The 144,179-nt window shown below is 37.6% G+C and overlaps 1 protein-coding gene and 3 pseudogenes across 1 annotated transcript; 1 reads left to right on the top strand and 3 right to left on the bottom strand.

Annotated features, from left to right (window-relative positions):
* Positions 1–7,084: 7,084 nt before the first annotated feature.
* LOC122475563 lies at positions 7,085–7,184 on the bottom strand (annotated as a pseudogene).
* A 17,648-nt stretch (positions 7,185–24,832) lies between these two features.
* Positions 24,833–25,901, bottom strand: LOC122474959 (annotated as a pseudogene).
* Positions 25,902–51,984: 26,083 nt separating this feature from the next.
* ZNF782 (zinc finger protein 782) lies at positions 51,985–126,467 on the top strand. The gene is made up of 5 exons (XM_043567403.1): positions 51,985–52,069; positions 54,166–54,221; positions 59,082–59,208; positions 117,553–117,648; positions 123,140–126,467. The coding sequence occupies exons 1-5, from the start codon at positions 52,057–52,059 to the stop codon at positions 125,008–125,010; spliced, it is 2,163 nt and encodes a 720-aa protein (XP_043423338.1). The 5' UTR covers positions 51,985–52,056; the 3' UTR covers positions 125,011–126,467.
* LOC122475097 lies at positions 75,914–116,329 on the bottom strand (annotated as a pseudogene).
* Positions 126,468–144,179: the final 17,712 nt, after the last annotated feature.

Here is a 144,179-nt window from a genome sequence, read left to right as displayed (position 1 = left end):
GGGCTGCACCAGTTTGCATTCCCACCAGCAATGCAAAAGAGATCCTCTTTCTCCACATCCTCACCAACATCTGTTGTTGCCTGAGTTGTTAATGTTAGCCATTCTGACAGGTGTGAGGTGGTATCTCATTGTGGTTTTGATTTCTATTTCCCTGATGATGAGTGATGTTGAGTATTTTTTCATGTGTCAGTTGGCCATCTGGATGTCTTCTTTGGAGAAGTGTCTATTCATGTCTTTTCCCCATTTCTTCACTGGATTATTTGTTTTTTGGGTGTTGAGTTTGCTAAGTTCTTTATAGATTTTGGATACTAACCCTTTGTCTGATATGTCATTGCAAATATCTTCTCCCATTCTGTCGGTTGCCTTTTAGTTTTGCTGATGGTTTCCTTCGCTGTGCAGAAAATTTTTATTTTGATGAGGTCCCAGTAATTCATTTTTGCTTTTGTTTCCCTTGCTTCCGGAGACGTGTTGAGTAAGAAGTTGCTGTGACCAAGATCAAAGAGGTTTTTGCCTGCTTTCTTCTCTAGGATTTTGATGGCTTCCTGTCTTACATTGAGGTCTTTCATCCACTTTGAGTTTATTTTTGTGTATGATGTAAGAAAGAGGTCCAGGTTCATTCTTCTGCATGTTGCTGTCCAGTTTTCCCAGCACCACTTGCTGAAGAGACTGTCTTTATTCCATTGGATATTCTTTCCTGCTTTGTCAAAGATTAGGTGCCCATACGTTTGTGGGTCCATTTCTGGGTTCTCTATTCTGGTCCATTGATCTCAGTGCCTGTGCTTGTGCCAGTACCATACTGTCTTGATGATTACAGCTTTGTAGTATAGCTTGAAGTCCTGGATTGTGATGCCTCCTGCTTTGGTTTTCTTTTTCAAGATTGCTTTGGCTATTCGGGGTCTTTTCTGGTTCCATACAAATTTTAGGATTATTTTTTCTAGCTCTGGGAAGAATGCTGGTGTTATTTTGATAGGGATTGCATTGAATATGTAAATTGCTTTTACCCTCCCCACTTTTTAAACATAATTGTCATCTTTCCTACTTACATTTCAAACACCCCATGAAATGGTATTATAACTTGCTCTTGCTTCAACAATCAAATATGGTATAAAAAACTCATAAAATTTTTAATAGTCTTGTGTATTTACCCCTATTTTTACCTATTTTGATGTTCTTTCCTTTCTAAATGTCTAAGCCTTTCTTTTGGAGAACTTCCTTCAGCCATTTTTTAAAGAGTAGGTTTGCTACCCTTAAAATTCTCTTTGGTTTACTTCATCTGATAGTGTTGTGATTTTTGCCTTCATTCTTGGAGGATATTTTCACAAGATATAGAGTTCTGGTTTGAAGTTTTTTCCTTCAGTACTTTCTTTGTACACAGGATTACAGATGAGAAATAGGCTGTTATTCAAATTGTTGTTCCCCTATGAGTAATGTGCTGTTTCTCTCTGGATGTTTTCAAGATTTTTTCTTTTAGTATTCAGACATTTAATGATGATGTATCTTGGCATGGATTTCTTTGAATTTATCCTGTTTTATCCTGAATTTTCCTGATCATGTACCTTCTTGAATCAGTAGATTTGTCTTTTTCCAAATTTGAGAAGTTTCAGACATTATTTTTTTAAATACTTTTTCAGTCCCACTCCCTCTTCTCTCTTTCTGGGTTTCTGTTAACACCATTGTTAGCCCTTTTTTTGCCCTAAGGGTCCTTGTCCCTGAGAAGCCGTCTTTTTTTTCCCCCCTGTCACTCACATCGGGTAAATGCTTTGATCTGTCTTCAAATTTTCGGAATCTATCCTCTGTTATGTCTACTCTACTATTTAACTTATACAGCAAATTTTTCATTTTGGTTATTATATTTTTTGGTTCTCTAATTTGCATTTGCTGTCTTTTTATAATTTGTATTTCTTTCATTAGATTTTCTATATTTCATTTGTTTCAAAAAAATTTATAGTTGCTTGCTGAAACATTATGATGCCTTCTTAAAAACCCTGTCAGATAATTCTAGTATCTAATTTATCTTGATGCTGGTGTCTGTTCATTGTCTTTTTCTCATTCCTGTTGTAATTGCTATGATAAGTGGGGTTTTTTTTACTAAATCCTAGATATTTTTTGTCTTATATTAGACTGTGGATCCTATTTAATCTTTTTAGCAGGTATAATGCAAGGACTAGGTGAGTCAGGGCTAGCAAGGGCTAGCTTCCTATCAGGCTCCTCCAAACTTTCCTGACCAAAATTGGGCACTATCACACTGCTTTATTACAGATGGGTAGGGTGAAAGTTCAAGTCCCTCTTTACCTCACTGTCACCTTCCTGGCAAAAGTGCACTGACTCATACTACCTGCAGTCTCTGAGTGGGGTTGTATGAGCAGCTCACTATTTGTCTCCACTGCCTCCAAGGCGGGAAAGTGGGGTGAGTTGACCACTTTGTTGCTGTGGGTAAGGGTGGAGGGTCAGCTCTTCACTGGACCCTCTGGCATGAGGGGAAGGGAGAAGCAGCTTGTCAACTACCCCTTCTTGCACCACTCTATTCTGCCTTGTAAATACCAGGAAAGGTGGAAGGTCAACTCCCCAATGGGCCTTGATGACAGGGCAGGAGAGTGGAAGCCTAGTTGTAACTAGTTCTGCCTTGTACTGGCTTGTGAAGTTTCATTGCCACTGTGTGGAACCTCAACTCAATACTTGATCCCATTAATACCATCATGAGGTAGGGGGAGATCAGACCTACTTCCAGATAAGTATGGAATCCTAGCCCCTTCAATACTATGTTCTCTGTTGTGTGTAGAGTTGAAAAATATTGTGGCTTTGCCTTCTGAGATGTCCTGTCTTTATTCTCCTCCCTCACATTAGTCTAGACCTTCTCTTTCCATCATCTCTGTTGTCCCTGTCCTGCTTGATTTTAATGCCACTATAAGCAATTTCTTCTCAGTGTGGCGCCTCGTCCTAAAAGGAAACCCTGGCAAGTCAATTTAGAGTTCATAGAGGTTATACTGCTCTATCCCTTTTGGTCCATCTCAACACAGGCATGAGGTACTGGAGACAACAAACCTCCTTTTATAGCTCTTGTTCTCCAACTCTCTCCCATCTCATTGCTTTCCTTGCTTCTTCCTACATAGATTACTAGTAAGCAGGGGCGTTGTCTCCACAACCCATATTTTGGGATTTGTGGGGATATCTTTTCATCTTTTTATTTTATAAATTTGTTTCTGTTGTCTAATGTTTGTTTATTTTTGAGAGATAGAGACAGAGCACAAGACTGGGGGTTCAGAGAGAGGAGACACAGAATCTGAGCTGTCAGCACAGAGCCCGATGTGGGGCTTGAACTCATGAACCACAAGATCATGACCTGAGCTGAAGTCAGATGCTTAACCAACTGAGCTACCCAGGCACCCTTCTGATGTTTAATATTTAGTCTTGTTTTGACATCTAGTTGCTTTACCTTTTTTTATGTGGCAATTCAGAGTAACTAAACAACTTTGCTGCTCTTTTGTCATATTACCAGAATCCTGTCCCTCCTTCCATTCTTCATCTGCTATAGTCCATTCTTTCCTGAACAACCAGTTTGGTGTTCTCTCTGAATTGTTCATTCATGGGTGAAATGGCATTACATTACATGGGTGAAATGGTGTTATTGGTTACCCAAACAGAAAAGAGAATTCTCATATTGAGTCAGTGACTGATTTATGCCCTCCATCTAAGTTCAGTGATAACAATTGCAGTAAAGGAAAAACTTCAGCTAGTCTTTTGGGACATCAAGCACATAAACTGAGATGCGCTTTTTGAATTTAAAATTTCTATAATGGCATTGACATTTCACAATTACACATAATAAAAATAAATACGTATGCAGTTAAAACAATCATATAAAACTCTAGCCACAGGACCGAAAGATTGATTCCTTCTTACTGATGTTGTTGTGAATTTTTTTAGTCAGAGCCTTGGTGAGTCCATAGTTTACAAGGAGTAGAGATTAAAATAAGTAATGAAAATCATCTTTTAAAATGAAACGGGAATATGTTCATCGAGGAAGTAATATAATCTCTGTAATTGAGAATTAAAGGATAATTCAAAATCCTTGATTAAAAGAAGCCTATCCTTCTTTAAGAAATGCCCAATTTTCTATTGGTGCTCAAGCTTAAACAGAATTTGTTATGTGAAATTTGCATAAGAGAATAATGAAAAAAGTACTGGGCAAAGGCTACTAATATGGCTTTATTATAAATAATAATGGATGAATATGCCCAAATTCCACATAAGCAAGGCTGCTTCCCTGTGATAACTCCATAGTAGTGTGTGTGTGTGTGTGTGTGTGTATTTTTTTAATGTTTATTTATTTTTGAGAGAGAGAGAGGGGAAAGGCCAGAGAGAGAGGGAGACACAGAATCCAAAGCAGGCTCCAGGCTCCGAACTGTCAGCACAGAGCCTGACACGGGACTCGAACTCATGAGCCGCCAGATCATGACCTGAGCCAAAGTCAGACGCTTAACTGACTGAGCCACCCAGGTGCCCCAGTAGTTTTTATTTTTAAAAACTAAAATCTAATCACCTTTCTCGTAGCCTTTAAAATCACTTTCTTCACTAAATATAGAATCTTAAAACACAAACTGACTTAACTCTTTAGGTCCTTTTTTGTTGAACCTATTTTTCAGTCACCTCAATCTATGTAAATTTCAAACCACTGGCTAATGAAATTCTGAACACTCTTAACATGAATATGATTTTCCTTATTATTTTTAGATCTCTGATAATTATTGTCAGAATAAGTAAATGTTTATATTAGAAAAGAAAAAGTCTCAAATCAACAATCTAAGCTTCCACCACAAGGAAATAGAAAAAGAAGGAAATAGAAAAAGTTTTGGTTTTTTGAAAAGATAAAATTGTTAAACTTCTAGCAAGACTGACAAATATAAAAGGGAGATGAGGTTTTCAAACATCAAGAATAAAAGAGGAATTCTAACTACAGAACCTACAAACATTAAAAGGAAATTAAGTGAACAATACAAACAAGCCTATATGTAGAAAGTCAACAACTTACACAAAATTGCCAAATTCCTTGAAAACCACAAACACAAAACTCACCCAAGATGAAATAGATCATTTAAGTAGTCCTACATTAAATAGACTGAATATGTAGTTAAAGCTGCCAAAAATGGAAATCTCCAGACACAATTGTCTTCACTGGTAAATATACCAAACATTTAAAGATGAAATAATGTGTAGAATCTAGTCAAGTTCATGGAAGCAGAGAATAAGAATTATGGTTGCCAGGGGCTGGGAGGAGAGGGAGATGGAGAGATGTTGGTCAAGGGGTACAAACTTTCAGTTATGCAAGAGGAATATGTTCAGGAGATCTAATGTACAGCAATATGACTACAGCTAATAAAACTGTACTGTGTACTTAAAATTTGCTATGAGAGTAAATTTTAAGTGTTCTCATCACAAGTAGGAAGAAAGAAAGAAAGAAAGAAAGAATAAAGAAAAAGAGAAAATGGTAATTATGTGAGATGATAGATATGTTAGTTAACTTGATTGTGATGATTATTTTACAATGTATATGTATACTCAGAGCTGGGATGGGGGAGATGAAATAACACCAATTCAATACAAACTCTCCCAGAAAACAAAAGTGGAGGGAATGCTTCCCAGCTCATATAAGGCCAATATCAAAGTCAAACAAAGACGGTAAAAAAGAAAACTACAGTCCAATTTTCCTTATGAACATAACACAAGTTTTCAACAAAATATATCCATTAATATATAAAAAGAAAGATATACTACAACCAGGTATACTTTATACTGTAAGCACAAAGCTGGCTCAATATATGAAAATCAATCAGTGTAATCTATCATTTTGACAGGCTAAAGAAAAACCATATGCTCAAATCAGTTGATGCAGAAAATCATTTGACTAAATCCAACATCCATTCATAATAAAACTCCCAGCAAACTAGAATTAAAAGGAAATTTCCTCAATCTGATAAAAAACCACAAAATTACTAATGCTAACAGCACACTTAATGGCTGGAGTCTTAATGGCTTTCCCCCTAAAATTAAGACCCAGGTAAAAGTCTCCACTTTCCCTAAAACAATTTATATAGTACTAGAAGTCCTGACCATTTCAATAATGCAAGAAAACAAAACAAAACAAAATTGGAAGATTGGAAAGGAAGAACAAAACCTATCCTTATTTGTAGATTGCAGGATTCTCTACATAGAAAATCCCAAGGAGTCTACCAAAAATTCCAGAAGTATCAAGTGAGTTTAGTAAGATCACTGAATACAAAGTAAACACATAAATATCAATCATACTTCTACATATTAGCAAAAAAAAATTGGAAATGAAAATTAGAAATGTGGTACTATTTAAAATTGCTCTAAAAAATTAAAACAAATTTAACAAAACATGTGCAGGATGTATATAGCAAATAATTCAAAATGCTGATTAAAATATCAAAGGCCTAAATAAATGGAGAGTCATGCCATGTTCGTAGATTGGAAGACTCAATATAGCTCAGGCTCCCAGGATTTTGGAGTAAAGTATGCCTTTACTTCAATGATAACTATCCTCCATTTGAAAACCAGCTTCTGATTTGCTACTGGGTTCCCCATAGAGACTAAACTCCCTAAACATGGGATAGCAAGTGACTATGTGACTCAAAATATCTATCATGAGCATGATAATCTATTTCACTGAATCAAAGTATTGATGTATGAAAGACTATTCCTTTGTTAAATGGAATGGTAATTACAAGACCAGAAGATACAAGCAAACTGTATAAGCAAGTGGTGCACACTCACATGGTACTAACTCCTACTACCTTAACACCTGATCCTTCATGCTCCTTAGAGCCCCATGGGAAGTCCACTATAAACATTTGACATTTCCAGAGGAGGAAAAACACCCTCCTTGGGTTATAGATGTGTCTGCAAGGTGTGGTGACATCAATTGGAAGTGAATGGCTGCTGCATTACAGCCCCACTCAGAGTTAACCCTGAAAGACTCTGGTAAAGAAAAATTCTCCCTATGGACAGAGTTTTGAGAGGTATATTTGATTTTTCATTTTGTATGGAAGGAGACATTTGTTATTTTTTTTATTTGAAACACTTCACGAATTTGCTTGTCATCCTTGCTCAGAGGCCATGCTAATTTTCTCTGTATTGTTCCAATTTTAGTATATCTGCTGCTGCAGCTAGCACAGAAGGAGACATGTTAAGAGTCATATTGATTCATGACCAATGGCTCAGTGAGTTGATTGGTATTCCAGGGCTAAGAAGAAATATAACTGGAAAATTAACAAGGAGCTCTGGAGGAGAGACTAAGTGGATGCGCTTCTAAGAATTGCACAGCGTAGGGGAATGTTAATTCTCATTAGGGGATAAGACATGAGAGGGTGGAAAGCAAATGAAGTTTGGATGTTTATACCTTTGGCTCCTTATGCTGAGACTTGAGTTGGCCACAATGTTCCTATTAGTAAGGTCACAGCTCCCTTAGGTGCACTCTTTTCTGCCAGGTTGTAGTTAATACTTCCTGCCTCCATAGCAGTTCTTGTGGTGATAATGGCTCCCTACTGTCACTAGTCACAGGTGATTCATCAACCCTGCCCATGTTTTTTATTAGATCTCCTTAAGTATGCCATTGTTTCTTAATTGACCACAGCAACCCTGATCATAAACTACACAGGAGTGGAAATTTTTATTGCCTATTATCCCAGTATCTAGAATGATGTCTGTCACACTGCAGGTTTTCCATAAATGTTTGTTGAGTGAATATGTGTTTTGTCCACTTTCCTTCCATTAAAACATGAATAGCAATTTCTTAAACATCATTAATAATCAGTTTTCAAAAATGCATGGTATCTGGTATTAAAATAGATGTGAGGAAACAGTGTAAACTGTTATAACCTTTCTGAAGACTATTTGCATTTATCAAATATTTAACAGGTACACATTTTAACTGGGTAAGTCTATCATTTGGACACTTGTGTCAAAGAAATAATCACATATATATACAAAAGATGTAGGGACAATGATGTTTGCTATGTATTATTTATAATAGTGAAACTTGGAGACAAGCTGAACATCAATCACAAAGATTGATTGAACAAACCTGATACGCCCTTACAATACAGAAAAGAATGATAGTTCTACAAAGCCTGACCAAATAACCAGATAAGAAGATAACTTTAAGTGTAAAAACAAGTTGTAAATAAATAGTAACCATTTCCTTTGAAAAATGCATTGTTAGCTTTAGCATAAAGTCTAGAGCTAAGCTTCAGTTCATATTGGTTTTATTTGGAAAATGAGATGGAAAGAAGGGAGCTTCCATTAGCCCATCATCACTGCTATATTTTGATCAAATTGAGCATGTATTTACATTTTTAAAAGAAACACTTAAATATATTTATATTTAAAAGATAAACAAGAGAGACTCAAGTGTTTAAAAAGTAAGTCTTGCTCAGCACAGAACTTAAGGGCAATAAAATATCAAATTGTAAAGCGTATTACAAAACAAATAAATGGGGTGAAACGGTCACATTTAGCTTTCTCATTTACAAGTGCAAGGTTTTTGTCCAGAAAGCTGCAAGAAGGGTATTTCACTATTAAGGAACCAATTACGGCGTTTATGGAAAATAACGCCTTTTGACCCTCCTAAAAACAAACAAAACACATTATCAGGGTCCATTTTTGCAAAGATAGAAAACTCAGTCTGATTAAGGGGACATATCCACGACCCTGGGGGATTGTCCAACAGAGAACACTCTTTTCCCAGCAGGAGTAAACCCAGACTCTTCTCACGTTGGCCCGGGACTTGGCCGTGGGAGGAGGAGCTAGACGGGAAAACTTCCCCGGATTCCACCCGCTGGGAGGAAGGACGCGCCAGCACCCGCACGCCCAGGCCGCCCCGGAAGAGCTAGAACTGAGGCCCACCCTACCCCCCAGCCACCTCTAGACTCCGCGGAGCTAGGCGGCAGGGCAAGGCGAGAAAGCGGCGGCGGCTGGGCTGGGGAGCCCCTGGAAGAGCGCGTCACCACCTGCTGAGCTCCGCCCACCACCCGCTCCGCGAGTCTAGAACCTCGGAGTCCACACACCCCTCAGTGGGCTTGGGAGAGGCTAAGAACCGCGCCCGAGGGGCGGGGTTCTAAAGGGGGGGAGGGAGAAACAAGAGTTTCCTAGAAAGAGTAAAGCTTTCCGCGTGTGTTCATAGATTGCAACTAACTTGTTGATGACTGTATACCTTTTCCCCCCCATCTTATAAGTAGGGTCCAGTTTAAAAAAATCATTGTCATAGGGGGGCCTGAGTGGCTGAGTTGGTTAGGTGTGGGACTCCTGATCTCAGTTCAGGTCTTGGTCTCAGGGGCATGAGTTCAAGCCCGCAGTTTTGCTCGGCGCTGGGCGTGAAGCCAACTTAAAAAAAAAAAAAAAAAAAAAAAAAGAAAGGAAGGAAGGAAGGAAGAACGAGAGAAACAGTAAAAAAGATGTTCTTATAATATGACTGTGTGGCCATAATTTAGTTTTTTAAAAAATCAACAAAATGCGCATTATAAGGTTTAAGCAGGATCTTCTCCGGCAAATGTGTGATTTGCTTGATAACCATTTTATTATTTTCCATTGTGTGTTCTTTCGTATATTATGTATTCTTGAAATTTGCTTTTTTTCCCCTCCTTTCCTGGGATAAACTCTATTGGTCACACTTTCTTTTATACTACTGTTGTTGTGCGCCATATTCAAGTGTCTGTATTTACATTTCTCAACCTTATTCTCAACAGATATTTGTATCTTTATTTCTCTGAGCAGCTTTGCGTTTAAAAGGTACATTGATGGAGAGAGAATCCCTATTTTTTCTTTGTATTACAAAAATTTGAAAAACATAAGAAAAGTAGAAAATGGTAAAATGAACATATATAGCCAGCCATGCCATTGACTTAAGAAACCTTACTTAAACTTTTGCCATATTTGCTGTTAGTTTTTGCTGAAATTTCGTAAAGCGAATTAACAAAGTTAATTTCAGTGCTAAGTGCGGGGCTATGCATACCTTTATAAAATCAATACATTTTGGGGCGCCTGGGTGGCTCAGTCCATTAAGCGTCTGACTTTGGCTCAGGTCATGATCTCACAGTTCGTGAGTTCGAGCCCCACGTCGGGCTCTGTGCTGACAGCTCAGAGCCTGGAGCCTGTTTCAGATTCTGTGTCTCCCTCTCTCTGACCCTCCCCTGTTCATGCTCTGTCTCTCCCTGTCTCAAAAATAAATGTTTAAAAAAATTAAAAAAAAATAAAATCAATACATTTTCCAATATAATTCCACTTAACAGTTAACTGTAATGTTCCTTAATATTTCTTATTGCCAGTCCACATTCAAATTCCTCAAATCGTTCCCGACGTCCTTGGCGATAGTTGCTTTTCCGTTTGGGGTTTGATGGAGGACCACACATTGCATTTCGCTTTAATGTTCAAATTTAACCTCTACACCTGGAGGCTCTGAGCGATCCTGGGTAGGAGACACTATCAAAGACATTTTCCAACCGTCTAATAAGAAACTGCAAAGTAACGTCAAGGCGTGGAGGTTTTTGGCAAATGTGATCTTGAATCTGGCTGGCTCATCGTGCAACAGTCTGTGCACGAACGGTCTGTGCCACACCCCCGCGAGTGCAGGCCCTGCTCTGCCTTCCTGCTTCTAAACTCTCTGCCCTGGTGGAGAGGTGCTGCCTAGGCCTTGGTTGTACACATCTGGAATGGAAGGCGTGTGTGGAGACTGCGCTGCCTGGAAACACTGAGTGGAGTGGGCTTGTGGCCCAGACTGCGGGAGCAGGAAGTCTTAAGGACCATCCCCCTCATTCCTACCCCCACCCCTGGGCTCAACCTCCAGGTCAGGCTTCCGGATGCAGTTGAGACTGAGCCCACGTCAGGAACAGGTGTTCGGTGCACGCTGGGATCTGCGGGAATCGGTGCCCGGCCCCACCTGCAGCACAACCAGAGAAAAGCCCCCGTTGGTGGCAGGAAGGTAAAAAGTATTTATATTGTAGACTGTGGGCGTGCCAAAGAGCACCAGAGGTGGGTCTGTGGTGGTACCCAAGCTCTGGAGACAGAAAGACCCGGGGGGGGGGGGGTAAATTCCAGCTGTCACCTGTAAGCAGGGACTAGAAAAGGAACCTGGATAAGAAGTATCTCAACTGACAATGAAGGTATTAATAACTGTCTTATGGCGTTGTTTTGAAACGTAAGTCTAAGTTGTAAATCAAATAGGCTGGTTCAGGGTACTAAGCCCTGAGTAAATGACAACTGTTGTTTTATATTTAGAAGACATTTTGTTCCTTTTAATTGGGTGATTTATGTAAACCTCACAACCATTCTAACCATTCTGTGAGGTGGGTATAATCATTTGCATGAAAAATAACAACCAAGGCTCAGGTTGGTGGAGTGAATGTGCCCAGGTCAGAAGGTAGCAGGGAGGGAGTTTGGATTCAAGGGCAGGTGTGCTTTACTTCTAACCTCAGGCTTTGTGTAAATGTAACACCTGCCTAAAAACAGCACTGCAGCCTTCAGAGCACTTAGCAGAGTGACCTGTCCCTAAATCCCCAGAGATATAATGGGAAGTGAATGTAAGATAGAATCTACCATGCCTCAAATGTATTCTAGGATTTCTGGTGTCTCCTCAGATCCCTTGAGTCAGACAGAGCCTTCTAGCCCCCCATGCACTGGCAGTCTGTATTTTCAGTCTGAGATTATAGTGAATTCCAAGAGGCTCCACTTTGTGGCCTTAAAATTAGTTCCTCAGGCTCAGGAGCTGGGGCTTCTAGGAAATTCATTTTAGAGCAAAGCAGCTTTTAAGAAGCAGGAAGCAAGGGACTCTGGTAATAAGAGTCTTCCCTGGAAGAGAGCACCCCTTCACCTTAGACTTCAATCCAGAATTTCAGAGTAGAGACAGGAGAAACCACAAAGGTCTGCACAGCCAGAAGCATTTCTTGATCCCCCTGTCAAGAATGAGACAGACTGGAATGCAAGCTGGTGCAGCCACTCTGGAAAACAGTATGGAGGTTCCTCAAAAAATTAAAAATACCCTACGACCTAGCAATTGCACTACTAGGCATTTATCCAAGGGATACAGGTGTGATGTTTCAAAGGGACACATGCACACCCATGTTTATAACAGCACTTTCAACAATAGCCAAAGTATGGAAAGAGCCCAAATGTCCCTCGATGGATGAATGAATAAAGAAGAGGCGGTATATATATATATATATATATATATATATATATACAATGGAGTATTACTTGGCAATCAAAAAGAATGAAATCTTGCCATTTGCAACTACATGGATGGAACTGGAGGGTAGTATGCTAAGTGAAATTAGTCAGTCAGAGAAAGACAAAAATCACATGACTTCACTCATATGAGGACTTTAAGAGACAAAACAGATGAACATAAGGGAAGGGAAACAAAAATAATATAAAAACAGGGAGGGGCACAAAACAGAAGAGACTCATAAATATAAAGAACAAACTGAGGGTTGCTGGAGGGGTTGTGGGAAGGGGGATGGGCTAAATGGGTAAGGGACATTAAGGAATCTACTCCTGAAATCATTGATTCACTATATGCTAACTAATTTGGATGTAAATTTTTAAAAATTAAAAATAAAATTAAAAAAAAAAGAATGAGACAGACTTGGTGATGCCACCACATTCAGAAGTCACAACATTGTGTGACAGTGGGAAATGTGGGCCAGCTTTGAGAAGAGCAAGGTGAGCAAGGGGTAGGTTGCTCAGGAAAGGCCACTTTGTTGGAAAGCTTGTGAGAACGAGGTCTGTGGGTACCCTTAACCAGGAAGAGGAAAGAAAGTCTGCCTTCACGTTTCCTAAATGGCCCCATGCTTTACAGATGCTGCTGTCACATGTGTCCATCACCTCACATGATGATTCATGAAGAGTTTCCATGCTCATCTACCTCTGACTTATTGAAAACTTTAAAGAACCTTTAAAGATCCGAGAATGTCAATCAATTGTCCAGAGTCACCTATATGACAGATCTGGAAATCAAAGTGCCATCATTTGGTGTCAGGTCCATGTTTCAGTTCATTTATGTTTAATGAAGAGTAGTGATCTTTTGTGTGGCCGTTCACAGTTTGTTTATCCATTCACCAACTGATGCATATTTGGATAATTTTCAGCCATAAACATTTATATACAGGTTTCTATGTGTGGACATATATCTTCACTCTCTTGGGTGAATACCAAGGAGTGAATGACATTGCTGGATCTCATAAGAAGTGTAAGTTTAGCATAATAAGGAGCTGTCATACTTTTTCAAAGTGGCCGTACCATTTTTCATTTCCATCAGCAATATGTGAGGGGTCTAGTTGCTCTGCATCTTCATCTGAATTTAATGATGTCAGGTTTTTCTATTTGAGCCATCATATTGCTTTGTAATGGTATTACATTTTAGTTTTAATTTGATTTTTCTAATGTATAATAATGAGTATGTTTTTGTTTGTCATCTGTTCCTTTTTGATAAAGTGCCTATTTGATCTTTTCCTCATCTTAAAAAGTTGTTTCTTACTGATTTCAAGAGTTGTATATATGCTACAAAGGTTTTTCCAAAGATAAATGATTTGTAGATACTTTCCCTCAGCTTGTGTTTTTTCATATTCTTAATAGTATTTTTCAAAAAGCAGAGGTTTTTTACTTTAAGGAACAAGAAAAACCTCAAATAAACTAACCTTAAACCTAAAGGAAACAAACAAACAAAAAAAAAAGAACAACAACCACAACAAATGAAGCTGAAAGCCAACAGAAGGAAGGGAATAATAAAGATTAGAGCAGAAATAAATGATATAGAAACAAACAAAAAACAGTATAACAGATCAATGAAACCATAAGCTGGTTCTTTGAAAAAATTAATAAAATTGATAAACCCCTTGCCAGACTTATGAAAAAGGAAAGAGAAAGGACCCAAATAAATAAAATCACAAATGAGAGAGGAGAAATAACAATGAACAGCATAAAAATATAAACAATAATATAAGAATATTATGAAAAACTATATGCCAAAAAATTGAACAAGCTGGAATAAATGGATAAATCCCTAGAAACATATAAACTTCCAAAACTGAAACAGGAAGAAACAGAAAAATTGAATAGACCGATAACCAGCAAAGACATTGAATCAGTAACATAAATCTCCCAACAAACAAAACCCTGGCCTCACAGGGGAATTCTACCAAACATTTTAAAAAGAGTTAATGCCTATTCTTCTCAAACTATTCCAAAAAATAGAAAAGGAAGGAAAATTTCCAACCTCATTCTATGAGGTCAGCATTACCCTGATACCAAAATCAGATAAAGACTCCACTAAAAAAGAGAACTACAGGCCAGTATCCCTAATGAACATAGATGTAAAAATTCTCAGCAAAATGCCAGCAAATCAAATCCAAGATTCACTCACCATGTTCAAGTGGGATTTAGTCCCAAAATTCAAAGGTGGTTCAATAGTCACAAATCAATGAGCATGATACACCACAATAATACAAGAAAGAATAAGAACCATATGATCCTTTCAATAGATGCAGAAAAAGCATTTGACAAAGTACAAACATCTATTCATGATAAAAACCCTCAACAAAGTTGTTTTAGAGGGAACATACCTCAACATACTAAGGGAGCCATATACAAAAAATGCACAGCTAATATAATAATCAATGGGGAACAACTGATAGCTTTTCCTCTATGGTCAGGAACAAGATAGGGATGTCCTCTCTCACCACTGTTACTTAACATAATACAAAAGTCCTAGCTATAGCCATCAGACAACACAAATAAATAAAAGGCATCTAAATCAGCAAGGAAGAAGTAAAAGTTTAACTATTTGCAGATGACATGATACTCTATATAAAAAACCTGAAAGACTCCACCAAAAAATTATGAGAACTGATACATGAATTCAGTAAAGTCTCAGGATACAAAATCAACATAAAGAAATCTGATGCATTTCTATACACCAATAATGAAGCAGCCGAAAGAGAAATTAAGGACTTCATCCCTTTTACAATTGCACCAAAAACCATGAGATAGCTACTAATAAACCTAACCACAGAGGTGAAGGATCTGTACTCTGGAAACTATAAAACACTGATGAAAGAAATTGAAGAAGACACAAAGAAATGGAAAGACATTCCATGCTCATGGATTGGAAGAACAAATATTGTTAAAATGTCTATACTACACAAGGCATTCTATACATGCAATGCAATCCCTATCAAAATACCAACATCATTTTTCACCAACGTAGAACAATCCTAAGATTTGTATGGAACTGCAAAAGACCCCAAATAGCCAAAACAATCTTGAAAAGAAAAAACTGAAGGCATCACAATTACAGATTTCAAGTTATGTTACAAAGCTGTAGTGATCAAAACAGTATGGTACTGGCACAAAAATAGACACAGATCAATGGAACAGAATAGAAAACCCAGAAATGAACCCACACCTATAAGGTCAATTAATGTTACACAAAACAGGAAAGATTATCCAATGGGGAAAAGACAGTCTCTTTAACATACGGTGTTGGGAAAACTGGACAGCAACATGCAAAAGAATGGAACTGGAGTACTGTCTTAGACTATACACAAAAACAAATTCAAAATGGATGAAAGACCTAAATGTGAGACAGGAAACCGTTAAAATACCAGAGGAGAACACATGCAGTAACCCTTGTCATCAGCCACAGTAACTTCTTTCTAGATATGTCTCTCCTGAGGCAAGGGAAACAAAAGGAAAAATAAACTATTGGGAGTTCATCAAAATAAAAGCTTCTGCACAGCAAAGGAAACAATCAACAAAACTAAAAAGCAACCTATGGAATAGAAGAAGATATTTGCAAGCAACATATCTGATAAAAGGTTAGCATACAAAATATATAAAGAACTTAAAAAACTCAACAGCTAAAAAACAAATAATACAATTAAAAAATGGTCAGAAGATAGAATAGACATTTTCCCAAAGAAGATATCCAGATGGCTAACAGACACATGAGAAGATTCTCAACATCACTCATCATCTGGGAAATACAAATCAAAACTACGGTATGACCTCACACCTGTCACAATGGCTAAAATCAACAATAAGAAACAACAGATGCTGGTGAGGATATGGGGAAAGGGGAACCCTTCTACACTGTTGAGAATGCCAACTGGTGCAGTGTTCTGAAAAATGGTGTAGAGTTTCCTCCAAAAGTTAAAAATAGAACTCTTTGACCCAGAAATTGCATTACTGGTATTCACCCAAAGAATACAAAAATACTACTTCAAAAGGATACATGCACCCCAATGTTTGTAGCAGCATTATCTACAACAGCCAAATTATGGAAATAGCCCAAGCATCCATTGACACATGAATGGATGACAGATGAATTTATATATATATATATATATATATATAATGGAATATCACTCAGCCATAAAAAAGAATGAAATCTTGCCATTTGCAACAATGTGGATGGAGCTACAGAGTATTATGCTAAGCGAAATAAGTCAGTCAGAGAAAGACAAGTATCATATGATTTCACTCATATGTAGAATTTTAAGAAACAAAACAAATGATCATAGGGAAAGAAAAAGAAAGAGGGAGGCAAACCAAGAACCATACTCAACTATACAGAACAAACTGATGGTTACCAGAGGGGAGGTATGTGGGAAACAGGTTAAATAGGTGATGGTGTTAAGAAGTACACTTGTGATGAGTACTGGGTGTTGCATGTAAATATTGAATAACTGATTTGTACACCTGAAACTAATATTATACTATATGTTAGCTAACTGGAAATTAAATAAAATCTTAAAGAAAAAAAGAGGAGAGGTTTAAATTTATCAATTTTCATAATTTTCAATGCTTTTATTTCATGGGTGTACTAATCTATTTGGACTGCCATAACAAAATACCACAGACCAGGTAGATTCAACAACATAAGTTCAAGAGCAAGATGTGATCAGTATTGGTTTCTGGTGCAATCTCTCTTCCTGGCTTGCAGAGGGCCACCTTCTGTGTCCTCACACGGCCTTTTATCTGTGCACACACACAGAACGAGAGTGTTCTCAGGTGCCTCTACCTCTTCCTCTAAGGACATCAATTCTATCAGATCAGGACCCCACCTTTATTACCTCATTTAACCTTAATTACCTCCTTATGGTCTGGCCCTATCTCCAAATACAGCCACATTAGGGGTTAAGGCTTCAACATACATGGGAGACACAGTTCAGCCCATAACAGTAACTTATACTTTTTTGTGTGTCTTATCTAAGAAATATTTGCCTAATATGGTCACAAGCCTGTCACTTTTTTTTTCCTTTTATAAGTTTGAAAGTTATAGCACCATTTGTTGAGAAGTATATACTTTATCTGTTGGATTGCCTTGGTTACCTCTGTTGGGAATCAATTGAATATAAATATGTGCCTCTGAAATACAAGCATGGTTCTGAGTACTACCTCCAGGGTTTAAATGGACCTCTTTATTGATTCCCCATTACCCTAGCAGAGGACCCAGAGTGAGGATGTGTGTACCCTAGTGAGTCACTGGTATACAGGAAATGATTATGGGAAGCCTATTTATAATGACTTTATCTTTAAGAAGGTACTAAGTTTGGGGCACATGGGTGGCTCAGTTGGTTAAGCGTCCAACTTCAGCTCAGTTCATGACCTCATGGTTCATGGGTTCGAGCCCCGTGTCAGGCTCAGTGCTGACAGCTTGGAGCCTGGAGCCTGCTTCAGATTCTGTGTCTCCCTCTCTCTGCTCCTCCTTTCCTCTCTCTCTCTCAAAAATAAATAAATATTAAAAAAAAATTTAAGGCATAAGTTTTATCAGTAGTAATATTAACTGGTAGCATATGTACATATTTTTGAAATATATACAGATGAATTAGGACATGAAAATAATATTGATACTAATTGTGTGATGCCTCAGAGTATAAGACAGAGTTAGGTTTTTAATAACATTTTATAATTTTATTTATTTTATATTTTGTTTTAAACTGTTAACAGTAAACATTATATAAGAGTTTTCAGAGGTCATGTCACCAGTTTCTAAACACTCCAGATTGATCAGAAATGTGCTGTTACAGGTAGCACCATCATTCAAGGATGTGACTGTGGAATTCACCAAGGAGGAGTGGAAGCATCTGGGCCCTGCTCAAAGGACCCTGTACAGACACATGCGCATCATGGAGGATGAGCAGACCTTGCCACGTCATTGCCTCAAGAATGCAATCCTGTTTTTCATGATTGCTACTTTTATCATATGTGTCATATCCTGTTCGGTTTCTACTAATTAACATTTCTCCTGGTTAAGGGTCATATGTGCCTTCTTTGCATGCTTTGTAATTTTTTTTATTAGATTCTAGTTGTTATGGATTTTACATTATTGGGTGCTATATTTTTTGGTATTTTAAAATGTTTTGGGGCTTTCTCTGGAATAAAGCTATGTTATTTGGAATTAGTTTGATCCTCTCAAGGTCTGCTATTAAGCTTTGTTCCATAGGATTCAGAACACCTTCTGGTTTAGGGCTAATTTTGTTCCAGTACCAATTTTGTTCCTGTAGCCTTTAGGTTATTCTACATATCCTCCATTAATTAAGAAACCTTTCCACTCTGGCTGGTGGGATAAAAAACTTCCTTTTTTTTTGTATTTTCCACTCTACACCTTCCCAGCAGTTCTTTCCCTAACCTTGAATAGTTTTCTTACATGCAAGCACAAGTCCATACTCAGCCAAAGATTCACAGAGACCTTTCTGCAGATCTCATGGCTCTCACTTAGTGCAGCTCTTTCCTCTCCAGTGTTTTGTCTGGCAAATTCTAGTTGCCTCAGCATTCTAAACTCCTAACATTGTCTCCTCAACTTATTGAGACTGTCAGGCTTTTTTTTGGAGGCGTGGTGGGTGGGGCAGGGGGGGTCCCTTTGTTATGCTGTGCCATAGAAATTTTCCAAACTCTGGCCAAAATAGGGTTCACCCAAGTTGTTTCCTTTTTCCTAAGAGTTCCCTGTCATTGTCTGATTTTGCACTGCCTATTGTCCAATTTTGTATGGTTCTCTACTTTGTTTGACATGAGGAAGTAAAGTGAAATCCCTATGTGGTCCCTTTTATAAAACCCAAAGCACCTGGGCCATTTTTAGAAGTTAATATTATTTTGTCCTGAGATTCAGGGATCTAAGGAGATTCATTCTTTTGTCATCTCCTCAAAAATAAGCACCTCAGATGAATCCCATCAATGTGCAGCTCTTAAGCTATAGCTTCCTTTACATTCAGAAGTATTGAAGCACATGCAGCTGATCTAAGTCCTAAATTATTTTCCATTTATAGAGTACAGTATTAGAAAAACATATGTGATCTTCAAGTTGGAGGAAGGAAAAAATCCATGGTTATTAGAGGAAGAATCTCTAAATAGGAGCCAGACAGGTGAGTTATTGAGTACTAGCAGAAGGTATCCAGGGAAAATTAAATCCAAAGTGATCAGTTACAGATGGGAATTTTTAGAGGTTTTTATCTTTGGAAATTAACAAAGAATGGATCCAGCATACTATGGAAGGTGAAAGTGTAACATAACCAATGCAATGTAAACATATTGATTCTTTCATCTTTAGAAGCTAGAAGCCCAGTTATATCATTTACAACTGACAAATCAAGTTATAGATTTATATTTAATAGTAAAATGATAAAAACTGAGAAACATTTTAAAAGGCACTAAAATAGGGATTAAAGGATGGTTAGAAAGAAAGAAAAAACATTAATTTTATCATTGGTTCTATAATATGGGATTATTAGATACATGGAAATAGAAGATTCATAAAATACAAAAGTTTATAATTATAAAGGTACTTAGTAGAGCAGAACACAATATTTTGTAATTATTAGAAGAAAAATCAATGGAACAATGAGAATAGAACTATTACTAAAAATATTTTTTTCTTTTACTTTTTTACATTATAATTCAACATAAAGTACAACAAATTTATCTGCCACATCAACTAATATAAAGTTACCTATTAAGTGCTATCAGATTGTAAAAAAGAAAGATATCCAAAAATAATGCAGACTGAAATATAAAATAATACATTAATAAGCTAATAAATGTACAAATAATTCAGGGTTTATTTACCTAGCTGCCACATGTTGAATTCAAACAAAACAATATTAAACCAGAAAACCAGCACTCAAATGATGTTTTTAAAAGACCAGTTTCAAGGGATAATAAAAGTTTTAAATATCTGTGTATCAAATAAGTTATCAGGATCCATAAAAAAATTGTAAGAGATATAAGGATAAAGGGAAACAAATTAGGTATAGTAGACCTTAATATACTCCCGGATTTTATACCAAATGTAGTAGAGAGCAATTGAAGTTCTGGAACAAAGGTTGGCAATACAGTACAATACAATACAAACAATACAATACAAAGGTTGGCAATACAGTGCAATAACTACAGGCCTTGAGCCGAATTCAACCTGATACCTGTTTTTATAAATTAAGATTTTGGAACTCAGCCACTTCAGTTCTTTTATGTATTGTCAGCTACTGCCTTTATACTACAAAGGCATAGTTGTCTAATGACAGGGACCACATGGCCTACAAAGTCTGAAATATTTATTATCTGGCCTTTTACAGAAAAACTTTTTGCTAATCCATACTCTAGAACAATGGTGCTCAACAGAAGCTGATTTTGCCCACCACAGGACATTTAGCAATCTCTGGAGATATTTTTGGTTGTCACAACTGAGAGATGATACTACTAGTATTTCATGTAGAAACTAGGGATGCTGCTAAATATCTTATAAAGCACAGGACAACCACAACTACCTCCATCATACATGCATACAACCAAGAATCATCTGGTCCAAAATGTTAATAGTGACAAATTTGAGAAACTCTGCTCTAAAATATATACATAGAATATTTGAAAAGTGAACCTAATAAATATCTAGATGTGTCTTTTAAACTGTGTGCTCTAAAAATAATTAACCAATGTTGACAGTACATTCAGAAAATATAAAAGTATATTAGAACCAAAAAAATTTTCAATAAACTCCACAAAATACAAATATCACAGTTCAGTAAAATTAGAAATTGAAAATAATGTAAACAAAACTAAAATCTGATCATTTAAAAATTTTGAAATGAAATGAAATGAAATGAAATGAAATGAAATGAAAAATCTATTCAGATATGTAAGCACAACTGTGGAGTAGGCTCCAAGCTCTTGTTTCTCCCATAGAACTACTGGGTGGGGGTGGGGGGGGGGGAAACTGTCTGAACCAACTTTGTCATAGCTGTGGAAAAAGTCAAAGGTTTATAGCAATCAGGCAAACATCTGATCAAGAAAAAACATCTTCAAACTAATAGGAAAGTTTTGTGACACTTGTACTCATTCCTTCCCCTTGCAGTCATGACAGTGATTTTGGTGTTGAAGCAACAGCAGTTCAGTTTCCAGTTCCCTTCCTTGAGCTGGGAACAAAGCAGACCTTTCTTGAAAGTTGTGTGTACCTGTTTTAAACTGGGAGATACAAGGCACATGTCTGTTACATATAACTTGGAAGTTGGGCAGATACATGGTGGGAGCTGCTCTTAGTACCTATAAGATTCACAGATGTCTGGGGCAAGAGATTGCAAGTGAAAATATATAAGAAGCCATTTGAGGTCTAGAGAAGCTGAGGTGAGACTGTTTAAGAAATTAGAACATTCGGAAGCAGCCATGTATACAAAGGAATTTAGAAAGCCACATGCATGCCCAGAAAGACCTAAGAAGACTTTAAGCTTTCACCTTGGGTTGATTCCTAGGCTCAGGACAAACTTAGCTAAGTGCTAAAGGACTACTCTAACTAACATAAGGTCAATTTGCAAAGCCCAAGGGGAGTTCTTGGTATTCAAGGAAATCTTTGTTAAAACATTAGCTAAACATGAGCTAAAGGAATAGAGACTTCAGTTACCACACAGAGCAAAAAGCAGTTTTTGCAAAAATAGATGAAAAGTCTCAAAAAATGGAGTACTACAGTCTTTGACAATCAAAAAACTAAACACCAAACCCTAAAGAATGGGGAGAATCTGAATTCCAGAGTTACCATGTTATAATAGTCAAACAAATAATTTTCAACAACAACAACAAAAAATCACACATAATATGGAGATCCCAGGAGAAGAGAGAGAAATAGAAAGATTAGTTTAAGAAATAATGGCTGAAATTTCCTCAAATTTGCTGAAAGATACATATCTACAACAAGGTGAACAAACTCCAAGTTGGATAAACTCAAAGAAACTCAGCTTGGGACACAGTATAATCAAATTACCAAAAGACAAAGACAAAAAGAATCTTCAGAGCAGCAAGAAAGAAACAATTCATTACTGCTTCATTGATAGTCTCAGCCTATCAATAATGACAGCAGCTAGGAATTCCTGAGGCACTCCCTTGGGCACATGCTGCTTGTGACACTTCCCAGCTGGAGCCAAAGTTGTAGTGGGACCAGCCCTGGCAACTCTTATATGATTATAAGCTGCACCTCAGAAACAACGGTCAGGGAACTTTGAAAAAACAAGGCTTTCTGAAAGGGGAACTCAATGGGTGGAGGAGGCTTGACTCCTTATTAGTTGTTTAGCCAGTAGTTCTGTCATACTGGGGGCAGTATGTTTATTCAAGATGGATATCTTTGAAATGGATGTCTCTAACAATCAAAGCTTAATATCAGCCTCTTACACTATAATCAAAAAAGCTAATGTCAGGCACTTACACTACAATTACTTATAAGGGATCTTCAAGGAAATTATCAGGTAATTTCTAATAAGAAACCTTGGAAACCAGAAGACAATAGGATTGTATATTTAAGGTGCTAAAAGAAAAAAAATGTCCAACCTGAAATTCTATATCCAGCAAGACATTTACTGAAAAACAAGGCAGAAATTAAGACCCAGATAAACAAAAGCTGAGGGCAGTCATTACTACTACACATGCCCTTTTAGAAATACTAAAGGAAATCCTTCAGGTTGAAATGAAAGAATGCCAGACAGTAATTGGAAGCCACATGAAGAAATAAAGATCTTTAGTTAAAGTAAACATGTGGGCAAGTACATACACCAATATTATTGTAATTTTGGTTTTTAACTTTTTTCTACTGATTTTAAGAGACAGATACATAAAAAATAATTATAAGTCTATGTTATTATACACATAATGTATAAAGATGTAATTTCTGATATCAGTAACATCAAGAAGAGGAATGGAGCTATTTGGGAGTAGAAGTTTTGTATGTGATTGAAGTTAAGTTGGCATCAATTAAAATTAGATTGCTCCAACTTCAACATATTATATATAACATCTATGGTAACCACAATAAAAATATCTATAAAATATACACAAAATGAAATGAAAATGGGTTCAAAGTGTATCACTACAAAAATCAAGTAAACACAAATGAAGGACGTAATGGAAGATATGAGGAGCAAAAAAGCTGTAAGACTACAGAAGGAAATAACAGAATATTACAGGTAAGCCCTTGTTTATCAGTAATTACTTTCAGTGTAAATAGATTAAACTCTCAAGTGGGTAGTGATTAGCAGAATGAATTTTAAAATGATCCAAGAATATGCTGCTTACAAATGACATACTTTGGATCTATTTCAACAAAAGTGAAGGGATAGAAAAAGATGTCCTATATCAATAGTAACCAAAAGACAGCTTGGATGCCTATACTATTATCAGATAAAATAGACTACACCAGAAACTGTCACAAGAGACAAAGAAAGGTGATATTTTATTGATTAAAGAACTTATTCACTGAAATAAATAACAATCACTAATATACATGCACTGAACACCAGACCTCCAAAATTTATGAAAAAATTGACAGAATTGAAAGGGGAAATAGGTAATTCTACAATTACAGTTGGAGACGTCAATACACATAATCAGTAATGAATAGAACAACCAGTCAAAAGATTAATAAGGAAAAGATTATTTGAACAACCTGCAAACTAATTAAGCTTAACAGATGTATAAAGAACACACCACCAAATAACAGCAGAGTATATATTTTTCTCAAGTGCATGTGGGTCATTGTCCAGGGCAGATTATATGTTAGAACACAAAACAAATCTTAATAAATTTTAAAAGAATGAGGGGGCGCCTGGGTAGCTCAGTAGGTTAGGTGGCCGACTTCGTCTCAGGTCATGATTTCGCGGCCCGTGAGTTCGAGCCCCGCGTCGGGCTTTGTACTGACAGCTCAGAGCGTGGAGCTTGTTTCGGATTCTGTGTCTCCCTCTCTCTGACCCTCCCCTGTTCATGCTCTGTCTCTGTCTCGAAAATAAATAAACGTTAAACAAAACAATTTAAAACAATAAAAGACTGAAATTATAAAAAAAAAAAACTCTTCTCATCACAAACCTAGAAAAAAAAAAACTTTAAAATTCACCAATAAATGGAAATTAGACAACACAACACTCTTTAAAAACAAAAAACAAAACAAAAACAAAAAAAACCAGAAGACAAGAAACGTCCCAGTCAGTAAATCAACAGCATCAGGGTAAGCAAGAAAAGGACTTCACAAAGAGACTGACACTTACATTTTTTGACAAAACTGGAATACACTGAATTACAGAGCAAATTCACTAAAACAATAAAGAAAATCTGTCCTTGTGAAGGTTATATTTTTACCCCCCCCCAAATTGTTTCGATTTTGATAATTACACCACACACTGGTTAAGAAAATAAAGCATGGTATTTAGCAACAGGACAATCCTAACTACCTTGAGAGACACTGTGCTCACACTCACTGGCAACCACTGAAGTCAGCACGGCCAGGCGCATAGATGGCCACCTATTTCTCTGCATAAGCCACTGCTGTCTCCTTACTGAAGCCCTGGATGGTGAGATCATAGACCACCTCCTCTACTTTTTTCAGATCATACTTGAAGCCATCACAGCAATTCCTCAGGGAGTCGTTTTTCGGGTTGGGAAGGCAGAAGCTAGAATTCAGTTCATTAATGAAAGTGTAGATGTGGAGGATCTGGGAGTAGCCTCCAACAGTCACACTGTTGACAGAGAGCCTTGAAAATCCACTGGCGGGGCGCCTGGGTGGCGCAGTCGGTTAAGTGTCCGACTTCAGCCAGGTCACGATCTCGCGGTCCGTGAGTTCGAGCCCCGCGTCGGGCTCTGGGCTGATGGCTCAGAGCCTGGAGCCTGTTTCCGATTCTGTGTCTCCCTCTCTCTCTGCCCCTCGCCTGTTCATGTTCTGTCTCTGTCCCAAAAATTAAAAAAAATTTAAAAAAAAAAAAAAAAAAGAAAATCCACTGGCAAGAATTAGAACTCCTGAAAGATGATCTTCTACATCCAGATGAAATCCTTTCTCCCAATATGGCTCAATGCCAAGAACTTCAGTAACCACTTCTGGAGTCATTAGTGTTTCTGATTCCAAATACACAACAAATGTTACCAAGAAGACCAAAAGCTGCAGCACAAACCCCCAGTGCTCATGAAATCCGTAATACTGTTCAGCAGAGAACTTGGTCTCTGAAGACATTAAATGTGTTTTTACTGTACCAAAGTGTTCTCAAGCTTTCAAACACCTCTTTGGAATATCCTGAAAACCAGGACCCTGCTGGACCCCCTGCAGTAGAGTTAAAATCGCTCAAGCTGTTTGTTATAAACTTTGTACAACTTTTCAGATTTCCTCTTAGATGTCCTGCTTGGCAGCCAAAAAGCCCTGCAGCTCCACGAAGATCTCACTCACAGACATGCTGCCAGATGCACAACAATCAGCCAGTGCAGACAAGTGTGACCACCAAAAAGTATTTCAGATACCACCAGCACATCAGTCACAATACCCAAGGCCACCACCATGTCCACCAGTTCCTATGCTTAAACGACACTCTTAATGAAATAGTGGGTCAAAGAAGAAATCACAGGGAAATTAACAAATACAAAGCAGTGCTCAGTTAAATTTATGGTTGTAGGCTTCTTGGGAAAGTAGAGGAGTAGGAGGATCCTAAGATCACCTCATCCTATGGATACAACTAGATAACACCCACATCAGTGTAAATAACCCAGAGAATAATCCAAAGACTGGCAGAACTGACTCTCCAAAGCCAAATGTAGAAAAGAGGCCACATCAAAGAGGATAGCAAGAGCAGAGATATGGTTGGGAGCTAAATGAACCTGCAGGACTGTCTGAGGGAGGGACACCATGGGCTCAGAAAGGGGAGAGAACAAGACCCTCATTCCCAGCACTCCAGGCATGGGGAATCTGCACACAGAAGATGAATCTCCTAGAATTTGGCTTTGAAAACCAGAAAGGATGAATTTCATGAGTTCCCATAATCAATGGGGCTCAATACCCAGAACTTTAAAAATCAGCAGGCTTGGCTCTGAGAGAGCCAGAAGAGCGAAAAGAAACTCATTTGTCACCCTTAAAAAGAAAGTGCAAATAACAGCCCACAGAGATACAACAAAGAAGCAGCAGTTTGAAAAATCACTAAGGTATATGAAAGGGAGCAGATTTCAGAGCATGTGCTGGAGGGGTAAAGATCATTGGGAGACTTTTCCAAGAACAAAAGAGCTGGCAGACACCATTTCCCTCTTCCACCCCCCAGTCTAGGCACACAGACACCTGAAAGAACTAGTTCAGCACCAATATTCACCACCTAAATTTCTAACAACATGCCCCTACCCCCTCTAATATGCCTTGGCTGGAAGCTATCCAAAACAATGCCACAAGCCTGGCAGTGTGCAAACAGCCCCAACAGGGACCAGCACTAATCCAAAGTTAACTCTTGCCCTGGGAGGTTGGAAACGTAATCACACGCATCAGTTCAACTATGCCCCAGGAGTGGCCTGGGGGAAGATATCAGATCTAACTACAGGCCCCACCCACCAATGAAGGCCTCTCAAGGACCATGCAGGAAAAGCTCTCTGCAGCTTGGTGGTACTATATCTCTGGCAAACACCTGGTTTGACTCAACTCAAGCCAAAAGCAGCCCCAGACTGACCCACTGATGACACAGGACCCAAACCTTGCTGATAACAGGTGAAGAACCATTGCAGATGACTGTACTGAAGACAAAAGCAACTCAGCCACAACAGCAGAGTGTGTATAATACACAAAGCACACACCCCTGAAGCACAATGTTCTGATAAACAGGTGACAATGCACTGCAGGGCACAACAGGATCTCTTCTTCATAAGGCCACTACTTTCAAGAGCAGAAGACATAGCTGACTTTCCTAATACATACAAACAGACACAGAATTAGACAAAAGAGGATACAGATGAATATGTCCTAAAATAAGAGAACAGAACAAAATCAAAGCAAGAGACTCAAGCGAAATGGAGATAAGTAATATGCCTGATAGAGAATACAAAAAAAGAAAAAATGGTCATAAAGATACTCACTGAACTTAAGAATGGAGGACCTGGTGAGAATCTTAACAAAAAGATACAAAACATAAAAAAGAATGAATCAGAAATAAAGAACTCAGCAACACACAATACATAATACACAATACATAATAGATTGAAAGAAGCAGATCAGTGATCTGGAGGACAGGGTAATGGAAAGAAAGAAACTTAACAGGTGAGAAAAAAAATAATGAATCAAAATAGACTTACGGAATTCAGCAACACCATCAAATGTAAAAACATTCCCATTATAGGAATCCCAGAAGGAGAAGACATAAAACTTATTTGAAAAATTAATACCTGAAAACATCTTGAATCTGGGTAGGAAACAGAAATCCAGATCCAAGAGGCACATACAGCCTCAAACAAAATCAACACAAAAGTCCGCAATAAGACACATAGTACTTAAAATGGCAAAAAACAGTGATAAAGAGAGAATTTAAAAAGCAGCAAGAGAAAAGAAAACAGTTACATACAAGGCAAACTCCACAGGGCTATCAACTGAGTTTTCAGCAAAAATTTTTCAGGCCAGAAGGGAATGGCAAGATATATTCAAAATGCTGAAAGGAAAAAAACCTGCAGCCAAGAATACTCTATCCAACAAGGCTACAATTCAGACATACCAGAAAGATAAAGACCAAATAGTAACACAAATCAAAAACCAATAACAGATATGCACTAAACAAAGAGAAAAGAATCCAAGTATATCACTAAATAAAGCCAGCAAACCATGAGAGAAGAGAGCAAGAAAAGAAAGTAACAGAGAAGAACTACAAAATCAACCATAAAACAAGTAAAACAAACAAAAAAACAAGTAAAACAAGTAAAACAAGTAAAAACAAAAAAAAGTAAAAAATAGCAATAAGTACATGTCTACCACTAATTACTTTGAATGTAAATGGGCAAAAGTCTCCACTCAAAGGATATAGGGTGACAGAATGGATAAAAGAGCAAGTGCCATCCTTACACTGCCTACAAGAGACACATTTCAAACCTAAAGACACATGCAGATTGAAAATAAAAGGATGGAGAAGTATTTATCATACAAATGGATGTGAAAATGGGTAGCAATACTTGTATTGAACAAAATAACAAAAATTGTAACAAAGAAAGACACTATATAATCATAGAGGGAACACTCCAACAAAAAGATATAACATTTGTAAATATTTATGCACCCCAAATGGAAGACCCAAATACATAAAGCAGCTAATAACAAACCTAAAAGAAGTAATTGATAGTAATACCATAAAAGTAGAGGAGTTTAACACCAATTTACATTGATGGATAGTTCAATCAAATAGAAAATAAACAAGGAAACAGTGTTGTTGAATCACACAGATCTAACAGATATATTCAGAACATTCCGCCTTAAAATATCAGAATATACATTCTTTTCAAGGGCACATGGAACATTCTCCAGAATAGATTGCATATTAGTCCACAAACAAGTCTCCACATTAGGAAATATCAAATTATACCATGCATCTTTTTGACAACAATGCTATAAAACTAGAAATCAACTGCAAGAAAAAATCTGGAAAGAGTACATATAAAGGGAGATTAAATAACATGTTACTAAACAATGAATGGGTCAACAAAGAAATCAAGGGAAAATAAAAAAATAACTTGAGACAAATGGAAATGAAAACACAACAGTCCACAATCTTTGGAATGCGAGAGAAGCGGTACTAAGAGGGAACTTTCTAGCAATACAGGAGTAAAAGTAAGAAAAATCTCAAATAAACCACCTAACCTTACACCCAAAGGAGGTAGAAAAAGAACAAATGAAACCCAAAACCAATAGAAGAAAGGAAATAATAAAGATTAGAACAGAAATATGAAAAAGAAACTTAAAAAAAACAGAATTCTGTTCTATTCTATTCTCCTATTTCTAATGAAATCAGGAGCTGTTTCTTTGAAAAGATCAACAAAATTGAAAAACGTCTAGCCAGATATATCCAAAAGAAAGAGAGAGAGAACTCAAATAAACAAAATCAAAAATAAAAGAGGAGAAATATCAATCGCCACCACAGAAATACAAAGGATTAAAAGAACATTTTATGAAAAATTATATGCCAACAAATTGAACAACCTAGAAGAAATGCATAAATTCCTAGAAATGTATAACATTCCAAAGCTGAAGAAGGAAGAAATAGAAAATATGAAAAGACCAATTATCACAATGAGATTTAATCAGTAATCAAAAAACTCACAACAAACAAAAGTCCAGGACCAGATGATTTCACAGCTGAATTCTACCAGACATTTAAAGCAAACTTCTCAAACTATTTAAAAAAATAGGAGTGGAAGGAAAGCATTCATTCTATGAAGCCATAATTACCCTTGATACCACAATGAGATAAAGATACTATACACACAAAGATAAAGATACACACAAAAAGAGAGAATTACAGGCCAATATCTCTGATGAACATAGATACAAAAATCGACAACAAAATACTAGCAAACCAAGTCCAACAATACATTTAAAAAATTCATTCACCCCAATCAAGTGGGATTTTTCCCAGGATGCAAGTATGGTTCAATACTTGCAAACCAATCAAAGTGATAACACTATGAAGAGGATAGAGACACAGTGTGGAGAGACTCTACTCTGGAAGAGGGGAATGGATCTGCGTGGTACCTGGTCTTTTAGGACTTCAAGTTTTGAATCCCAGCTGCACGCCAAAGAAAAAACTCAGGAGAGTTGAGGCACAGAGCGAGCTGACTGCAGTCACTATTCTGTGAGGGCTGCCTGAATAGTGTGTGGGGTGTGAGATCCCCTGTCCACGGACAAAAGATTGGGGTGGCACCATTTTTCTCCAACACCACCACTATGGGTCTTCAGAGAGCAACACAGCAGGCCCCAGTGAAGGTAGGACCCGCTTACAAAAAACTTGCCCCCTGTGCCTGCAACTGCTTATTCACTAGGGCAAGAATGACTCTGAGCAAACACAGTGGGCCTCTCCTCCAGAAGACCACCACAGCCAGCACCCCCCATGCACCAAGGGCACTTAAAATCAATTGCTTCAAAATGACACTTGCAGTACTAGTGGAAATAGGACCAAGCTTATTTTCCCACCCCCCACCCCCTTATTCTTTTTTTAATTTTTTCTTCTTTTTTCTCTTGGAATCAAGCTCATAGTCTTGTTTTTGTTTTGTTTTGTTTTGTTTTCATTTTCTTTTCTTTTTTTGGGGGGACAGATCAAGCTTCTTTCTTCTTTTGTTTTTCCTTCTTTTTCCTTTTCTTCTTCCTCTTCTTCTTCTTCTCTTTTCTTTTTCTTTGAAATCAGCCTTATAGTTTTTGGGTTCTCTGGTTTTTTTCTTCCCTTTGCTTTCCTCTTTTTTTGGGGGATCGGGGTTTGTTTTAGTGTTCCTAAACACTAAGTTTCCAGGCTTATTTTGACAGACAAATCAAAGCAAACCTAGTTAAATGTCCAAAACCCATTGCAAACAAGGTTGAGCTGTGCAGAGGACTAACCAGTGGAAAGAGCAACCAAAACACATTTTGGCAGAGAAACAGTGTACATAGCAGAATGCACACAGCATACACCATAAACACTTCCTGAAGTGCCAGGCCCTGTACAGTGGATGGTCCCTTTTTCATATAGCCTAGCTCTCAGGTGCAGAAAACATTACAAGCTTTCAAAACACACACAACAAAAACCCTAGAAACCTAGCCAAAATGACAAAATGAAGGAATTCTCCCCCAAATGAAAGGTAAAGAAGAAATCACATCCAGGGTGTGGATGCCCAAATCCACAAAACAGATATAAGGAATTTATCTGAACAAGAATTTAGAACAGTCATAAGACTACTAGCTGGGCTTAAAGAAATGTAGAAGACACCAGAGAAACCCTTGCTGGAGTGATCAAAGGCCTAAACTAGTCACACTGAAATAAATAATGCTATAACTGAGATGCAAAACCGACTGGATACAGTCACAATGAGGACTGAAGAAGCAGAGAAGAAAACAGGTAATACTGAAGATAAAATTGTGTAAAATAATCAAGCAGAAAAGAAGTTGGAAAAGAAATTATTAGATCATGAAGGGAGACTTAGAGAACATAGTGATTCCATAAAATGAAACAGTATCCATATCATAGGAGGCCCAGAAGAGGAAGAGCAGGAAAAAGGAGCAGAAAGTTTATTTAAAAAATTATATTTGATAAATTCCTTAATCTGGGGAAGGAAACAGGAATCCAAGTCAAAGAGGCATAGAGAACTCCTCTCAAAATCAACAAAAACAAGTCAACACCATAACATATCATAGTGAAACTTGCAAAATACAAAGATAAAGAGAGAATTTGGAAAGCAGTTAGCGACTAAAGATACTTAACCTAAAAGGGTAGACACATAAGGTTAGCAGCATACCTGTCTACTGAAACTTGGCAGGCCAGAAAGGAATGGCAAGAAATATTCAATGTGCTGGCTGGGGAAAGTATGCAGCCAAGAATTCTTATCCAGCAAGACTGTCATTCAGAATAGAAGGAGAGATAAAGAGTTTCCCAGACAAAAACTAAAGGAATTTATGACCACTAAACCAGCCCTGAAAGAAATTTTAAGGGGAATCTCTGAGTACAGGAAAAAAAAAAAAGGAGAAGACCAAAGCAGCAAAGACTACAAAGGACCAGAGAACATCACCAGAAATACCAACTCTAAAGGTGACACAATGGGACTAAATCCATGTCTTTCAATAATCACTCTGAATTTAAAATGACTAAATGCTTCAATCAAAAGAAATAGGGTATCAGAATGGATAATAAAAAACAAAACCCACCTATATGTGACTCATTTTAGACCTAAAGACAACTACAGATTGAAAGTAAGGGGATGGAAAACCATCTATCATGCTAATGAACATCGAAAGAAAGCTGGAGAACCCATACTTATACCAGACAAACTAGATTTTAAAACAAAGACTGTAACAAGAATGTCATTATATCATAATTAAGGGGTCTATCCATTAAGAAAAGCTAACAATTCTAAATATTTATACCCTTAACTTGATAACACACAAACATACAAATCAATTACTCACAAATGTAAAGAAACTCATTGATAATATTACTATAAAGCTAGGGGACTTTAATACCACACTTACAGTAATAAACAGATCATATAAGCAGAAAACCAATAAGGAAACAATGGCTTTGAATGACACACTGGACCAGATGGACTTAACAGGTATATTCAGAACATTTCATCCTAAAGCAGCAGAATTCACATTTTCCCTAAGTTCACATGGAATATTCTCCAAAACAGATCACATACTGGGTGACAAATCAGCCCTCGACAGGTACAAAAGGATCAAGATCATAGCATGCATATTTTCAGATCACAATGATACAAAATTTGAAATCAACCACAAGAAAAAAATTGGAAAGTCCTCCAATACATGGAGGTTAAAGAACATCTTAGTAAAGAATGAATGGGTTAACCAGGAAATTAAAGAAAATTTTTTTAAAAAATACATGAATGCCAATGAAAATGAAAACACGATGGTCAAACCCTTTGGGATGCAGCACAGGCAGTCCTAACAGGAAATTACATTGCTATTCAGGGCTACCTCAAGGAGCAATAAAGGTCCCAAATGCATAACCTAACATCACACCTAAAGGAGCTAGAAAAGATGCAACAAATAAAGCCTAAACTCTTCAGAAGAGGGGAAATAATAAAAATTAAACCAGAAATAAACAATATAGAAAGAAAAAAATAGGATAATGAAATTAAATGCTAGTTCTTTGAAAGAATAAATAAAATTGATAACACCTCTAGCCAGACTTATCAAAAAGAAACAAGAGAGGACCCAAATAGATGAAATCACAAATTAAAGAGGAGAGATCACAACCAGGACTGCAGAAATACAATTATAAGAGAATATTATGAAAACTTACATGCTGACAAACTGGGAAATCTGGAAGAAATGCATAAATTCCTAAAAACTCACACACTACCAAAAATGAAACAGGAAGAAATAAAAAATTTGAACAGACCCATAACAAGCAAAGCAATTGAATCAGTTATCAAAAATCTCCTGGGCCAAATGGCTTCCCACGGAAAATTCTACCAGACATTTAAAGAAGAGTTAATACCTATTCTTTGCTAACCGATCCAAAAAATAAAAATGGCAGGAAAGCTTCCAAACTCATTCTATGAAGCCAGCATTACCTTGATTCCAAAACTAGACAAACAACCCACTAAAAAGGAGAATTATGGGCCAATATCTCTGATGAAACTGGATGCAAAAATTCTCAGCAAGAGACTAGAAAATCGAATTCAACAGTACATTAAAAGAATTATTCACCCTGATCAAGTGGGATTCATTCCTGGGCTTAAGGACTGGTTCAGGATTTGCAAATCAATCAACATGATACACCACATTAATAAAGGAAATGACAGGAACCATAGAACCCACTTAATAGATACAGAAAAAGCATTTGACAAAATACAGCATCCTTTCTTGATAAAATCCCTCAAGGAAGTAGGGATAGAAGGAACATACCTCAACATCAAAAAGCCATACACAAAAGACGCAAGGCTAACATCATCCTCAATGGGGAAAAACTGAGAGCTTTCCCACTAAGGTCAGGAACACAATAGGGATGTCCACTCTCACCATTGCTATTCAACACAGTACTGGAAGTCCTATCCTCAGCTATCAGACAACAAAGAAAAAAGAAAAGGCATCCAAACAGGTAAGGAAGAAGTCAAACTTTCACTCTTCACAGATGACATAATACTCTACATGGAAACCCCGAACAACTCTACCAAAAAACAGCTAGAATGGATACATGAATTCAGCAAAGTCACAGGATATAAAATCAATGTACAGAAATCGGTTGCATTTCTGAAGCAGTAGAAAGAGAAATCAAGTAATCAATTCCATTTACAGTTGCTTCAAAATCCAGATACCTAGGAATAAACCTAACCAAAGAGGTAAAGGATCTATAGCCTGAAAATAATAGAAAGCTTATGATAGAAACTGAAGATGACACAAAGAAATGGAAAAACATTCCATGCTTATGGATTGGAAGAACAAATATTGTTAAAATGTCTATACTACCCAAAGAAATCAACACACTCAATGCAATCCCTAGCAAAATAACAGTAGTATTCTTCACAGAGGTAGAAAAACAATTTTAAAATTTGTATGGAACCAAAAAAGACCCCGAATAGCCAATGTTGAAAAAGGAAATCACAGCTGGAGGCATCATAATTCCAGACTTCAAGCCTTATTAAAGCTGTAATCATCAAGACAGTACAGTGTTGGCACAAAAGTAGACACTCAGATCAATGGAACAAAATAGAAAACCCAGAAATGGACCCACAAAGATGGCCAACTAATCTTCAACAAAGCAGGAAAGAATATCCAATGGAAAAACACAGTCTGTTCAACAAATGGTGTTGGGATTACTGGACAGAAACATGCAGAAGAATGAAACTGGACCACTTTCTTACACCATACGCAAATATAAATTCAAAATGAATGAAAGACCTAAATGTAAAATAAGAAATCATCAAAATCCTTCAGGACAAATTAGGCAGCAAACTCTTTGACCTTGGCTAAATCAACTTCTCACGAGACATATCTCCATAGGCAAGGGAAACAAAATAAAAAATGAACTATTGGGACCTCATCAAGATAAAAACCTGCACAACAAAGGAAACAATCAAGAAAACTAAAAGGCAGGCAACAGAATTGGAGAAGATATTTGCAAATGACATATCCGATAAAGTGTGAGCATCCAAAATCTATAAAGAACTTGTCAAACTCAACACCCTAAAAACCAAATAATCCAGTGAAGAAATGGGCAGAAGACATGAACAGACACTTTTTGAAGACATGCAGATGGCTAACAGACACATGAAAAGATGTTCAACATCACTCATCATCAGGAAAATACAATCAAAACCACAATGAGATACCACCTCACACCTGTCAGAATGGCTAAAATTAAGAACTCAGGAAACAACAGTGTTGGTGAAGATGCTGAGGAAGGGGAACTCTTTTGCACTGTTGGTGGGAATGCAAACTGGTCAACCATTCTGAAGAACAGTATGGAGATTTCTCAAAAAATTAAAAATAGAACTACCCTACAACCCAGAAATTGCATTACTAGTTATTTATCCAAGAGATGCAAAAAGACTGATTCAAAGGGACATGTGTACCCTGGTGTTTATAGCAGCATTATCAATAATTGCCAAATTGTGGAAAGTGCCCAAATGTCCATCAACTGATGAGTGGATAAAGAAGATGTGGTATATATATATATATATATACACACACACACAGTGGAATATTACTCAATGATCAAAAAGAATGAAATCTTGCCGTTTGCAACAATGGATGGAACTAGGGTATATTATGCTAAATGAAAAAAGTCTGTTAGAGAAAGACAAATATATGATTTCAGTCATATGAGGAATTAAAAAACAAAACAGATGAACATAGGGGAAGGGAAGGAAAAAAAGAGACAAAAACAGAGAGGGTGGTAAACCATAAGAGACTCTTAAATACAGAGTACAAACTGAGGGTTTCTGGAGGAGAGGTTGGTGGGGAAAGGGCTAAATGGGTGATAGGCATTTAGGAGGGCGCTTGAGATGAGCATGGGGTGTTATGTATAAGTAATGAATCACTGGGTTATACTCCTGAAACCAATACTACATGATATGTTAATTAACTTGAATTTAAATAAATATTTTTTTTAAACATTGCATTTAAAAAAAAAGAAGAGGGGACTCCTGTGTGGTTCAGTTGGTTAAGTGTCCACCTCTGAATTTTGGTTCGTCATGATCTCATGGTTCGTGAGATCAAGCCCCATGTCAGGCTCTGTTCTGACAGCACAGAGCTTCCTTGAGAGTCTCTCTTCCTCTCCCTCTCTCTTTCTCTGCCCCTCCCCCAATTGCACTCTCTCACAAAATAAATAATAAACACTTTTAAAAAATAAAAAATAAAAATAAAAAAGAAGAGGATAAAAACCATGCAATCATTTCAATAGATGCAGAAAGGTATTTGACAAAATACAACATCCATTCATGATAAAAACCCTTAATGGAGTAGATTTAGAGGGAACATAGCTCAACATAATAAAGGCCATGTATGAAAAACCCACAGCTAATATCATCTTCATTGGGAAAAAACAAATAGCTTTTCCCCTAAGGTTAGGAACAAGACAAGGATATCAACTCTCACCACTTTAATTCAACATTGTACTGAAAGTGCTGAGACACAACAGTCAGACATGAAAAATAAATAAAAGACATCCAAACTGGTTATGAGGAAGTAAAACTTTCACTATTTGCAGATGACATGATACTGTATATAGAAAGCCTTAAGGACTTCACAAAAAAAAAAAAAAAGACTAAAACTGATAAATGAATTCAGTAAGGTTGCAGGACACAAAATCAATGTACAGAAATCTGTTGAATTTCTATACATTAATAACGAAGTAGCAGAAAGTGAAATTAAGAAAATATTTCCCATTTACAATTGCACCAAAAAGAATGCTTGGGAATAAACTTAAACAAGAAGTTGAAAGACCTATTGGATTCAATTTGCTGTTTTATTGAGAGTTTTTGCATCATGTTCATCAGGGATATTGGCCTGTAATTCTCTTTTTTATTGGGGTCTTTGGTTTTGGAATCAAGGTAATGCTGGCTTTCTGGAATGAGTTTGGAAGTTTTCCTTCCATTTATATTTTTGGAACAATTTGAGAAGTAGAGGTATTAATTCTTCTTAAAATGTTTGGTAGAAGTCTTGTGGGAAGCCATCTGGACCTGGACTTTCGTTTGTTGGCAGATTTTTGATTACTGATTAAATTTTACTGGTTATGGATCTGTTGAAATTTTCTATTCCATCCTGTTTCAGTTTTGGTAGGAATGTTTCTAGGAATTTATGTTTCTATGTTTCTAGGAATTTATCCATTTCTTCCAGATTGCCCAATTTATTGGCATATAATTTTTCTAGTGTTCTAATTGTTTGTATTTCTGTGGTGTTGGTTGTGATCTCTCCTCTTTCATTCATGATTTTATCTATTAGGTCCTTTCTTTTTTCTTTTTGATAAATCTGGCTAGGGGTTTACCTATTTTATTAATTCTTTCAAAGAACTAGCTCTTAGTTTCATTGCTGTGTTCTAATGTTTTTGTTCTTGTTGTTTCTATATCACTTATTTCTGCTCTAATCTTTATTATTTCCCTTCTTCTGCTGGCTTTAGGCTTAACTTGTTCTTTTTCCAGCTCCTTTAAGTGTAAGGTTAGATTTTGTATTTGAGATTTTTGTTGCTTTTGATGTAAGCCTGTATTGCTATAAACTTCTCTCTTATGACTACTTTTGCTGCATGGCACAGATTTCGGACCATTGTGTTTTGACTTTCATTTCACCTGTCAGAATGGCTAAAATTAACAATAAAAGAAACAACAGATGTTGGTGACGATGCAAAGAAAGGGGAACCCTCTTATACTGTTGGTAGGAATGCAAACTGGTCAACCACTGTGGAAAACAATATGGAGATTCCTTAAAAAGTTAAAAATAGAGCTACCCTATGATCCAGAAATTGCACTACCAGGTATTTATCAAAAACATACAAAAATACTGATTCATAAGGACAGGTGTACCCTGATGTTTATAGCAGCATTATCAACAATAGCCAAATTATGGAAAGAGCCCAAATGTCCATCAACTGATGAGTGGATAAAGATGTGGTATATATACACAATGGAATTACTCACCCATAAAAACAAGTGAAATCTTGACATTTGTAACAATGTGGATGGAGATAGAGTGTATTATGCTAAGTGAAAAAAGTCAGAGAAAGACAAATACCACATGATTTCACTCATATGTGGAATTTAAGAAATAAATGAGCAAAAGGGAAAAAAAAGAGAGAGAGAGGCAAACAATAAAACAGACTGAACTATACAGAAGAAACTGATGGTTACCAGAGAGGAGGTTGAGGGGATGGGTTAAATAGGTGATGAGAATTAAGGAGTGCACTTGTTGTGAGCACCATGTATTGTATAGAAGTGTTGAATCACTATATTACACACCCGAGACTAATATTACACTGTATATTAACTAATTGGAATTTATATAAAAATTTTTTAAACCCTACATTGTCCAGTATTAGTACAACCCCTCCATCTGTCTGTTGGTTGTTATTTGCATGGTATATCTTCCATTTTTTTGCTTTCAACCTGTGTGTCTTTGAATCTAATGTGTGTCTTTTGTAAATTGTTATAGTTGGATCTTACATTATTACCTATTTTGCCAATCTCTGCTTTTTAGTTGGGTTGTTTGGACAATTCATATTTAGTGCAGTTGTTAATAGGGTCAGAGTTACAGTTGCCATTTTTTTATGTCTTTAACTGTCTTGTTCCTATTTTCCTCCCTTAATAACTTCTTTTGTATTAAATAAATCTTTTAGTATATCATCTTAATTCCTCTAATAATTTTTTTTACTATATTTTTAACCATTTCCTTAGTGTGTGCTCTAGAAATTCCAATATGCATCTTAACTCATTACAGTTTATTTCAAATTGATGTTAACTTGATTCCCATGAAATATAAAATATTTTCTCCAATATAGCTCTATTCTTTTCCCCTCTTGTGCTATTATTTTCATATATATTACATCTGTATATTTTACAAAACCAACATTACAATGTTATAATTATTTATTTACACAAAGTTATATATTTTAAAGAATTTAACAGAAGAAATGTGAAAATATATTTAGATTATTTTATTTTTAACATGGATATTGATTTCTTCTACACTTTTCATTTCTTCCAGTCAATTTGAGCTACCATCTGGTGTCATTCTCTTCTACATTCCAAAGAATTTTCTTTAGTATTTTTCATAAATCAGTTCTGATATCAAGGAGTTCTCTCAATCGTTTTAAATTTTGGAATGTCCTTATTTTACCTTTGTAACTGGTAGATAGTTTCACTGGATAAAAAATTCCTTATTAGCAGTTTTTTCTTTCAGTATTTTGAATATATCATTCCACTGCCTTCTAGGGTCATTTTTCTCTGATGGGAACTTAGACATTTTCTATATTGATGCACCCTTGCACATATTAAGTTGTTTTTCTCTTGCTTCTTTCAAGATTTTTTTCTTTGTGTGTGTGGCTTTCAACACTTTGGCTATGATGTGTCTAGGTATAAATCTCTTTGAATTTGTCCTACTTATGGTTCGTTAAACTTCTTGGATGCGTAAGTTAATATTTTTTTAAACAAATTTAGGTAGTTTGAGGCCACTATTTCTTCAAAGAATCACAGTTACTATTGTACCCACACCTTGAGGAAGTATATTAGATGAAATTTTAGACATTTATTGGGAAAGTCTAAGAACTAGGAAATTGGAATGAGTACATGTCTTTGAATTCAAACCATTTAGCACAATGAGTACGTCTTGATCCCATAAGCAGTTTTTTCTCCTTGTGTGAGTCTGTTTCTGCATTGCTGGAATTCAACTATAAGATGAATTTCTAAATTATTACCCTGAACTTTTAAAAAGCCACCACAAGGGGGCGCATGGGTGGCTCAGTCTGTTAAGCGCCCAACTTTGCTAAGGTCATGATTTCACAAGGTTCTTGGGTTGGAGCCCCACATCCGGCTCTGTGCTGTCAGCTCAAAGACTGGAGCCTGCTTCAGATTCTGTGTCTCCCTCTCTCTGCCCCTCACCCGTTCACATTCTGTCTGTCTGTCTGTCTCTCTCTCTCTCAAAAATAAATAAACATTTTTAAAAAATGTTTTTTAAAGTTACCACAAAATAGTATACACTATGTGATTCCTTTTGCATGAAACTCTAGAGAAGACAAAACAAATCTATAGTGACAGAAATCCAGAAAGAGATTTCCAAGATGGAGTTGACTCAACAGTTTTATTTTTTTTTCCTTTTTTTTTTTATTTTATTTTTTTATATGAAATTTATTGTCAAATTGGTTTCCATACAACACCCAGTGCTCATCCCAAAAGGTGCCCTCCTCAATACCCATCACCCACCCTCTCCTCCCTCCCACCCCCCATCAACCCTCAGTTTGTTCTCAGTTTTTAACAGTCTCTTATGCTTTGGCTGTCTCCCACTCTAACCTCTTTTTTTTTTTTTTTCCTTCCCCTCCCGCATGGGTTCCTGTTAAGTTTCTCAGGATCCACATAAGAGTGAAACCATATGGTATCTGTCTTTCTCTGTATGGCTTATTTCACTTAGCATCACACTCTCCAGTTCCATCCACGTTGCTACAAAAGGCCATATTTCATTTTTTCTCATTGCCACGTAGTACTCCACTGTGTATATAAACCACAATTTCTTTATCCATTCATCAGTTGATGGACATTTAGGCTCTTTCCATAATTTGGCTATTGTGGAGAGTGCTGCTATGAACATTGGGGTACAAGTGCCCCTATGCATCAGTACTCCTGTATCCCTTGGATAAATTCCTAGCAGTGCTATTGCTGGGTCATAGGGTAGGTCTATTTTTAATTTTCTGAGGAACCTCCACACTGCTTTCCAGAGTGGCTGCACCAGTTTGCATTCCCACCAACAGTGCAAGAGGGTTCCCGTTTCTCCACATCCTCTCCAGCATCTATAGTCTCCTGATTTGTTCATTTTGGCCACTCTGACTGGCGTGAGGTGATACCTGAGTGTGGTTTTGATTTGTATTTCCCTGATAAGGAGCGACGCTGAACATCTTTTCATGTGCCTGTTGGCCATCCAGATGTCTTCTTTAGAGAAGTGTCTATTCATGTTTTCTGCCCATTTCTTCACTGGGTTATTTGTTTTTTGGGTGTGGAGTTTGGTGAGCTCTTTATAGATTTTGGATACTATCCCTTTGTCCGATATGTCATTTGCGAATATCTTTTCCCATTCCGTTGGTTGCCTTTTAGTTTTGTTGGTTGTTTCCTTGGCTGTGCAGAAGCTTTTTATCTTCATAAGGTCCCAGTAATTCACTTTTGCTTTTAATTCCCTTGTCTTTGGGGATGTGTCGAGTAAGAGATTGCTACGGCTGAGGTCAGAGAGGTCTTTTCCAGCTTTCTCCTCTAAGGTTTTGACGGTTTCCTGTCTCACATTCAGGTCCTTTATCCATTTTGAGTTTATTTTTGTGAATGGTGTGAGAAAGTGGTCTAGTTTCAACCTTCTGCATGTTGCTGTCCAGTTCTCCCAGCACCATTTGTTAAAGAGACTGTCTTTTTTCCATTGGATGTTCTTTCCTGCTTTGTCAAAGATGAGTTGACCATACGTTTGTGGGTCTAGTTCTGGGGTTTCTATTCTATTCCATTGGTCTATGTGTCTGTTTTTGTGCCAATACCATGCTGTCTTGATGATTACAGCTTTGTAGTAGAGGCTAAAGTCTGGGATTGTGATGCCCCCTGCTTTGGTCTTCTTCTTCAAAATTACTTTGGCTATTCGGGGCCTTTTGTGGTTCCATATGAATTTTAGGATTGCTTGTTCTAGTTTCGAGAAGAATGCTGGTGCAATTTTGATTGGGATTGCATTGAATGTGTAGATAGCTTTGGGTAGTATTGACATTTTGACAATATTTATTCTTCCAATCCATGAGCAGGGAATGTCTTTCCATTTCTTTAAATCTTCTTCAATTACCTTCATAAGCTTTCTATAGTTTTCAGCATACAGATCCTTTACATCTTTGGTTAGATTTATTCCTAGGTATTTTATGCTTCTTGGTGCAATTGTGAATGGGATCAGTTTCTTTATTTGTCTTTCTGTTGCTTCATTGTTAGTGTATAAGAATGCAACTGATTTCTGTACATTGATTTTGTATCCTGCAACACTGCTGAATTCATGTATCAGTTCTAGCAGACTTTTGGTGGAGTCTATCGGATTTTCCATGTATAATATCATGTCATCTGCAAAAAGCGAAAGCTTGACTTCATCTTTGCCAATTTTGATGCCTTTGATTTCCTTTTGTTGTCTGATTGCTGATGCTAGAACTTCCAGCACTATGTTAAACAACAGTGGTGAGAGTGGGCATCCCTGTCGTGTTCCTGATCTCAGGGAAAAAGCTCTCAGTTTTTCCCCGTTGAGGATGATGTTAGCTGTGGGCTTTTCATATATGGCTTTTATGATGTTTAAGTATGTTCCTTCTATCCCGACTTTCTCAAGGGTTTTTATTAAGAAAGGGTGCTGGATTTTGTCAAAGGCCTTTTCTGCATCGATTGACAGGATCATATGGTTCTTCTCTTTTTTTTCGTTAATGTGATGTATCACGTTGATTGATTTGCAAATGTTGAACCAGCCCTGCATCCCAGGAATGAATCCCACTTGATCATGGTGAATAATTCTTTTTATATGCTGTTGAATTCGATTTGCTAGTATCTTATTGAGAATTTTTGCATCCATATTCATCAGGGATATTGGCCTGTAGTTCTCTTTTTTTACTGGGTCTCTGTCTGGTTTAGGAATCAAAGTAATGCTGGCTTCATAGAATGAGTCTGGAAGTTTTCCTTCCCTTTCTATTTCTTGGAATAGCTTGAGAAGGATAGGTATTATCTCTGCTTTAAACGTCTGGTAGAACTCCCCTGGGAAGCCATCTGGTCCTGGACTCTTATTTGTTGGGAGATTTTTGATAACCGATTCAATTTCTTCGCTGGTTATGGGTCTGTTCAAGCTTGCTATTTCCTCCTGATTAAGTTTTGGAAGAGTGTGGGTGTTCAGGAATTTGTCCATTTCTTCCAGGTTTTCCAGTTTGTTAGCCTATAATTTTTCATAGTATTCCCTGATAATTGTTTGTATCTCTGAGGGATTGGTTGTAATAATTCCATTTTCATTCATGATTTTATCTATTTGGGTCATCTTCCTTTTCTTTTTGAGAAGCCTGGCTAGAGGTTTGTCAATTTTGTTTATTTTTTCAAAAAACCAACTCTTGGTTTCGTTGATCTGCTCTACAGTTTTTTTAGATTCTATATTGTTTATTTCTGCTCTGATCTTTATTGTTTCTCTTCTTCTGCCGGGTTTAGGCTGTCTTTGCTGTTCTGCTTCTAGTTCCTTTAGGTGTGCTGTTAGATTTTGTATTTGGGATTTTTCTGGTTTCTTGAGATAGGCCTGGATTGCAATGTATTTTCCTCTCAGGACTGCCTTCACTGCATCCCAAAGCGTTTGGATTGTTGTATTTTCATTTTCGTTTGTTTCCATATATTTTTTAATTTCTTCTCTAATTGCCTGGTTGACCCACTCATTCGTTAATAGGGTGTTCTTTAACCTCCATGCTTTTGGAGGTTTTCCAGACTTTTTCCTGTGGTTGATTTCAAGCTTCATAGCATTGTGGTCTGAAAGTATGCATGGTATAATTTCAATTCTTGTATACTTATGAAGGGCTGTTTTGTGACCCAGTATATGATCGATCTTGGAGAATGTTCCATGTGCACTCGAGAAGAAAGTATATTCTGTTGCTTTGGGATGCAGAGTTCTAAATATATCTGTCAAGTCCATCTGATCCAATGTCTCATTCAGGGCCCTTGTTTCTTTATTGACCGTGTGTCTAGATGATCTATCCATTTCTGTAAGTGGGGTGTTAAAGTCCCCTGCAATTACCACATTCTTATCAATAAGGTTGCTTATGTTTATGAGTATTGTTTTATATATTTGGGGGCTCCGGTATTCGGCGCATAGACATTTATAATTGTTAGCTCTTCCTGATGGATAGACCCTGTAACTATTATATAATGTCCTTCTTCATCTCTTGTTACAGCCTTTAATTTAAAGTCTAGTTTGTCTGATATAAGTATGGCTACTCCAGCTTTCTTTTGGCTTCCAGTCGCATGATAAATAGTTCTCCATCCCCTCACTCTCAATCTAAAGGTGTCCTCAGGTCTAAAATGGGTCTCTTGTAGACAGCAAATAGATGGGTCTTGTCTTTTTATCCATTCTGATACCCTATGTCTTTTGGTTGGCGCATTTAATCCATTTACATTCAGTGTTATTATAGAAAGATACGGGTTTAGAGTCATTGTGATGTTGTATGTTTTATGCTTGTAGTGATGTCTCTGGTACTTTGTCTCACAGGGTCCCCCTTAGGATCTCTTGTAGGGCTGGTTTAGTGGTGACGAATTCCTTCAGTTTTTGTTTGTTTGGGAAGACCTTTATATCTCCTTCTATTCTAAATGACAGACTTGCTGGATAAAGGATTCTCGGCTGCATATTTTTTCTGTCTAGCACCCTGAAAATCTCGTGCCAATTCTTTCTGGCCTGCCAAGTTTCAAAAGAGAGATCTGTCACGAGTCTTATAGGTCTCCCTTTATATGTGAGGGCACATTTACCCCTTGCTGCTTTCAGAATTTTCTCTTTATCCTTGTATTTTGCCAGTTTCACTATGATATGTCGTGCAGAAGATCGATTCAAGTTACGTCTGAAGGGAGTTCTCTGTGCCTCTTGGATTTCAATGCCTTTTTCCTTCCCCAGTTCAGGGAAGTTCTCAGCTATGATTTCTTCAAGTACCCCTTCAGCACCTTTCTCTCTCTCTTCCTCCTCTGGGATACCAATTATGCGTATATTATTTCTTTTTAGTGTATCACTTAGTTCTCTAATTTTCCCCTCATACTCCTGGATTTTTTTATCTCTCTTTTTCTCAGCTTCCTCTTTTTCCATAACTTTATCTTCTAGTTCACCTATTCTCTCCTCTGCCTCTTCAATCCGAGCCGTGTTGGTTTCCATTTTGTTATGCATTTCGTTTAAAGCGTTTTTCAGCTCCTCGTGACTGTTCCTTAGTCCCTTGATCGCTGTAGCAAGAGATTCTCTGCTGTCCTGTATACTGTTTTCAAGCCCAGCGATTAATTTTATGACTATTATTCTAAATTCACTTTCTGTTATATTATTTAAATCCTTTTTGATCAGCTCATTAGCTGTTGTTATTTCTTGGAGATTCTTCTGAGGGGAATTCTTCCGCTTGGTCATTTTGGATAGTCCCTGGCGTGGTGAGGACCTGCAGGGTACTTCTCCTGTGCTGTGGTGTATAACTGGAGTTGGTGGGCGGGGCCGCAGTCAGACCTGATGTCTGCCCCCAGCCCACCGCTGGGGCCACAGTCAGACTGGTGTGTGCCTTCTCTTCCCCTCTCCTAGGGGCGGGATTCACTGTGGAATGGCGTGGCCTGTCTGGGCTACTTGCACACTGCCAGGCTTGTGATGCTGGGGATCTGGCGTATTAGCTGGGGTGGGTAGGCAAGGTGCACAGGGGCAGGAGGGGCAGGCTTAGCTCGCTTCTCCTTAGGTGATCCACTTCAGGAGGGGCCCTGTGGCAGCGGGAGGGAGTCAGATCCGCTGCTGGAGGTTTGGCTCCGCAGAAGCGCAGAGTTGGGTGTTTGCCCGGAGCGAGCAAGTTCCCTGGCAGGAACTGGTTCTCTTTGGGATTTTCATTGGGGGATGGGCGGGGGAGATGGCGCTAGCGAGCGCCTTTGTTCCCTGCCAAACTGAGCTCTGTCGTCTGGGGCTCAGCAGCTCTCCCTCCCTTTGTCCTCCAGCCTTCCCACTTTCTGAGCAGAGCTGTTAACTTATGACCTCCCAGACGCTAAGTCGCGCTTGCTGTCGGAACACAGTCCGCCCGGCCCCTCCGCTTTTGCAAGCCAGACTCGGGGGCTCTGCTTGGTCGGTGAGCCGCCCCTCCGCCCCGGCTCCCTCCCGCCAGTCCGTGGAGCGCGCACCGCCTCGCTGCCTTTCCTACCCTCTTCCGTGGGCCTCTCGTCTGCGCTTGGCTCCGTCGACTCCGTTCTACTAATCCTCTCGCGGTTTTCTGGGTTATTTAGGCAGGTGTAGGTGGAATCTAAGTGATCAGCAGGACGCGCGGTGAGCCCAGCATCCTCCTATGCCGCCATCTTCCTTCCGACCTTCGACTCAACAGTTTTAAAAGTGATCCAATATATTTGGGCTCTCAATAGATGGAATTTATGTCATGTATTCATTCAGATAAGGTTTGAATACAAGAATATCTTCAAGAGAGACATTACAGTTCTGTAATGTCATTTATAAAATTATCACTACCCATACGGGGATGGATGTCAGGTAATTACACCTTCTCCCCCAATCCCTGGTAGAGTGGACTTAGAGTAAGGTCAAGATCAAGGTGGCGATCTTTGACAAAGCAGGATAGAATATCCAATGGAATAAAGACTGTCTCTTCAGCAAGTGGTGCTGGGAAAACAGGACAGCGACATGCAGAAGAATGAACCTGGACCTCTTTCCTACATCATACACAAAAATAAACTCAAAACAGATGAAAGACCTAAATGTGACAGGAAACCATTAAAATCCTCAAGGAGAAAGCAGGCAAAAACCTCTTTGACCATGGCCACAGAAACTTCTTCTCCAGAGGCAAGGGAAACAAAAGCAAAAGTGAACTATTGGGACCTCATCAAAATAAAAAGCTTCTGCACAGTGAAGGAAACAATCAGCAAAACTAAAAGGCAACTGAAGGAATGGGAGAAGATATTTGCAAATCACTATCAGACAAAGGGTTAGTATCCAAAATCTATAAAGAACTTAGCAAACTCAACACCCAAAAAACAAATAATTCAGTGAAGAAACGGGCAAAAGACATGAATAGACACTCCTCCAAGGAAGACATCCAGATGGCCAACTGACACATGAAAAAATGCTCAACATCACTCATCATCAGGGAAATAGAAATCAAAACCACAATGAGATACCACCTCACACCTGTCAGAATGGCTATCATTAACAACTCAGGCAACATCAGATGTTGGCGAGGATGCAGAGAAAGAGGATCTCTTTTGCACTGCTGGTGGGAATGCAAACTGGTGCAGCCCCCCTGGGGAACAGTATGAAGGTTTCTCAAAAAATTAAAAATAGAACTATCCTACGACCCAGCAATTGTACTCTTAGGTATTTATCCAAGGGATACAGGGATGCTGTTTCAAAGGGGTACATGCACCCCCATGTTTATAGCAGCACTGTCAACAGTAGCCAAAGAATGGAAAGAGTCCAAATGTCCATTGATGGATGAATGGATAAAGAAGAGGTGGTATATATATACAATGGAGTATTACTCGGCAATCAAAAAGAATGAAATGTTGCCACTTGCAACTACATGGATAGAACTATTATGCTAAGCATAATTAGTTAGAGAAAGACAACTATCATATGACTTCACTCATATGAGGACTTTAAGACACAGAGCAGATGAACACAAGGGAAGGGAAGCAAAGATAATATAAAAACAGGGAGGGAAACAAACATAAGAGACTCTTAAATATGGAGAACAGAGGGTTACTGGAGGGGTGGTGGGAGGTGCTAAATGGATAAATGAGTAAGGGGCATTAAGGAAATTACTCTTGAAATCATTGTTGCACTATATGCTAACTAACTTGGATGTAAATTTAAAAAATAAAATAAAATAAAAAATTTAAGAAAACATTTAAATCAGTAAAAAAAAAAAAAGATCAAGGTAAGGAAATTATATTCCTTCACTTAGGTGGATTATCTGGTATCCAGGAAGCCCAAAGTTATTATCAGAAAAGAAGGATATGGTCAAATGTCTATCAGTAGTTGGTCGAAATAGCTATTCTCTGCTCTGTACACTTTGCCTTTGGTGTACAACTAGGATCAAAAGCAAGTTAGGGGCACCTGGGGGCTCAGTCAGTTGTGCATCCGACTTTGGCTCAGATCATGATCTCACGGTCTGTGGGTTCGAGCCCCACATCTGGCTCTGTGCTGACAGCTCAGAGCCTGGGTCTTGCTTCAGATTCTGGATTCTATGTCTCCCTCCCTCTCTCTCTCTCTCTGTCCCCCCCTTGCTTCTGCGCTCTCTCTCTCTCTGTCTCTCTCTCTCTTTCTCCCTGTCTCTCTCTCTCTCAAAAAAAAAAAGCAAATTAGGCTTTTACGGCTTATAGGGTAGTTCAGGTTTCATTGTACTTGGCACACTCTGAAATTTTAAGGCTTTTAAGATTTACTAAAAATCGCTGTTTGTGAGGAGCTGAGAAAAAAAAGGAAGGTTAACTGACTTCTGACAGTGGCTCTCTTTCTCTCTAAATCCTAAGGGGTGGCCCTAATACAACTTACCCCTAAAAAGGAATGCACGCTGTCCTCAGGCTTTGCCTGTACAACCTCCCTTGCTGGCTCCAGGCCTATAGTGAGAATAAAAACCCAGCTATGCTCAGAAGGAAAATTGCAAGGGCTAATCCAGAAATTAAAACACACACACACACACACACACACACACACACACACATATGAACTCAAGATCTTGCTCAATAGTATAAGCAGAAACTAGGTAGCATATATGAAGGTGGATCCTTAGGGTATTAGGACAAGAAGGATGAATTGTTTTTGGACAAGGCCAAATTTATCAATAGATGTATATTCACTATGGACTCAGGAGCAACCCATGGTGCATTTCATACCAAAGAAATATATACAGACATAACTCATTTTATTGCACTTCATTGCACTTTGCAGATATTGTGTTTTTTTACAAATTGAAGGTTTGTGTCAATCCTGCATTGAGCAAGTCTATTAGCACCATTTTCCAACATCATTTGCTCACTTCATGCTTCTGTGTCACATTTTGGTAATTCTCACAATATTTCAAACTTTATTATTCTATTTGTTATGGTGATCTGTGATCAATGATTATGTGTTGCTGAAAGTTCAGATGATAGTTAGCATTTTATAGCTATAAAATATTTTTAATTAAGATATGTACATTGTTGGGGCGCCTGGGTGGCGCAGTCGGTTAAGCGTCCGACTTCAGCCAGGTCACGATCTCGCGGTCCGTGAGTTCGAGCCCCGCGTCAGGCTCTGGGCTGATGGCTCAGAGCCTGGAGCCTGTTTCCGATTCTGTGTCTCCCTCTCTCTCTGCCCCTCCCCCGTTCATGCTCTGTCTCTCTCTGTCCCAAAAATAAATAAACGTTGAAAAAAAAATTAAAAAAAAAAAAGATATGTACGTTGTTTTTTAAGACATAATGCTGTTGCTCATTTATCAAACAATATAGTATAAATATAACAAGTGTTATACATTGGGAAACAAAAAAAATTCATTTGACTCACTTTATTGCAATATTCACTTTATTGTGGTAGCCTGGAACCAAACCCACTATGTCTTTGAGATATGCCTGTGTTTCTCTAATGGGATCCTGACAAATATTTTTTAAAAGCCCTCTGAGTAGTTTTCATGTGAATTCATCTTTTTTTGGTGACCCGAAGGGATCTGCAGTGGTGGCTCTTTGATCCACTGAAATTAAGTAGGTGGCTACCTTATTAAGATATTTCTTAAGATATATATCTATATATGAAATTCTAGGTCTTGGGGCAGGGAGCTGGGTGGTGAAGTTGGTTAAGCATCCAACTCTTGATTTGGGCTCAGGTTTTGATCTCACAGTTCATGAGATCAGGCCCTGTGTCAGCCTCTGCTATACTGAGAGTGCAGAGCCTGCTTGGGATTCTCTCTCTCCCTCTCTCTGCCTCTTTCTCTAAATAAATAAATAAATAAATAAATAAATAAATAAATAAACTTAAAGAAAAAAAAGAAATTCTGGGTCTCATGGGAAGAAAACTAACACAAGTGATTATAACAGGAATTCAGATACTCTTTCCCAGTCCTTGGTATCTCCTACTTTACAGACAGGAAGCTTTGACTGAAGGGCAGACTGGGTTCCTTTGACAAAATTCCTCATAACTTAGTCATAAGTACATACAATTAATCATTCCCCAAGAGTCCCCAAGGGAGACCTGTGACTATATACCAGTCAAATTTACTTCAAATTGAGTCTACAATGTAGAGTGTCATCATTGGAAGTATGGCTTCTGCAATTACAGTCTCACTTAGCAGTGGCTCTGAAATGTGTGTTGAAATCTTCCCAGTGGGCAGAGTTTAAGTAGGTATATTTAGTTACTCACTTTGTGAAGAAGAGATATGTCTTAAGTTTATATTTATATGAATTCATGTCCAATAGTTCAATTAGTTGTTCAGTGGTAGGGTGCTAGACAAGACTTGAAATTTGGTGACAAAAAGGTCTGGAGAAGATATGTGTGGATGGAATTATAGAACAGGTATTGAATGAGGTTTATAAATACTTAACTGAGGATAGGGCATTAGAGGGAAGAGTACAGTGAGGTTTGGATATTTATTCCTTTGGCTCTCTGTGCTGAGCCATGTAACAGCCATTATGATGTTTCTCTTCCTAAGGCCACAGCTCTCATAAGAGTGGCCTTTTCTGCCAGATTCTGGTAATTACCTATAGTCACTATGGGCCTGGTGGTGATAATGCCTCCATATCATTACTAGTTACAGGACACTTTACCAACCCTACCCATGTTTTTCAAGGCCTGTTTATTAGACTCTCCTCAAGGTCCTATTGTTTCTTGACAACTGACATCTCTTTCTTTTTTTTTTTTTTTTTTAAATTTTTTTTTTTCAACGTTTATTCATTTTTTGGGACAGAGAGAGACAGAGCATGAACGGGGGAGGGGCAGAGAGAGAGGGAGACACAGAATCGGAAACAGGCTCCAGGCTCCGAGCCATCAGCCCAGAGCCTGACGCGGGGCTCGAACCCACAGACCGCGAGATCGTGACCTGGCTGAAGTCGGACGCTTAACCGACTGCGCCACCCAGGCGCCCCTGACATCTCTTTCTTGAGGAGACCTATTAGTCTCCTCATGTTCAAAACAATTCTGATCACAAAGTCCATGGGGATAGGGAATTTAATCTCTTTTATTTGATGTTGTTATCCCAGCATCTAGAATGATGTCTCTTGCACAGCAGGTTATCAATAAATGTTTCTTACATGAACATATGTAGAGACCACTTTCTCTCCATTAGCGATCTTTATGTTAAAGTCAATTATGACTGATTGATTTAATATAGTTTGACCAGCATTTTTGTGCTTCTATTTGTAATTCCTTACAGAATGACAAAGAATTATAAATGTCAACAAGAACAAGCAAACTGGTCTATGCACATGGAAATTGAAGATAACATAAAAATTTGCTGAAATAAGAGAATTCACCAACAATGTTAGTGTATAAAAAACAACAGCTTTCCTGTATACATTTACAACTGCAGCACCCGTCTTGACCCCCAGCAGAACCTCTAAATTGAGCTCCAAGGGCACCAGGACCTGTGGCGATAAAGGGACAGGATGGAAGTCCCAGGTTGAAAAATTATAAAATTATAATTTTGCAGCTATATCATTTCAATCCTAAATCAGTTGTCACGCCAATTTTTTTACACAGTCAATTACATAACTTCAATTTTTTTTCACACTTCACCATCATTTTAGTATTTTCAATATTCAATCCATATTCACATTTCCCCCTTGTCTCCAAATATCCTGAGGGAGGAAAATACATCAGTCGATAGCCAATGGAGGAGCACCCTCTATTCAAGTTTCACCCTTAACCTATTTGGGCCCAGAGAAAACCTGGGCAGGAGACTATTAAGAACACCAACCTCTAGCTTTCTAAAATGCGGAAATGCCAAAAGAGAGACTTCAAAAGTGGCCGTGGAGATCTATGGGAAATGTAGTCTTGAATCCTTAGGCTTCACCGCGTGGCACTCTGGGAAGAGAATTCGGGCCTCCTTCTGCGCTAGCGTAGTCGTAGCCCCGCCTCCTCATTCGTCTCGGATCTGCTGGCCAGCCGTTTGGGAGCCCACAGGTTTGCTCCGAAAGTAAAGGATGCGCACCTGGGGTGAGAGTCCAGGGGAGGTCTCTATGGGAGAGATGCGCTTGCGTCTGGGGATGGAAGCGGGAAGTCTTTGGGACACCCCTGGTAGGCGCCCCGGCCAGCCCTCGGCCGCCGGAAGGCCGGTGGGGGCGTAGACTGAAGAACCCCGGCCCTCGGACTTGGGGCGCGCGGATGGGGCTGAGCCCGGTTCTGAGCAGGTGCTCGGTGAGAGCCTAGGTGTGCCGGGACCGTGTGGTCGGGCCGGCCTACTGCCCGACTTAGTGTTGGCGGGAGCGAAAGTGCATTTATAAAGCTGTTGGTGACCGTGAGTCTGCGGTGACAGCCTGAGCTTCGGAGCCAGAAAAGGCCCGGGTACATTTCAGCAGAGACGATGGAAGGAATCTGGCAGAGAGTCAGGTTTCTCATCTCAAAATGATATTATTAATATGACTGCTCCATGGGGTTGATTTGAAACTTAGATCGAAGTCATAACTTAGACAAGTGCCAAGCCCTACTCACTGAGTAAATAACAACTGCTCTTATAGTTAGCGGTTTCATTTCAACCGCTTTAAACAAAACAAAACAAAACCTAGGCTCAGCTTGGTTGAACGATGTGGTCAAGTTTGTCAGGTCACAAACTAGCTGTGAGGAAGTTTGGATTCAGGGGCAGGTGTGCTTTACTTCCAACCTCAGGCATTGTCTAAATATCACATCTGCCTAAAACCAGCATTGCAACACAGCACAACACAAAGTGGCCTGCCCCCAAGTCCCCAAGGATATAAGGGAAAGTGAATGTAGATGGAATCTGATGATGTGTCAAAGTATTCTGAGATTTTTAGTGTCTTTTCAGTCCCTTGGGTCAGACAGAGGTTCCTGACCCCTTCTGCATTGCCAGGCTGTCTTTAAGTCTGATATTATAACGAATTCCAAGAGTCATAGTTTTGCCCCTCAAATGAATTATTTTTTAGGTCCATGTCCCAATTGCCTTGAAACAAACCCTTTTGAGGTAGGAAGCAGAGAACCTCTGTGAACAGGAGTCTTACCTGGAAGAGAGGACGCCTCTGACCTTAAGACCTCTCTCTGGAGCTTCAAAAAGACAGAAGGGCCCAGAAAGGAGCAGATCCTAGATTTTCAGGGTCAGAAGCAGTTCCTGATCCCCTTGTCCAGAATAAGCTAGACTTAGTGATAACACCATCTTCAGAAGCTACCACACTGTGTGACAGTAGGGGGTTTGGGCCAGCCTTGAGAAGAGTGATGTGAGCTGGGGTGGCCTGGTGGGGGCAGGCTACTCAGGAGAGGCCACTTCTTGGAGAGCTTGTGAAGGCGAGGTCTGGGGATACCCTTAACCAGGAAGAGGGAGAAAATTCTGCTTCCCTTAAATGGCCCCCACTCTGCAGATATTGTACTGCTGTCACACCTGTCCATCACCACATGTGACACTAATGATATTATCCTCACCTCACAGGATCTCAGAGCAGTGATAAGGAAAGTGTTTTCTAAAGTTACCTGCTTCTCTTTCGAAAGCTTTAAAGACATTGAACCTAAAAGGTTGAGTGACTTATCTGGGAAAACCCAGTTTGTGAGAGAGGAGAGTACAGTTTACTCTCTCATACATAAGTCACCAAAAACATCTTATCAAAGGGGCCTTTTGAAAAATACATAACAGGTGAAACAATTAAAATTTCCTGTCTTGAAGCAGCCAATGTCTTTTAGTAGGCTTGTCGTGGATTGTCTATACCAGGCGGTAAATAATGTTACTGAGAAAAATAATGTAAATGATGCATGCAAGTTAATTTTACTGGAAGTAGTGTCTCATTCTTTGGTGTATTTTAATTCAACTAATCTTCTGTTGCTTTTCTTTGTGTCAATCAGAAGGACACATGCATTATTGTTAAATCAGAGTTTATGTTTGCTCAGTATAAAACTGCAGATTTAAGCCCATGATCATTTTAGAGTCACACATGTGCTGCCTGTACATGATCCTTCTTATGCCTCTTCAACGTCCAGAGGGCCCCACGCCTGCAGGGAGAATGATCCTTGACTGAGGTGCTGAGATTTGGAGAAGTGAATGTAGGAGCTGTAAGGTCAGATCTCAGGACCCCTGTCTTCTTTCCCCTCAGCTGGACCACAGTTCTCTGCACTCTCCCAAGAGCCACAGAAAATGAACACACCTCAGGTGAGCTCTTCATTGATTCCCCACTTATTATATTGGATTTATGAGGTTTAGAAGGATCAGTGCATTAAATGGAAAAGGAGAACTAGAAATAGGTCACATCAGGGCACCTGGGTGGCTCAGTCGGTTAAGGGTCCGTCTTCTGCTCAGGTCATGATTTCGTGGTTCATGAGTTCAAGCCCCACATCGGACTCTGTGCCTGGAGCCTGCTCTGGATTCTCTGTCTTCCTCTGTCCCTCTGCCCTTCCCCTGCTCGTGCTCTGTCTCTCTCTCTCTAAAAAATAAATTAATAAACATTGAAAAGTTAAAAAAAAGAAATAAGTTGCATCAATCTTGAGTAAAAATATACACTGTTTTACTATCAACTGTGAAGTCTGCCCTCAGCTTTTGGAAGGAAACCTTTGTTAAGGTAGGGTTAAGTTCCCTCCATGTACCAGTTTGCTAAGATTTCATGTTAGTCATAAATATACATTGAATTATTGATTACCTTTTGTGTATGTATTAGAATAAAACTATAGCTTATTTCCTTTAATCTAGAAATACTGTAAATAGTGTATTTTCTAATTTTAACTTGAATTCCTGTATAGATCCTCATTGCTAATAAGTGTGGTAAGTTGCTTCTAACGTATTTTCCTCAGGCTTTTTGCTAATGCTATATTCAGGGTTTTTATCTCTGTATCCACAAGTTGGTTTAGACTCTACCTTCTTGTTTTTCTGTCCAATTATGGTATCATGGTCATAGTCTCATGAAAGTAAGTGGAGAACTTTTCTGCTTTTCTTTTCTAGGAATTTAGATGAGAAAATTGTATTACATGAGGATTTTGTAAAATTCACTTATAAAGTTGGACCTTACACAGGTTTTTTGCATGGATGTTTGGTTGTTGACTTGTTAGTCATAAGACTATACTGGATTTGTATTTGTATTTTTTTCTTTTAAAGACTTGAAGCCCCCTCCCCCCCCTCTTTTTTTAATTTTAGAGAGAGTGTGCATGAGCAAGGAGTGGGGCAGAGAGAGAGAGAGAGAGGGGGAGAGAGAGAGAGTCTCAGACTCCGTGCTCAGTGCAGAGCCTGGGAAGGGGCGCAGTTCCATGACCCTGGCATCATGATCCGAGCTGAAATCAAGAGTCGAACGCTCAACCGACTGAGCCAGCTAGGCACCCTGTATTTTTTTCTTAATATAATTTTTTTGTCATTGCATTTTCATAGAAAATTGTCCATTTTTATTTGCATTTTTACATGTATTTTCATGTACTAATTAATAGTATTCTCTTAGGATTTCAAAATCTTTGTTGTATTAGTAATTCCTTCTTTGATCAGCTTTTAAATTTTATTTTAGCATAAAGGCCGCTAATCAGAAAAACACAAAATAGATTCTAGTTGGCCCAGTCCAAATCTAGAATTTCAGGGTCTAAGGGTCTTAATATTTTATGCTGGCAGGAGACTCTAAATATTGGGAATAGAAGAACATATACTTGCTGTATTGTGCTCTCTACCTTTGCATACCCACCTCTCAGCACCCTGTCTTGACAAAAATATACTTTCTCCACTGAGTTACCTTGGCATCTGTGGGAAACCAATTAGTAATGCATGTCTGAGTCCAGAATAGAGTCTGGACTCTATTCACTTCTGATGATCTGTGTTAATCCTTTTGCTAATACCATACTACCTTGTTGACTGTCTCTTAACAGTAACTCTTGAAATCAGATAATGTGAGTCTTCCAACTTTGTTGTTTTTCTAACTTGTTTGGGATATTCTAGGTCCTTACTTTTTTGTAGACAGTTTTGAAAATCAGCTTGTCTATCTCAAAAAAAGCCTGCTGAGCTTTTGATTTTGATTGCACTGAATCCACAGTGCCTGTGATGTAGATCAACTTGGGAAGAATTAACATCTTGATCGTAATGAGTCTTCCAATTCATGAACACAGTATCTCTTTCTGTTTAGTTAGGTGATATGGAGGATTTTGAGGGTTTTGGGTTTTATCTTTCTATGTCAAAAGGATAATTTTGACTATAGTTCACAAGAATAATACTGTCTACTATCTGAAGATAGACTCTAGACTAGAAGTGGGAACAATATAGGAGCCTACTTCTATAATCCTACCAAGAAATGATGATCGTAAGGGTGTTAGTTACTTTGAAGTGGTCCAACTCTGGATGTAATTTAGGTTAGAGCTAACAGTCTGAGAGTATGTGTTTCTTTTCTACAGCCTTGCAAATAGAGCATGCTGTTAAATTTACCAAATTTTTACCAATGTGATTTTAAAGATCTGTTTCGTTTTATAAGCCTTTCTCTTCTCATGAGTGAGGTGTGGAACATTTTTTTTTCTTTGTAATTCATTTATATTTCTTTCTTGTTGAACTGTTTATCCCTTGCCTGTTTTCCTATTGGTGTGCTGATTTTAATTACTGTATCCAGTATGTCATTATAGCGTCTTTTCTGTAATATAAATTGCACAATTTTCCTGAAGTTTTTTGCAGTTTTGCCTTGCTCATGTTTTGGTTTTTTTTTTTGTCATAAAGGCCTTTGATTTTTATGTCAAATTTAGCATTTTTTTTCATTTATGATTCCTAGATTTTCAGTCATAGTTGGGTATTTCCCACTCTAACATTGTAAAATAATTGTTCTGTGTAGTACTCTGGAATTTATTTTTTACATTTAGATCTTGAATACATTTTAATTTTTTTTAATGTTTTATTTATTTTTGAGAGAGAGAGGGCATGCGCATGAGCTGGGGAGGGGCAGAGAGAGGGGACAGAGGATCTGAAGCAGGCTCTGTGCTGACAGCAGAGGGCCCGATGTGGGCCTCGAACTCATGAACCATGAGATTGTGACCTGAGCCGAAGTTGGACGTTTAACTGACTGAGCCACCCATGCACCCCCCATTTTAATTTTTATCTGCTGTGTGGTACAAGGTATAGATTAGTCTTTTCCCAGATCTAGTTACCCTGTGACATTTTTTTTTGTATAGTCTTTTCTCACTCATTTGAATGATGTCACCTGTATTCAAATAAGAAATTTACTCTGTTAATTATTCTTCCTATTACACACTTGGTTCTAGGTCATCTTGGATGTCTTTTCACACTCTTATCATTTCCCTGCTACTTCTGCCCACTTCTATGTTTGTATTAGATTGTGACCAGCATTGTCCTGTTTTGCTTATCTAATACCATCTTACCCACTGTCTTCCAGAATTTGTTAAGATTTTCAGGCCTTCTGCTGGGGTATTTCCCTGTGTTTCTCTTTTGTCATGCTTTTATAGTAGGTTTTGTATTTTACCTGACTGTGGTTTGAAGGCAGGGATATACTCAGTCTATTCCTTGAACTAGAGGAATCATGCTTATAATTAATTCTCTTTTCTCTTAATTTCTAGTACTCTAGTCTTTCCAATTTCTCCTTCTGCCATTTCAGAATTCTTTCTCAGCCTTCATGGCCTTTCTTTTTCTACCTGCCTCTTAAATTTTGGTATTTCCTTGAATTCCTTACTTGGTCCTTTTCTTTCCTGTTTCTCTGTTCTTTTTGAGCCATTCCCTTTCCTCTGATGACTTCAGTTATCATCTTTAAAATCTTCATTTTCATTTTAGACCTCTCTCTGTTCCAAAATCATGCAACCAGCAATGAAATAAATAATTCCATCTGTATGTTCCACAGGTGTTTTGAGTACAAATGAAGAACATCTGCCTCACCATGAGCCAACCTCTGATCCTTAATTGTTCTTCCAGTCTCTGCATATGACATGAATATACCCAGTTGCTTGTGTAGCATCTCTGTATATAGTTGCACAGGAAAATAATGACCAGGTTTTGTTTCTTGTAGGGATTAGTTTCCCATTTTTCATCATGCCTGAGTATAATTTATGTCTTAAATTGGGTCTTTTGTTTTGCTGTTTAAGACATTGTCCACTGTTAATATAGATCAGTGATTCCTAACTGGAGTCAATTTTGCTCCCCAGAAGACATTTGGCAATGTTTGGAGATATTTTTGATGGTCACAACTGGGCATGTGGCTGGCATCTAATCAGTAGAAGATAGGGATATTGATAAACATCCTAAAACATACAGGACAGTCTTCCACAAAAATAGCATTATCTAGTCCACATTGTTGGTAGTGCTGGGTTGAAGGAATCCTGTTCTAAAGCATTGCTCCTGAAATATGAGTCTGGTGGTGGGTAAATACTCCCCCAGTCTTACATGTATCTCTTCATTGGTTCTCTATTACCCCCGCACAGATCTCCAGGTTGGGATGTGTATAATCTACAGAGTGCTCAGTGTAATCTGTTTGTGTAGGGGAAATGTATACAGGAATCCTATTTGTAATAACTTTACCTAAAAAAAAAAAGACATTAAGCTTTCTTATTATATTAAGTGACAATATATGTATGTAAATTAAAAGTAAATATAAGTAGGGGAGCGTTGGTGGCTCAATCAGTTAGTTAAGTGTCCGATTCTTGATTTCGGCTTAGGTCATGATCTCTTGGTTTGTGAGTTCGAGCCCTATGAAATGCTCTATGCTGACAGCACGGATCCTGCTTGAGATTCCTTCTTTCCCCCTCTCTCTTTCTGCCCCTCCCCATGTGCGTGCACATGTTCTTTCTCCCTCTCTCTCTCTCTCTCTCTCTCTCTCTCTCTCTCAAACTTTAAAAAAAAGTAAATATAAATAAACCCAAGCACGAGAATATATTTTTTTTTTTACTAATCATGTGCATATCCCCAAAGTATAAGACAGAGTTAGGGCCATGATAGTTATATCCTTTATAGCATTTTGTTTTAAACTCTAAAACAGTAAACATAGTAAGACTTAGTTTCCAAAAGTTTTTTCCATGTCCCTGATTCTGGACAGATTTATTAGAATTGTGCTGTTAACAGGCATCAGTGTCATTCAAGGACATAACTGTGGAGTTCACCCAGGAGGAGTGGCGGCAAATGGACTCTGCTCAGAGGACCCTGTACAGAGATGTGATGCTGGAGAACTACAGCCACCTGGTCTCAGTGGGTAAGCAGACCTTACCATGTGACTCTCTTTCAACTGAGTATTCTGGTTTTTATTTTTAAAATGTTAATCACTTTTGCTGAAGTATAAATGATACAATGATATAATGAGGTATAAATAATACATATTATATCATTGTAGCCTCTTTTCTGTAATATAAATTGCCTTTTCACCTTGTTTCCTTTGCTGTCCAGAGGCTTTTTTAGTTTGAAGTAGTCTCACTTGTAATTTTTGTTGCCTGTGCTTCTGGTATCATATCCAATAAACAATTGCCAACACTGATGTCAAGGAGCTTTCTCTCAATGTTTTCTTCTAGGGAGTTTTAGGATTTTCAGGTCTTATGTTTAAGTCTTTAATCCATTTTGAGTTTACTTTTTTATGTAGTTTAAGAGTCCATTTTCATTCTTCTGCTTCTGGATATCCAGTTTTCCCAGTACCATTTATTGAAGAAACTGTTCTATTTCCATTGTGTATTCTTGATACCATGTTTAAGACCAGTTAACTGTAGACGTATGGATATATTTCTGTGTCCTCTGTACTACCCATTGGTCTAAATGCCTGTTTTTATGCCAGTACCATACTGTTTTCATTATTCTAGTTTTGTGTAGCATATTTTGGAGTTTGGAAGTATGATGCTTTTGCAGGATTTTTTACTTCATTACACGGAGTTTGTTATCTCACCACTTCAGGAATGAAGAGGTATACACAAAATGAGCAGCAAGCAAAATTTTATCAGAGTATAAGAGCAGAAAGGAAGAATAGTATGAAAGCTGTTTACATTCACTTTCGAATGCCCACAGACTTTAGGCAATGGACTTTGTTTTATAAGGTTCTAGTGGTGCCCCCCCACCCACTTCCTTCCCCCTTAATCGTTCTCAGGTTCTACCATTATTGGCTTGATAGCTTTAGATGCTGAGTTGTCCATTCCTGATTGACTCAGTTCCATCGTATGAGGGGTGTGGCCATATCATTCCTTGTGGGTCATGTGTTTTATGGTCTACTTATTTTTAGTTAAGTCTTTTATCAAATTCCTGAGGGAAACCTGAGGGGAGGAAGTAGTGTCTCTTACATTCTTAGGAGGAGCCTTATGCCAAGGGGATTTGCTATGGTCAGACACTCCCAGCATTGTTCTAAAATATGTGTTTTTCCCCACCCAGGGACCTCCGGTCCCAACCTTTCTCTCTCTGCCTACTGAATCCTATCTTTTCCTATCATAAGCTTCCAACATTGTTCTTTCTCAAGGTTGCTATGGCTGTCCAGGGTCTTTGTGGTTATGTATGAATTTTAGGATTTTTTTGGTACTTCTGTAAAGAATACCATTGGGATTTTGATAGGAATTGCATTGAATCTGTAGATCACTTTGGATACTAGGGACATTTTAACAGTACTAATTCTTCAATCCATGAATATGGAATGTTTTTCCATACATCTGTATCTTCTTTTTTTTCCATCAATGTTTTATAATATTTAGTATACAAGTCTTTCAGCTCTTTGGTTAAGTTTATTCCTAAGTATTTTTAAATTTTCTTTTCAGATAATTCATTGTTCATGTGTAGAAACTATGTTGATTTTGAACCCTCCAATGGTACTAAATTTTTTAGTTTTAATAGGTTTTTAATTTTTATTTTAATTTTTATTTTTTAATGTTTATTTATTTATTTTTGAGAGAGTTTGAGCACAAGCAGGGTAGGGGCAGAGAGAAAGAGGGAGAGAGAGAATACCAAGCAGGCTCCATGCTGTCAGCACAGAGCCCAACTTGGGGCTCAAATTCACAATCGGTGAGATCATTTCCTGAGCTGAAATCAAGAGTTGGCAACTTAACCGACTGAGCCACCCTGGCGCCCCAACAGTTTTTTTTTTTTTTTTTAGTTGAGTCTTTAGGGTTTTCTACCTATAGAATCATGTCATCTGCAAACATAATTTTACTTTTTCCCTTCAGTTTTAGATACCTTTTATTTCTTTTTCTTGTCTAATTGCCTTGGATAACATTTCCAATAGTATGTTGAATAGAAGTGGTAATGGTGGGCACCCTTGCCTTCTACTGGATCTTACAGGGAAAGCTTTCAGTATTCCCCCATTGATTGTGATGTTAGCTATGGGCTTTTCATATATGCCTTTATTGTATTGAGGAAATTTACTTCTATACCTATTTTGTTGAGAATTTTAATCATGAATGAATGTTGAGCTTTGTCAAATGCTTTTTCTCTGTTTTTTGATATGCTAATATGGTTTTTTTTCCTTTCATTTCTTTGTATGGTGTATTACATAGATTGATTTGCATGTAAACAACCTTGTGTCCCAGGGATAAATCCTACTTGTTAATGATATAAGATCCTTTTAAATGTGCTATTAAATTCAGTTTGCTGGTCTTTAAGAATTTTTGAATCTGTGTTCATCAAGGATATTAGCCTATAGTTTTCTTTTCTTGTGATGTCTTTCTTTGGATTTACAATCGGGGTGATGGTGGTCTCACAAAATGAGTTTGGAAATGTTCTTTTTTCCATTTTTTGAAGGAGTTCAAGAAAGATTGGTATTCTTTAAATGTCTGGTAGAATTCGGTTTTTGAGCCATGTCACCCCGGACTTTTCTTTGTCAGGAGATTTTTGATTACTGATTCAATCTCCTTATTTGTCATTAGTCTGTTTAAGCTTTCTCTTTCTTCTTCTTCCTTTTTTTTTTTTCTTTGAGAGAGAGTGTGCATGTGCTCATGCACGCACAAGAGGGGGAAGGGGCAGAGAGAGAGAGAGAGAGAGAGAGAGAGAGAGAGAGAGGATCTTAAGCTGGCTCCACTCCCAGTGCAGAGCCCGACACAGGGCTTGATTTCACAACTGTAAAATGAAGAATCAGATGCTTAACCAACTGAGCCACCTAGGTGCCCCTCTGTTTCTTCTTTATCCATTCATCTATTTATTCATCTTGTATATTTTTAGGAATTTATCCATTTCTTCTAGGTGAATTTGTTTGTATAGTTGTTCATATTAATCCTTTATGATCCTTTTTATTTGTGAAGAATCTGTTGTAATATCTCTTTTCATTTTTTATTTTGAGTCTTTTGTCTTTTTTTAGTCTAAAAGGGATTTGTTCATTTTGTTTATTTTTTCAAAACACCAACTATTAATTTTGCTCATTTTTGTATTCTCTTCTCTGTTACATTTATTTCTGCTCTAACCTGTATTATTTCCTACCTTCTTGGCTCAGTTCTTCTTTTTCTAGTTCCCTAAGATGTAAACTTGTTTATTTGATTTTTAAAATTTTTTAATGTAGGCATTATTGCAATAAACTTCCTCCTAATACTGCTTGTGCTGTATCTCGTAACTTTCAGTACATTGGGTTTTTGCTTTTACTTGACTCAAGATACTTTGTACGTTACTTTTCCTTTCTGACCCAGTGTTTATTCAACTTTGTTGTTTAGCTTCCACATTTTTGTGATTTTTCCTATTTTCTTGCTGTGTTGATTTATAGTTCAGAAAAGATACTCAGAATGATTTCAGTCTTCTTAAATTTAAGATTTGTTTTGTGACCTAACATAAGATTTATCTGGGACAGTAATGTGTATACTGGAGAAAATGTGTTTTATTTTGATGGGTGGAAAGTTTTGTATATGTCTGCTAGATCCAGTTGATCTATCGTGTTGTTCAAGTCAGCTGTTTCCTTCTTTATTTTTATGTCTAGATTCATTACCCATTATTGTAAGTGAAGTACTGAAGTTACCTACTTCAGTAATGAAGCAATGAAAATTGCTCTCAGCTTCTCTCTTTAGATCTATTTGGACATACCTCAGAGATTTTGTAGGTTCAATTCCAGACCATCACAATGAAATGAATACTACAATACAGCAAGTCAAATGAACTTTTTGGGTTCACAATGCATTATAAAAGTTATGTTTACGCTATGCTGTAGTCTATTAAGTATGTAATAGCATTATGTCTAAAAAACAATGTACATGTCTTACTTAAAAAAAAGAAAACTATTGCTAAAAAACTGCTAATCATTATCTGAGCTTTTAGGAAGTCATTATCACTGATAACAGATTGCCATTAACAAAAATAATAATAATGAAAGGTTTTTTTTAATTTTAATTCCAGTATAGTTAATATACAGTGTTCTATTAGTTTCAGGAGTACAATGTAATAATTCAGCAATTCTGTACATTACTCAGTGCTCGTCAAGATAAGTGTACTCTTAATCCCCTTTACCTATTTCACCCATACGTCCCTCCACCCACCTCCCCTCTCCTAACCATCAGTTTGTTCTCTATAATTGAGAATCTGTTTTTTGTTTTTTCCTTTTTTCTTGTTCATTTGTGGTTTTTTTCCTTAAATTTCATATATTAGTGAAATCACATGGTATTTGTCTTTTTCTGATTGACTTATTTCATTTATTAGCATTATACCATCTAGTTAGTTCCATGTGTGTTGTTGCAAATGGCAGGATTTCATTCTTTTTTAAGGCTGAGTGATATTCCATTGTATGTATATACCATACCTTCTTTATCCATTCATCAATTTGTGGACACTTGGGGTGCTTCTATATCTGGGCTATTGTAAATAATGCTGCCCTAAACATAGGGCACTTCTTCCACTACTGGGTGGAATTACTTGATCATATGGTAATTCTTTTTTTTTTTTTTTTTTTTTTTTTTTTTTGAGTAACCTCCATACTGTTTTCAACAGCTATACTAGTTTACATTGCTACCCACAGTGCACAAAGGTTCCTTTGCTCCATATCCATTGTTTCTTGTGTTTTTGATTTTAGCCATTCTGATAGGTGTGAGGTGATGTCTCATTGTGGTTTTGATTTACATTTCCGTGATGATGAGTGATGTTGAGCATCTTTCCATTTGCTGTTGGCCATTTGTATGTCCTCTGTAAAGAAATGTCCATTCATGTCATCTGCCCATTTTTAATTGGATTATTTCTGTGTGTGTGTGTGTGTGTGTGTGTGTGTGTGTGTGTGTTGAGTTGTAGAAGTTCTTTCTATGTTATTATTAACTGCTTTATGTGTTTGGGTGCTTCAATATTGGGTGCATAAGTATTTAAAATTGTTATATCTTCTTATTGGATTGTTCCCTTCACAAATAGTGTCCTTGTTACAGTCTCTGTTTCAAAGTATATTTTGTCACTGGTTACCAGAACAGAAGTGGATGTGGGGGATGGATTAAATAGGTGATGGGGATTAAGGAGTATACTTCTTGTGATGAACACTAGGTGGTATATGGAAGTGTTGAATCCAGGTGTATATTATACATCTGAAACTAATATTAGATTGTATGTTAACTAACTATAATTTTAAAAAAGCTAAAAAAATAAAATAGTATATATTGACTATTTATTAAATAAATAAAGTCTATTTTGTCCAATATAAATATTGCTACCCTATCTTTCTTTTCACATCCATTTGCATGATAGATACTTCTCCATCCCTTCATTTTCAATCTGCATGTGTCTTTACGTCTGAAATAAGTTTCTTGTAGGCAGCATATTGATGGGTCCTGCTTTTTTATGCATTCTGTCAACCCATGTCTTTGATAGGAGCATTTAGTCCATGTACGTTCAGTGTAATTATTGAAAGGTATGTACTTCTTGCCATTTTGTTGCTTGTTTTATGGTTGTTTTTGTTGTTCTTTGTTCCTTTCTTCTCTTGCTCTCTTCTCTCACTGCTTGCTTGCTTCTTTAGTGATGTACTGGGATTCCTTGCTTTTTATTTTTTGTGTATCACTGATTTCTGGTTTGTGGTTACCATTCAATTTGTATGTAACATCCTTTGCATATATCAGTTTATATTAAGCTGATGGTCACTTAAGTTTGAACCCATTCTTTACTTCCCTCCACCCCATTTTAGGTGTGTGTCACATTTTACATCCTTTTATTTTGTGAGTCCCTTGACTGATTTTTATAGGTACATTTATTTTTACTGCTCTTGTGCTTCCTACTTTTCTTTTTTTTTATTATTTAAATACAAGTTAGTTAACATATAGTGTAATAATGATTTCAGGAGTAGAATTTAGTGATTCATCACTTACATATAATACCCAGTGCTCATCCCAACAAGTGTCCTCCTTAATGCCCATTGTGCTTCCTACTTTTCTTACTCCTACTTAGGGTCTTTTTTTTTTTTCCCCCACGTGAAGAGTCTCCTTTAACATTTTGTTGTTATTTGTTTGTTTATTTTGAGAGAGAGTGAAAGCAGGTGGGGGAGGGGCAGAGAGAGCATTCGTAGCAGGCTCTGTGGGGCTCAATCCCACAACCATGAGATCATGACCTGAGCTGAAATCAAGAGTCAAACACTTTAACTGGCTGAGCCCCCAATGCCCCATTTCTTTCAAGGCTGATTATTGGTCATGAATTCCTTTAGCTTTTGTTTGTCTTGGAAACTTTCTGTTTCTTCTTCTATTCTGAATGATAGCCTTGCTAGGTAGAGTATTCTTGGCTACAAGTTTTTTTCCTTTCAGCACATTAAATATATCATGCTACTCCCTTGTTGCCTACAAAGTTTCTTGCTGAAAACTCAGCTGATAGTCGTAAGGGGTTTACCTTGTATATGACTGTTTCTTTTCTCTTGCTATTGAAATTCTCTCCTTATTACTACTTTTGCCATATTAATTACTGTGTGTCTTAGTGTGGACCTATTTGGGTTGCTTTTATTCAAGACTTTCTGTGTCTCCTGGGTCTGGATTTTTGTTTTCTTCCCAGGTTTGGGGAGTTTTCAGCTATTTCTTCAAAATTTCTGCCACCTTTTCTCTCTGTTATTATGCTTGATGATGTTGCTGAGTTTCCTAAATCTATTTTCATTTTGTATTACTTTTTTTCTCTTACTGTTCAGTTTGATTGCTTTCCATTACTGTGTCTTCCAGGTCACTGATCTATTCTTCTCCTTTCTCTAGGCTACCATTCATTCCATCTAGTGTATGAACAAAAAAAATTTTTTAATGTTTATTTATTTTTGAGAGAGAGAGAGAGAGACAGAGCATGAGTGGGAGGTTGGGCACAGAGAAAGAGAGGGAGACACAGACTCCAAAGCAGGCTCCAGGCTCTGAGCTGTCAACACAAAGCCCGATGGGAGGCTCAAACCCACGAACTGCGAGATCATGACCTGAGCCAAAGTTGGACCCTTACTGACTGAGCCACCCAGGCGCCCCTCCATCCAGTGTATTTTGAATTTCATTTTTTGAGTTCTTTATCTCTGATTGGTTCTTTTTTATGTTTACTGTCTCTTTGTTAAGGATTTCCTGAGGTCCTGTGAGTATCTTTATGACCATTACTTTAATTTCTCTATCAGGCATATTATTTGTCTCCATTTTGCTTATGTCATTGTGATTTTTGTCCTGTTCTCTCATTTGGGACATATTCCTTTGCTTATTTTGCCTGACTCTCTGTGTCTGTTTCTGTATTAGGAAAGTAAGCTGCATTTCCTGCTCTTGAAAGTAATTGCCTTATGAAAAAGAGGTTCTATAGTGTCCTGCAGTGAAGTGTCCCTTGACCACCAGAACCTGGTGCTTCAAAGGTGTCTCCTATGTGTGTTGCTTGTGCTGTCTGTTGTGGCTGAACCACCTTTCCTTCAGTCCAGTTGTCTGCAATGTCTCTCTGCCTGTTGTGTACAGGGTGTGGTCCTGGTGGTATTAGTGGTCACTCTGGGGCTGCCTTGGGCTTGACGTGAGTCAGACCAGCTATTTGCCAGAGATGCAGCAGCATTGAACTGCAGGTTACTTTCCCTGTTTTGTCCCCTGAGAAGCTTTCTGTGGTGGGTGGAGCCTACAGTCAGACCAGCTGTCTGCCCCCACTGGGCCATAGTCTATTTTATGTGGTTATCCTTCCCTCTCCCAGGGGCAGGAGTCACTGTGGAGTGTTGCTGACCCTTGTGTGGCTGCTTGCACACTACCAGGGTTGTGGCAGTGCTTTGGATGGGCTCTGGCCAGGAGTATATTGGCCACAGAAGTGCAGGAGATGGAGGTTGGGGGTGGGATGCACTGTGTTAACAAGGTTTGGAAGGGTCTTCTGTGGAAAGAGAGCTGGAGCTGGCTGGAGGGGGTGAGTCCATAGGGAAACGGGGCTGGGGGTTCACTATTAGCAAGTTTGGTAGTGAATGTTGGCACTGTGCTGGTTCCCACATGTTGCTTTGCTGAGAAATGGCACCTGCCAACTCCTTTATTCCTGGAAAAGTCTCCCAATGATCCCTGTCCCTCTAGCACAGGCTGCAAGATTAGTAAACAAATTCCCTCCTATATACCCCAGGCTGTTTTTAAACTGCTGCTCCTGTGTGATATCACTGCAGGACTGTTTGTTGTGCTGTTTTTAAGGATGGGGACTCAGTTTCCTCTCAACCCCCTGCTCTCCCAGAGATTAGGCTACTGATTTTTAAAGTTCTAGGTGTTAAATCCCATTGATTGTAAGAACTCAGGAGATTTGGTTCCTCTGTTTTTTTTAAACATTTATTTTTGAGAGAGAGAGAAGTTGGTGGGGGAGGGGGAGAGGGAGAGAGGGAGAGAGAGAGAATGAGTAGGGGAGGGGTAGGCGGAGGGGAACAGAGGTTCCAAAGCAAGATCCACACTGACAGCAATGAGCCTGATGTGGGCTCAGACCCATGAACTGTGAGATCATGACCTGAGCCGAAGTTGGGTGCTCAACCAACTGAGCCACCCAGGTGTCCCAGATCCTCAGTTTTTAAAGCCAAATGTTACAGGGATTCATCGTTCCCATGTGGACTCTGCAGTATGCATCTGTTTCTCTCTCTTGACATCCACGCTCTTGGCATCCTTCCCATCTTGTTCTATACTCTTGGCATCCTTCCCGTCCCATGGGCCATTTAGCTCCTGACTGCATCTTTGGCCTTCCTACCCTCTTCCATGTGGCGTCTTCTCTACCCTTAGTTGTGGAGTTTGTTCTGCCAGTCCTCAGTTGTTTCTGGGTTACTTACATTAATGTGAATGTTATCTAGTTGTGTCCATGGGGTGAGGTGAGCTTAGGGTCCCCCTACTCTGCCATCTTCCTTGGAAGTCCTAATGAAAACATCTGAAATATTTTGAGAATTACCAAAATGTGATACAGACACAAAGTGAGTGAATACTATTGAAAAAATGGCACCAATAGACTTCTCATTGCGGGGTGCCACCAGCCTTCAATTTATGCAAGGTGCAATATCAGTAAAGTGCAATAAAGCAAAGCACAATAAAATGAGATAAGCCCATACGTGCGTGTGCGTGCATACATTCTGATGTTAGGTGTGTATATAATTGTGATACCTTCCTGTCAAATTGATCCTCTTATCATTATGTAGTGGCTTAGTTTCTGGAGAGTTTTTCACTTTATTTCCATTTTGTTGGTACAAGTATGGCCACTCTGCTTTCTTTTGGTTGCTATTTACATGAAATATCTTTTTCCATCCATTCTCTTTCAGTCTATATGTGTCCTTAAATCTAAACTTAGTTGCCTATAGACAGCCTGTCTCTAGGTCCTGTGTGTGTGTGTGTGTGTGTGTGTGTGTGTGTGTGTTTAATTCATTTAGCTATTCTATGCCTTTTCAATTGGGGGTTTAATCTGTTTACATTTAACTATTGATAGGTGATGACTTATGGCATGTTGTTAAATTGTTTTCTGTCTTTTTGTGGGTTTTTTTTTTGTCCTTTTCTTCTTGTCTTGCTGTCTTTATTATTTAAAGATTTTTTTATGTCATTTGCTTGGATTTTTTTTTTATCTTCTGTGTATCTATTATAGATGTTTTGTTTGTAGTTAGCTTGACTATTGCATAAAATGTCTTGTAGTTATAACCATCTATTCTAAATTAATAACAACTTAACCTCAGTTGCACATAAAAATTGTACTTTTACTCTTTTCTCTCACAACTTATGTTCTTGTCAGAATTCTCTTCATACTATATATCCATTAACAAATTTTTAAATTAGTTAAAAGTAATTTACATACCACTATTACAGTGTTATCATATTCTATATTTGGCCTATTTATTTTAATTAATGAGCTTTATGCTTTCATATACTTCTGTGTTTTCATTTTGATTTGAAGAATTCCTCTGATTAAGTGTTTCTTGTAAAGCAGATCTAGTGGTAATAAACTCCCTTGGTTTTTATTTGTTTGGGAAAGATTTTAATCTCTTCTTCATTTGTAAAGGATAATTTTGCCAGGTAAGGTATTCTTGGTTGGAAGGCTTTTTCTTTTAGTATTTTTGAATATATGATCCCACTCTCTCCTAACCTGCAGGGTTCCTGCTGAGAAATCTACTAACAGTCTTACCTTCTATTTGATGAGTCACTTTTTGCCTGCTGCTTTCAAAATTCTCTTTGTGACTTTTGACAATTTGATGATAATGTAACTTGGTGTGCTCTTATTTAAGTTGATCTTATTTAGGGTTCTTGGAGCTTAATGAATCTGGATGTCCATTTCCCTCCCTAGATTTGAGACCTTTTTAGTCATGATTTCTTTAAATAAACCTTATGTCTCTTTCTCTCTTCTCCTGGGACTCCTAGAATGTGTGTATTGGTTCTTTTGTTGGTGTCCCATAAATCCCAAAGGTGTTCTTCACTTTTTTTCATTGCTTCTTCTTCTCTGCCTAGATAATTTCAAATGACCTATCTTCAGATTTACAGATTATTTCTTCTTGATGAAGTCTGCTGTTGACATTCTCTATTACATTCATTGTGTTCTTTAGCCTCAGAACTTGTTGGTTTTTAAAAATTTTTTACTTTTATGATTTCTCTTTGTTGAACTTCTCATTTTGTTCGTGAAATATTTTCCTGGTTTCAGTGAGCTATCTGTGTTCTTTTTTAGCTTGCTGATCTTTTTTAAAACAATTATTTTTAATTCTTTGCCAGCCAGTTCGTAGATCTCCATATCTTTGGGGTTACTGTAAATTTATTCCTTTTTTTTTTTTTTTGGTAGTTTCATGTTTGTTGAGTTACTATAAATTTCTCTCTTTCTTTTGGTAGTCTCATGTTTGTTTTGTTTCTCATGTTCCTTGTAGTTTTGTGCTGATGTCCTTTGTAGGAGCATTCACTTCTTTTAAGCTTACAGACTGGATTCAGTAAAGAAAGACCTTTACTTAAGGGTGGGCATGAGGAGACTAGTTGGGTCGTGTATGGAAGCTGCATCCCTGGCAGGGGTGGGCAGCATACTGTGGACTTAGGGCAGCTCCATTAGCTGAAGTCAGCACTGGAGATTGTTGGCAGTGAAGGCTGCAAATGTCTATAGCAGCAGCAAGAGCTTCTGGGGTCCTGGTGACAAAGGCTGTTGGACTGCCCCTGGTCTCCGTTGCCCCACTGATGGATATCATGGCCATGAGGCTCTCTTTTGGTGCCAGGGTGCAGACACACAGAATGGCAGCACCAAAGTCCAGGACTCAAGCATGTGTTTGGTATTGCCAGGGTGCCATGGCTCCAGCCCCAAAGGGAACACAGTAGTGTCTCCTGCTCCAGAGGGTTACAACAGCATGGACTCTGGGCAGCATAGGCAAAGACTAGAGGTGTCCTTATTGGAGAAGGTTGCAAGCTGTCTTTTGTGACAGTGAGGACTGTTAAGGTTGTTGGTAACAAAGGAGGTCCTTTCTGCTCTTCTTTTTCCCTAACAAAGGAATATGGCTGAGGGAATTCCTCCTGGCACCAAAGGGTGCCATGCTAGAACATGGGGTAATACATGTAAGATATTTTCTGTGCTTTTCTATGCCACTGTCCTCAGCTTTTGCACTCTACTAGGTTGCTACAATGTGTTAATTATACTCTAGAGCTGACCCAGATCTATTTTCATCAATGGATAGTTGTTAGATCATTATTGGGAAACAACAGCTCGGACCTCCTAGTCTACCCTCTTACACTGGAGTCTTCTTCACTTTTTTTTATGATTACATTTTCATGATTTATTTATTTTAAATTAGAAATTTGTACCTTTTAACTCCCATCACTTATTTCAAGCCCCTTTACCCCCTGCCTGTGACAACCACCAACCTATTCTCTGTATCTGTGCACTTGATTTTTGTTTTTAGATTCCACATATGAGATCATATCCTGTTCATCTTTCTCTGTCTGAATTATTGTACGTAGCATAATGCTGTCAAGATTCATTAATGTTGTCACAGATAGCAAGATTTCATTCTTTTTTAGGGCTGAATAAAATTCCATCTAAATAAATAAGTACAAATATATATAAATACATTTTCTTATCCATTTGCTTACCAGTGGACACTTGGGTTATTTCCATTTTCTTGGCTATCATAAATAATCCCAAGTGAACATGGGAGTTAATATGTCTCTTTTAGTTAGTGTTTTCATTTTCTTCAGATACTCAGAAGTGGAATTGCGGAATCATATGGTAGCTGTACTTTTAATTTTTGAGGAAACTCCATACTGTTTTCCATTGTGATTGTACCAATTTACATTCCCATCAACAGTGCACGAGGATTTCCTTTTCTCCCCATACTCGCCGACACTTGTTATTTCCTATCCTTTTGATAATAGCCATTCTAACAAGTGTGAGGTGATAACTCATTTAGTTTTGATTTTCATTTCCCTGATTACTAATCATGTTGACCACATTTTCATGTATTTGTTGGCCATCCATCTATGTGTCCTCTTTGGAAAAATCCATTCAGTTGCTCTGTCCATATTTTATTTTATTTTGTTTTTATTTTTTTAATATTTATTCATTTTTGAGAAAGAAACAGAGCGTGAGCAGGGTAGGGACAGAGAGAGAAGGAGACACAGCAGGCTCCTGGCTCTGAGCTGTCAGCACAGAGCCCGATGCAGGGCTTGAACTCACAAACCATGAGATCATGATCTGAGCTGAAGTCAGACACTTAACCGCCTGAGCCACCCAGGCGCCTCTGCCCATATTTTAAATAAATTGTTTGGTTTTTGCTGTTGAGTTGTAGGAGTTCTTTATATATTTTGGATATTAATTCCTTATCAGATATATGGTTTTCAAGTATTTTCTCCCATTCAAATAGGTTGCTTTTTTCATTTTGTTGATGGTACCTTTATTGTGCAGAAGCTTTTGTTTTATGTAGTCCCATTTAATTTTTTGCTTTTTTGCTTATGCTTTTGATGTTGAATCCAAAAAAGTCCTCACCAAGACCAGTGTCAAGGACCAAGCCTTTGTTTCCTTCTAGGAGTTCTATGGCTTTAGGTCTTAAATTCAAGTTTTTAATTCATTATGAGTTAATTTTTATATATGGTTTAAGATAATGGTCCAGTTTCATAGTTTTACATGTGGCTGTCCAGTTTTTCCAACACCTATTTAAGAGACTGCCCTTTCCCTATTGTATATTTCTTGGCTCTTTTGTAGTGAGTTGATAGACTATATATGCATAGGTTTATTTCTGGGCTATTTCATTGCTCTGTGTGTCTGTTTTTGTGCCAATACCATACTATTTTGATTACTGCAGCTTTGTAATACAGTTTGAAATCAGGGAGTGTGATGCCCCTAGCATCTTTCTCAAGATTGCTTTGACTCTTTGGGGTCTTTTGTGATTACATACAAATTTTAGAATTGTTTCTTCCAGTTCAGTGAAAAATGCCATTGGAATTTTGATAGGGATTGCATTGAATTTGCAGATTGCTTTGGGTAGTATGGACTTTTTAACAGTATTAATTATTCCACTCCATAAGCACAGAATATCTTTCCATTTATTTCTCTTCTTTAATTTTTTTCATCAATGCCTTATAGTTGTCACTGTATAGGTTTTTCACCTCTTTGATTAAATATATTCCTAGGTATTTTATTTTTTTATTATAACTGGGATTGTTTTTGTTTTTTTCTTCTGATAGCTTGTGTATAGAAACACACCAGTTTTCTGTATCTTGATTTTTATATCCTACAACTTTACTGAATTCATGTATTCAAAGAGTTTTTTGGTAGAGTCTTTAGGGTTTTCTGTGTATAATGTGTCATTTGCAAATAGTGACAGTTTTACTTCCTTACTGATTTGGATGCCTTTTATTTCTTTTCCTTGCCTAATTGCTGTGGCTAGGACTTCCAATAGGATGTTAAATAAATTAGTGAGAGTGGGCATCTTTTTTCCTGATCTGAGAGGAAAAACTCTCAGCTTTTCACCATTCAGTATGATATTAGCTCTGGGCTTGTTATATATGGCTTCCATTATGTTGAGATACATTCCCTCTGTACTCATTTTGTTGAGAATTTTTTTATCATAAATGGACATTGAATTTTATCAGATACTTTTTCTGCATATTGATATGACCACATGATTTTTATTCTTCATTTTGTTAATATGGTATATCTCATTGATTGATTTCCAAATATTGAACCATCCTTGCATCTTTGGAATAAATTTTACCTGATCATGCTATATGATCCTTTTGTTGAGGACTATGTATGTTCATCCAGAATATGGGCCTGTAATTCTCCTTCTTGTGGTGTTCTTGTCTGGTTTTGGTATCAGAGTAATGCTGGCCTCAAAATGAATTTGAAAGTGTTCCCTCCTCTTACTTCACGTTGCTGTTGTTGCTTTACCATTGAATTTTGTGAGTTCATATAGTCTAGATATAAGTTTTTTGTCAAATGTATAATTTGTACATTTTTATACTAGTGTGTGCCTTGTCTTCTCATCCTCTTCATAAAGTCTTTAGCAGAGTGTAAATTTTTAATTTTGATGAAGTCCGATTTATCAGAGTGTTTTGTTGTTGTGTCTAAGAATGCTTCACCAAGTTTTTGGTCCAAAGTTTTTCTCCACATTTTAAAAAGTTAGGTCATTTTACATTTACATTTACATTAATGGTGCATTTTGAGTTAATTCCTGTATAGTGAAGTTTACGTTGAGATCATTTTGTTGCCTGTGGATATCTACTTGTTCTGTACCATTACCTTTCTTCCATTGAATTTTTTCCTTTGTCAAAAATCAGTTGGCTGTATTTTCATTGGTTAGTTTCTGGGTTTTCTAAATCAGGTAAAGTGATGCTTCCCAAATCATACTTCTTCAACATTGTTTTATCTCTTCTGGTTACTTCAGCTTTACATATAAATTTAGAATAATGTTGTGTTTTTTAAAATCTTACTTGCTCTGGCAATTACATTTAATGTATCAGTTTCCAATTCTTATAAGAGTTAATATCTGTACTGTGTTAGAATCCATAAACAAATGATATATACTTATTTAGATCTTTGATTTCTTTTATCAGGGTTTTATAGTTTTCAGTATAAAAGTCCTGTACATGTTTTATTCAATGTATACCTCAATCAGTAATCAATTTTTGATTATTTTGAGGGATTGTAAACGGCATTGTATTTTACTTTGTTTTCTTATCAGTTGCTAGTTTATAGAATATTTTTATATGTCCTTTTATGCTGAGAGCTTGCTGAACTTTCTTAGGAGTGGTAAGAGCAGTGGTAATTTGCCTTGTTGCCAGTCTTAGAGGGAAAGCATCAGTCTTTCACCAGGTTATATTATTTGGCAGGAGGTCTTTTACATTCTTCATCAACTTGAGGAAACTCTCTTATTTCTCCTATTTCCAGTTTTCAGAGAGTATTTCTTATGAATGGATTTTGAATTTTGTCAAAAAACATTTTTGTATCTACTTGCTATAATTTTATGGTTTTTCTTTTTTTTTAAATTTTTTTTTCAACGTTTATTTATTTTTGGGACAGAGAGAGACAGAGCATGAACGGGCGAGGGGCAGAGAGAGAGGGAGACACAGAATTGGAAACAGGCTCCAGGCTCTGAGCCATCAGCCCAGAGCCCGACGCGGGGCTCGAACTCACGGACCGCGAGATCGTGACCTGGCTGAAGTCGGACGCTTAACCGACTGCGCCACCCAGGCGCCCCTATGGTTTTTCTTATTTATCTCATTAATGTGGTAGACTACATTGAATGATTTTTAAATACTGCATCAGCCTTGCATACTTGGAATAAACCTTACTTGGTCATGTCATATAATTCTTTTTTTGTTGCTAAATTCTGTTTGCTAATATTTCTTTTAATGTTTATTTATTTTGAGAGACAGAGAGAGCGAGCGCAACCGGGGGAGGGGCAGAGAGAGAGAATCCTAAGCAGGCACAGATCCCAACCAGGGACTCAAACTCCAAAACCATGAGATCATGACCTGAGTCCAGATCAAGAGTTGGATGCCTAACCGACTGAGCCACTCAGGTGTCCCATGTTTGCTAATATTTTTAAAGTAGTTTTGCATCTCTATTCATGAGATAAATTGGTCTATGGTTTTATACTGTCTTTGTCTTAGTATTCACATCAGGATAATGTTGACCTCATAAAACTGGTCTGAAATTGTTCTTTCTATTATCTGGAAGAGATTGTGTGAAAATTATGTTTATTTTTCTTTAAATGTTTGGTAGAATTCTTTTTTTTTATAGTAAAAAGCTTTAATTTAATAGACTGAATGTGTTTTTATAGGCAACCAATTAGCAGATTAATGAGCCATTTAACTTTCTTTACTTAAAACCAATAGTCAAGAAAGATGAACCCAAAATGCATCCTCTTATACTGACCAACATAACTAAGTACAAATGAAGTCAGTGGCATACCCCCACTAGCATGCTGCGCTGTATGTCAATAAAACAAGCCCTCCCCCGCCCCAAGCCCTGGCCCCCTGGCAAACATGGATAAATGATGGTGCACTGCACAATGATACCATTAGGTGAGAACTTTGGTTCGTATAGTTGGGTGCCACAGAGGTTGCACTGAAAACCCGCAGCCCGGGCACCCAAAGTCAGTCAGCCATGGTAAGCTCGTGGCATTAGCCGTGTTCCTTCCACAACACCAGGTGAATACTGTGGTCAGGCATGCTGGTGGCAAAGACCAAGCCCATGTCATTGCGCCCATCCAGTCCATTGAGCCAGGATGCTTCGCCCGCCAGGAAGCTTGAGCCTCTCTTTGATTTCCTGTACTCTGGCAGAGGCCAGCGGCTAATCAGGCTCTCTGTCCTCAAGTCCATGATATACAGGTAGCGGTTGTCAAACAGCAGAGCAAAGATATCTCCAAAGCCAAGCAAGGCCAAGTTTGCTATCTCAGGAGTCTTGATGACCCTGAGAATATCGTAACTGGCAAAGTCCCACTGGTAGAGACCCAGCGCGGAACTACAGACAATGTATTTGCCATCAAAATGAAGTCTTGGCTGCAGGCAGATACTCCTTTCCTCAGAGACAGACAATGTCTTCAAGCATTTGCAGTTAATTTTTCTCCCAATCGGCCAAATCTTGATCTCATATTTGTCCACACTTAAGAGTATGTAGTCTCCAGGGCTGTGCAAAAGAGACTTGACTTTGCACTTCTGCAAAACCACCTGTACAGAGAAGTCCATCTTTGTAGTAAGTGCATACACTCTGGCACTGTGTCCAATTAATGATGAGGTCTCAAATTAATGAAAGGTCTCAAAGGTCTCAAAATAGACTTCAAATAAACCTTCTTCCAGTGCAAAGCGTCCTGAGCAGAATCATCTATCTGCCAGCCCAAATTTTTACATGTAGCCACACCTCCGTACAGGCACTTATCACCTTATTCCACTGTTTAGAGACAAGGCAGCATGTGAGTAAAGTCTGGGGATCGAGCCATTTTAACAAAAACTGAGCTCCAGGTGAGGGAGTTTGAGCAAGTCCCGCTTGAGGAGAGGCTCCAGGTTATTGGAGAGATGCCTGAGCTGGACTGCCCCACTCAGACTAATCAGGTGATCCAGAGTTCCATTTTTTTCTGCAAGTCCGTCAGAGAAAGAAATGTAACAGAAATGTTATCAAGCCATGTCTCAAAGTCCTTTCTCTCCGTAAGGTTATGGAAAAATTTACCTGAGCCAGCGTCTCGGGGCCCGGGACCTCGCGCCGGGCTCACACCAACTAGGCGCGCTCCGGCCACCAGAGCCTCGTAGCGGCCAGGTCCGCTTCGCGGCCATGGTGCTTGGACCAGCGGCCGCCTCTTGGGGTCTGCAACCTGTTTGGTAGAATTCCTTAGCAAAAGTATCTGGTCCTGGAGATTTTTGTTGTGTGTTTAAATTACAAATTCAGTTTCTTTAATAGTTATTGGACAATTTAATTATCAATTTTAGGTTAATTATATTATTTTTGCTTTCCTAGCAATTAGTCCATTTTAGGTGTCAGATTTATGTGCATAGAGTTCACGATATTATTCTTTTGTTATAATTTTGGTGTCAGTGGGTTCTGTTTTTTATACCCTTGTTTTATATGTCGTATTGATCATTTGTCTTATTTTTTCTTGTTCATTGTTTCTAGAAGTTTGTCAATTTTATTCTTTTCATGCAGCTATCTCTTACTGGATTTTTTAAAAATTGTTTTCTGTTTCCAATTTCATTGATTTCTGCTCTTGAGTTTTCCTTCTGCTGAAGTTGGGTTTATTGTGCTCTCATGCTTTTTTTTAATGTTTATTTTTGAGAGAGAGACACAGAGCGTGAGCTGGGGAGGGGCAGAGAGGGAGATGCAGAAACCGAAGCAGACTCCAGGCTCTGAGCTGTCAGTACAGACCCCAATGCAGAGCTCAAACCCATGAACCATGAGATCATGACCTGAGCCAAAGTCAGATGTTTAACCAACTGAGCCACCCAGACGCCCCTATTGATTTGAGACATTTTTTTTCTTTTCTAAAGTAAACATTTAGTGCTATAAATTTCTCAGCACTCCTTTAGCTGTATTATACAAATTGTGTATCAGGTCACTAAAACAAATTCTTCATTTATATTTCCTAATGTATCTCCTCCATGATAGATTACAGTATGTGATCTTGAAGAAATGTATTTAAAACATAACTATTTACTTAATACTCACTAGTTGGTAGATACCTGTGCAATTCTCAAGCTATTTAATAGCACAGCCTTTAATTTTCCTAGAGTGGTTTGAACACTTAGCCAAGCATTCAACTAAGTACTAGAAAAGTAATTATGAACAAAATATAGAATGTCTGCTTTCAGGAAGTTCAGCATTCTAGGGGGAAATTAAAATTAAATTTTATAACCAAATACAGCTCTGAAAAATGATAAGCACCAGGAAGCAAACTTATACAATGCAGTTTTTCTAATTGCAGTACTTGACTTCAGGGAGCTTAATGAAACCTTTCCATTTAAAAAAAAAAAAAAATGGTGCTATTTGTTGAGGCTGGGTAGGGGAGGGGTTCACTAGACTACTTTTTTTTTTTAATTTTTTAAATATTTATTTATTTTGTTTGTTTTGTTTTTAACTTTATTTTTTAAAATTTATATCCAAATATATAGTGAAGCAATGACTTTTTTTTCAATATATGAAATTTATTGTCAAATTGATTTCCATACAACACCCAGTGTTCATCCCAAAAGGTGCCCTCCTCAATACCCATCACCCACCCTCCCCTCCCTCTCACACCCCATCAACCCTCAGTTTGTTCTCAGTTTTTAACAGTCTCTTATGCTTTGGCTCTCTCCCACTCTAACCTCTTTTTTTTTTTTCCCACCCCTCCCCCATGGGTTTCTGTTAAGTTTCTCAGGATCCACATAAGAGTGAAACCATATGGTATCTGTCTTTCTCTGTATGGCTTATTTCACTTAGCATCACACTCTCCAGTTCCATCCACGTTGCTACAAAGGGCCATATTTCATTCTTTCTCATTGCCACATAGTACTCCATTGTGTATATAAACCACAATTTCTTTATCCATTCATCAGTTGATGGACATTTAGGCTCTTTCCATAATTTGGCTATTGTGGAGAGTGCTGCTATAAACATTGGGGTACAAGTGCCCCTATGCATCAGTACTCCTGTATCCCTTGGGTAAATTCCTAGTAGTGCTGTTGCTGGGTCATAGGGTAGGTCTATTTTTAATTTTCTGAGGAACCTCCACACTGCTTTCCAGAGTGGCTGCACCAATTTGCATTCCCACCAACAGTGCAAGAGTGTTGCCGTTTCTCCACATCCTCTCCAGCATCCATAGTCTCCTGATTTGTTCATTTTGGCCACTCTGACTGCCGTGAGGTGATATCTGGGTGTGGTTTTGATTTGTATTTCCCTGATGAGTGACGTTGAGCATCTTTTCATGTGCCTGTTGGCCATCCGGATGTCTTCTTTAGAGAAGTGTCTATTCATGTTTTCTGCCCATTTCTTCACTGGGTTATTTGTTTTTCGGGTGTGGAGTTTGGTGAGCTCTTTATAGATTTTGGATACTAGCCCTTTGTCTGATATGTCATTTGCAAATATCTTTTCCCATTCCGTTGGTTGCCTTTTAGTTTTGTTGGTTGTTTCCTTTGCTGTGCAGAAGCTTTTTATCTTCATAAGGTCCCAGTAATTCATTTTTGCTTTTAATTCCCTTGCCTTTGGGGATGTGTCAAGTAAGAGATTGCTACAGCTGAGGTCAGAGAGGTCTTTTTCTGCTTTCTCCTCTAGGGTTTTGATGGTTTCCTGTCTCACATTGAGGTCCTTTATCCATTTTGAGTTTATTTTTGTGAATGGTGTGAGAAAGTGGTCTAGTTTCAACCTTCTGCATCTGGCTGTCCAGTTCTCCCAGCACCATTTGTTAAAGAGACTGTCTTTTTTCCATTGGATGTTCTTTTCTGCTTTGTCAAAGATGAGTTGGCCATACATTTGTGGGTCTAGTTCTGGGGTTTCTATTCTATTCCATTGCTCTGTGTGTCTGTTTTTGTGCCAATACCATGCTGTCTTGATGATGACAGCTTTGTAGTAGAGGCTAAAGTCTGGGATTGTGATGCCTCCTGCTTTGGTCTTCTTCTTCAAAATTACTTTGGCTATTTGGGGCCTTTTGTGGTTCTATATGAATTTTAGGATTGCTTGTTCTAGTTTCAAGAAGAATGCTGGTGCAATTTTGATTGGGATTGCATTGAATGTATAGATAGCTTTTGGTAGTATTAACATTTTGACAATATTTATTCTTCCAATCCATGAGCAGCGAATGTCTTTCCATTTCTTTATATCTTCTTCAATTACCTTCATAAGCTTTCTATAGTTTTCAGCATACAGATCTTTTACATCTTTGGTTAGATTTATTCCTAGGTATTTTATGCTTCTTCATGCAACTGTGAATGGGATCAGTTTCTTTATTTGTCTTTCTTTTGCTTCATTGTTAGTGTATAAGAATGCAACTGCTTTCTGTACATTGATTTTGTATCCTGCGACTTTGCTGAATTCATGTATCAGTTCTAGCAGACTTTTGGTGGAGTCTATCGGATTTTCCATGTATAGTATCATGTCATCTGCAAAAAGCGAAAGCTTGACTTCATCTTTGCCAATTTTGATGCCTTTGATTTCCTTTTGTTGTCTGATTGCTGATGCTAGAACTTCCAACACTATGTTAAACAACAGTGGTGAGAGTGGGCATCCCTGTCGTGTTCCTGATCTCAGGGAAAAAGCTCTCAGTTTTTCCCCGTTGAGGATGATGTTAGCTGTGGGCTTTTCATATATGGCTTTTATGATGTTTAAGTATGTTCCTTCTATCCCGACTTTCTCAAAGGTTTTTATTAAGAGGGGGTGCTGGATTTTGTCAAAGGCCTTTTCTGCATCGATTGACAGGATCATATGGTTCTTATCTTTTCTTTTATTAATGTGATGTATCACGTTGATTGATTTGCGAATGTTGAACCAGCCCTGCATCCCAGGAATGAATCCCACTTGATCATGGTGAATAATTCTTTTTATATGCTGTTGAATTCGATTTGCTAGTATCTTATTGAGAATTTTTGCATCCATATTCATCAGGGATATTGGCCTGTAGTTCTCTTTTTTTACTGGGTCTCTGTCTGGTTTAGGAATCAAAGTAATACTGGCTTCATAGAATGAGTCTGGAAGTTTTCCTTCCCTTTCTATTTTTTGAAATAGCTTGAGAAGGATAGGTATTATCTCTGCTTTAACCTTTTATTTATTTTTGAGACAGAGAGAGACAGAGCATGAACGGGGGAGGGGCAGAGAGAGATGGAGACACAGAATCGGAAGCAGGCACCAAGCTCTGAGCCATCAGCCCAGAGCCCAATGCGGGGCTCGAACTCACGGACCGCGAGATCGTGACCTGAGCCGAAGTCGGACGTTTAACCGACTGAGCCACCCAGGCACCCCTATCTCTGCTTTAAACGTCTGGTAGAACTCCCCTGGGAAGCCATCTGGTCCTGGACTCTTATTTGTTGGGAGATTTTTGATAACCGATTCAATTTCTTCGCTGGTTATGGGTCTGTTCAAGCTTTCTATTTCCTCCTGATTGAGTTTTGGAAGAGTGTGGGTGTTTAGGAATTTGTCCATTTCTTCCAGGCTGTCCAATTTGTTGGCCTATAATTTTTCATAGTATTCCCTGATAATTGTTTGTATCTCTGAGGTTGTAATAATTCCATTTTCATTGATGATTTTATCTATTTGGGTCATCTCCCTTTTCTTTTTGAGAAGCCTGGCTAGAGTTACCAATTTTGTTTATTTTTTCAAAAAACCAACTCTTGGTTTCATTGATCTGCTCTACAGGTTTTTTAGATTCTATATTGTTTATTTGTGCTCTGATCTTTATTATTTCTCTTCTTCTGCTGGGTTTGGGCTGCCTTTGCTGTTCTGCTTCTATTTCCTTTAGGTGTACTGTTAGATTTTGTATTTGGGATTTTTCTTGTTTCTTGAGATAGGCATGGATTGCAAATGCATTTTCCTCTCAGGACTGCCTTCACTGCATCCCAAAGCGTTTGGATTGTTGTATTTTCATTTTCATTTGTTTCCATATATTTTTTAATTTCTTCTCTAATTGCCTGGTTGACCCACTCATTCGTTAATAGGGTGTTCTTTAACCTCCATGCTTTTGGAGGTTTTCCAGACTTTTTCCTGTGGTTGATTTCAAGCTTCATCGCATTGTGGTGAACGTATGCATGGTATAATTTCAATTCTTGTATACTTATGAAGGGCTCTTTTGTGACCCAGTATGTGATCTGTGTTGGAGAATGTTCCATGTGCACTCTAGAAGAAAGTATATTCTGTTGCTTTGGGATGCAGAGTTCTAAATATATCTGTCAAGTCCATCTGATCAATGTATCATTCAGGGCCCTTGTTTCTTTATTGACCATGTGTCTAGATGATCTATCCATTTCTGTAAGTGGAGTGTTAAAGTCCCCTGCAATTACCACATTCTTATCAATAAGGTTGCTTATGTTTGTGAGTAACTGTTTTATATATTTGGGGGCTCCCGTGTTCGGTGATAGACATTTATAATTGTTAGCTCTTCCTGCTGGATAGACCCTGTAATTATTATATAATGACCTTCTTCATCTCTTGTTACAGTCTTTAATTTAAAGTCTGTTTGTCTGATATAAGTATGGCTACTCCAGCTTTCTTTTGGCTTCCAGTAGCATGATAAATAGTTCTCCATCCCCTCACTCTCAATCTAAAGGTGTCCTCAGGTCTAAAATGAGTCTCTTGTAGTCAGCAAATAGATGCGTCTTGTTTTTTTTATCATTCTGATACCCTATGTCTTTTGGTTGCCGCATTTAATCCATTTACATTCAGTGTTATTATAGAAAGATATGGGTTTAGAGTCATTGTGATTTCCATAGGTTTCATGCTTGTAGCGATGTCTCTGGTACTTTGTCTCACAGGATCCCCCTTAGGATCTCTTATAGGGCTGGTTTAGTGGTGACGAATTCCTTCAGTTTTTGTTTGTTTGGGAAGACCTTTATCTCTCCTTCTATTCTAAATGACAGACGTGCTGGATAGAGGATTCTCGGCTGCATATTTTTTCTGTTCATCACATTGAAGATTTCCTGCCATTCCTTTCTGGCCTGCCAAGTTTCAGTAGACAGATCCATCACGAGTCTTATAGGTCTCCCTTTATATGTAGGGCACATTTATCCCTTGCTGCTTTCAGAATTTTCTCTTTATTGTATTCTGCCAGTTTCACTATGATATGTCGTGCAGAAGATCGATTCAAGTTACGTCTGAAGGGAGTTCTCTGTGCCTCTTGGATTTCAATGCCTTTTTCCTTCCCCAGATCAGGGAAGTTCTCAGCTATGATTTTTTCAAATACACCTTCAGCACCTTTCTCTCTCTCTTCCTCTGTATACCAATAATGCGTATATTATTTCTTTTTAGTGCATCACTTAGTTCTCTAATTTTCCCCTCATACTCCTGGATTCTTTTATCTCTCTTTTTCTCAGCTTACTCTTTTTCCATAATATTATGTTCTAGTTCACCTATTCTCTCCTCCGCCTCTTCAATCCAAGCTGTGGTCGTCTCCATTTATTTTGCACCTCGTTTATAGCGTTTTTCAACTCCTCCTGACTATTCCTTAGTCCCTTGATCTCTGTAGCAATAGGTTCTCTGCTGTCCTCTATACTGTTTTCAAGCCCAGCGATTAATTTTAAGAGTATTATTCTTAATTCACTTTCTGTTATATTATTTAAATCCTTTTTGATCAGTTCATTAGCTGTTGTTATTTCCTGGAGATTCTTCTGAGGGGAATTCTTCCGTTTGGTCATTTTTGATAGTCCCTGGAGTGGTGTGGACCTGCAGGGCACTTCCCCTGTGCTGTGGTGTATAAGTGGAGTTGGTAAGCGGGGCCGAGTCAGACCTGATGTCTGCCCCCAGCCCACCACTTGGGCCATAGTCAGACTGGTGTGTGCCTTCCCCTCTCCTAGGGGCGGGATTCACTGTGGGGTGGCGTGGCCTGTCTGGGCTGCTTGCACACTGCCAGGCTTGTGGCGCTGGGGATCTGGTGTATTAGCTGGGGTGGGTAGGCAAGGTGCACGGGGGAGGAGGGGCAGGCTTAGCTCGCTTCTCCTTAGGTGATCCACTTCAGGAGGGGCCCTGTGGCAGCGGGAGGGAGTCAGACCCGCTGCCAGAGGGGTGGCTCTGCAGAAGCACAGCCTTAGGTGTTTGCACGGAGCGAGTAAGTTCCCTGGCAGGAACTGGTTCCCTTTGGGATTTGGGCTGGGGGATGGGCGGGGGGGTTGGCGCTGGCGAGCTCCTTTGTTCCCCGCCAAACTGAGCTCTGTCCTCCCGGGGCTCAGCAACTCTCCCTCCCGTTGTCCTCCAGCCTTCCCGCTCTCTGAGCAGAGCTGTTAACTTATGACCTCCCAGATGCTAAGTCCCGCTTGCTGTCGGAACACACTCTGTCTGGCCCCTCCACTTTTGCAAGCCAGACGCGGGGGCTCTGCTTGGCCCGCGGGCTGCCCCTCCGCCCCAGCTCCCTCCCACCAGTCCATGTAGCGCGCACCGCCTCTCCGCCCTCCCTACCCTCTTCCATGGGCCTCTCATCTGCGCTTTGCTCCAGAGACTCCATCCTGCTAGTCTTCTGGCGGTTTTCTGGGTTATTTATGCAGGTGTAGGTGGAATCTAAGTGATCAGCAGGACGCGCGGTGAGCCCAGCATCCTCCTACGCCGCCATCTTCCCTAGAAAGCAAAATTTTAGTAGATTCCTTAATGCCCTTACCCTTTTAGACCATCCCTCCTCCCACAGCCCCTCCAGCAACCCTCAGTTTGTTCTCCATATTTATGTCTGTTTTGTTTTGTCCCCCTCCCTGTTTTTATATTATCTTTGTTACCCTTCCCTTATGTTCATCTGTTTTGTCTTTTAAAGTCCTCATGTGAGTGAAGTCATGATTTTTGTCTTTCTCTGACTAATTTCTCTTAGCATAATACCCTCCAGTTCCATCCACATAGTTGCAAATGGCAAGATTTCATTCTTTTTGATTTCCGAGTAATACTCCATTGTATACCACATTTTCTTTATCCATTCATCCACCGATGGACATTTGGGCTCTTTCCATACTTTGGCTACTGTTGATAGTGCTGCTATAAACATGGGGGTGCATGTGTCCCTTCGAAACAGCACACCTGTATCCCTTGGATAAATGCCTAGTAGTGCAATTGCTGGGTTGTAGGGTAGTTCTATTTTTAGTTTTTTGAGAAAACTCCATACTGTTTTCCAGAGTGGCTGCACTAGCTTGCATTGCCACCAACAGTGCAAAAGAGATCCTCTTTCTCCACATCCTCACCAACATCTGTTGTTGCCTGAGTTGTTAATGTTAGCCATTCTGACAGGTGTGAAGTGGTATCTCATTTGTGGTTTTGATTTCTATTTCCCTAATGATGAGTGATGTTGAGCATTTTTTCATGTGTCAGTTGGCCATCTGGATGTCTTCTTTGGAGAAGTGTCTATTCATGTCTTTCAGCCATTTCTTCACAGGATTATTTGATTTTTGGGTGTTGAGTTTGCTACGTTCTTTGTAGAAATGGGATACTAACCCTTTATCTGATATGTCATTTGCAAATACCTTCTCCCATTCCTTCAGTTGCCTCTTAGTTTTGCTGATTGTTTCCTTTGCTGTGCAGAAGCTTTTTATTTTGATGAGGTCCCAGTAGTTCATTTTTGCTTTTGTTTCCCTTGCCTCCGGAGATGTGTTGAGTAAGAAATTGCTGCAGGCAAGATCAGAGAGGTTTTTGCCTGCTTTCTCCTCGAGGATTTTGATGGCTTCCTGTCTTACACTGAGGTCTTTCATCCACTTCGAGTTTATTTTTGTGTTTGGTGTAAGAAAGTGGTCCAGGTTCATTTTTCTGCATGTCGCTGTCCAGTTTTCCCAGCACCACTTGCTGAAGAGACTGTCTTTATTCCATTGGATATTCTTTCCTGCTTTGTCAAAGATTAGTTGCCCATACGTTTGTGGTTCCATTTCTGGATTCTCTACTCTATTCCACTGATCTGAGTGTCTGTTCTTCTGCCAGTACCTTACTGTCTTGATGATTACAGCTTTGTAGTATAGCTTGAAGTCTGGGATTGTGATGCCTCCTGTTTTGGTTTTCTTTTTCAAGATTGCCTTGGCTATTCGGCGTCTTTTCGGGTTCCATACAAATTTTAGGATTATTTGTTCTAGCTCTGTAAAGAATGCTGGTGTTACTTTCCTAGGGATCACGTTGAATATATAGATTGCTTTGGGTAGCATCGACCTTTTCACAATATTTGTTCTTCCTATCCAGGAGCATGGAATCTTTTTCCATTTCTTTGTGTCTTCTTAAATTTCTTTCATCAGCTTTCTATAGTTTTCATCATACAGATTTTTCACCTCTTTGGTTAGATTTATTCCTAGGTATTTTATGGTTTTTGGTACAGCTGTAAATGGGATCGATTCCTTGACTTCTCTTTCTGTCGCTTCATTTTTGGTGTATAGGAATGCAACCGATTCCTGTGAATTGATTTTATATCCTGCAACTTTGCTGAATTCATGAATCAGTTCTAGCAGTTTTTTGGTGGAAGCTTGTGGGTTTTCCATATAGAGTATCATGTCACCTGTGAAGAGGGAAAGTTTGACCTCCTCCTGGCCAATTTGGATGCCTTTTATTTCTTTGTGTTGTCTGATTGCAGAGGCTAAGACTTCCAATACTATGTTGAATAATAGTGGCGAGAGTGGACATCCCTGTCTTATTCCTGTCCTTAGGGGAAAACTCTCAGTTTTTCCCCATTGAGGATGATATTAGCGTTGGATTGCTCGTATATGGCTTTTATGATCTCGAGGTATGATCCTTCTATCCCTACTCTCTTGAGGGTTTTTATCAAGAAAGGATGCTGTATTTTGTCAAATGCTTTCTCATCATCTATTGAGAGGATCATATGGTTCTTGTCCTTTCTTTTATTGATGTGATGAATCACGTTAATTGTTTTGTCAATATTGAACCAGCCCTGCATCCCAGGTATAAATCCCACTTGGTCATGGTGAATAATTTTTTTAATGTATTGTTGGATCCAGTTGGCTAATATCTTGTTGAGGATTTTTGCATCCATGTTCATCAGGGAAATTGGTCTATAGTTCTCCTTTTTAGTGGGGTCTCTGTCTGGTTTTGGAATCAGGATAATGCTGGCTTCAGAGAAAGAGTTTGGAAGTTTTCCTTACATTTCTATTTTTTGGAACAGTTTCAAGAGAATAGGTGTTAACTCTTCCTAAATGTTTGGTAGAATTCCCCTGGAAAGCCATCTGGCCCTGGACTCTTGTTTTTTGGCAGACTTTTGATTACCAATTCAATTTCCTTACTGGTTATGGGTCTGTTCAAATTTTCTATTTCTTCCTGTTTCAGTTTTGGTAGTGCATATGTTTCTAGGAATTTGTCCATTTCTTCCACATTGCCCATTTTGTTGGCATATAATTGCTCATAATATTCTCGTATTATTGTTTTTATTTCTGTTGTGTTGGTTGTGATTTCTCCTCTTTCATTCTTGATTTTACTTACTTGGGTCCTTTCCTTTCTCTTCTTGATCAAACTGGCTAGTGGTTTATCAATTTTGTTAATTCTTTCAAAGAACCAGCTTCTGGTTTTATTGATCTACTGGGGTTTTTTTGTTTTTTTGTTTTTTTGTTTTTTGTTTTTTTTTGTTTTGTTTTGTTTTGGTTTCAATAACATTGATTTCTGCTCTAATCTTTATTATTTCCTGTCTTCTGCTGGTTTTGGGTTTTATTTGCTGTTCTTTTTCCATCTCCTTAAGGCATAAGGTTAGGTTGTGTATATGAGATCCTTCTTCCTTTTTTAGGAAGGCCTGGATTGCTGTACACTTTCCTCTTATGGCCGTCTTTGCTGTGTCCAAGAGGTTTTGGGTTGTGGTGTTATCATTTTCATTGACTTCCATATACTTTTTAATTTTTTCTTTAACTGCTTGGTTAGCCCATTCATTCTTTAGTAGGATATTCTTCAGTCTCCAAGTGTTTGTTACCTTTCCAAATTTTTTCCTGTGGTTGATTTCGAGTTTCATAGCATTGTGGTCTGAAAATATGCATGGTATGATCTTGATCTTTTTGTACTTACTTAGGGCTGATATGTGTCCCCGTATATGGTCTATTCTAGAGAACGTTCCATGTGCACTGGAGAAGAATGTATATTCTGCTGCTTTAGGATGAAATGTTCTGAATATATCCATTAAGTCTATCTGGTCCAGTGTGTCATTCAAAGCCATTGTTTCCTTGTTGATTTTTTGATTAAATGATCTGTCCATTGCTGTGAGTGGGGTGTTGAAGTCTCCTACTATTATGGTATTACTATTGATGAGTTTCTTGATGTTTGTGATTAATTGATTTATATATTTGGGTGCTGCCACATTTGGCGCATAAATGTTTACAATTGTTAGGTATTCTTGGTCTATAGACCCTTTGATTATGATATAATGCCCTTCTGCATCTCTTAATACAGTCTTTATTTTAATGATTAGATTGTCTGATATAAGTATGGCTGCTCCAGTTTTCTTTTGTTGACCGTTAGCATGATAGATGGTTCTCCATCCTCTTATTTTCAATCTGTAGGTGTCTTTAGGTCTAAAGTGGGTCTCTTGTAAGCAGCATATAGATGGATCTTGTTTTCTTATCCATTCTGTTACCCTGTGTCTTTTAATTGTAGCATTGAGTCCATTGACGTTTAGAGTGAGTACTGAAAGATGTGAATTTATTGTCATTATGATGCTTATAGTGTTGGAGTTTTTGGTGGTGTTCTCGGGTCCTTTCTAATCTTTTGTTGCTTTTGGTATTTATTTATTTATTTATTTATTTATTCATTCATTCATTCATCTTTTGTCTCCTCAGAGAGTCCCCCTTAATATTTCTTGCAGGGCTGGTTTAGTGGTCACAAACTTCTTTAATTTTTGTTTGTCTGGGAAACTTTTTATCTCTCCTTCTATTTTGAATGACAGCCTTGCTGGATAAAGAATTCTTGGCTGCATATTTTTCTGATTCAGCACACTGAATATATCCCGCCACTCCTTTCTGGCCTGCCAGGTTTCTGTGGATAGATCTGCTGCAAACCTGATCTGTCTTCCCTTGTAGGTTAGGGACTTTTTTTCCCCTTGCTGCTTTCATGATTCTCTCCTTGCCTGAGTATTTTGTGAATTGGACTATGATACGCCTTGTTGATGGTCGGTTTTTGTTGAATCTAATGGGAGTCCTCTGTGCTTCCTGGATCTTGATGTCTGTGTCTTTCCCCAGGTTAGGAAAGTTTTCTCCTACAATTTGCTCACATAACCCTTCTACCCCTATTTCTCTCTCTTCCTCCTCTGGGAAACTTATGATTCTGATATTGTTCCTTTTTAATGAGTCACTGATTTCTCTAATTCTTAAATCATGCTCTTTTGCCTTAATCTCCCTCTTTTTTTCTGCTTCATTAGTCTCTGTAAGTTTGTCCTCTATATCACTGATTCTCTGTTCTCCCTCGTCTATCCTTGCTGCCACTGCATCCATCTGTGATTACAGCTCAGTTATAGCATTTTTAATTTCATTCTGGCTATTTTTTACTTCTTTTATCTCTGCAGAAAGGGATTCCAATCTATTTTTGACTCCAGCTAGTATTCTTATCGTGATTCTAAATTCTGGTTCAGACATCTTGCTGATGTCAGTTAAATTCCTGGCTGTCGTTTCTTTGTGCTCTTTCTTTTGTGGTGAATTCCTTCGTTTTGTCATTTTGAAGGGAGAAAAGGAATTAATGAGGTAGAAAAATTGAAATTTAAAAAATTAAAACTAAAAAAATATTAAAATTAAAAACACACACACAGAAAAATCAAATAGATGATGCTAGATCCTAGTTGTGGTTTGGTCTGGGTGTAGAAAGTGATTTGACAGATTAGAGAAACAAAAAAAGAGGGGGAGAGAAATGAAAAAAAGAAAAAAAAAGTAAATCGTTTGATAATTTGAAAAAATGAATACACTAAAGTAGACTAAAATACACAAAAGTAGAGAATATAGTAGAAAAAAATTATAGAAAATTATTTTTAATAAAAATTAAAAAGAAATATGAACTTTTTTGTTTTCTGTATTTAAGAAAAAAGAAATGAAAAAGAGAAAAAAGATTAAAAAAAGAAAAAAAAGGAAAAAAATTGTGTGAAAATTTGAAAAAGTGAATACACTGTAGCAGACTGAAATAAAATGATGGGAGTAAGATAGAATTTGAAAAAAATTACACAAAAGCAAAAAATATAGTAATAAAAATTAAATAAAAATATTTTTAAAAGAAATTGAAAATAAAAATGAAGTTTTTCCCTTTCTGCATTCAAGAAAAAAAAAAAGAAATGAAAAAGAGAAAAAAAGAAAAAAAAAGAAATTGTTTGAAAATTTGAAAAGGTGAGTACTGAAGTAGACTAAAATAAAATGATGGAAGTAAAGTAGAATTTGAAAAAATTTACACAAAAGTAAAAAATATAGTAATAAAAATTAAAGACAGATGTTTTTAATAAAAATTGAAAATAAAAATGAGTTTTTTCTCTTTCTGTATTCAAGAAAAAGAAAAGAATTGTAAAAGAGAAAAAAGAAAGGAAAAAAAATTGAATAGATGAACCTAACAGATTGAAGTAGGACTGAAATTGCTTCATTTTCCCCTAGACGTCAGTCCATGTAGCTCTTTATAGTCCATAAATTAAGCTGGCAGTGGGTTTGTGTTTTTGAACAGCGAAGTTGGCCCAGTTGGGCAGGGTTCAGTGTAACAGCTCCGCTCTCCCCTAGATGCTAGCGCTGCTAGCCTACTGGGGTGGATTGTTGCGGTGCTTGTCGGTGCGCATGCGCAGGAGCGGTGAAAAATGGCGCCACCCAGCCACCCAGTCTGCTTTCCCAGATCAGCAATCGCACACTGGTCCCTTCCTCTTCAGCTCTTGTCCACTCCCCGCTTTTCCACTCTCCGTGACCAGGCCCCAGGCAGTACCTCTCTCCCAAGTTTTGTCTCAGATGCGGTTGTTTTCCCCGGCCTCTTACTTTGAAGGACTGTGGCTTTGACCCTCTCCGCCTCTCTGCCGGAGGGTCTCACCAAGCAATGGCTGAAAGAGCAATAGCCGAATGTCGGCTGCACCCAGAAATGTCCGCTGGACCCTGCTGTTGCCGGTGCCCTGAGACTGTGGCCAGGTGCCAGCCGGCCCCCAAAAAATCATGAGACAGTGTAGCCTCAAGGTTTCAGGGACCATGGAAAATTGCAACACACATCTGGCACCAGGCTTCACCCTCAACAACCTTGCTCCAGCACCAGCGAATGTGGCTGCCTTCCAGGGTCTGCTGGGACCAGGTAGCTTCAACAGTCTCTACCAAATGTTCTTCCAGCAGTGGAACCGCTTTCCCTGTGTGGCCTGAGAACCACCTGGACCCCACTCTGTTCCTGGCGATTCACCTTTCCCACCAGAGCACCGCCAGGTATCGAGACTTTGCGCTCCCCTTGTTTACAGTTTTAATGGAATTTAAACCCTCTCCTTTCTCCTTTCTCCCTTTTTAGTTTAGTCCCTGTGGCTGTGTCCAATTTTCCACTTTCTCTCCAGCTGCTTTTGGGGAGGGATGCTTTTCCCACATGCTCCCCCCCTCCCCAGTCTCCATCCTCTCTGCCCGCAAAAGGGGTTCCCTACCTTTCAAGGCTTCTTGCTTCCCAAGTTCAGCTCTTCACGTCATGTACCTGCTGAATTCTGTGGTTCAGGTTGTGCAGATTGTCGTGTTAATCTTCCAAGCGGTTTTCTAGGTGCGTAGGATGGTTTAGTGTTGGTCTGGCTGTATTTCACGGAGGCGAGACACACAAAGAGCTTCCATGCTGTTCCGCCATCTTGCTAATATTTGTTTATTTTTAAGAGAGAGAGAGAGAGACAGAGCTCCAGAGGCAGAGGGGCAGAGAGAAAAGGAGACACAGATCAAAGCAGACTCCAGGTTCTGAGCCGTCAGCACAGATCCCAACGCGAGGCTCAAACTCATGAACCGTGAGATCATGACCCAAGCTAAAGTCAGACGTTTAACCAACTGAGCCACCCAGGTGCCCCTCTACTTACTATTTTTATGGACATTTTCAAACTCAAAGAAAAAGGAAGGTTGAGATAAAATGATACTTGAGCAAATATTTAAGGAAAATATAGGAATAACTAAAATAAGGAGATATGAACATTCCAAACAGAAAAGAACAAGTACCAAGCTCCTTGTCAGAAAAGAAGACAGTGAGCACAGGGTCCTAAAAACAGATTAACAAGACTGGAACAAAGAAAGCAAGAGGTCATATGGCACAAGATGTGAAAGAGAAGATAATATATTTTCTTGAATCCATATTTGGAAGTTTTTAAGTGATCAGTAGCCAGTGAATGTTTAAGATAGTAATATTGCTACAACTATCTTTAAGAAATACAAATCAGATGCATTAACTTTTATCAACATTTCAGCTCTAGGAATTTATCTTAAAGCTATACCTGCATAGGTATAAAGTAATATGTATACAAGGTTATTCATTACAGCATTGCTGGTAACAACAGTAAAATATAAACAACCCAAGTGTTCATCATTGACTAGTTAATAAACTTGGGTTGTGTCTACCCACAAGTGAAGATTATGCATTCATAATATGAACAAGAGTTTACACGTAGGTAAGGAGGAATATTCCCATATAAAATCAAAAAGCATGAAGCAGAGTAGTGGGTATAAAAAGCTCTCTTTTGAGTAAGAAAGACAGAGACAGGGATTATGTAATTGCTTATATTTGCAAAAATGAAGCACTAGAAGAAAAATCAGAAAGTAATAAAAGGACAGGAGGGGAATGAATGGAGGAGACAAGAATGGAAATGAGACTTGGAATATACCTTTTAATAGTTTATTTTACATATTCTTAAACTACACTAAATTTAAAAGCAGTTCTTAAGTGTGAAAATTTCAGAGACTGATGGTTCCAAATAAGATTAATTAGATATACTTCACTCTGTCCCACACTTTAAGTCCATCTAAAACCCTAGACACTAATTATAAAGCAAACATAGGAAGACTTTGGACAGTGGAATGAACGAAGGAAAGAGATTTGCTAGTGATCTCAGAATCCAAGAAAGAACACCTAGTTTCTTCTTTTTTATTTTTGCCTAACACATCTAAATTCAGTACTGGATAAAACCAACAACTCAGGCAACCTGATCTGTGCAAGCCAATGTGCATAGACAAAAAAAATTCCCAGTAAAGACTGCTTTCTCTAGACAAGTAAAAGGAAAGATAGCTGAGAAAGAAAATTTCAGATAATTGCTTTACTTCAGCTGTACACCATGGGGAAAAGTTATGTGCCTGTATCAGTAAAGATTGACTTCTACCACTATTCTGCAGTAACAAAGTACCCCTCCAACTTTCCAGTGGGATGATGTCAGAGGAGGACAAGTAGAGAGCCGGGACTTTCACCACTTGTCAGTGGGTCAGCAAACACTGGCCTAATTCGTGTCAGCAGAGGCTAAGTGGAGAACCTGGACTCCAAACCTCTAGGAGTAAGAAACAGTATCCCTCTCTCTCCAGTTGCCACGCTGTTAGAGGAAATATACTAAAACTAAAGGTGAAAAAGATCCGGAATCTTATAACGCCTAGAATTCCAGAATACATTTAAAATAATAATAATAGTAATAATAATAAAAATAACACTCTGTGAGGTGATTATAGCATATGAATAAGTTAATGACAACATTAGTATAAGGGATGGCAAGGGCCGTAGGAATACTCTGTTGTAAATTGCCTGCACTATATGTGAAGTGGTATGGTTATGATGTTGTTTTAAGATAGACAAAGATTACTTAAAAAGCTGTCATATAAATAGTAGGAAATCTCTAAAAAGATTTTAAAACAAGTATAAATGATATACCAAGAGAAGGAATAAGATGGATTCATACAAAATGTTCTTTGAAAGAGAAGGCAAAAAAAAAAAAAACCCCACAAAGAATTGGTGGGGAAATATCAAAGAATAAACACAATGAATAGAAAAGTTACAAAAATTTAATCCAACTGTATCAGTAAGTCACCACAAATATGAATGGTCTAAAGACATCAAGTAAAAGAGATTGTGAGATAGGATTAAAAAAAAAAAAGGTAAGAAGGAACTCTATGCTGACTATAAGAAATATACTTTAAGTACAAAGATCAGAAAGGTTAAAAGCTAAGACATATAGAAAAATATACCATGCTAACACCAATCAAAAGTAAATTAAACTACATTAACTTCAGAGAAAGTACACTTCAAAACATGGAAGATTTCCAAACATTACCAGTACATTACACACTGATATAAGCAATCTACTCTCTAAGAAGACATAATAGTTCTAAATATTCATGCACCTAGAAACAGAGCTTCAAAGTATATGAGGTAAAAAACTGATAAAACCTAAAAGAAATAGACAAACTTGCTCTTTGTCTCTATTCCATTAGTATTGATAGATCAGGAAGGCAGATAATTGCTAAAGATATAGATGGCCTGAACAGCACTAGCAACCAACTTGAATCTATTGACATATATGAAGGCTATCCAACAACAGAAGAGTACACATTCTCCTGAAATGTACATGAAGCATTCACCAAAATAGAGCACATTCTAGGCCAAAAAACATATTTTAATGAATTTAAATGTGTAGAAATTGAAAAATATATTCTCACATTCTATCAGAAGTAGATAAGAAATCAAGTACAGAAAGATAACTGGAGTATTCATAAATATTTAGAAATTAACCAACACACTTCTAAATAATGCATCAGTCAAATAAGTCATGAGAAATTCTGAAAATATTTTTAAGTGAAAATAAATTTGTGTGATGCAATTAAGCAGTACTCAGAGAATACTTTATACCATTAAGTGCACAGAATAGAAAAGAAGAAAGGTCTAAAATCGGTAAATTGAGTTTCCACCTTAGGATACTAGAGAAAAGAAGCAAATGTAAGCAGGAAAAGGAAATTATGAAAATTGGAGCACACTTTACAATTGCACCAAAAACCATAAAATACCTAGGAATAAATCTAACCAAAGAGGTGAAAAATCTATACACTGAAAACTATAGAAAGCTTATGAAAGAAATTGAAGAAGACAGAAAGAAATGGAAAAAGATTCCATGCTCCTGGATAGGAAGAACAAATATTGTCAACATGTCAATACTACCCAAAGCAATCTACATATTCAATGCAGTCCCTATCAAAATAACATCAGCATTCTTCACAGAGCTAGAACAAACAATCCTACAATTTGTATGGAACCAGCAAAGACCCTGAATAGCCAAAACAATCTTGAAAAAGAAAACCAAAGCAGGAGGCATCACAGTCTTGGACTTTAAGCTGTATTACAAAGCTGTAATCATCAAGACAGTATGATACTGGCACAAGAACAGACACTCAGGTCAATGGAACAGAATAGAGAACCCAGAAATTGACCCATAAACATATGGCCAACTAATCTTTGACAATCCAGGAAAGAATATCCAATGGAATAAAGACAGTCTCTTCAGCTAGTAGTGCCGGGAAAACTGGAGAGTGACGTGCAGAAAAGCAAACCTGGACCACTTTCTTACACCATACACAAAAATAAACTCAAAATGGATGAAAGACCTAAATGTGACAGGAAACCATTAAAATCCTCGAGGAGAAAGCAGGCAAAAACCTCTTTGACCTTGACCGCAGCAACTTCTCCAGAGGCAAGGGAAACAAAAGCAAAAATGAACTATTGGGACCTCATCAATATAAAAAGCTTCTGCACAGTGAAGGAAACAATCAGCAAAACTAAAAGGCAACTGAAGGAATGGGAGAAGATATTTGCAAATGACTATCAGACAAAGGGTTAGTATCCAAAATCTACAAAGAACTTAGCAAACTCAACACCCAAAAAACAAATAATCCAGTGAAGAAATGGGGGAAAGACATGAATAGACACTTCTCCAAAGAAGACATCCAGATGGCCAAGTGACACATGAAAAAATGCTCAACATCACTCATCATTAGGGAAATAGAAATCAAAACCACAATGAGATACCACCTCACACCTGTCAGAATGGCTCACATTAACAACTCAGGCAACAACAGATATTGGCGAGGATGTGGAGAAAGAGAATCTCTTTTGCACTGCTGGTGGGAATGCAAACTGGTGCAGCCACCCTGGGAAACAGTATGGAAGTTCCTCAAAAAATGAAAAATAGAACTACCCTGTGACCCAGCAATTGCACTTCTAGGTATTTATCCACGGGATACAGGGATGCTGTTTCGAAGGGACACATGCACCCCCATGTTTATAGCAGCACTATCAACAGTAACCAAAGTATGGAAAGAGCCCAAATGTCCATCAATGGATGAATGGATAAAGAAGAGGTGGTGTATATATATATACAATGGAGTATTACTCGGCAGTCAAAATGAAATCTTGCCATTTGCAATTACGTGGATGGAACTGGAGGGTATTATGCTAAGCGAAATTAGAGAAAGACAAATATCATAGGATTTCACTCATATGAGGACTTTAAGACACAGAACAGATGAACACAAGGGCAGGGAAGAAAAAATAATATGAAAACAGGGAGGGGGCAGAACATAAGAGACACTTAAATATGGAGAACAAACAGAGGGTTATTGGAGGGGTTGTGGGAGGGGGATGGGCTAAATGAATAAGGGGCATTAAGGAATCTACTCGTGAAATCATTGTTGCACTATATGCTAACTAATTTGGATATAAATTTAAAAAAGAAAAAAAAAGAAAAAGGAAAATAATTAGAGCACAAATTAATAAAATTGAAAATAGGAAAATGATAGATAAAAATTATCAAAACAGGACAAATTCTTTAAGATGTTTAAGAAATTGATTACTCTCTACCCAGGCTAACAAAGAGGAAAAACACAAGTTAACAATATCAAATATGAAAGAAGGGTCATGACTACCGATTGTACAGATGCTAAAAGTATAAGGGAATACTATGAACAGCTATAGGCCCATATATTTGATTATTTGGATGAAATAGACCAATTCCTTGATACACAAACTTCCAAATGTACTCAGGAAATCTCTAACTTGAGTAGTCCTATATCTATACAAGAAATTTGATTTAGATTTTAAAACCTTTTAGAAAAGAAACACCAGACACAAGTGATTTCACCAGTGAATTCTACCAAACTTTTAAGCAATAATACCAATTCTACACAAACTTGCAGTAAAGTAAAAAGGAGGGGAACAATCCCTACCATTTCGAGTCAGTATTACTCTAATATTCAGTAAGAAAACTACAGACTAAGATTTTTCATGAACATAAATTTAAAAATCTTTTCTAAATGTTAGGAAACTAAATCCAGCAATATGTAAAAGGGTAATGTATCCAAAATGGTTTCATTCAAAAAAGTAAGGTTGATTCTACATTTGTAAGCTGGTCAGTGTAAATCATCACACTAACAGATAATAAGAAAGACTATATGATCATATCAGTGTGAGAATAAAAAGCATTTCATAAAATCACAAGCCATTTGCTGTAGACTGAAATGTGTCCCCTCAAAATTCATATGAAATACTAACCCTCAGTGTGGTGGTATTGGAGGTGGTGCCTCTGGGAGATGATTAGGTCATAAGGGTAGAACCATCATAGATGGTACTAGTGCCCTTATAAATGAGACCCCAGAGACTTTACTCACCCTCTCCAACATATGAGGACACAGTGAGAAGACAGCCACTTATGAAACAGGAAGCAGACCCTCACTACACACTGAGTCTACCAGCTTCTTGATCTTGAACTTCCTAGCCTCCAGAACTATGAGAAGTAAGTGTTGTTTAATACCAGTCTATGGCATTTTTTGTTATAGTAGCTCAAATGGACCATGAAGAAAAAGTAACCACTGAAAAAATTAGGAATACAAAGATAATAACTTAATAAAAGATATATATGAAAAATCTAAAGCTAAAATCATATCTATTGGTTGGAGACAGAACCCATTCCCTCTAAGTTAGGGAATAAGGTAAGTTTTCATTTGTCATTACTCTTATTCAATGTCTTACTGGAAGAAAAAGGAAAAGCCTACATATTGAATAGAAAGAAGTAAAACTATCTTAGCCTCAGATGATATGATTTTCTATCTAGAACCCCTCCCCCCAAAAAAAGTTTCTGGAAATAAAAGCAAATCTAGTAACTTTACAGGATTGTAAGCTAGTTTACAAAAGTTATTGCTTTCCTGTATATCAGAAATGAACTGTTGGAACTTGACTTTTTTTTTTTTTTAAGTAACAGTTGCACAAAAATAAAGGAAGTACTTAGGGATAAATCAAGGAAAATACAAGATGTATATGCAGAAAACCATAAGACATTGATAAAAGAAATCAAAGAACATTGAAATAATTGAGAGGTGTTTTGTATTCATGGATTGAACAATTCAGATTAAGATGTCCATTTTTCGAGTCATCTAAGATTCAAGGTAATCTCCATCATGATCCCAGGAAGTTCTTAGTAACAAACTGATTCTAAATTTTATATGGAAAATAAAGGACCTGCCATAGCCAAAATAGCTCTAAAAAGAACAAAGTTGGAAGAATAATATTTCCCAATTTCAAGGCTTAGTATAAGCCTGTTGTAATTAAGATAATGAGATACTGGCAGAAAATACTTTTATTATTCAATGGAACAGGATGGAGAGACCAGATAGATCCACACAAATCTAATCGAATGAATTTTGACAAAAGTGATAAGTGCAAAGGCAACTCAATGGAGAAAGGATAGCCTTTTTGGGGTGCCTGGGTGGCTAGGTAGATTAAGTGTCTGATTCTTGATAGGAGCTCAGGTTATGATCTCACAGTTTGTGAGACATGTGGCTCTGTGTTGACAGCATGGAGCCTGCTTGGGATTCTCTGTCTCTCTCTGTCTGTCTGTCTGTCTCTCTCTCTCTCTCTCTCAAAAATAAATATAAATTAAAAATTTTTCAAAAGGACAGCCTTCTGTTGAGTAGTGCTGGAACAATTAGATGCCCATATACATATATATTTTTTTAGTGAACTCAAATTCAGGCTCCATATCTTACACAAAAATTGACTCAAAATGGGTTATAGACCTAAATGTAAAATGCAAAACAAAAGCTTCTAGAAGGTAAAAAGAAAATTTAGGAGCTGGGATTGTTGATGAGTTTTTACATACAAAAGAGTGATGTCAGCAAAATGGTGGAAATTATAGCCTCTCATTCCCCCATAGAAACATCAAAAACCCAACCAAAAACTATCTGAACCAACTTTTTGAAACCTCTGGGCAACAGGTTTACTGTAACCAAACAAACACACAATTAAGAAAAAGCCATCTTCAAAATGGTAGGAAGGTCTTAGTGTTTTTACTTGATCCTACCTCTCCGCAATGTAGTGGTGGTCAGGCAGCAGCCCAGTTCACAGGCCCTCCCTCAGATCAGAGGGAGAACACACCTTATTTTTAAATTGTTAGCTAGCTGCTCTGACCTGTATGGAGGATACCTGGAGGACTGACTCAAGGTGCTTATCTATTTCACATAATAAAGAATGTAGGCAGGAAAAGCAACCGAGTCTTGCTCTTAAAAGGCTGAAGGTGGACTACAAGTCCACACATGCCTGGGGTAACAGATTATGAGTAGAAATACACAATAGTATATTTCTCCCCCCAAAGGAAAAACTGGGCCAAGACTCTTAAAAATTAGGACATGCAGAAAATATAGGAAAAAGAGGAGGGAGCAAGATGGTGGCGTAGGAGGACGCTGGGCTCACCGCGTCCTGTGGATCACTTATATTCCACCCACACCTGCCTAAATAACCCAAAAAACTGCCAGAAGACTAGCAGAATGGATTCTATGGAGCCAAGCATAGACAAGAGGCCCACGGAAGAGGTAGGAAGGGCGGAGAGGCGGTGCACGCTATACAGACTGGCAAGAGGGAGCTGGGGCTGAGGGGCAGCCCGCTGGCAAAGTAAAGCAGAGCCCCCAAGTCTGGCTTGCAAAAGCCAAGGGGCCAGGCGGAGTGTGTTCTGACAGCAAGTGGGACTTAACATCTCGGATGTTATAAGTTAACAGCTCTGCTCGGAGAACGGGAGGGCTAGAGGACAACAGGAGGGAGAGTTGTTAAGCCCCCGATGACAGAGCTCAGCTTGGCAGGGAACAAAGGCGCTCGCCAGCGCCATGTCCCTTGCACATCCCCCAGCCAAAATCCCAAAGGGAACTAGTTCCTGTCAGGGAACTTGCTTGCACCGTGCAAACACCCAACACTGTGCTTCTGTGGATCCATCCCTCCGGCGGGTCTGACTCCCTTCTGGTGCCGCAGGGTGCCTCCAGAAGCGGATCTCAAAGGAAAAGTGAGCTGAGCCTGCTCCTCCCACCCCTGTGCACCTTGCTGATCCACCCAGGCTAATACACCAGATCCCCAGCACTACAAGCCTGGCAGTGTGCAAATACCCCAGACAGGGGCCACACCACCCCACAGTGAATCCCAGCCCTAGGAGGGGGAAGAGAAGGTACACACCAGTCAGACTGTGGCCCCAGCGGTGGGCTGGGGGCAGACATCAGATCTGACTTCCACCACCAACGCAAGTTATTCAAGACAGCACAGGGGAAGTGACCTGCAGTTCCGCACCACTCCAGGGACTATCAAAAATGACCAAAAGGAAGAATTCCCTTCAAAAGAAACTCCAGGAAGTAGCGACAGCTAACGAACTGATCAAATACGATTTAAACAATATAACAGAAAGTGAATTTAAAATAATAGTCATAAAATTAATCACTGGGCTTGAAAAAAGTATAGAGGACAGCAGAGAATCTATTGCTACAGAGATCAAGGGACTAAAGAACAGTCAGAAGGAGCTAAAAAATGCTATAAACAAACTGCAAAATAAAATGGAAACGACTACGGCTTGGATTGAAGAAGCAGAGGAGAGAATAGGTGAACTAGAAGATAAAGTTATGGAAAAATAAGAAGCTGAGAAAAAGAGAGATAAAAAAATCCAGGAGTATGAAGGGAAAATTAGAGAACTAAGTGATGCACTAAAGAGAAATAATCTACGTATAATTGGTATTCCAGAGGAGGAAGAGAGAGGGAAAGGTGCTGAAGGTGTACCTGAAGAAATCATAGCTGAGAACTTCCTTGATCTGGGGAAGGAAAAAGGCATTGAAATCCAAGAGGCACAGAGAACTCCCTTCAGACGTAACTTGAATCAATCTTCTGCATGACATTTCATAGTAAAACTGGCAAAATACAAGGATAAAGAGAGAGTTCTGAAGCAGCTAGGGATAAACGTGCTTTAACATATAAAGGGAGACCGATAAGACTCATGATGGATCTGTCTACTGAAACTTGGCAGGCCAGAAAGGAATGGCAGGAAATCTTCAATGTGATGAACAGAAAAAATATGCAGCCGAGAATCCTCTATCCAGCAAGTCTGTCACTTAGAATAGAAGGAGAGATAAAGGTCTTCCCAAACAAACAAAAACTGAAGGAATTCATCACCACTAAACCAGCCCTACAAGAGATCCTAAGGGGGATCCTGTGAGACAAAGTACCAGAGACATCGCTACAAGCATGAAACCTACGGACATCACAATGACTCTAAACCCATATCTTTCAATAATAACACTGAATGTAAATGGACTAAATGCTTCAACCAAAAGACATAGGGTATCAGAATGATAAAAAAAACAAGACGCATCTATTTGCTGACTACAAGAGACTCATTTTAGACCTGAGGACACTTTCAGATTGAAAGTGAGGGGATGGAGAACTATTTATCATGCTACTGGAAGCCAAAAGAAAGCTGGAGTAGCCATACTTATATCAGACAAACTAGACTTTAAAGGCTGTAAAAAGAGATGAACTAACAATTTTAAATGTCTATGTGCCGAATACAGGAGCCCCCAAATTTATAAAACAATTACTCACAAATATAAGCAACCTTATTGATAAGAATGTGGTAATTGCAGGGGACTTTAATACCCCACTTACAACAATGGATAGATCATCTAGACACATGGTCAATAAAGAAACAAGGGCCCTGAATGAGACACTGGATCAGATGGACTTGACAGATATATTTAGAACTCTGCATCCCAAAGCAACAGAATATACTTTCTTCTAGAGTGCACATGGAACATTCTCCAACACAGATCACATACTGGGTCACAAAAGAGCCCTTCATAAGTATACAAGAATTGAGATCATACCATGCATAATTTCGGACCACAATGCTATGAAGCTTGAAATCAACCACAGGAAAAAGTCTGGAAAACCTCCAAAAGCATGGAGGTTAAAGAACACCCTACTAAAGAATGAGTGGGTCAACCAGGCAATTAGAGAAGAAATTAAAAAATATATGGAAACAAACGAAAATGAAAATACAACAATCCAAACGCTTTGGGATGCAGCGAAGGCAGTCCTGAGAGGAAAATACATTGCAATCCACCCCTATCTCAAGAAACAAGAAAAACCCCAAATACAAAATCTAACAGCACACCTAAAGGAAATAGAAGCAGAACAGCAAAGACACCCCAAACCCAGCAGAAGAAGAGAAATAATAAAGATCAGAGCAGAAATAAACAATATAGATTCTAAAAAACCTGTAGAGCAGATCAATGAAACCAAGAGTTGGTTTTTTGAAAAAATAAACAAAATTGATAAACCTCTAGCCAGGCTTCTCAAAAAGAAAAGGAAGATGACCCAAATAGATAAAATCATGAATGAAAATGGAATTATTATTATTATTACAACCAATCCCTCAGAGATACAAACAATTATCAGGGAATACTATGAAAAATTATAGGCCAACAAACTGGACAACCTGGAAGAAATGGACAAATTCCTAAACACCCACACACTTCCAAAACTCTAAGAGGAGGAGATAGAAAGCTTGAACAGACCCATAACCAGCGAAGAAATTGAATCAGTTATCAAAAACCTCCCAACAAATAAGAGTCCAGGACCAGATGGCTTCCCAGGGGAATTCTACCAGACATTTAAAGCAGAGATAATACCTATCCTTCTCAAGCTATTTCAAAAAATAGAAAGGGAAGGAAAATTTCCAGACTCATTCTATGAAGCCAGCATTACTTTGATTCCTAAACCAGACAGAGACCCAGTAAAAAAAGAGAACTACAGGCCAATATCCCTGATGAATATGGATGCAAAAATTCTCAATAAGATACTAGCAAATCGAATTCAACAGCATATAAAAAGAATTATTCACCATGGTGGGATTCATTCTTGGGATGCAGGGCTGGTTCAACATTCGCAAATCAATCAACGTGATACATCACATTAATAAAAGAAAAGATAAGAACCATATGATCCTGTCAATCGATGCAGAAAAGGCCTTTGACAAAATTCAGCACCCTTTCTTAATAAAAACCCTTGAGAAAGTCGGGATAGAAGGAACATACTTAAACATCATAAAAGCCATATATGAAAAGCCCACAGCTAACATCATCCTCAATGGGGAAAAACTGAGAGCTTTTTCCCTGAGATCAGGAACACGACAGGGATGCCCACTCTCACCGCTGTTGTTTAACATAGTGTTGGAAGTTCTAGCATCAGCAATCAGACAACAAAAAGAAATCAAAGGCATCAAAATTGGCAAAGATGAAGTCAAGCTTTCACTTTTTGCAGATGACATGATACTATACATGGAAAATCCGATAGACTCCACAAAAAGTCTGCTAGAACTGATACATGAATTCAGCAAAGTCGCAGGATACAAAATCAATGTACAGAAAGCAGTTGCATTCTTATACACTAACAATGAAGCAACAGGAAGACAAATAAAGAAACTGATCCCATTCACAGTTGCATGAAGAAGCATAAAATACGTAGGAATAAATCTAACCAAAGATGTAAAAGATCTGTATGCTGAAGGGGCGCCTGAGTGGCGCAGTCGGTTGGGCGTCCAACTTCAGCCAGGTCACGATCTCGCGGTCCGTGAGTTCGAGCCCCGTGTCGGGCTCTGGGCTGATGGCTCGGAGCCTGGAGCCTGTTTCCGATTCTGTGTCTCCCTCTCTCTCTGCCCCTCCCCCGTTCATGCTCTGTCTCTCTCTGTCCCAAAAATAAATAAACATTGAAAAAAAATTAAAAAAAAAAAGATCTGTATGCTGAAAACTATAGAAAGCTTATGAAGGAAACTGAAAAAGGTATAAAGAAATGGAAAGACATTCCCTGCTCATGGATTGGAAGAATAAATATTGTTAAAATGTGAATACTACCCAAAGCTATCTACACATTCAATGCAATCCCAATCAAAATTGCACCAGCAATTTTCTCAAAGGTAGAACAAGCAATCCTAAAATTTGTATGGAACCACAAAAGGCCCCGAATAACCAAAGTAATTTTGAAGAAGACCAAAGCAGGAGGCATCACAATCCCAGACTTTAGCCTCTACTACAAAGCTGTCATCATCAAGACAGCATGGTATTGGCACAAAAACAGACACATAGACCAATGGAATAGAATAGAAACCCCAGAACTAGACCCACAAACGTATGGCCAACTCATCTTTGACAAAGCAGGAAAGAATACCCAATGGAAAAAAGACAGTCTCTTTAACAAATGGTGCTGGGAGAAATGGACAGCAACATGCAGAAGGTTGAAACTAGATCACTTTCTTACACCATTCACAAAAATAAACTCAAAATGGGTAAAGGACCTAAATGTGAGACAGGAAACCATCAAAACCCTAGAGGAGAAAGCAGGAAAAGACCTCTCTGACCTCAGCTGCAGCAATTTCTTACTTGACACATCCCCAATGGCAATGGAATTAAAAACAAAAATGAACTATTGGGACCTCATGAAGATAACAAGCTTCTGCACAGGAAAGGAAACAACCAACAAAACTAAAAGGCAACCAACGGAATGGGAAAAGATATTTGCAAATGACATATCGGACAAAGGGCTAGTATCCAAAATCTATAAAGAGCTCACCAAACTCCACACCTGAAAAACAAATAATCCGGTGAAGAAATGGGTAGAAAACATGAATAGACACTTCTCTAAAGAAGACATCCAGATGACCAACAGGTACATGAAAAGATGTTCAATGCCTCTCCTCATCAGGGAAATATAAATCAAAACCACACCCAGATATCACCTCACGCCAGTCAGAGTGGCTAAAATGAACAAATCAGGAGACTATAGATGCTGTAAAGGATGTGGAGAAATGGGAACCCTCTTGCACTGTTGGTGGGAATGCAAACTGGTGCAGCCACTCTGGAAAACAGTGTGGAGGTTCCTCAAAAAATTAAAAATAGACCGACCCTATGACCCAGCAGTAGCACTGCTTGGAATTTACCCAAGGGATACAGGAGTACTGATGCATAGGGGCACTTGTACCCCAATGTTTATAGCAGCACTCTCCACAATAGCCATCAACTAAATGTCCATCAACTGATGAATGGGTAAAGAAATTGTGGTTTGTATACACAATGGAGTACTACGTGGCAATGAGAAAGAATGAAATATGGCCTTTTGTAGCAACATGGATGGAACTGGAGAGTGTGATGCTAAGTGAAATAAGCCATACAGAGAAAGACAGATACCATATGTTTTCACTCTTATGTGGATCCTGAGAAACTTAACAGAAACCCATGGGGGAAGGGAAGGGAAAAAAAAAAAAAAGGTTAGAGTGGGAGAGAGCCAAAGCATAAGAGACTCTTAAAAACTGAGAACAAACTGAGGGTTGATGGGGGGTGGGAGGGAGGGGAGGGTAGGTGATGGGTATTGAAGAGGGCATCTTTTGGGATGAGCACTGGGTGTTGTATGGAAACCAATTTGACAATAAATTTCATATATAAAAAAAATTAGGACATGCAAAAGTAGCTGAGAACATGGGGAAATTTAGAAAGCCATATGCATGCTTAAGCAAGACACATACTCAGAAAAGATCTAAGATCTTAAGCTTTCTCCTAGGGCTGATTTCTAGGCTCATAGAAAACCTAAATAAGCAGTAAGGGAGTACCCCAGAATAGAGCCAATTTGCAAAGACTAGAGAGGGAGCTTTTCTCTTTTTTTGCATTGTTTTTTTAGTTTTTTGTTTGGTTTAGTTCCTAACATTCAAGGAAATTGTGTAAAAACATATTAGTCTGAGTATAACTAAGGAACGGCCTTCAGTAATTGTGTACTACAAGCAGTTAACATCACAAAAATAATTTGGAAGAGTCTCAAACAGACTGCTCTATCCTCCAATAATTTAAAAAAATAGCAAGCCCTGACAAAGGGGGAGAATCTGATTTACAGAGTTACCACATTAAGAATTAAATGCCCAGTTTTTAGCAAAAAAAGAATGAAGAAAAAAATATGAAGAAACAAGAAAACAATGACTTCATTTAAAGGAACAGAATGCACCTACAGAAACTGTGTCTGAAGAAGCCGAGATAGTAGACTTACCAGACACATGCTTTAAAATAATTATCTTAAATATGACCAAAGAGCTAAGTGAAAACATGGAAAAAGAACTAAAGGACATCAGGAAAACAATATTTGAATAAAATTAGAATACCAACAAAGAAATGGAAATAATAAAAAGGAACCAAACAAATTCTGCAGTTTAAAAGTATAATATCTGAAATGAAAAACTGACTAGGGAACTTCAACAGCAGATATCAGCAGGAAGAAAGAAGAATTAGTGAACTTGAACATAGGACAATTGAAATTACTGAATCTGAGAAGCACAAAGGAAAAAGAATGAAAAAAACATGAGCAGAGACTAAGGGACTTGTGGGACACTATCAATAAAGAAAAATAACAAAAATTGGGGCACTTGGGTGGCTCAGTCAGTTAAGTGTCCAACTTCAGCTCAGGTCGTGATTTTGCAATCCATGAATTCGTGCCCCACATCAGGCTCTGTGCTGACAGCTCGGAATCTAAAGCCTGCTTCAGATTCTGTGTCTCCCTTTCTCTCTGCCCTCTGCCACTCACACTCTGTCTCTCCCTCTCTCTCAGAAATAAACATTTTTTAAAAATTAAAAGAAAAAAGTAACAAATGTATAATGGGAATCCCAAAAGGAGATGAGAAAAAGGAAGTTATTTAAGGAAATAATGGCCAAAAACTCTTCTAGATTTTATTACAGACCTGTATCTACAAATCCAACAACCTCAATGAACTCCAGGGAGGATAATTCCAAAGAGACCCAAACTGAGGCACATAATCTGTGAAAAGACAATCTTGAAAGCAGTGAGAGAAGTGACTCATCACTACAAGGAATCTTCAACACAGTATTAGCTAATTTCTTCCCAGAAACATTGGAGAAGAAAAGGCAGTAGGATGGTGTATGTAAAGTGCTAACAGAAATAAACTGTTAAGTGACAGTTTTGTATCCATAAAACTAGGAAGAGATTAAGACATTCCCAGATAAGCAAAATCTGAGGGTGTTCATTACTACTGGAGCTACCCTATGAGAAATGCTAAAGGAAGTACTTAACGTTGAATTGAAAAGATGCTATCTAGTTACTTTAAGTCATATGAAGATGTAAAGATCTCCAGTAAACAAAATATATGGACAAATATATAAACCTGCATTATCTTAAGTTTGGTTTATAGCTCTACTTTTGACTTCTACCAAGTTTAATAGACACAAGCATAATAATTATAAATTTATGTTATTTGGATTTATGATAAATACAGATGTAATTTGTAACATCAGTAACCTAAAGGCAGGATTGAACTGTAGAGGTTTTTTAATGTGACTGTAGTTAAGTTGATATAAATTTAAATTAGATTGTTGCAATCTGATGTTATATTTAACCTCTTTGATAACCACAAAGAAAATATCTACAGAATATACACAAATAGAAATGAGAAGAGAATCAAAATGTATCAGCACCAAAACAAAAAATCAACCTATGGTGGCAGTAATGGAGAAAATGAGGGCAAAGTAGCTATGATACTTATACAAGCCAATAGCAAAATGTCTCAATTAAACCATTCTTTGTCAGTAAATACTTTAAATGAAAGTATTTAAAAAGTAAGAGATTGGGAGAATGAATTTTTTAAAAATGAGAAAACTGTGCTGTCTATAGGAGACAATTTAGACCTAAAGACACAAGTTGAAAATGAAAGATGGAAAAAGATATACTATCCAAATAGTAACCAAAAGAGAGTAGAGGCTGTACTAATATCAGACAAAATAGACTTTAAGTCAGAAACTGCTATGAGACAACATTATATGTTGATAAAAGGGTCAGTTCACCAAGAAGACATAACAGCTGTTACATATATGCACCAAACATCAGAGACCTCAAATATATAAGCAAACGTGAACAGAATTGAAAGCAGAAATACACAGTTGTGCAGGAATAAACACTTTAATACTCCACTTTCAATATTGGACTGAGCAACCAAAGAAAAACAGGACTTGAACAACACAAGAAACCAATTGAACTGTACAAATATATAGAAGATTCCAGTCAAGGGACTCCTGGGGGGCTCAGTTGGTTAAGCATCTGACTCTTGTCATGACTCAGGTCATGATCTCATGATCATGAGATCAAGCCCCATGTCAGGCTCTGCACTAAACTGGAGCCTGCTTGGTATTTGCTCTCTCCCTCTTTCTTTGCCCCTCCCTTCCCCCATTGGTACATGCACACACTCTCAAATTTAAAAAAGTAAAATAATTTAATTAAAAAACGAAGATTCCAGTCAAATGTAATACACTATGTATTTCTCATATGTACATAGTTCATTCTTCAGAATAGACCAAAAATAAAAAGTCTTAATACAATTTATTTTATTTTTATTTTAGAAAGAATAGGGGAGAAGATCAGAGGGAGAGAATTTCAAGCAGGTTCCATGCTCAGCATGGAGCCCAACACAGGGCTCGATCCCATGACTTTGGGATCATGACATGAGCTGAAATCAAGACTTGGATGCACAACTGACTGAGCCACCCAGGCACCCCAAGTCTTGATACATTTTAAAGATTGAAATTGTATGCAGTATCTGTTCTAATCACAATTAATGAAAATACAGAATCAATGACCATGGAAAATGAATGTCACAAATAAATGGAAAATAAATATCACACTTTTTTTTTTCCAATTTTTATTTAAATTCTAGATGGTTAATATACAGTGCAATATTGGTTTCAGGAGTAGAATTCAGTGATTCATCACATACGACACCCAGTGCTCATCATAACTAGAGCCCTCCTTAATACCCATCACCCAGGGGTACCTGGGTAGCTCAGTTGGTTAAGCGTCCAGCCCCTGATTTTGGCTCAGGTAATGATCTCACTGTTGTGAGAGCGAGTCCCACAGGAGGCTCTGCACTGAGCATGGACCCTGCTTGGTATTCTGTCTCTCTCCCTCCACTATGTACACACATGCTTGCTCTCTCTTGCTCTCTTTCTCTCTTTCAAAATAAATAAATAAAAACAAATACCCATTTCCCAGCTAGTCCATTACCTACCCACCTTCCTCCATCAACCCTCAGTTAATTCTTTATCATTAAGAGTCTCTTATGGTTTATTTCCCTCTCTTTTCCCCCCTTCTATATGTTGATCTGTTTTGTTTTTTAAATTTCACATGAGTAAAATCATAATTCTCCAACTTATTTCACTTAGTATAATGCACTCTAGCTCCATTCATGTCATTGCAAATGGCAAGATTTCTTTTTCTTTTTGATGGCTGAGTAATACTCCATTGTATATATACCACATCTTCTTTATCCATTCATCAATCAGTGGGCATTTGGGCCCTTTCCATGTTTTGGCTATTGTTGATAATGCTGCTATAAACATTGGGGTGCATGTACCCTCTTGAATCTGTATTTTTGTATCCCTGGGTAAATACCTAGTAGTGTAATTGCTGGGTTGTAGGGTAGTTCTGTTTTCTGTTTTTTGAGAAAACCCTGCTATTCAGTGTGGCTGCACTCTGAGTTTGCATTCCCACCAACAGTGCAAGAGGGTTGCCTTTTCTCCACATCCTCACCAACACCTGTTGTTTCTTATGTAGTTAATTTTAGCCATTCTGACAGGTGTGACATGGTGTCTCGGTTTTGATTTGTATTTGTCTGATGATGAGTGATGTTGAGCATGTTTTCATGTGTCTGTTAAAAATCTGGATGTCTTCTTTGGAAAAATGTCTATTCATGTCTTCTGCCCATTTCTTCACTGGGTTATTCTTTGGGTGTTGAGTTTGATAAGCTCTTTACAGATTTTGAATACTAACCCTTTATCAAATTTGTCATGTGCAAATATCTTCTCCCATTCTGTAGGTTGCCTTTTAGTCTGGTTGATTGTTTCCTTCACTGTGCAGAAGCTCTTTAACTTGAGGAAGTCCCAATAGTTCAGTTTTGCTTTTGTTTCCCTTGCCTCTGGAGAGACATGTCTAGTAAGAAGTTGTTCCAATGGAGGTCAAAGCGATTGCTGCCTGTGTTCTCCTGTAGGATTTTGATGGTTTCCTGTTTCACATTTAGGTCTTTAATCCATTTTGAATTTATTTTAGTGTATGGTATAAAGAAGCGGTCCAGTTTCAAGCTTCTGCATGATGCTATCTAGTTATCTCAATGTCACTTGTTCAAGAGACTGTCTTTTTTCCATTGGATGTTCTTTGCTGCTGTGTTAAAGATTAGTTGACCATATAGTTGTGGGTCCGTTTCTGGGTTTTCTGTGTCTGTTTTTGTGCCAATACAATACTGTCTTGATGATTATGCCTTTATAATATAGCTTGAAAGCCAGAATTGTTACAGATTTTAGAATTGTTCTAGTTCTGTGAGAAATGCTGGTGGTATTTTGATAGTGATAGCATTACATGTATCGATTGCTTTGGGTAGTATAGACATTTTAGCAGTGTTCTTCCAATCCATCCAATGGAACGCTTTTCCATTTCTTTGTGTCCCCTTCAGTTTCTGTCATAAGTGTTCTATAGTTTAGAGTACAGATCTTTTATCTCTTTGGTTAGATTTATTCCTAGGTGTCTGCTTTTTGTGCAATTGCAAATGGGATCAATTCCTTGATTTCTTTTTCTGCTGCTTCATTGATGGTGTATAGAAATGCAATCAATTTCTGTACATTGATTTTATATCTTGTCACTTTGCTGAATTCATGTATTCTGCAATTTTTTGATAGAGTGTTTCTGGTTTCCTACATAGAGTATCATGTTGTCTGCAAATAGCGAAAGTTTGACTTCTTCCTTGCCAGTTTGGATGCCTTTTATTTCTTATCGTTTGCTGAGGGAGTCTAAGACTTCCAATACTATGTTAAATAGTAATGGTGAGAGTGGACATCTTTGTCCTTTTCCTGAGTATAGGGAAAAAAGAAAGAAAAGAAAGGAAAAAGAAAGGCTCTCTGTTTTTCCCCATTAAGGAAGATATTAGCTGTATTTCATATGTGGCCTTTATGATATTGAGGTATGTTCCATCTATCCCTGCGTTGTTGAGGGTTTCTATCAAGAATGGATGTTGTATTTTATCAGATGCTTTTTCTGGATCTGTTGAGAGGATTGTATGGTTCTTATCCTTTCTTTCATTAATGTGATATATCATGTTGATTGATTTGTAGATATTGAACCAACACTGCAGCCCAGGAATAAATCCGACTTGATCATCGTGAATAATTCTTTTCATGTACTGTTGGATTCAATTTTCTGATATCTTGTTAAGAACTTTTCCATCCATGTTCATCAGGAATATTGACCTGTAACTCTCCTTCTTAGTGGAGTTTTTGTCTGGTTTTGGAATCAAGGTGATGCTGGCCTCAAGGTGATGCTGGCCTCATGAGTCTGGAAGTTTTCCTTCCATTTTTTTTTTAACAGCTTCAAAAGAATAGGTGTTAACTGTCTTTAAATGTTTGGTAGAGGGATGCCTGGGTTGCTCAGTCAGTCAAGCCTCGGATTCTTGATTTCGATTCAGGTCATGATCTCAGTTTGTGGGTTTGAGCCCCATGTTGGGCTGTCACTGACAGTGCGGATCCTGCTTGGGATTCTCTCTCTGTCTCTCTCTCTCTCTCTCTCCTCATCCCCTCCCTCCTCCCCCTCCTCTCCTTCCTCTTCCTCTGCTTGTGCGCGCGCTCTCTCTCTCTCTCAAAAAATAAACTTTTAAAAATAAATAAAAAATATAAATGTTTGGTAGAATGCCCCTGGAAAGCCATCTGGCCCTGGACTCTTGTTTGGAGATTTTTTATTACTGATTCAATTTCTTCAATGGTTATAGGTCTATTCAAATTTTCTTTTTTTTTAAATGTTTTTTATTTAGTTTTTGAGAGAGAGAACGTAAGCAGGGGACGAGCAGCGAGAGAAGGGGACAGAGGATCTGAAGTGGGCTCTGCGTTGACAGGTTGCAGCAAGCCTGATGTGTGGCTTGAACTCATGAATGATGAGATCATGACCTGAGCTGACGTTAGACAGTCAACAAACTGGGTCACCCAGGCACCCTAGGTCTGTTCAAATTTTTAATTTCTTCCTGTTTCAGTTTTGGTAGTTTGTATGTTTCTAGGAATTTGTCCGTTTCTTCCAGATTGCCCAATTTGTTGGCATATAATTGCTTATAATACTCTCTTATTGTTTGTTTTTCTGTGGTGTTAGTTGTTATCTCTTCTCTTTCATTCATGATTTTATTTACTTGGGTCCTTTCCTTGTTCTTTTTGATAAATCTGGTTAGGGGTTATCAATTTTATTAATTCTTTCAAAGCATCTGCTCCTAGTTTTGTTGATCTATTGTACTGTTTTGTTTTATTTTTTTTCCCAGTATCATTGATTTCTGCTCTAATCTTTGGGGCTTTATTTGCTGTTCTTTTTCCAGGTCCTTTAGGTGTAAGGATAGGTTGTGTATTTGAGCCATTTCTTCCTTCTTTAGGAAGGCCTGGATTGGTATATATTTCTGTCTTATGACCACCTTTGTTGCACCCCTGAGGTTTTGGACTGTTGTGTTTTCATTTTTACTGGCTTCCATGTAGTTTTTAATTTCCTCTTTAATTTCTTTGTTAACCATTCATTCTTTAATGATATTCTTTAATCTCCAAGAATTAGTGGTCTTTCCAAATTTTTTCTTATTGTTGACTTTAAGTTTCATAGTGGTGTGGTCTGAAAATATGCATGGTGTGATATTATTCTTTTTGTACTTGTTGAGGGCTGATTTGTGACCCAATATGTGATCTATTCTGGAGAATGTTCCATGTGCACTCAAGAGGAATGTGTATCCTGCTGCTTTAGGATGGTATATTTTGAATATATCTGTTAAGGCTGGTCCAGTGTGTCATTCAATGCCATTGTTTCCTTATTGATTTTCTGCTTAGATGATCTGTCTATTGCTACAGGTGGGGTGTTGAATGCTATTATTATTACAAATGAGTTTCGTTATGTTAACCATAAATATAAACTCATTTGTAATAATAATACCACAAATTTATTTATATATTTGGGTGCTTTCAAGTTGGGGGCATAAATATTTACAGTTGTTAGATCTCGGTACATAAACCCCTTAATTATGATATAATGCCCTTCTTCATCACTCGTTACAGTCTATTTTAATATCTATTTTGTCTGATGTAAGTATGGATACTCTGGCTTTCTTTTGACATCCATTAGCAAGATAGATGCTTCTCCATCCCCTTTCAATCGGCAGGTGTCTTTATATCTAAAATGAGTCTCTTGTAGGCAATGAATAGATGGGTCTTATTTTCTTATCCATTATGATACCCTATGTCTTTTGATTGGAGCATTTAGTCCATTTACCTTTGGAGTGATTATTGATAGATAGGAATTTAGTGCCATTGTGCTCTCTGTACAGTTGGTCTTTCTGGTGATGTTCTTGGTCCTTTCTAGTCTTTGTTGCTTTTGGTCTGTTATGTTTTAATTTGTTTTTTTCTCCACTCAGAGTCCCCCTTAAAATTTCTTGCAAGGCTGGTTTAGTGGTCATAAACTCCTTTAGTTTTTGTTTGTCTAGGAAACTATCTCTCCTTCTATTTTGAATGACAGTCTGCTGGATAAAGAATTCTTATGCATATTTTTCCAATTCAGCATGTTGAATATATCCTGCCACTCCCTTCTTGCCTGCCAAGTTTCTGTGAACAAGACTTTCTTTTTATTATGTTTGCATGGTACTTTTTTTTGTTTCTTTTACTTATAGTTTATTTTACTTTGTTCCTTTTAATTTGTTCCTTTTACTTATAATTTATATGTGTCTTTAATGTGAATTTCTTGTATACATCATATATTTGGGTCTGGCTTTTATATCATATCTGTTAATCTCTGCCTTTAATTGTAATGATTAGACCATTTATGTCTAACATTAAATGTACCATATGGCTATTTGCTAGCTATTTTTGCAATTTTTTTTTCATTTTTCTGCTTTTGCTGCTTTTTTGGATTCATTGTATATTTTGAATGATTTATTACATCTAGATTAGTGGTTTATTAGCTGTGCCTCTCTTCTGTGGATATGTGGTTGCTTTAGCACTTACAGCATACATCGGTAACTTACCACAATCTACTTCAAATAATTTTTTCACTTCATTTATGAGAATTTTGTAGTTTTCCATTTTTTGCCTGCTACTTTTTATGCTATTGTCATTGTATATTTTATATATACATACATATGTATAACATATATTATAAACCTTACAGTGTGTTATTTTAAAAGATAATTTACCTTTTTTTTTTAAAAAAGCATTCTGAAAATAAGAAAAGTATATTTTATATATCATCATGTTTCCAGGTTATGGTGCTCTGCATTTCTGTGTATAAATCCAGATTTCTACCTGATAGCAATTTTCTTCAGTCTGAGCATTTCTTTTAACTTCTGTAATATATGTCAGTTGGTAATAAATTCAGCTTTAACTGAAAATGTGTTGTATTTGCTAAATATAGAATTAAAGGTTGACTTTTTTCCTTCAGTACTTTAAAATTGTCACTTCATTGTTTTCTGGCTATATAATTTCTGACAAGAAGTAGGCATTCATCTTTATTTTTGTTCCTCTATATGTATTGTACCTTTCCCAGTCTACTTAAGATTTTCTTTTCATGGAATGAGATCTGGCCATTTGCAATAACATGGATGGACCTAGAGGGCATAATATTAAGTGAAATAAGTCAGTCAGAGAAAGACAAATACCATATGATTTCATTCCTTTTGGAATTTAAGAAACAAAACAAATGAACAAATGAACCAAAAAAGGGCCAAACAAAAAGAGCAGACTCTTAAATACAAAGAACAAACTGGTAGTTGCCAGAGGGGAAGTCAGTGGGGGGAATGATGAAATTGATAAAGGGGATGCAAAGTAAATTTATCTTATTGAGCACTGAGTAACATATAGAATTGGTGAATGATTATATTGTACACGTGAAACTAATATAAAACTATGTTAATTATATTTTTTAAAAAAGATTTTCTGTTGATATTATCAGCAGTTTTTAGCAGTGTGATTATAGTGTACCTTGGTGTGGGTTTCTTCATCTTTCTGCTCCTTAATTCATTTAGCTTTTTGGATCTAAGGGTTTGTACACATTATCAAAATTTGAACATTTGCCAATTATTTCTTCAAATGTTTTTATCTTTCTTTTTTTCTTCTCAAATTTTTATTGTACCTGTGTTAAACTACTTGATATCATCACACAGGTCACAGATAACTAATTCTGTTTATTATTTTCTGGTCTTTATTCACTGGGTTTCTTCTTTCATAGTTTTTTTGTTGCTGTTGTTTTTTGGGTTTTTGGGGGTTGTTTTTGTTTTTGTTTTGCTATGCCTTAAAGTATCCATTATGTTATTTATCATTCCTTATGTAGTATCTATTCTCTTCTTAATCCCATTTAGTATTTTCTTGTTTGTTGTTTGGTTGGTTGGGATCGCTTCTCGGCCTTTTGGCTAAGATCAAGTGTTGTTTGGTTGGTTGGTTTTCTCATTTCAGATATTTTTTATATTTAGGATTTTAGTTTGGAAATTTTTAAGTAAGTTCTCTTTTGTTCTCATCATGTTTATGTTTTTCTTTCTCTTCCTGAACATATGGTGTATATTTGCAGTTTTAAATGGCCTTGATTATTTTATCATGTGTTATTTCTTACTCTGTTGCTACTGATTGATTTTCTCCTCAATAAGAGTTGTATATCCTTGCTTCTATTCATAACTCGTAATTTGTTATTGGCCGCTGGGTGTTGTGAACTTTATATTGTTAGTTTCTAGTTTTGGTGTATTATTTTAAATCTTTTGAGGCGTTTTCTGATGTACAATTAAGTTACTTGGAATTAATTTGATCATTTCAAGGCTTGTTTTAAGCTTTGTTACATTAGATTCAGAGCTCACTTTAGGACTAATTGGCTCCTCTTTTAAGCAAAAGACAATTTTCTGGTATTCTTCCCAATTGGCCTTGAAGTAGGAGATTTTTCTACCCTGCCTGGTGCAGCAGAAACTTCCTACATTTGTTTATGCTTTGATGATTTTTTCAGCCTACTCTGATTCACTGGTCTTTCCCCAGCCTTAAGTATCTCTTACATACTTGCACAATTTAGGAGACTCTTCTGCAAATCTCTAAGACTGTATATCACTATACCTTTTTCTTTTCTGCTGTTTTATCTGTAACAATTCTAGTTGTCATGGATTCCTAAAAATTTAATTATGTCATTTCAACTTACTGAGTCAGCCAGGCTTTTTTTTTTTTTTTTTTTTTTGGATCTTTTTGTTATGTAGGATGTAAAGTCTTCTGGGCAGTAAGCTGTGTGATAAGGAAAATTTTCAACTTTTAATATTTGTGGGGCCTGCTCCTGGGCTTCCAGGGAAGCTATGCATTAACATTTACCAAGGTAAAAATGACTTGGCAAAACCTCAAAGCATTGGTTCTATTTCTGCCCCAAGAGTACATCTGCTTCAAAAAAAAAAAAAGGAACATTCCAAACATAAAGATAAGAAAAACAAAACAAAAAACTCTCCCTGGTTCCCATAAGATTAAAGTCATACAACCTTGCACATAATAAAAACATAAGATAAAGTCTGTAGCTTTCTGGAATGTCCTTCCTCTTGATTTGTGACTCTTTATGTAAAGAACATATATAACCGTGCACCAAATGTTCCTTCCCTGGTGCACTCTCATCCTTGTAAAGATTGTGTATCGGCAGTTGTCCTAACTTGGGTTCAAATACAATTCTTCCTTTCTCTTTAAAAAAAAATTTTTTAATGCTATATTTTAATTTTGAGAGGGAGCACAAGCGAAGGAGGGGCAGACAGAGAAGGGGACAGAGGATCTGAAGCAGGCTCCACGCTGACAGCAACTAGCCCAGTGGGGCTCAAACTCATGAACCATGAGATCATGACGTGAGCTGAAGTTGGAAGCTTAACTCACTGAGCCACCCAGGAGTCCCTCTTTAAAAATTTTTTAAACGTTTGTTCATTTTTATTGATGTGTGATAATCATAGGACTCACCTCCTTTGTTTTCCTCTTGTAAGTATCCCACCAGACTGCCTGGTGTCTGAAGTCTAAAAACCAGTTTATATAGTTTGTATGCTTTTTAAAATTCTGCTATGGAGGGGTAAATCAGTTCCTTTCACTCTGTTATGGCAAGTTTGGGAAGTCCTTCTGAAATCTTGTTTGAAACACAGGCATTAACTGTTTTAGAATTTAACATCACTTAGGCTTGTGATTCGGGGTTTTAAGATAGATCCTTGATGAGCCTTAAAAAATGTTTTTTGTTATCACTTCCCCCCTCACAAAAATTGTCATGAACACCCTGAATGTTCCACTTTTGAAACTATACCTTCCTTCACATTCTGAAACAGTGAAACCTGTGCAGCTAACTCAAGTGCTAAATTATTTCCCTTTTACAGGGTACTGCTTTACAAAACCAGAACTGATCTTCACATTGGAGCAAGGAGAAGATCCATGGTTATTTAAGAAAGAATTTCTAAGAAAAGGCTCCCCAGGTGAGTTATTGAATACTGGCAGAAGGCATCCAAGAAAATTAGGTACAAAGTGATGAGCTAGAAGTGAGCAGTTTGAAACATTTTGCAGTACTGTCCTTTTTACAGGCTTTTACATTTGAAATTATAAAAATAATAGATCTAATAAAATGTGGAAGGGGCCAGCTAACACAAGGAATGGATTGTAAGCATGTTTATATTTTTACCTTTAAAAGATGGGAGCTGAGTATCCCATTTGAAGCTGAAAAGTAACGAATTTTGCGTACTTAACAGTAAAAAAGATAGAAACTAAAGTTAATAAAACAACTAAACTTGAGAGTCAGCAGATCAGAAAAGAGAAAGGAATGATAATTATTTTTTTAATGTTTATTTATTTTGAGAGAGAGAAAGAGACAGAGTGTGAGTGGGGGAGGGGCAGAGAGAGGGAGACACAGAATCTGAAGCAGACTACAGGCTCTAAGCTGTCAGCACAGAGCACAATGTGGGGCTCAAACCATGGGCTGAAGACCACGAGATCATGACCTGAGGCGAAGTTGGATGCTAAACCGACTGAGCCACCTAGGTGCCCCAGGAACCATGATGTTTTTCAATTTTTTTAATGTTTATTTATTTTTGAGAGAGAATGAGCAGTGGAGAGTCAAAGAGGGAGGGAGACACAGAATCTGAAGCAGGCTCCAGGCTCCAGGCTCTAAGCTGTCAGGCCGACATGAACTGTGAGATCATGACCTGAGCCAAAGTCAGATGCTTAACCAACTAAGCCATCTAGGCACCCCAGGAACCATAATTTTATCATTATATAATAATTAATTACTAGAAGCCATCTAAATAAATAGATGATTAAGGAATTACATAATGTAATTGGAAAGGATAATTCCTGGAGCAAACTGCATCCTTCCTAATTATTAGAAGTTAAACGTGTTTGAGCAAAGATAGAAAAGTTTCTTATAAAGCTGTATAAAGAATCCCTGATAAATTGTGTGTCAACTATACTTCAATTAAAAAAAAAAAAAGTCCCCAGGACAACCACTACATTCACTGATTCTCTTACTCAGCATATAGTCATACTCATAGCTAAGATTTATAAAGTGAAATGATTGGTACAAAGCAAAATTAGCAAAGAGAAAATGGACAAAGTCCAGAGGAAACAGGTGCAAGCTTCCATCGCCCCAGCAATGAATATGGCAACACATGTGAAATGTTGTCTACCTGGAAAGTTCATTAGCGACTAGGTTCTTGGGAACCATTTCAAAATCTAAATTCCCAGATGCCAGCCAAGGATTAATCTTGCAAGCACACCTTCTAAGGTAATAATCTCAGGCCTGCTGTGTTAAGTGTTCTGCACAAAAGCTATGCAAATATACTATCTAATATACAGTAAGGTAAATCTATCTGCCATATCAACTAATATGTGAATGAATTAAATTCACCTATTAAGATAACATGCCACCAGATTGTATCAGAGATATGCCTAAAAAGTAACATACAAAGTTTGAAATATAGTCATGAATTGTTAAGCCCAAAATGTAAAATAAGATCACGTCAAAAACAGAGAAGAAAAAGGACAGTTTGATAAAGCTAAAAAAGATCATGTTTAAAGGATATGTGAAAGTTTTGAATATTGGTGCACCAAATAGATTATCAAGATTCAAAACAAGAAACAGCAAGAGTTATAAGGAGAAGTAGGTGTACATTAGATGCAGTAGACTTTAATATGCCGCTCTGATTTCATACCAGACCCAGTGGAGTCTAGAATAGTGCTCAGGAAACTATCCCTAGGTCATATCCTGCCTGCGGCTTTTTTTGGTAAAGAAACATTTATTACAACACAGCCATATCCATTTGTTTATGTATTCACACTGCAGAGTTGAGTAACATGGGTTTGAACTGCACAGGTTTTCTTCTATGTGGATTTTTTGTTCAGTAAATACAGTACAGCACTATAAATGTATTTGCCCTTTCTTATGATTTTCTTAATATTTTCTTTTCTGTAGCTAACTTCATTGTATGAATACAGTATATAAAAAAGAATACAGGGTATAATAATGTGACATACAAAACGTGTTAATTGACTTTATGTTATTGGTATGGCTTCTGGTCAACAGCAGGCTATTAATTGTTGTTTTTGGTGAGTCAAAAATTGTAATGCAGATTTTCAACTACGTCGTGGGGTGGGGGTGGAAGTTGGTGCCCCTAAACCCCATGTTGTTCAAGAGTCAACTATAATTGCAACAGCAATTATACATGACCAGCAAATACATGACCAGCAAAGCCTGACACATTTATTCTCTGGCCTTTTACAGAGAAAGTTTGCCAACCTCTGATCTAGAAAGTATAAATAGCATACTTTATAAAATGAGTCTATTAAGTGTCTTTCAAAACTCTATTCTGAAAACAAAAAATAAACCTGCTTTTAAATGACTTTGGAATATTGAGAAAATGTACAAGCATTTTAGACAAACATCAATAAATTCCACAAGGTAGAGATACTGTTGTTCAGTAACACTGTAAATACAAACAATATGAGAAAAGTTAAAATTCCTTAAAATCAGTGATGAATATATATCTTAAAAACCTATTTTATCGGGGCACCTAGGTGGCTCAGTCAGTTAAGCACCTGACTCTTGATTTCGGCTTAGGTCATGATCTCACACTTCACGAGTTCTAGCCCTGCACTGTCAGTGCAGAGCCTGCTTGGGATTCTTTCTCTCTCCTTCTGTCTCTGCCCCTTCCCTGTATTCCCTCATGCTCCCTCTCTCAAAAATAAATTAATAAACTTAAAACCTATTTTACCAAAAGGTAAATCAAAATTATACAATATCCAGAAAATTTTTTTAATGAAAAACATGTTTTAATTACAAACTTTGGACTGTAGATAAAGCAGTGCAGAATTTTTAGTCTCATATACAGTTGACCTTGAACAACACAGGTCTGAACTTCATTGATCTCCTTATACATGGATTTGTTTTTTCAATAAATACAGTACAGTACTATAGTTATATTTTTTTCTTAATAACATTTTCTTTTCTCTAGCTTACTTTATTATAAGAATACAGTATATAATACATGTAACTTACAAAATATGTGTTAATCAACTGTTTATCTTATTGGTAAGGCTTCTGGCCAATAGGACTATTAGGAAAGTTTTTGGGGAGTCTGAAATTATACACAGATTTTCAACTGCAAGTGGGAGTCAACACCCCTAAGCCCTGTGTTGTTCAAGGGTCAAGTGTACTTATTTTAACAAGTGAGAGAGTTGTAAAAGAAATCTTAAGTAAAGCAAAAGATATAATAAAAACTATAATGGTATAAATTATAAAGCAAAAGGTAGTTTTGGAATAAAAATAAATAATGTAGCTAACCTCGGCCAGAAAAAGGAAAGAAAGCACATTACTCATAAAATTTGGAACAGATTCCTATTTCTGCAAAATAACCTTGGAATACTTTAGCCTATACTTTATCTCTTACTTTTGTAAACTTCTAACCCATTTGATGGATGTGTCAAAGATAATGAGATATCTGTGCCAGATAGCATATGGTTATCAAACGAGATCCCCTCGCCCCCAAAAGGATGGTCTGTTTTATTTTTCCTTACTCTGGTATGTATATATATATATATATATACATCATATGATAAATATTTTTTAATAACATTGTGGATTGATTCCAAACCCAGGTGGAGATAACTATTTCATATTTATTCATACAGAAGACATTCATAAATGCAATGCCCAAGTAAAATTTCTGGGACTTTTAAATTCTCAGTTGTAGGTCAGCAATTGATCTGAGCCCTTATATGTGCAGAGCTCTCTAGGTAATTCTCTAGGTAATTCTGAGGCACACTGCTTTTTATGGACCACTGACTTTACATCAGAGAAGGATCCAAAGAATATCACAGTGAGGGTTTCATTTTGGAAAAGTGAGCAAAACTACGTAAAATATATTTCATATCATATAAGGTGCTGTTAATTAAAAAATGAACCAGTATTATAAGTACATCCAAGAAAAAGAAAATGCTGCTGATTTAACTATGGACTTGCCATCAATTTTAAGATGCCTCCTGATTTCAGTTATGGTAATTTGCTTTAAAAATCATGGGTCATGATGGGTGCTCTCTATATCCCTTGTTAAAATGAATGATATAGGCAGAATGATACTTCTGTCAGATTTTAAAATAAATGTTGCTTAAATTTGGGAGAAGATATTAGAAGCCTTTTTGTTGATGTTGTTGTTGTTAAGTTTGGGGAAGATAGCTTTGCTGTGCCTGAAGGACATCTAGATTCTATATAGTCCTAAGGCTAGAATGGAGGGTAATTTACGGAAACTTATAAATATAAAATTATATGGAAATGAACCAAGTAATGGGGACTGATATCTTATCAAGATTAGAGCAGAAGATACTGTGAACTGGTAGAATGATAGCCAGAACACATAATGTTCATGCAGTTAATATGAAACTTTCTTTCCCTAAATCACTTAAATCTTTCATCTCTTGGTCCCTAGGGCACTGTTTTCAAGGCCTTCACATATTTTTACAATAGGCCTGACATTTTTGCTAGAAGCAGGAAAATAAATGTTAAATATGCACAGGAAACATATGGTAAATAAATACAAAAGATACTTGTTTTTAGGGCCAGTTTGGAACATGATCCTTTAGGTTCTTGTGGTCAAAAAAAAAAAAAAAAAAACCTAGATATGCTGAAAAACAGAATCAAGGATTGAGCAAGCAAGGTATTTGGGGGGAAATTATGAGCAAGCACATTGAAAAGAGAAAAGTTAAAGTTTGATGACCAAGAGATAGTCAGTATTGAACAACTCTGATATACCAAGGTATGAGAACCAGGATAGAGCAGTGATTCCCAATATAGATGGAAAATTACTTAACTCCCATCATTTTTTCTTTTCATACTTCTACTGATACACTTATTTCTGAATGATATAAGAGAGAATAAAAGCATGACAAGTAGAATTATTTTTTTCACCATGAGGAATTTGGTGCCATTATAAGTTAATTTTAGTGTTGTTGTATAGACTGGAAAAAATGGAGCTCCAACTGGAATCATATAGACTAATGATTATGCTCCCATTGCAATCTGTATTTCACGAAGAACCTAGACTCTGGTATTTTTTCCTAATGCATATTCTATGTCAGATAAATCCACTGAAGGCCTTTAATCTATTTAATGCCATAATCTTTGCTAAATTCATCCCATTCTCTGTTTTTTTTCTGTTCTTTTCTGTTTCCAAGATCCATCTCTCTTGAATATATTCTCCATTCTCAGTTTTTCCTTTCCTTTATATCTTCTTCTTATTTATTTCTAATTACTTCTCTTTTTCTACTACAAAAAAGAGAGAATATGCACTTGGAATTACTGTATTGTTGCAAAACTTAGCCAGAAACCAAGGAGTCAAATACATAATAGGGCATGTATCTTTATGTCCCATTCCATAAGTGTGTTAAATATCATAAAGTATTTTTAATTTTCTCATTTTTTAGAAGAATACCAACCTAATCAACTCTCAGAGAAGAGCCTAGAAAACCAAGGCAAATATTTGTGGCAAGTTTTATTCACCAACAGATCATTGACTACAGAGGAAGAGTTTTCAGGAAAACCATGTAATCTGGACATAAACAATTTAACTCCAAGAACAATGCCCTATAAATTTGACAGTACAGGACCTGCTTACCTACATCTCAGCTCAGTGGCTCCACATTGTCAGTATTCAAGAAAGAAGGCTCATGAGCTTAATGTATGTGAGAAATGGCTCCTCAGTATTAAAGAGGGAAGAACTAATACTGGAGAGAAGTCTTTTGTTTGTAGTAAAAACGTGAAAGCCTTTAGTCATAAAGAGAAGGTTACTCAGTATCAGACAATTCAGACTTTGCAGCAAGTTTCTGAATACAATGAATGTGGAAAAGCTTTCCTTGAAAAGACTGTCCTCATTACATCTAAGAGTACCCACCCAAAAGTGAAATCTTATAAATTTAATAAATTTTGGGGAAAACAATGTGATAAGTCAACTTTTATGGTCTCTCATAGCAATAATACAGAGGAGAAGAGTCATTATGAGCTTAATGAATATGAATGTACTGAAAACAGAAATAATTTCAGTAGGGTCACTCAGAAAACTGACACAGAAGGGAAATCTTTCAACCAAAAATCACAAACTAGAGAACATCAGAAAATTCACATAGGAGTGAAACCCTTTGAATATGGAAAGAATTTCAACCGTAATTCAGTCCTCCCAGTGCATCAGAGAAGTCACACAACAGACAGATCTGATTATGACACATGTACAGAGACATTAGTTTGTCAGTCAGCTTTCAACATACATCAGAGAACTCCCATAACAGAGAAACCATATGAATGTAATGAATGTGGAAAATCCTGCTCTATGAATTCATTTTTGATTCAGTCTCTAGCAAGTCACACAGGGGAGAAACCCTATGAATGTCACACATGTGGGAAAGCTTTCAGTGAGAAGTCACGCCTAAGAAAACATCAGAGAACTCACACAGGAGAGAAACCATATAAATGTGATGGTTGTGAGAAGGCTTTCAGTGCAAAGTCAGGCCTAAGAATACATCAGAGAACTCACACAGGGGAGAAACCTTATGAATGTAATGAATGTGGGAAATCTTTCAACTATAAGTCAATCCTCATAGTACATCAGAGAACTCACACAGGGGAGAAACCTTTTGAATGTAATGAATGTGGAAAATCTTTCAGCCACATGTCAGGCCTAAGGAATCATCGGAGAACTCACACAGGGGAAAGACCTTATAAATGTGATGAATGTGGGAAGGCTTTCAAACTGAAGTCAGGTCTAAGAAAACATCACAGAACTCACACAGGAGAGAAGCCCTATAAATGCAATCAATGTGGGAAAGCTTTTGGTCAAAAATCACAACTCAGAGGACATCATAGAATTCACACAGGGGAGAAACCCTACAAATGTAATCATTGTGGGGAAGCTTTCAGCCAGAAATCAAACCTCAGAGTGCATCACAGAACTCACACTGGGGAGAAACCCTATAAATGCGATGAGTGTGGAAAAACTTTCAGGCAGAAATCAAATCTCAGAGGACATCAGAGAACTCACACAGGGGAGAAACCCTATGAATGTAATGAGTGTGGAAAAGCTTTCAGTGAGAAATCGGTCCTTAGAAAACATCAGAGAACTCACACAGGGGAAAAACCCTATAATTGTAATCACTGTGGAGAAGCTTTCAGCCAGAAGTCAAACCTCAGAGTCCATCAGAGAACTCACACAGGGGAGAAACCCTATAAATGTGATAAATGTGGGAAAACTTTCAGCCAGAAATCAAGCCTTAGAGAACATCAGAAAGCCCACACAGGGAGTTAAACATATGAATGTTAAGAATATGGAAAAACTTTGAGCCAGAAATCAAATCTCACAATACAAAAGAGAAAGAATCCCTATGAATACAATCAACACTTGCAAGTTCCTCTGTAAGATACCAACCTTCACAAACATCAGAGAACTTAACAGGACAGAAATTCTTGGAATATATTTTCTGTGGGCAGTCTTTCACCCAGAGTGCAGTCCTCATTATGGATCAGAGAACTCAGCCAGAAAAGAAAATGTAAAGATAATGAATGTGAAAAATACTCTGTACTCAATCCTCAGAAAAATCACACTGCAGAAAAGCTCTGGGAATGTATAAAAATGTGAAAGCTTTGTATCAGTAATCAAAACTTCCTCATCATCAGAGAAATGATTCAGTGGGAAACCTGAGAATGTAATAAGTGTTGGATAACCTTTAGCCAAAAGCCAGCTTTCTTAGTACAACAGAAAATATATAGAGACTAGAGATCTAATCAATAAAAAACAAAAACTGAGGCAATGGATGTGAGAATCCTTCTATTATAAATCAACCCTCAATTTGACTTACACAGAAGTAATCCCTGTATGCCATAATGACTAGTAATTGTTCACAAAAACAAAAAACAAAAAACAAACCACCATTTCCTCTCTCCCTCATGCCACACCTAGTCTAAATTTCTCAACTAGTGCCACCCAAATGGGGTCATGTTAGTAACCTCTGGCTAGTGGAATATGGGGATCATTGACAAGCCTCGTTGAAAACATCCCTCAAATTCCCAATGTTTTCTTCTGTCCCTTATTATAATGGAGTGGAGATTGCCCTCAGTGAAACCATGGGGGTCATATGCTGAAAATGGGAGAATACAAGATGGAAGGAAACAGAAAAAGAGTGACTGGAATAGAGTTTTCTCCTCCATGTACACAGACTTTTTGCAGCAAGGAAATAAACTTGTTCTCTGCTGAGTTACAGATTTGGGTATACTTAATACTGACATATACTCACCAACCCTCAGTAAAGCCTATGAATAATGATTTCTGTGGATATCTGAACTCAACGTATATCAGAAACCTGACACAGGAGAAACCCCTGACAACATCCTGAATGACCATAGTTTATATCCACAACTCTTCATCAGTCAGGTAAACATCAGTGGAAGAAATCCAACATTTGAATATACATAGGAAATCCTTTACCAAAAAAAAAAAATGGTTTCTCATTAAATATCTGATAATTGAATTGTAAATGTATGAAAGTTTTCAACAAGTCATCAAACTTTAATCTCTCTCAGAATGTGTTACAAGGAAAATCTATCAATTTGAGAAAGGTAAGTAATGGTGTTTACTTAGACGTTGTTCTATGAGACTGTTATTTCATATCTATTATTAAGACAGTTACTGAAACATAACAGTGTTGATACAACATTCACTAGAATAATAAGCTTTAAAAGAATAAGAAATAAATTGCATAAACTGAACAGCATTGAATGTATGTGATTATTTTCTGAGTTCTCTAATTTTTGTGTGGGTTTGTATACATGCATACCACTTACCAGGTGTTAGTTAATATGTATACTGGAACTCTACATCATTGTAGTATAATGATGTACCTTGCTCATTAACTATTCTGACATCAGCTACGTTTTGCCACATAGAGATTAATAACAAATAAACCTTTTACAGAAAGTATCTGAAAAGTGAGAATCCCATACTACATGTACATATAGGAAAGGCCATTGTTACTAACAGTCTCTTCAAAGAAGCCAAACAACGTTTTCTGTGTACTTTTGTATTATCTCGGGGTCACCAAAACATTTAAGCACATTTAACCATACACACACACACACACACACACACACACACACACACACACATCTTCATTGTCACTGATTGTTTTCTCAGAAGTGTCAAGTATACTGTGGAGCCCTTTGTAGGCATTCTTTACTTATGATACTGTGTTTTTTATTTCAAGCACTTAAATTTTATTAAACTTTCCATATTTCTGCTGAAATAACCTATCTGATCTTGGATGTTGTCTAGCTTTTCTATTAGAGTCGTTCTGTATGGCATTTGGCATTCTCTGGCTCAGTTAAACAACTGCTTGAGCCCTTGCTTCCTTCTCCCTGCAGGCACCTAGCTCTCCAGACTGTGGGGGTTTTTTGTCCTAAAATGTCAGATGTCTGATGCTTTCAAGAAAACTTGTTAAATTAAATTCTGCCTAGCTGGGTTTTTTTTGTTTTGTTTTATGGATGGGAGCAGTGCTCTTTCCTGCTCTCTACTTACCTGAGCTAAAACTGAAAGTTGTCACTGGATTTTGATAAATGTTCCAGCATAATTTGATGGGGAAAGGATCAAAAATGGTGAGAAAATAACTGGATATTCATCTATTTTAAATGCACCTTGATGTTTACATCATAATTAAATATTTATTAAAAAATGAAACAGACCTAAACAAAATAGCTAACGTACAAAATTTGTTAGAAAACAGAGAAAAAAGTAACTTCACTTTGAGACCAGATTTTTAAGATGTAACAAAAAGTATGAAACAGCAAAGCAAAAAAGATAAGTTGGAGTTTATGAAAATTTAAAGTACTTTTCAAGATTTTATTATGAAAATGGAGAAAAACACAGATTAGGAGAAAATGTCTCAAATAGATCTGACAATTATATCTGACAAAGGACCTGTATCCATGATATGTAAAGAATATTAATAATAAAAAAGAATTTTTATAATGCAATAATAATACAAACAACCTAGGTAAAATGGGCAGAACAGGAAGACAGTTCACAAAAGAAGATATATAGATAGCTAATAAATACTAGAAAAGATGTCCAAAGCTTCAGTAATCAAGAAAGTGCAAATTAAAATTGTAATGCGATAGCATTGCAGTTCCTTTTGATAGTTCCTTATAAAGTTAACAATATTACACCTACAACCAACAATTTCAGGTCTAGATATTTACCCCCAAAGAAACATAAAAAACTATACCAAAAACTTTTTGATAGTTTTTTTTTAAAGAATTTTATTAAGATATTCATGGAACTTTTATGCATAATAGCCCCAAATTAACCAAAATGTTCATCAATAGATAAATGTGTGTAAACAGTGATATTACCTTACAATGGAATAGCACTCAGCAATACAAATAACTACTAATGGATGTATCAACATTGATAAATCTCAATGAGATTAGACTGGGAAAAGAAGCCAAGCACAAGAACATAGAACTCTATGATCTCAATTAATGAAATTCAAGAGAAGACATCTAGTCTAGAGTGATAGGAAGCAGATCATTGGTTCCCAAGAGTGGAGGGTGAGGATTCACTGGGTAGAGAAACAAAGGAATGTTTTAGTGTGATGGAATATTCTATATTTAGATTATGATAGCATTTACAAAGCTGAATAAATGTTCACAACTCATCAAAATGTGCAAAAAATTAATATACTTTATATTTCATAAATTACATATCAGTACAGTTGATTTGAAAGATCATAGTGAACTTAAAATCCCCAGTATATTATGAGACCCAGTACCAATGGCTTGTTGACTTTACTACTTGGGTATTTATTCCCCCCTTCCCCTCCCTGTTTGTTTTTGTGACCTTAGGCAAATCAGTTCTCCTTTATGTTCTTCACTTTCCTCATTTGTGAAAGGTGCATAATGATAGTAATTACCTACAATCCATTTTGAAGCATTTTCTGAGTTAATCTGTGTCAATCACAGATTTACCAAACCAAGGAGTGTTTGAGTGATACTTCTAACAGTCAACCACACTAGTAATATGTTTTTATACGCTATGTTTTGGTGGGGAAATGCATATAATTTTTCAAAATAAGTGTGGCATAGCCTGCTCTTTGCCATATTTTTCCAATGTTTTGGCTTTGAATTCCAATGTATTTGGCTTTGAATTCCATCACCACCACCACCACACACCCCCTCCCCCCGCCTCCTAGTACTGTTTTTATTGTATCCCTTGATTTTGGTGTATTGTCTTTTCCTTTTCATTGTTTCTAAGTATTTTCTAATTTCCCTTGTGATTTCTTTTGTGATCTGTTGTTTGTTTAAGAGAATGCTGTTTAATTTCCACAAATTTGAGTTTTCCAATTTTCCTTCTGTTACTGATTTCTGACTTCGTCCTGCTATGGTCATAGAAGAGCCTTTGTATAATACCTTTCTTTTTAAATCTATTGAGACTTCATTTTTATCCTAACATTTGGTCTCTCCTGAAGAATACCCCATGTGCACTTGAGACAAATGTGTATTTTGTTTAGTATTGTGTTCTATAAGTGTTAGATCTAGTTGGTTTATTTTGTTCTATGTTTGTTAGATCTGGTTGGTTTATTTTGTCATATAGATCCTCTATTTCCTTATTTATCTTCTGTCTGGTTTTACTATCCATTATTGACAGTGAGATATTGAAATCTCCCTGTTATTGTAGAAATATATGTTTCTCCCTCAATTCTGCCTATTTTTGCTTCTTATATTTTGATCTGTTATTATGTGTGTAATTGTTTGCAATTGTTAGATCTTCTTGCTCTATTGCACCTTTTATTAATGTATAATGTATTTTGTGCCAAACTTTTTTTGATTTAAAGTCTATATTGTCTGATATTATAGGTATCCAGGCTCTCTTTTGGTTACTGTTTGCATAGAATATCTTTTCTATCCTTTCACTATCAACTAATTTGTGTCTTTGGATCTAAAGTCTCATGTAAATAGCGTAGAGTTAGATCAAGGTTTTGTTTTGTTTTGTTTTAATCCATTCTGCCAGTCTCTCACAGTTGGAGAGTGTACTCCATTTACATTTAATTACTGAAAAAGAGGAATTAACTTCTATTTTACTTCTATTCATTTTGCTGTATGTTGTCTATATGGCTTATTGGGTTTTTTGTCCCTCATTTTCCACATTCATCTTTTTTGTTTTGTAGACTTTTTTTTTAGTGAAACATTTAAATTACCTTCCCATTTCCTATTGTGCATATTCAAGAGCTATTTCTTTGTAGTTACCATGGGGATTACATTTAACTTCCTAGTGTTATTGCACTCTATATCAGCTTAACTTCAGTAATTTACAAAAGCTCTTGCCTCTATATAGGGATGGTGGGATGGAGATCCCTAACCCCTTTCAGTTATTGATGTCACAAAATTACATCATATGTTGTGTCTCCAAAACCATTAATAAGGGTTTTTTTATGCATTAGTTTCAAATCATGTAGAAAACAAAAAGTAGAGCTATCAACCAAAATTATACTACTACTTTTTATACTTGTCTATATATTTATCTTTACTAGAAGTCTCTATTCTTTATATGACTTTCAGTTACTATCTGGTCTCATTTACACCTGAAGGACTTCCTTTAGCATTTCTTGCAGGGACGTCTAGTTGTTATAAACTTTTATTATTTGGTTTATCTGGAAATGCCTTATTTTCTGCCTCATTGAATGATTATTTTCACAGATACAGGATTCTTGACTGGCAGTTTTCTTTTTTCCTGCAGCATTTTGAATATATCAACTCCTGGCATCCAAAGTTTCTGATGAGAAATCTGCTTACTTTCTTATTGGGATTCCTTGTATAGGATGGTTCGCTTCTCTCGCTGTTTTCAAGATTCTCTCTTTGGCTTTCAAAAGTGTGATTATAATTTGCCTCAGCGTGAGTCTTTGACTTTATCCTGATTGGGGTTTGTTGAGCTTTTGGTATGTTTATGTTCATGTTTTTTCATCAAACTTGGGAAATTTTAAGTTATTATTTCTCTAATGTTTCTGCCCCTTTCTCTTTCTCTTTTCCTTCTCAGACTCCCACATTGTGTATGTTGGTACACTTCATGGTGTCCCACAGGTCCCTTAGGCTCTGGTCACTTTTCTTACATATGTTTTCTTTCTGTTTCTCAGACTCTTATTTTATTTTATTTTATTTTATTTTATTTTATTTTTTATTATATGAAATTTATTGTCAAATTAGTTTCCATACAACACCCAGTGCTCATCCCAAAAGATGCTCTCTTCAATGCCCATCACCTCCCCTCCCCTCCCTCCCACCCCCCATCAACCCTCAGTTTGTTCTCAGTTTTTAAGAGTCTCTTATGCTTTGGCTCTCTCTCCCACTCTAACCTCTTTTTTTTTCTTTTTTTTCCTTCCCCTCCCCCATGGGTTTCTGTTAAGTTTCTCAGGATCCACATAAGAGTGAAAACATATGGTATCTGTCTTTCTCTGTATGGCTTATTTCACTTATCATAACACTCTCCAGTTCCATCCACGTTGCTACAAAGGGCTATATTTCATTCTTTCTCATTGCCATGTAGTACTCCATTGTGTATATAAACCACCATTTCTTTATCCATTCATCAGTTGATGGACATTTAGGCTTTTTCCACAATTTGGCTATTGTTGAGAGTGCTGCTATAAACATTGGGGTACAAGTGCCCCTATGCATCAGTACTCCTGTATCCCTTGGGTAAATTCCTAGCAGTGCTACTGCTGGGTCATACTCTTATTTTAAATCCATAGATTCTTCTGCCTACTTAAATCTGCTTTTGAATCCTCTGTTGAATTTTTCATTTCAGCTACACTTCAGGTCCAAAATTTCTTTTTGGTTCCTTTTTATGTTTTCTGTCTCTTTACTGATATTTCCATTTTGACATTATTTTCCTGATTTTGTGCATGTTTTCTTTCAGCTCCTAGAGTATCTTTAAGACAGTTGTTCTATATCTTTGTCTAGTATAGGGGCACCTGGATGGCTCAGTCGGGTAAGCGTCCGACTTCAGCTCAGGTCATGATCTCACAGTTCATGAGTTCGAGCCCCATGTCAGGCTCTGTGCTGACAGCTCAGAACCCAGAGCCTTCTTCAGATTCTGTGTCTCCCTGTCTCTGCCCCTCCCCCTCTCATGCTCTCTCTCAAAAAATGAATAAACATTAAAAAAAAAAGATACACCCATACAATGGAATAATATGCAGTTGAGGAAAAAGATGAGTTAGTTTTACATATTTTTCCCAAAGAGCATGGCCATAAAACAATGTAAGTATAAAAGCAAGCTGTAATTGAATATTTTTTGCTCATATTTTGGGTTTTTTGAAAAATGTGTTTGTGTTTTCAGGACTGCACTGAAATCAGTCTAGAAAGCTAAACTCCATTTAACAGAGTGGGGAGGAGAAGGTGAGGAAGTTGTCATTTTCCATCAGTTACTGTTTTGGTTTTGTTTGAATAGTGCCTCTTTATAAATGAAAAATAAAGTGGTTTAGACTTTCACTTTTGCCTTGGAGATGCAGAAAGCTGAAAGTGTCACTCCCACACTGAAAGCAAGGAGCTTGCAGGAAAAAAACAGAACTTGAGCATTTGTTTAACAAGGGCACCTGTTACAAAGACACCATTTAAACCTGAGAGATTCAGCTTTATTTTTTAATTGAAAGGCTGAAGACTGAGATGGGCTATGGTAAGAATGTGAAGCATTCACATGGAGTCCCCATACATGGGGGTTTACACTGTCTTTCAGATTTTTCTTTACAGACTTCACCAGGTGCTCACAGAGATTACCTGAGAGATCCTTACTCTACCCAGGCCATCTTCCCTATCTTCCCTGTGGAACAAAAGCCTAATTCTTCAAGAAATATTGTAACAAAAATGGTAGCCTTGGGGCTCTGGTGGAAACTGACTGCAGCTGACTAACTAAAAGATATAACACCACAACAGAAGAAAAAAATCTTGGGGTGACTGGGTGGTTCAGTCAGTTAAGTGGCCGACTATTGATTTCTGCCTGGGTCATGATTTCAGAGTTCCTGAGCCCTGCACTGAGCTCCATGCTGATAGCACAGAGCCTACTTGGTATTCTCTTTCTGTCCCTCTCTCTCTGCCCCTCCCCTGCTCATGCTCTCCCTCTCAAAATAAAGGAGGAGGGAGAAATACAAGTGAGGCCTACCATACTGGAGAGGTAGAGTACTTGTGAAAGCCATACACCTGAGACCCAGGTTCATAGTGCGTGCATGAGACTGAAGCCTAACCTGAACATCATAGAACATAGTCACTACAACACTAACAAGCATCTCATACAAGTAACAGTGGCATATGGATGGAAGAGCTACAAGAGACATTCTCTCTGGGGAGCAGTGCAAAGGGAAGACTGAAGACAAACTGGGGACCAATACTGAGAATTTTCTGGCAACTTAGCCCACACCCTAAACACAAGTTACCACTAGTGTCCTTATGGTGCACTGAGAATAAACTACAGCAGTGAGAAACTTCAAACCCACCCAGCTGCTGACTAGATGGACATAAAACCCCACATTAAAGGCCTAGGAGAAGGAAGGGTGTGCTCATCTCCCAGCATTAATGTTTGAAATGTCCATCTTTAAATTAAAAAGTATGAAACATGCAAAAACGCAAGAAAACACACAGTCGGAAAATACAAAGCAATGATCAGAAAAAAAATTCAGATGAAGTTGGTACTATTAGGAAATTTAAAGTGTGAATAATAATAAAGACAATAATTGGAAAAGGTACACAACATGCAAATTGGAGAATTTCAGAAGAGAGAAAAAACTATTAAGAAAGAATGGGATACAGTACTAGAAATAAAAAAAAATAGTAACAGGTAACACATCAGTAGACTTAACAAAATTCAGGAAAGAATCAATGAATTTGAGAAAAAAAAGAGTGAAAGAAAAAACAGAACAACCAAGACCTATGGGGTAATATCAGTCTACTATATACTTATTTGGAATCCCAGAAGAAGAAAAAACAAGACAGAAGAAATGTGTACTGTAAGAAAGAGCCTGACAGCTTTGTTTATTGTAATGTAAGTTGCTTGACATTAAGCTTTTGATTGCTACAGCATCCCTTTCAGACATCCATCTCAAATAAACACGTTGCCAGATACACAACTGGATAAAGGGCCAGACCACCCAACCCATGAATTTCCCCTTTTTATTTTTTTAAATTTTTTTTTAAGTTTATTTATTTATTTTTGAAAAAGAGATAGAGCAGGGAAGGGCCAGAGAGAGGGAGACAGAGGATCAGAAGCAGGCTCCGTGACAACAGAGAGCCTGATGGAGGGCTCGAACTCACAAACCATGAGATCATGACCCCAGCTGAAGTTGGACTCAAACTGACTAGGCCACCCAGGTGCCCTTCCCCTTTTTAGAAAGCTCTGAGTAACCTAGATAACGGACCATTTGAGTGACCATGCTTTTGCTTCCCATACCCTAATTCCCACTCTTGTTTTAAATTCACCAATAAAGAGTGAACTTGTGAAACCCTAGGCAACCCACCCTCAACCCCAATATAAAGCAGAACCCTAAGTCCCTGCTCTCTTGCTCACTCTCCCTTTCTCTCTCCCACCCTCACCCCTGCAACCTCACCATTTGGCCCCAGGCATGCCATATATCCTCCAGGAATTGTAATAAACCTTGCTTTTTTCAAAGTTACCTGATGGTTGTTTCTGTGGTGTGTCTTGCAACCAAAAGAACCACAGAGGTTCTATAGTCTATTAAATGTACAACAGCATTATGTGTAAAAAAAAAAAAAAATTACACACCCTTATTTTAAAGATATTTTATTGCTAAAAACCAGCTTTCAGTGAGTCATAATCACTGATCACAGATCACCATAACAAACAAACAATAAAAAGGTTTGAGGGGCGCCTGGGTGGCGCAGTCGGTTAAGCGTCCGACTTCAGCCAGGTCATGATCTCACCGTCCGTGAGTTCGAGCCCCGCGTCGGGCTCTGGGCTGATGGCTCAGAGCCTGGAGCCTGTTTCCGATTCTGTGTCTCCCTCTCTCTCTGCCCCTCCCCCGTTCATGCTCTGTCTCTCTCTGTCCCAAAAAATAAATAAACGTTGAAAAAAAAAATTTTTTTTTAAAAATAAAAAAAAAGGTTTGAAATATTGTGAGAATTATCAAAATGTGACACAGAGACACAAAGTGAGCAAATGTTATTGGGAAAACAGCATCAATTGACTTGATGTAGGGTTACCACAAACCTTCAATTTATGGGGGGGGGGGGGTGCAGGGAATGCAGTATCTATATAGTGCAAAAAACTGAAGTGCAATAAAATGAATTATGCCCATATGTATTTCATTGGCTGAAATGCACCATAGGCCACTCCTGAGTCCACTGGGGCAGGAAAATATTAACTGTAACTGATAAATTGCTAGAGGCTAAGTATGAACAAATCTGAAGAGTTTTAAAAGCTTCAGAGGGGCACCTGGGTCGCTCAGTCGGTTGAGCGTCCGACTTCAGCTCAGGTCATGATCTCGCAGTCTGTGACTTTGAGCCCTGCGTCAGGCTCTGTGCTGACAGCTCAAGAGTCTGGAGCCTGCTTCCGATTCTGTGTCTCCCTCTCTCTCTGCCCTTCCCCCGCTCATGCTCTCTCTCTCTCAGTCAAAAATAAATAAAACATTAAAAAAAAAAGCTTCAGAGGGAGGGCACAGTCTTAGGGGAGCGTTTTTTTGCAAGTTTTCCTCCATTAGTTCTATCAGATTCTCACAGTGAAGATTGGAGAAAGTCCTCTCATGCTTCACTCAGGGGAAAGAGAAAAGTAGTAGCCATTTTGCAACAAGCCAGAGCATTCTGTTCATCCTAATATAGTCTGCCCTCAAAGGAAACTATTTTACCAAAGCCTAATCTGTAGAGATTTTATCAGAAACTTAACTGACTTGTGGAGAGAGAAATACCCAACTCCAGCCTCCTCTAGCCATCCTGATGCACCTCAAGATGGAGAAGGGGATTAATAAGCACCTATGAAGTACACTTGTAGTACACACTCCAGGTGTACAGGTTCACTGAAAATTTAACTGAGACCTAATAATTATAGGACTTTAGAATACTTCCTCTCTCCCACTTTATCACAACATGACCAAAGGCCTATGTACCAGAGTTCTTTACATCCAGTACATCTTATCTGGCTTTTAACAAAAATTTGCAAGGCATATTGAAAACAAAAACAAAAACAAAACACTGTTTGAAGGGAAAAAGCAAGCACAAGAAGCAGCTAGATATGGGAGGAGTATTGAAATTATCAGGCCAGCAATTTAACTATGACTAATATGCTAAAGACTCTAAAGGAAAAAAATATGCAACATGTAAGATCATCTGAGTAATGTAATCAAAAAGATAGAAATTGCAAGAAAAACTTCAAAATAAATGCTAGAAATAAAACACACATATAAAAAATGTCTTTGATATACTCATTAGTGGACTAGACAAGGCTCAGGATATAATATCTGAGCTTGCAGATATATTAACAGAAACCTCCAGAACTAAAAACCAGAGAAAAAAAATGGAACAGAATATCCAAGAAATGTGGGACTATTACAAAATGGATAACATACTAATAATGGGAATACCAGAAGGAGGAGGAAGAGAAAAAGAAGCAAAAGAAATATTTGAAGTAATCATGACTGAGAATTTCCTCAAATTAATGTCAGACACCAAACCACAGATTCGGGAATCTCAGAGAACACAAAGCAAGATAAATGCCAAAAAACAAAAGCAAAACAACAACAAACATATACAGAGGCATATAATATAACTCAGAAAATAAATGCTAAAGAAAAAAATCTTTAAGAAGTTTTTCTAAAAATCTGAAAGAAGCCAGAGGAGAAAACATTTTACCTATAGAGGAGCAAAGACAGGAATTACATCTGATTTCTCAGAAACCATGAAAGTAAGAAAAGAGTAGAATGAAATATTTAAAATGTTGAGAGAAAAAACTCACAAACCTGGAATTCTGTATCCTGCAAAATTATCTTTCAAAAGTAAAGAAGAAATAAATACTTTTTTGAACAAACAAAAATTGATGAAATTTTTACCAGTAAGCCTGCCTAGCAAGAAATGCTAAACTTCTTAAGAGAGAAGAAAAATTATATAAGCCATAATTCATATCTACATAAAGAGCATTAGAAAAGGAATGTGATAGTAAAATAAAAACTTTTATTTTTTCTTACTCTTAATTGATCTAATATAACAATTTGCTCAAAATAATAGCAAAAATATGTTAAATAAATTATAGTTTATATATAAGTAAAATGAATGATAGTAATATTATAAGCACCAGGAATGAGGAATCTAAAACATTTTGTTATTACAAGGCACTTTATCCATGAAGTGATATATTAAAAGTGGACTTGGAATAGCTGTAAATGTACATTGCAAACTCTAGGGCAACCACTAACAAAAGTAAAAACAAACAAACAAAAAAAAACCCCTGTAATTGATATGTCAAAAATGAGAGAAAATAGAATCATGTAAAATGTTCAATTAAAAACACAAGAGGCAGGGGCGCCTGGGTGGCTCAGCCAGTTAAACATCCTACTTTTGATTTTGGCTCAGGTCATGATCTCATGATTAACGGGATCAAGCCCTGAATCAGGCTCTGCGCTAACAGAATGGAGACTGCTTAGGATTCTCTCTCTCTCTCCTTCTGCCCCTCTCCCTTCTCATGCTTTCCCTCTCTAAATAAATAAACAAACAAACACACAAAAGACAAAAATAGGAACAAAGAACAAAGGCAACAAATAGGAAACAATAACAAATATGGTAGATATTAATCCAATTGTATCAATAATTACTTTACATGTCAATGGCCTGAATATACCAATAAAAAGACAGAAATTGCCAGAGTGCATCATAAATAAGATTCAACTATAGTTTGTCTACAAGAAACCCAATTTAAATGTAAAGGTACATATAAATTAAAAGTAAAGGGTTGGATGGGGCCCCTGGGTGGCTCAGTCGGTTGAGCATTGTACTTCAGCTCACGTCACGATCTATCTCACAGTTTGTGAGTTCCAGCCCCACATTGGGTTCTCTGCTGTCAGTGCAGACCCCACTTTGGATCCTCTGTCTCCTCTCTCTGCCCTTCCCCTGTTCTCTCTGTCTCTCAAAAATAAATAAACATTAAAAAAAAAAAAGAAAAAAGGATGGAGAAAGATATACCATGTTAACACTAATCAAGAGAACACTGCCAGGTGGCCAGCTGGCTGAGTTGGTGGAGCATGCAACTCTTCATCTCAGGGTTGTCAGTTCAAGCCCCCAGGTAAAGATTACTTTAAAAATAAAATATTAAAAAGAGAGAAAGAGAACACTGTAAGACCTGTATTAGACAGAGCAGACTTTAAAGCAAGGAAAATTATCAGGGATATAAAGGGACTTTATGTAATGATAAAGGGGTCAATTCTCTAAGAAGTCATAACATTCTTTAATGTGTATATACCTAGCAACAGGGAATTAAAATACATGAGGCAAAAACTGAAAGAACTAGGAGAAATAGATGAATCTACTATTACAGTTGGAGACTTCAATAGCCCTTTCTCAGAAATGGACAGAAAATCAGTAAAGACATAATTGAACTCAACAGCACCATGAATTAATGATATAATTAACACCTACAGACTCATTTAACAACAGCAGAATACACATTCTTCTCTCAAGCTCACGTGAAACATTCAGTAAGATAGACCACATTCTACATCTAAAACACACATCAACAAATTTTAAAGAATAAAAATCACACAGTGTAATACCACAATGGAATTAAACTAGAAATCAGTATAGAAAGATAGCTGGGAAATTCCAAAATACTTGGAGATTAAGCAATACACTTCTAAATAACAGATGAGTCAAAGATGAACTCCTGGGACACCTGGGTGGCTCAGTTGGTTAAGCGTCTGACTCTTGATTTCAGCTCAGGTCATGACTTCATGATTTGTGAGATCAAGCCCCACATCAGGCTCTGAACTGACAGCACAGAGCCTGCTTGGGATTCTCTCTCTTCCTCTCTCTCTCTGCCCCACTTGTGTTCTATAAATAAATAAACAAACAAACATTTAATGAAGAAGAAGATGGCATAAAAACACTCAGATCAATGGAACAGAATAGAGAACCCAGAAATGGACCCACAAATGTATGGCCAACTAATCTTTGACAAAGCAGGAAAGAATATCCACTGGAATAAAGACAGTCTCTTCAGCTAGTGGTGCTGGGAAAACTGGACAGCGACATGCAGAAAAATGAACCTGGAACACTTTCTTACACCATACACAAAAATAAACTCAAAATGGATGAAAGATCTAAATGTAAGACAGGAAGCCATCAAAATTCCCAAGGAGAAAGCAGGCAAAAACCTCTTTGACCTTGGCCGCAGCAACTTCTTACTCAATGTGTCTCCAGAGGCAAGGGAAACAAAAGCAAAAATTAACTATTGGGACCTCATCAAAATAAAAAGCTTCTGCACAGCAAAGGAAACAATCAGCAAAACTAAAAGGCAACCAATGGAATGGGAGAAGATATTAGCAAACAACGTATCAAAGGGTTAGTATCCAAAATCTATAAAGAACTCAACACCCAAACTCAACACCCAAAAAACAATCCTGTGAAGAAATGGGGGAAATACATGAATAGACACTTCTCCAAAGACATCCAGATGGCCAACCGACACATGAAAAAATGCTCAACATCACTCATCGTCAGGGAAATACAAATCAAAACCTTAATGAGATATCACCTTACACCTGTCAGAATGGCTCACATTAACAACTCAGGCAACAACAGATGTTGGTGAGGATGTGGAGAAAGAGGATCTCTTTTGCATTGTTGGTGGCAATGCAAGCTGGTGCAGCCACTCTGGACAACAGTATGGAGGTTCCTCAGAAAACTAAAAATAAAACTACCGTATGACCCAGCAATTGCACTACTAGGCGTTTATCCACAGGATACAGGTGTGTTGTTTCAAAGGGACACATTGCACCCCCATGTTTATAGCACCACTATCAACAATAGCCAAAGTATGGAAAGAACACAAATGTCCATCCATGGATGAATGGATAAAGAAGAGGTGGTGTGTGTGTGTGTGTGTGTGTGTGTGTGTGTATACATATACATACACATACACACACACACACACACACACAATGGAGTATTACTCAGCAATCAAAAAGAATGAAATCTTGCCATTTGCAACTACATGGATGGAACTAGAGGGTATTATGCAAAGCGAATTGAGTCAGTTGGAGGAAGACATATATCATATAACTTCACTCATATGAGGACTTTAAGACACAGAAGAACACAAGGGCAGGGAAGAAAAAATAATATAAAAAAGGGAGGGGGACAAAACATAAGAGACTCAAATATGGAGAACAAACAGAGGGTTATTGGAGGGGTTGTGGGAGGGGGGATGGGCTAAATGGGTAAGGGGCATTAAGGAATCTACTCCTGAAATCATTGTTGCACTATATGCTAACTAACTTGGATGTAAATTTAAAAAAAGAAGAAGATCTCTCAATAGAAATTTAAAAAATTTTTAAACTAAATGAAAATACAACTTAGCAAAATTAGGGGATGCAGTGAAAGTGTTTAGAGGGAATTTTGTAGCCTTTTATGAATATATTAGAAAAGAGGAAAGCTCTAAAATCAGTAATCTAAGATTCTACCTTAGAAAACTAGAAAAGGAAGAATAAATCTAAAGTAAGCAGAAGAAAAGAAGTAATTAGGACAGAAATCAATGAAATTGAAAACAGGAAGCCAACAGAGAAAAACAATGAAGACAAAAGCTGATTCATTTAAAAGATAAAATTGATTAACTTCTAGCCAGTCTAAAGAAAAAGAGAGAAGACACAAGTTACTAATATCAGAATTGAAAGGACATCACTACAGATACTGTGGACATTAAAAAGATATTAAAGGACTAGTGTGAACAACTCACCCACAAATGTTATAACCTAGATGAAATGAACCAATTCCTCAAAACACAGAAGGTACCAAAATTCACACAAAAAAATAAACAACCAGGATAGGCCTAATATCTATTAAAGAAATTAACTTAATAATTACTAAACTTCAAAAACTAAAGCACCAGGCCCAGATGAGTTTACTGATGAATTCCTCCAAACACTTAAGAGATTATACCAATTCTTTACAATCTCTTCCAGAAGGCAGAAGCAGAGGGAATACATGCTATTCATTCTATGAGGACAGCATTACCCTAATACCAAAATCAGACAAGGACATTGCAAGAAAAGAAAACTGCTGACCAATATTTCTCATTAACATAAATGCCAAAATTATCAAAATATTAGCAAATTAAATCAAATGTATAAAAATAATTATATATACAACCAACTGGTTTATCCCAAATATGCAAGACTGGTTCCACATTTGAAAACCAATGTAACATAACATAATCCCTCATACCAACAAGCTAAAGAAAAAGATCACATGTTCATATCAGTAAATGCAGAAAGAGCATTTAACAAAATCCAATACCTATTCATGATAACTCTCAGCAAACTAGGAATACAGAGGAGTTTCCACAACTTGATAAACAAGATCTACAAAAAACCTACAGCTAACATCATACCTGATGGGAAGAAGCTTTCCCACTAAGATCAGGAGCAAAGCAAGGATGTCCCCTCTCACCACTCCTTTATGACATAATACTGGAAGTCCTAATAAATACAGTAATATAAGAAAAGGAAATAAAACTTACTGATTGGAAAGAAAGAAATAAAACTATCTTTGTTTGCAGATGACATGATTGTGTAGAAAATCTGAAAGAATGAATAACAAAACTCCTGGAACTAATAAGCAATTATAGCAGGGTTGCAGGATACAAGGATATGTACAAATGTCAATTATTTTCCTATACAACAGCAATAAGCAAGTGTCATTTGAAATTAAAAACATAATGCCATTTACATTAGCACACCTCCAAAATGAAAAAATTAAATATAAGTCTAACAAAAATGTACAAGATCTATATGAAGGAAACCACAAAACTGATGAAGAAATGAAAGAATAACTAGACAAATGAAAAGGTATTCCATGTTTATGAATAGGAAGAATCAATATGGACAGCATGTCAGTTATTCCTAATTTGATGTATAGATTCAATGGATTAAATGTAATCTCAATTAAAATACCAGAAATAGGGGCGCCTGGGTGGCGCAGTCGGTTAAGCGTCCGACTTCAGCCAGGTCACGATCTCACGGCCCGTGAGTTCGAGCCCCGCGTCAGGCTCTGGGCTGATGGCTCAGAGCCTGGAGCCTGTTTCCGATTCTGTGTCTCCCTCTCCCTCTGCCCCTCCCCCGTTCATGCTCTGTCTCTGTCCCAAAAATAAATAAATGTTGAAAAAAAAAAATTTTTAAATACCAGAAATATTTTATGGATACAAACTGATTCTAAAGGTAATGTAGAGAGGCAAAGGACCCAGACTAGCCAACATAATATTGAAAGAGAAAAACAAAGTCATAAGATTGACACCACCTAACTTCAAGACTTACTATAAAGCTACAGTAATCAAGATAATGTGGTAGAAAGAATGGTGAAAGAAAAGACTAATAGATAATGGAACAGAACAGAGAGCCCGGAAATAAACCTACTAGTCAACTGATTTTTTTTTTCATTTTATTTTTTATTTTTTAAAATTTACATCCAAATTAGCATATAGTGAAACAATGATTTCAGTAATGCCCCTTACCCATTTAGCCCATCCCCCCTCCCACAACCCCTCCAGCACCCCTCAGTTTGTTCTCCATATTTATGAGTCTCTTCTGTTTTGTCCCCCTCCCTGTTTTTATATTATTTTTGTTTCCCTTCCCTTATGGTCATCTGTTTTGTATCTTAAAGTCCTCAGATGAATGAAGTCCTATGATTTTTGGCTTTCTCTGACTAATTTCACTTGGCATACTACCCTCCAGTTCCATCGACGTAGTTGCAAATGGCAAGATTTCATTCTTTTTGATTGCCGAGTAATACTTCATTGTATATCTATACCACCTCTTCTTTATCCATTCATCCATGGATGGACATTTGTGTTCTTTCCATACTTTGGCTATTGTTGATAGTGGTGCTATAAACATGGGGGTGCAATGTGTCCCTTTGAAACAACACACCTGTATCCTTTGGATAAGCGCCTAGTAGTGCAATTGCTGGGTCATAGGGTAGTTTTATTTTTAGTTTTCTGAGGAACCTCCATACTGTTGTCCAGAGTGGCTGCACCAGCTTGCATTGCCACCAACAATGCAAAAGAGATCCTCTTTCTCCACATCCTCACCAACATCTGTTGTTGCCTGAGTTGTTAATGTGAGCCATTCTGACAGGTGTAAGGTGATATCTCATTAAGGTTTTGATTTGTATTTCCCTGACGATGAGTGATGAGTGACATTTTTTCATGTGTCATTTGGCCATCTGCATGTCTTCTTTGGAGAAGTGTCTATTCATGTCTTTCCCCCATTTCTTCACTGGATTATTTGTTTTTTGGGTGTTGAGTTTGATAACTGATCTTTGAAAAAGGAGCAAAGATAACACAATGGAGAAATGACAGATTTTTCAATAAATGGTATTGAAACAACTGTATATCCACATGCAAAAAAGAAGCATCAGGACTTTACATCCTTTACAAATATTAACTTGAAATGGACCAGAAACCTAAATGTAAAGTACAAAGATAACATAGGAGAAAATCTAAATGATCTTGGGTTTGGCAATGACTTTTTAGATAGAACACCAAAGACATGATTCATAAAAGAAATAACTGATAAACTGGACTTCATTAAAACCTGGTTCAGTTGGTTAGGCATCCGACTTTGGCTCAGGTCATGATCTCAAGACTCTTGAGTTCAAGCCCCGCATCGGGCTCTATGCTGACAGTTCAAAGCATGGAGCCTGCTTTGGATTCTGTGTCTCCCTCTTTCTCTGCCCCTCCCCTGGTCAGGCTCTATCTCTCTCTCTGTCTCTGTGTCTCTGTCTCTCTCTCTCTCAAAAATAAATATTAAAAACAAACAAATTTTCTGGGGTGCCTGGGTGGGTCAGTCTATTAGGCGTCCGACTTCAGCTCAGGTCATGATCTCATAGTTTGTGGGTTCAAACCCGCATTGGGCTCTGTGCTGACAGCTCAGAGCCTGGAGCATGCTTCAGATTCTGTCTCCCTCTCTCTCTGTTCCTCCCCCACTCATGCTCTAGCTCTCTGTCTCTCAAAAATAAACATTTTAAAATTTTTTCTGTTCTGCAAAAGTCACTGTCAGAAGGATAAGGAGACAAGCCACAGACTAAGAAAATATTTACAAGAGACATATCTGATAAAGGACTGTTACCTAAAATATACAAAGAACTCTCAAAGGTTAATGATAAGAAAACAACCTGATGAAACAAACAATGGACAAAATATCTGAATAGACACCCACCAAAGAAATCTACAGA

This window comes from Prionailurus bengalensis, chromosome D4 (assembly GCF_016509475.1).
Source record: "Prionailurus bengalensis isolate Pbe53 chromosome D4, Fcat_Pben_1.1_paternal_pri, whole genome shotgun sequence".
NCBI classification, from domain to species: Eukaryota; Metazoa; Chordata; class Mammalia; order Carnivora; family Felidae; genus Prionailurus; species Prionailurus bengalensis.
The sequence above is the reverse complement of the archived record's forward strand: the minus strand, read 5'-3'. Positions and strand labels throughout refer to the sequence as shown.

Bases quoted from the DNA above. Each gene is read 5' to 3' on its own strand.
- ZNF782 (XM_043567403.1), top strand. The intron at 54,222-59,081 runs GTGAGCTCTTCA...TGCTGTTAACAG, and splicing joins AGAAAATGAACACACCTCAG to GCATCAGTGTCATTCAAGGA. The intron at 59,209-117,552 runs GTAAGCAGACCT...TCCCTTTTACAG, and splicing joins CAGCCACCTGGTCTCAGTGG to GGTACTGCTTTACAAAACCA.